Consider the following 120572-nt stretch of genomic DNA (forward strand, 5'->3'; position numbering starts at 1 on the left):
GCAGAACTTACACAACTAGTACACTGTTCTGCAGAAGAATCTCCTCTACAATTCCCAAGACCACAAACTTTGTTTGGCTCTTTGCCAATACTTGAAGTATGAAAAAAACCGTCATGAAGAGTGACATTAGAAGCAAGAGATGAGAGAATCAGGTTCCGGTTCTTCTCATAGGTACTATTATTTGTGAAATTCCTTGTGTCATAACATATATTCCCTTTAGATACACCAACGTTTATAAGCAAAACAGAAACCAAACAAAGCAAAGATATGAAACCCATCTGCATTTTCAGAACTTTGTGGAAGATGAATCATAACACACAATTTATGAAAGTGAAATATATAATATTTTCCTAGAGCAACTCATGACTTCCTTGCACAAATGTGAATACATTATGGATGTGGGTCAAGCTATGTACTATGTTTTAGCGGTCTTTTAAGGATTTTTTTTTTTTCCTCATTGGACTTATAGTGGAGCATGATTCACCTAATCTTCTGAAAATAGTGAACTCTTCTAAATTCTAATTAAACAAATTGATTATGATGGTAACAATGAAAGTGCATGGCAATGGCATATATGCTTTTTTAACGACTTGCTTTAATACCAAATTATCATGATGGGATTTGTTTATGTGTCAACATCTTGTGTTCACCAACCCAACGATTAAAAGTTTCTTTAATAACTCTTTCATAAACATACGTTCAACACCCCTAACAAACAAAAGTTGCACATACATTATTATATAAGGTTTTGCTAGAGATAAATTTGACATATATATATATATATATATAAGAATAGTCATAAAAAATTGTAGTCCCAATTTGAGATAATTATAAATAAGAATAAACTTTATATTGTAATAAATTATAATTTTTCTAATTTCTGTTTTGAGGAAAGTTGCTTTCACGTAGTAATAATTATCTGTATATTGCAAAAAAAAATATTTTATGTTACATTAAAAGTTTAAGATGAAATAAAATATTTATCTAAAGTTGTTTGAGACAATGATTTATGTTTTAGAGTTGTTATCACATATTTTAAATTACTAGTACGTAATAACTAGCTAATATCGAAGCCAAAATATTCTTAACTTCTCAAGTATGTTTAGAGTTTCATGACATAATTTTTTTTTTTGTATTTTTGTATTATCATACTCAAGATTATTTCATTTATCTTCTTTTCTAATTGCAGCAATATTTTTTCTTCAGTTAAAACATACAGAATTTTTTGCTCATTTGGATGATCGAGGAAGAAATTAATAACCATTCAATTAGTGTAGTGAAGTTGTCAAATCTAATCACTCAATTCTACAATGACATTTTTATTTTCCTTATCCACTTCATTTGTAACTTGCAATTCATCAACATCGTGGGTCCTAATTTTGTAATGTTTAAAACCATTGGCAATTGTCTATGACTTCACAACAATTGACCATGCATCAACTATATTTATAGTTTCATCAATGACACTTATCTTTGCTGGTTTTAAAATATGATCTTCTATCCGTTTCAGAAGTAAACAACTGAAGCGTTGAATTAAAATCCTAATAGTGCTAAAATATGAGTTGAAATCCTAATACTGTATTATTAAAACATGACTTATAAAATAAGAAATCAAAACAATAATTTTTGTAACTACACCTCTATTAAGTTATAACCTCCTTATAGTAATAAAATTAGTTGATTTCACCATTATAACTATAGAGGGATTTTACTGTATAAATATATTATTTTTATTGAGGTTAATTTGTTTGTTTTAGTATGGTCTCAATTTGGTATACAGTTCTTATATATTGGGTATGATTTTTTCAGTAAAGCATGCCCAAAGCAAGTACGCGGAGGCCTAAACCTAAGAGTAAATAATAATTTTTTTGTTTTAAGTTATAATTTATGCTAACATTTTATATGATTAATATATTAATTATTTTTTATATTCAAAATTAGAAAAATTGTTTACATTGCAAAAGAATTAGAAGAAAACAGTTTTAATCGTCTTACAACTTTTTATATCATTTCAATAGATTTTTCATCTTATTAAAGACGTTTTGTTTCATTATTATTATTATTATTTTGTTTGTTTGTTTGTTTGTAATCATGACTAGATATCGTATATTAAAAATCGGAGGATAGTTTATGATATTAACCGAAATATTGTATATTGGTATAGAGCTACTCATTTTTATGACTTCCTGGTACAAACGTGAATGCATGTTGGCCAAAGATATGTACTATGCTTAATTGTTTAATCATTTTTATGTTTTTTCATTGGACCTGATGGAGCAAGCTTCAATTAATCTTCAAAAAGTAGTGAAGTCTTCTAATCAAACATTAACAAAGTGATAAGAAGGGTTAAATTAATTTGATGGTAAAGCTAATGAAAAGTGCTTGGCAATGACATATATGCATATTTGAAGACTTGCTTTAGTATAAATTTATATGAGATGGGATTTGTTTATGGTGATCTTGAAAGTCCTCCGTAAACAGTGGGTAAATTGGTAAAATTTAATTAGGTGAACAGCTGGATCTTGTAAAATTAACAATAAAGATAAGTTGATTTCTCCTGTAATTAAGCTATAATTTCCTGTAATTATGCTAGGTTAGAATCTTTCCATATAGTGTATTTCCTTACTAACTTTGGCCGTCTCCACTATATATAGAGGCCTTCTTTGTATAGTTTAGACACACAAAAATATACAATTATATGATTCCTCAAAACTCTCTTTATTTCAACATGGTATCAGAGCCACTACTCTGATCTTCCTATCTGTGCAAGCCGTTTCATTGATATTTCCTTCCGCACCAACCTTGGCTTTCCCTACACTGACAGTGGGATTTTCGTGGTTTTACATCCGATTTTTGCTCATTTTTTTATCAAATCCGATCATAAACGAAGTCTTGAAAATTTTATCAGTGTTTCTGTGTCAAGATTTTCTCGATATGCTTCCGTACGCGCCCCCACACGCCTCCTGAATATTTTGCATGTCTAACCACACGCCACACATCTCCAACAGAAATATCAAGCCTGTTACAGCCAACTTCAAGCCCAATCCAAGTAAGCCTTCCCAGCCCATTTTTCTTTCTTCTATAAATCAACCCATTTTGTTCAAAGTCCAGCCTAGGTCCACTTGTTGACTTGTTGACCGTTGACTCATTGATAGTTGACCACAAAAAAAAAAAAGAAAAAAAAAAAAACAGTATGTCTCACTCCTTTCCCAACCTTGATACCATTGTTCGTCCTATTGATAACATTTTAGATGGCTCAAATTATAATATGTGGGCTCAAAATATGGAAGTATTTCTTAGAGGACGAAAATTATGGGGTTATGTTTCTAGTGATATTCTTGCCCCTAAGCAACAAGATGGTGAGAGTCTTGATAAGTTTGCATATCGGCTTGAAGATTGGCATAGTATTCATCATAAAATATTGTCTTGGTTTATCAATACTTCTATTCCATCCATCCATAGCCTACTTCCCAAGCTTGGTAATGCTCAAGCTGCTTGGGATTTTCTTGCTAAACAATACAACTGCAATCATGATGCTTTATTGCAGTTCCAGCTTGAGACTAAGCTTTATCAGATGCGTCAGGAATCAAGTCAGTCCATTGCTAATTTCTATTCTCAAGTTGATAATCTTTGGGAACAGTTGTCTGGTGTAGATCCTCACCTCAGATGTTCTGATGACATTGAGTTGTTTGCAACCTACCATGATCATCGTAAGTTTATGCATTTTATAATGGCACTTCGTGAGGATTTTGAATCTACTCGGGCTTTCTTTTGCATCGCACACCTCTTCCCACTATTGAGACTGTAGTTGCTGAACTTCTTTATGAAGAAAATCGTCATTTAACCATGAAGATGCAAACTCTAGATTCAGTTGTTACTGCATCCCTTAGACTACCTTTAGATCTTCTCTAGCCTCAGGCCGTTTCCCTTCTCAGTCCTCAGAGATTGTCTTCTGCAAATACTACAAACATCCAGGTCACTCTATTATGGAATGTCAAAAATTATAGAACAAAAATCAGTTTGGGCCCCCTTGTTGCAAGCTGCTGCCATGGCTCCAACTGCTCCTTCTGCTCTTGAGTCTGCTGCTGAGCCTTTTTCAGTGTCCACCACTCTCACTGCTACTGATATTGAGGCATTAATTCATCAGGTTTTATCCTGGTCTTCTAGTGCTGTGTCTGTCACCTTAGGTACATCTCCTTGGTTTTTTTATTCTACATGTAATCACATGAACTCTGATTCCACCATTTTTTCACAAAAATCTACTTTGTCACCCAATCCTATCATATATATTGCTAATGATTCTCATTTATCTGTTAGTCAAATTGGGTCTATTTCCTCCCCTACCTTATCTATTCGCAACACCTATCTTATTCCCAAGTTATCCTTAAATCTCTTTTCAGTTGGTCAACTTTGTGAATTAGGTCTTCAGCTTACCTTTTCTAATGCTGGTGTTGATGTCCAGGATCCACAGATGGGTCAACTCATTGTGATAGGCCATAAGACTGGACGTCTATTTGAGCTCGCTTTTTTGCAACTTCCATCCCATCTGTCTTGCTCCATTGTTGCTCCTGCCATCTCTTCCTAATTATGGAATTTTTGACTAGGTCATGCCTCTATACCTCGTGTTCATCTTTTGGCCTCCCAAGGCCACCTAGGTTCTATAGGTTTTGAGTCTTTTGATTGTGTTTCCTGTCAACTTGGCAAGCAAACTCTTTTATCTTTTAGTATAATTGACTCTTTTTTTATTGCACCTTTTGATTAGATTCACTTTGATATTTGGGGTCTCGCCCCCACTCTTATTGAGGGGGGATCTCATTATTTTGTTATCTTCGTTGATGACTATTCTCGTTATACATAGCTGTACTTGTTATAGCATCGATTTAAGCTTGTTCGTGTTTACCAAACTTTTCACAAAATGGTACAAACTCAATTTTCTCATACCATTAAAGTTTTTCGTTCAGATAATGCCATGGAATAATGACAAAACTCTCCATGAGTTCCTGAATCAACAAGGCACACTGTCACATCGGTCTTGTCCCTATACCTCTCAACAAAATGGTCGTGCAAAATGAAAACATCGTCATATCCTTGACACTGTAAGAGCTCTTTTACTTTTTGCTTCTTTACTTGAAAATTTTTGGAGTGAAGTTGCTCTTACTACTGTGTACACAATCAATCGGGTACCCTTACCTATACTTCACAGCAAATCTCCTAATGAGCTTCTCTATGGTATGGTTCCTAACTATTCCTTACTTTCTGTCTTTAGTTGTGGTTGTTTTATTACTCTTCCTACTCATGAACTAACCAAACTTGAACCCCGTTCTCGGTTATGTTGTTTTCTTGGTTATGGCTTAACTCAAAAAGGTTATCGTTGTTATGATCCTATCTCTAAACGTATTCGAGTATCTCGTCATGTAGAGTTTTGGGAACACAAACCATTTACTAGCATATCCATGTTCTCCCCTTCCTCCTTTAACCACTCACTCATATTCACTGATTCCTCTATTGCTCCATTTTCTGACTCTTCTGCAGAGATTCAGAGCTCCTTAGACAGTTCTTCCATTGTTGCACCCAATCTAGTTGATGCGTTTGATGGACCACCTGCCATACCACCCACTCCTCCGTCTTCTCCCCTCCATGAATCTTGTCATTCCAGTTGGGTAAGTGTTCCTCCTACTCATCTTCGTGATTATCATTGTTTCTCTGTCCTTGCCACCCTCCACGAACCTCACAATTATCATGAGGCTCATATTGACCTTCTTTGGCAGCAAGCCATGTCTGATGAATTGAATGCTCTTGTCAACGCATATACTTGGGATCTGGTGGACTTGCCTCATGGTAAAGCTGAAGTGGGATGCAAGTGGATTTATAAAATCAAGACTCGAGCAGATGGATCAGTTGAACTCTACAAGGCTCAACTTGTTGCTAAGGGGTTTACCCAAGATTATGGGATTGACTATGAGGAGACTTTTGCTCCTATTGCTAGACTTACCTCTGTCAGATCTTTACTTGCAGTTGTTGTTGCTGTTGTCCGATGTTGAGAACTTTTTCAAATGGATGTTAAAAACACCTTCCTTAACAGTGATCTTACTGAAGAAGTTTACATGCAGCCTCCACCTGGCTATGAGCATCCTCCATATAAAGTTTGTCATCTCTGTCGCGCACTTTATGGGCTCAAACAAGCTCCTCGAGCTTGGTTTGAGAAATTTCAGTCAGTGGTTTCTCAACAAGGCTTTCTTTCTAGCCCATGTGATTCTGCACTCTTTCTTCGCACTACTGGGATAGGTACTATCTTTCTTCTTCTCTATGTAGATGATATGATTATTATTGGTGATGATATTGCTAGAATTCGAGATCTTTAAGCTTTTCTTAGTTAGAATCTTGAGATGAAGGATTTGGGACATCTTAACTACTTCTTTGGCCTTGAAGTTACTTCAAATCAAGATGGATATTATCTCACTCAAGCAAAATATGCCTCTGATTTACTTTCCAAAGCTGGGTTGACAACAGCAAGATAGCCACAAGTCCACTTGAGTATAATACTAAGCTTCTAGCCACTGACGGTTCTCCACTTGCAGATGCAACTCTTTATTGATAGTTAGTTGGCAGTCTCATTTATCTTACTGTAACTAGGCCTGACACTTCATATGTTGTTCATCTAGTCAGTCAGTTTATGAGTGCACCTTGATCTACCCATTTTGCTACAGTTCTTTGAATTCTATGCTACATCAAGGGTACTCTGTTTCATGGTCTACGCTTCTCATCCCACTCCTCTCTGGAGCTACAAGCCTATTCTAATGCAGATTGGGCTGGTTATCCTATTGATCATTACTCCACCACTGGTTATAGTTTCTTACTTGGTACTTCTTTAATTTCATGGGGTACTTGTTAGAGTCATGAAAGTGACTCTATTTTGGTGATAAAAATACCCCATGTGTGATTAAATTGAAGTATATTGAGATAATTAAAGAATTTATGAATTTATTCACGAAAATCGCTTCCTAATATTTTTCTTATGAATTTAACGTGTTTGGAATGATTTTGGAAAGTATATGAGTTGATATTAGGTTGTGGTTTATGGATTAAGGGTGATTTTGTCTCATTTATGCTGTTTAGGGGGTAAAATGTCATGTTTTAAGGGGCTGATTTTGTCACTTTTTAATTGTGCAGGGACTAAACTGAAATTTTGCAATATGTGGTATAAAAGAAAAACTGCAGATCGCGTCAAAGGGGGACTGTTCATCTTCACTTTTCCGGCGACCCTTCATCTTCCATTTCCGGCGACCTCCGGCGACGCTTCATCTTCCTCGACCCCAGATCATCATCCCGTCAAAGCCACGGCAAACCACCACGGCAAACCACCACCGAGAACCACCACGCCGCGACGCTTCGTCTTCCACCGCGACTCTTCGTCTTCCCGGCCAGTTTTGGCCATTTTCCGGTGACGTTCCAGCTCCCCAAGGGTAGATCTCCCTTCCCCACAGCCGGATCTACACTTCCCTAGCTTCAGCCGCCGCGAAAACCGCCGGAATCCGTGATTTAGCCGCCGCGACTCTTCATCTTCCAGCCCAGATCCTGCTCATTTCCGGCGACTTCTCACCTCCCCAGGACCTGATCTGAACTCCCCATCACCAGAGCTTTCCATCGGTACCTTCGGATCCCATTTCCGCCACCGTTTTCCGGAGACCCGCCGGAAAATTAACGTTTTCCGGCGAACCGCGGCTGTTCGTATTCCGGGCTGTCCGTTGGTCGTTTTCGGCCCTTCTTCGCATCATATCGCTGTCGGTTACCTCCTCTTCGCCATGATCAGCTCCGTTTCCACTGTTTCAGCCTCCGTCATCACCACCATGAGCGGCTAAGTTCCCGGTTGTCCGTTACGGTGTAGGCGAGATCGAGATTGACTCCATTGATCTCCTCATCAGCTCTCGACTAGTTGGATGAGCCCGAATGTTGGATATTTGGTTAAGTTTCTTGTATTCAGATTATATTTGTTTTCGTTTCAGTTTGTTTGCGATACTTTAATATTATTCTGATGCTCGATGTGTTGAATTGATAATGTCCATTGAGAACGTTTATTGATATATAACTTTTTGCATAATTGAATGTCGGTTTGAGATTATTGAATGTTGATTATGACTTTAAATTGCTTCGGTACTGATTGCAATCAAGTTGTAGTAGCGTTTAATATCATTTCTACTAGGAATGCATTTATTGTGTAATTAGTTGATTGGATGATACAAGTTAGTAGGTTGTACTTGTTAACGTTGTACCAACTAGTGGTGTTTAAGGGTTTAGCATTTTTCGGTTAGTCAATGATAGTCTTTAACCAATCGATCTGTAACTAAGACGACGGGGAGACAGGATAGATTATGCCTAGATTGCCGGGAGATATTTCTATTGATTTGCCTAGCCTTGTAGGATTAGGAAATTGAAGAGCGAGGAGAGGAATTGTGAGAGTTGGTCTTGAGTCAAACCGAACCCGTAGCGACAACGCTTTTAATATTGTGTTTTAGTTAGCAATTTATTTAATGCCTTTTAATTTCTTGCAAGTAATTAGTTTCCTTAGTTTAATCAATCATTTTGTCAATTTCTCTTTCGTTAACTCAAATATACATTAGGTCGTTAGTCTTGCTCTCTGTGGATTCGACCCTGCTTACCGCTAACTACGGTATTTAGGTTTAATTTTGTGACCGTGACGACCGGTCTAACAGTACTAAGAAACAGTCTGTTGTTGCCCATTCTAGCACTGAGGCTGAATATCGCGCTCTTGCTGATACGACATCTGAACTTTTGTGGTTACACTGGCTTCTGAAAGATATAGGTGTTCCTCAATCAATACGTTCTGCTCTTCACAATGATAATCGTAGTGCCATCCAGATTGCACATAATGATGTGTTTCATGAATGTACTAAACATATTGAGATTGATTGTCACTTCATCTACCATCATCTTTAGCAGGGTGTCCTCTAGTTACATTCAGTTTCTTCTGAAGATAATCTTACTGATATTTTTACAAAATCTCATCCACCTAGTCAACTTGGTAATCTTGTTTCCAAACTCCAGTTGACTTCGCCACCAAGAGTTTGAGGGGGGATGTTAGTATATTAGTATCTTATAATATCCCTAGAATATATGATTATTCCTGTAATTAAATATTAGTATATATATTAGTATCTTATGATATCCTTAGAATATATAATTTTTCCTGTAATTAAGCTATTATTTCCTGTAATTATGCTAGGTTAGAATCTTTCCATATAGTTTATTTTCTTATTAACTTTGGCCTTCTCCTCTACATATAGAGGTCTTCTTTGTATAGTTTAGACACACATAAATTACAATTAGTTTTTGATGGATTTTTCCTGTCTATTGACATCGTCCAATGATGTGGTGGGAGTGTCACGTCGGGTTTGTGATGGAAAGTTTGTGAGATTCGTTAATCAACGTAATATTATCCTAAAATTAAACAAGGTTTTTTTTTTTCTTAAGCGGGTTGGTGTATATCATGTACTCCCAAAATTCAATTTCACAGCCCCTTTTTTTAATGAAAATATATATTACTAAATTGTCTTAAATGAAATAAACTAAAAGAACAAAATAAATGAATAAAAAAATATTATATTACTAAATTAGCATGTTAAAGCTAAGACATGTTTTAGCCTTCAGAAATGATGTAATTCTTCTTATTGGATGAAATTATAACTTTTCTCTGACTTTTCATTCTTAGATAATTTATACGAAAAGATTTCATGCATGGATCATGATGTTAGCCAGGGGAACTTAAAAATAGTGTTTGCATATAACTATATTTAACCAAAAAAAAAAAAAAGTTAGTCAAAGCAAAGCACATATATATGCTAGCTTAAAGATACAAAATCAATCTACAGGCATCATTGAGGGCTAAGTTCAGTAATTGAAGCCTCGTTCAACGAAAACTGGAAATTATTTGATTGATCCAATGCCGATGATTCTAAATTATCTGTTGTTGTGCCGGAGTGCATAAAAAATGCAGGTTTTGATGGTGTTGGCAGGGAAAGTGTGCCACCAGTGAGCATGTGAACTGCTAAAGCCATTGTAGGTCTATTGGCTACATTTTCTTGAACACAAAGCAACCCAATGTGAATACATCTCATCATATCTCTATTGGAGCCAGCACTCAAATTGGGGTCTATTAGATTCGCAGCTTTACCTTCAATCCAATTTCTCCATGCCTACAAATTTTGACAAAGACAACGTGGTCAATGACCACATTAATACTTATCACTTGATCCAAAAATTAAAACCATTATCAAGTGTACAACAATAATATTTAAGTCTAACATATTACTCAAAGGGTCGGAAAACTTGAAAAATATTCCTATTGAATTTTACTTACGTAGGTTAATAAATCTTCTGGTTCCTCTTTGGTAGGAAACGAACTATTCTTTTGACAACTCATGATTTCTAGGACTAACACACCAAAGCTGAAAACATCGGACTTGGCTGAGAAGTGTCCATGCTTTATATACTCTGGAGCCATATACCCACTAAAAATTGGACTCAATCAAATTTTATTTTGTAACAAAACCAACGTATCATGCTTTGATCATAAGCATATATTATTATTAATTATGTTTTTGCATATAGAATAAACTTGACGATTCTTGAGTTGTTTATGTTAATCTTATAAATACTTACAAAGTCCCGGCAATTCTACTTGTATCGCCTTGAGTTTGATCTATTGCCAACAACTTTGCCATTCCAAAATCTGAAACTTTTGGAGTCATGTCAATATCTAAAAGAACATTACTAGCTTTTAAGTCACGATGAATGATACGAAACCTAGAATCTTCATGAATATAAAGAGTTCCTCGTGCTGTGCCCTTTATGATTTTGTATCGCATCTCCCAATCCAATAATAAATGTTGGGTTGGATCTACAAACTCATCAATGCCATATAAGTAAATTACATTAAATGGAATTAATATACTCTTTTCTTACAAAGAAAGCCAAAAGTAGTGGAATTAATTATACCATATATGAAGTTATCTAGACTTGAATTTGGCACAAACTCATAGATGAGAAGCTTTTCGTTTCCTTCCAAACAAAATCCTAGAAGTCTAACCAAATTCCTATGTTGAAGTTTGGCCATCAAGAGGACCTCATTTTTGAATTCTGTTTCTCCTTGTGCAGAACCTATATCCAACCTCTTGACAGCTACTTCCTGTCCATCAAGAAGCCTACCCTGAAAAGAAAATTTATAATTTAACTCATTTTTATTAACAATTGATATTCATTAATTTTGGTTAGTGATTAATTACTTACCCTATAAACAACACCAAATCCACCACGTCCAAGCTTATTATCAATTGAAAAATTATTTTTTGCAACTCTGATAGTGCTGAAGTCAAATTGTAAGGATTCCACATTATCATCGTCTTAAAAACAACAATAACACAGTTGAGTTAATTAGTTGTTGCTCTTATATAACCACAACTAGTACAAAACTACATTTAGAGGATGCTCAAAAAGAGTCTTTTAATTCAAAATATTCTCAATATATAACCTCTTTTAGATGGTTTAATAAAAAGGGTTACAGTACATCAACTTAAAATTTTGACACAGTTTTTTAGCAATTGATTCAAAATATTCTCAAACGGCTAGGAGTTGATGAGGTGGTAAAGAAAATAACTACCTTCAGTTTCCTTCTCATATCCATAACTATTACCAATGTATTCCAATTTAAGAAATATTTTAAGTTACTCTAACCTAACCCAATAAAAATTAAAAAAATCTTTCCTACAAATGTCATTATAAGCAAGATACACTCACCTCATGATTGGAGTCTGATGTAAAGAAGATTTTGTCATAAAAAATATGTCTTCTATTTTCTAATGACGGTTGCTTTTGAAATTACTTTTATACTAATATTTTGTAGAGTTAGTGTATTTAATAGAGTAATACTATACATACAAAGTCTTTTTAGAAAGGAATAATACCATATGTGAAAACTCCTCATACAAATTTACCCATACATACTAATGTGTTTTAATGTAATTGGATGATTTAAAATTATTGATGATTTATACAAATTAGGTTATATGATGTGTTAAACACATGGGTTTGTCACATTAGTTTATAAGTTATAATTTGTATAATTAGTTTGTACATGTAACATTACTCTTCACAAAGAAATAAATACAAAGTGATGTGGCATTACTATTTAACTTACATATCAATTAATGAGTTGATTATTTATATTCATTGTATCACTTACATTTTTTCATAGCACTTTTTATATACATCTTTGTATGAAGATTTTATAAGCATATTATTGTTCCATGTAATGTTAAAAATTAAGAGTGTTTTCAAAAAAGATTAAATTTTAAGATATTTCATAAAAGACCCTTTTCCATTAAGTTATAATCTTCTTTGTAAAGTATTTGTTAAAACTAAATTTAGAAACTACAGCTACTAATTAGAAAGTCTTTGATGTGCGTATCATCTATGCACTTAACCAATCATGAACACAACAGAAAAAATCTAGAATTCCATTGAGGTACCCAATCATTCATATTATCATTTAGTGAATTTGTGTCACCTCTGAGTATTTTCTCTCATCTATCTTTAGATTGATTAATTGTGATTGTAGTTATTAAATGCAATACCAGTTAGCATGTATGCATTATTTATGTTACCACATCAACAATACCACTATAGTATCGCACTCGTCATGCATGATTAGCTGGATGTAAATAGAATGTACATACTATAGAGACTTTCTTGTAATGTATGACCTTCTACTGCTCGCTTACCTCCCATCATTCGCTTTGTCTTTCCTGTTCTCCTCCAAAGAAGGAAACAAGTGAAGGCACAAGTGCTACGAGATAACCGTAGAAACAACAATGATAAAAACGGTCTTAGATGTAATGCCTCCTTTCTCTGCGTATATAAGCACAAACCAAAAAAAAAAAAAAAAAAAAATTGTCAACCCATGATGATGCTAAGAAATCTACTAGCTAGGGAATTTATCATGAAAGATACACATCCATCTTTCATGCCATATGTCCATTTAAAAAATACAAAAAATACAAACTTCAATATTAGTTGGTGCTATAGCTGGTTTATTGACATCATCCAATATAAAATACAAAAATTCAGCAAGATATTTTTTGGACTAATATAATATTGAGGCCCACATATTAGCTTAAACTTTTAGTTGGGATGACAACTTAACATAATATCAGAAGCAAAGGTCTAATGTTTGAATTGTCATAATCAATTGGACAAAGAAAAATGAAAAGAATTCAAGTTTCATTGAGAGTTCCTGGTGATATGCTTATACATAGATCTGACCCTATCATTTAAAATAAACATTTATTAATTATATTTGTGAATATATATATATACCTTTTGTGATCATTTCCTTATACGTTAACTGTGGAGGAGGAGGAGATGGGGATGGAGCACCAGGAGAGGCTACATAGAATGGCCTCGAATCCCATCTATAAATACAGCTAGGTCTCACAGTAAGGCAACCTGCTTTGCCATGGTAGTGGCTCTCACAGAAAACCACAGATTGACGAAGACAAGAACCACAATCACTTTCTGAAATATCAGGAGTACACCGCATGAGTGCATAAATCTTCACAAAGTCAGTCAAATTCGCTTCTCTAGTTCAAACTTATTTGTAGAATTATTAGAGCCAGTAGAAGCTTTTTTCAGCAACCGATTCATCAAACTCTCCCAAGTCTGATCAAACTGTGCCATGTTGATTGTCATATCAGTCTCATAGCTGCCTCCAGCCATGGAATATGATAAAACTAACTCAGATATGGAAAAATGATATTGAATTCATTTTGAATTAAAAAACATAGTATAGCAGTGTATTCTTTATATACAGCAATCTTACAATAAACTTAACAAATATTAACTGACATAACCAATTAACTAACGTTATAACAAACTAATAACTACTTGAACCTAACTTCTTAACAATAACTAACTCAGCTATAACAGCTAACTAACTTCGTATTTATTCTTTAACATCAGCTAACCAACTTCGTCTTTATTGTTCAACATCCCCCCGCAAGCTAGAGAATGGATGCTAAGCATTCCCAGCTTGGATAAATTGGTATGGAATTGAGCAGGTGGTAGGGCTTTCATGAACAAGTCAGCTAATTGATCTAAAGAAGAACATGGCATGAGATGAATCAAACCGTCTTGAACTTTCTGTCTTACAATATGGCAATCAATTTCAATGTGTTTGGTATGTTCATGGAAGGTGGGATTGGCAGCAATCTGAAAAGCTGATTTGTTGTCACAAAAAAGGAGAGCTGAGCCTGAGTGAGTGACGTGGAGATCCTTCAGCAAGTAAAGAAACCATTGAATTTCACATGTTGTGGATGCAAGTGCACAGTATTCAGCCTCTGACGAAGAACAAGAGACAGTGGATTGCTTCTTGGAACGCCAACTGATCAAGGAAGAGCCAAGGAAAACATAGGAACTTGTGATAGATTTCCGTGTATCAGAACATCCAGCCCAGTCAGAATCACTGAAAGCTTTGAGGGAACGAGATGATTCAGCTGGGATAAACCTTAAGCAGGACAACTCTTTATATATCGAAGAACATGATGAGCAACTTGTTAGTGAATCGATGTAGGCTTGTCAAGGAATTGACTAAGTTGTTGAACGGCAAAAGACAAATCAGGCCGTGTAGAAGTCAAATATAACAGTCTACCAACCAATCTTCTATAAGATGAGGGATTAGATAAGGGATCACCAATAGTTTGAGTGAGTTTACAAGTGTAGTCCATTGGAGTTTTGGCAGGCTTACAAGCCAAATATCCAACTTCAGAAAGAATGTTAAGAGCATATTTTCTTTGGCATAAGGCAATACCAGACTGGGAACGAGCCACCTCTAAGCCAAGAAAATATTTTAAGTCACCAAGATCCTTAATTCAAAAAGCATCATCTAAAAAAGCTTTGACAGCATCAATTTCTGCTAAATTGTTACCTGCTAATATAACATCATCTACATATACTAGCAAAACTGTGATAGAAGAAGCAGAATATTTAACAAAGAGAGAATAATCTGATGAAGATTGTGTGTAACCCAAAGAAACTAAAGCAGAAGTAAGCTTGGAGAACCATTGTCTGCTGGCCTGTTTAAGTCCATAAAGGGACTTTTGGAGCTTGCAAATTTTGCTAGGATTTGAAGAATTGAAACCAGGAGGTAATACCATATATACCTCTCCAAGTAAATCACCACAGAGAAAAGCGTTATTGACATCAAGTTGTTTAAGATGCCAATGAGAAGCAGCAGCCAAAGCAAGAAGCAATCTGACAGTTGTAATTTTGGCCACCGGTGAGAATGTATCAAAATAGTCAATACCCTCAGTTTGAGTATAGCCTTTGGCTACTAACCGAGCCTTGTAACGCTCCACTAAACCATCTACTTTATGCTTAACACGGAACACCCATTTGCAGCCAATTGGGGACTTGCCAGGAGGGAGATCTGTGAGTGTCCAAGTGTGATTCTGCTCAATGGCAGTAATTTCTGCTTGTATGGCTTGTCTCCAACAGTCATGTTTAATGGCTTGAGCATAAGTCTTAGGTTCAAATATAGTTGAAACAGCTAAGGTAAAATGAAGTTGATTTGGTGAAAGGTTGGAATAAGAAAGAACAGAAGATAAGGGATAAGTAGTACCTGACTATGGGACCGAAGGTTTAGGTGCAGTGACCATATTGCAATGATAATCTTTGAAGTATGAAGGAGGCTTTCTCAACCTTTTTGAGTTACAGTCAGGTGGTATTACAGGAGAAGAGACAGGAGAATTAGTAGAAGAAAAATTATCAGGTGGTAATGATGATGAAGTAGATAAGGGAGTGTCTTTAGGAGGACAAGGATCTGAGTCAAAAACTGTTGAATGTTGAGGTAAGGGTACTGAATGATCTGCAGGTTTTGAAAAAGGGAAACTGTATTTGTAAAAGAAGACATTACGAGAGAGAAAAATATCTCTAGAATACAAGTCTAATAAAACAAATCCTTTAGTACCAGATGAGAATCCTAAGAAGAGACATTTCCTAGCTCTAAAATCAAACTTGTTTCTGTGAGCTTGTAAAGTGGAAGCAAAACACAAGCAGTCAAAAGTTCTTAATGAATCATAATGAGGAAATTTTTGATATAAAAGTTCAAATGGTGATCTGTTTTGCAGGATAGGAGAAGGAATTCTGTTGATGAGGTGAATGGCATGAAGTACTACATAGGTCCAATATTCTTTGGGCAAGTTAGACTGAAAAAGTAAAGATCTAGCAACATTTAGAATGTGCTGGTGTTTACGTTCCACCACACCATTTTGTTGGGGGGTCTCAACACATGTTGTTTGATGATAAGCTCCCTTTAAGGCATAGAAATAAGGCATTATAAATTCAGCACCATTATCAGTGCGAATGGTCTTTATTTTAGCTGAAAATTGGGTTTCTATGAGACTAAAAAATGACTGAACCAGTTTCCTAACTTCTGATTTTTGTTTGATCAAATAAATCCATGTAAATCTAGAATAGTCATCCACAATAGTTAAGAAGAATCGATGACCATGAATAGAACAAATTGAATAAGGTCCCCAAATATCAACATGAATCATATCAAAACATTTAGAAGTTTTGGAATGACTTATAGGAAATGGTAATCTTGGTTGCTTAGCCAAATGACAAATGGTACAAGCTTTATTATCATGATATTTAAGGCTAGGAATACAAGATGCTAAGTATTTTATTCTAGAATCAGATATGTGGCCAAGTCTATAATGCCAAATATCAAACAATGCAGTACTTGATGTTAAAGAGACAGACGGATGGACAGGGCTAGCTGTAGAAATAGAAGATTTTGTCATTGCATATAGGCCATCATGCACTTTAGCTAAACCAATCGTTTTCCACAAAGTCAGATCCTAGATTAAACAATAAGAATGTTGGAAGATCAGGCAACAATTTAGTGAGGATGTTAATTTTGTGGCAGATATCAGATTAAAGGAAAATTCAGGAATATAAAGTACATTTGTAAGAACCAATTTTTCAGTGAGACTTACAACCCCATAATATTGAGCAGTGATTTTAGAACCATTCGGTAATGTGACTAAGATTGGTTTGATTTGCTTATAGAAGGAAGACAAAGAGTGGGCAATGTGATCTGTTGCACCTGTATCTACAATCCATAATGAAGATTTAGCACAGGTTAAAGCAAAATGTTTACCTGAAACTGAAGAAAAATGAGATGTAAGGGTTGACTGTGGTTGAGAAACAACAACTTGGTTAGTCACATGAGATGGTTGCTCAGAATTGGATGATTGGAGCAAAGCAAGCAATTGATGGTATTGATCTTGAGTCAAAGAAACACCAGAACCTTATTGACTATTGACAGTGATATCGGATTGCATAGGAAGATCTGTGCCATTTTCTTCCACAGTTACATTATGAGCAGTGGGATTGTGACTTTTGGACTTGTAACCAGGTGGGAAACCATGCTTTTTATAGCAAGTTTCAATAGTATGTCTCGGTTTGCCATAGAAAGTGCAAAACCAATTATCTCCATTGTGTTGTGAATTTGCTGGATTGAACCTCCAAGTGTTCTATGATTTGTTAGCTTGAGAATTTTCTTTAACAGCTTTATTAACAAACACTTTAGCAACTCCAAAATTCATCTGTCTTTCTTGTTGCAAAACTAAAGAAAAAACTTTGTTGATTGGAGAAAGTGGATCCATGAGCACGATTTGAGTTCTGACCACAGCAAATTGATCACTAAGTCCTTTAAGAAACCGAATGACATAATCACTATTTTGATACTTCTTGAAAGTTGTCAATACTCCACAAGAACAAGGTCTGGCACAGGTACATGCAGGAAGTGGCCTTAAGTTTTTCAACTCATCCCAAAGAATTTTTAATTCGGTGAAATAATTGGTAACACTTCAATCCCCTTGTTTAAAACCATAAATCTCTTCTTGTAAATTTGAAATTCTAAAAATATCTCCTTGTGAAAAACGTTCTTGAATGTCATCCCATACATCATAAGCTTTATCTATCCATAAGATGCTACTAGTAATGGATAATGAAAGAGAATGAGTGAGCCAAGAAAGTACCATGGTGTTGCATCTTTCTCAAACAGAGAACAGAGAATCAGTGGATGAAGGGGCTTTAATAGAGCCATCAACAAACTTCAACTTATTTTTGGACAGCAATGCCATCTTCATAGCTCGTGCCCAGGTATGATAATTGGGACCAGCAAGGACTGGAGAAACAATTACAATAGCTGGATTTTCATTAGGATGAAGGTAATAAGGATTGGAAATGTCTTGTGTTGAATTGGATGTTAAGGCCGCCATTGATAGAGTGCGAAAAGTAAAAAAATTGGAAGAAAAAAAATTTTGTGTTTAGAGGAAGCAAAAATGCTCTGATACCATGATAAAACTAACTTAGTTATGGAAAAATGATATTGAATTCATTTTGAATTAAAAAACAGAGTACAACAGTGTATTCTTTATATACAGCAATCTTACAACAAACTTAACTAATATTAACTGACTTAACTAATTAACTAACGTTATAACAAACTAATAACTACTTGAAACTAACTTCTTAACAGCTAACTAACTTAGCTATAATAGCTAACTAACTTCGTCTTTATTCTTTAACATCAGCTAACCAACTTCGTCTTTATTGTTCAACAGGATCCGCCTCCATTTTTTCCGAAAATCGAATGGTCTGAATTGTGTACAATGCATTAAGGACCCTTTCCCCATGCAACTGCTTCTTTCTGGTTCAAACATTGCTTCATGATATCTTCGGCCATATAACTGACACCACTGACACACTGTTCTGTAGAAGAATCTCCTCTACAAAGAGCAAGAGCATAAACTTTGTCAGGCTCTTGGCCAACACTTGCAGTGTAAAAAAAACCATCATGTAGAATGACATTAGAAGCAAGAGATGAGAGAATCAAGTTCCTGTTCTTCTCATAGGTACTATTATTTGTGAAATTCCCTATGTAATAACATATAGTTCCTTTAGATACACCAATGTTTATAAGCAAAATAGAAACCAAACAAAGCAAATATATGAAACCCATCTGCATTTTCAGAACTTTGTGGAAGATGAATCATAATGCACAATTTATTAAAGTGAAATATATAATATTTTCCTAGAGCAACTCATGACTTCCTTGCACAAATGTGAATACATTATGGATGTGGAGCAACTCATGACTTCCTTGCACAAATGTGAATACATTATGGATGTGGGTCAAACTATGTACTATGTTTTAGCTGTTTTTAAGGATTTTTGTTTTTCTCATTGGACTTATAGTGGAGCATGATCGACCTAATCTTCTGAAAATAGTGAAGTCTTCTAAATTCTAATTAAACAAACTGATTATGATGGTAACAATGAAAGTGCATGGCAATGGCATATATGCTCTTTTAACGACTTGCTTTAATACAAAATTATCATGATGGGTTTTGTTTATGTGTCAACATCTTGCGTTCACCAACCCAACGATTAAAAATTTCTTTATTAACTCTTTCATAAACATACGTCCAACACCCTTGACATACAAAAATTGCACATACATTATTATATAAGGTTTTGCTAGAGATAAATTTGTTATATATATATGAGAGAGAGAGAGAGAGAGAGAGTAAAACCTCTTTATAATGATACTCAATATATGAATAGTCATAAAAAATTCTAGTTCCAATTTGAGNAGAAGAATCTCCTCTACAAAGAGCAAGAGCATAAACTTTGTCAGGCTCTTGGCCAACACTTGCAGTGTAAAAAAAACCATCATGTAGAATGACATTAGAAGCAAGAGATGAGAGAATCAGGTTCCTGTTCTTCTCATAGGTACTATTATTTGTGAAATTCCCTATGTCATAACATATAGTTCCTTTAGATACACCAATGTTTATAAGCAAAATAGAAACCAAACAAAGCAAATATATGAAACCCATCTGCATTTTCAGAACTTTGTGGAAGATGAATCATAACGCACAATTTATTAAAGTGAAATATATAATATTTTCCTAGACCAACTCATGACTTCCTTGCACAAATGTGAATACATTATGGATGTGGGTCAAACTATGTACTATGTTTTAGCTGTTTTTAAGGATTTTTGTTTTTTTCATTGGACTTAGAGTGGAGCATGATTGACCTAATCTTCTGAAAATAGTGAAGTCTTCTAAATTCTAATTAAACAAACTGATTATGATGGTAACAATGAAAGTGCATGGCAATGGCATATATGCTCTTTTAACGACTTGCTTTAATACAAAATTATCATGATGGGTTTTGTTTATGTGTCAACATCTTGCGTTCACCAACCCAACGATTAAAAATTTCTTTATTAACTCTTTCATAAACATACGTCCAACACCCTTGACATACAAAAATTGCACATACATTATTATATAAGGTTTTGCTAGAGATAAATTTGTTATATATATATGAGAGAGAGAGAGAGAGAGAGAGTAAAACCTCTTTATAATGATACTCAATATATGAATAGTCATAAAAAATTCTAGTTCCAATTTGAGATAGTTATAAATACGAATAAATTTCATATTGTAATAAGTTATAATTTTTCTAATTCCTACTTTAAGAAAAGTTGCCTTCACATAGTAATAATTATCTGTATATTACAAAAAAAAAAAAAAATTATGTTACATTAAAAGTTTAAGATAAAATAAAATATTTATCTAAAGTTGTTTGAGACAACGATTTATGCTTTAGAATTGCTATCACATATTTTAACTTGTTAGTACATAATAAATAGCTAGTATGGACACCTTCTTGTTGAAGCCAAAATATTTTTAACTTCTCAAGTATGTTTAGAGGTTCATGACATAAATTTTTTTTTTTTTTTTGTATTTTTGTATTTTCGTACTATCATCTTCAAGATTATTTCATTTCTCTTCTTGTCTAATTGCAGCAATAATTTCTTCTTCAGTAAAAACATACACAATTTTTTGCTCATTTAGATGATCGAGGAATAAATTAATAACTATTCAATTAGTGTAGTGAAGTTGTCGAATCTGATAACTCAATTCTACAATGACTCTTTTATTTTCCTCATCCACTTCATTTGTAACTTGCAATTCATCGACATTAGGGGTCCTAATTTTGCAGTTCTTAAAACTATTGGCAATTGTCTATGACTTCACATCAATTGACCATGCGTCAACTATATTTATAGTTCTATCAATGACACTTATCTTTGCTAGCATCAAGATATGATCTTCTATTCGTTACAAAAGTAGGCAATTGAAGTATTGAATTAAAATCTTAATACTACTAAAATATGAATTGAAATCCTAATACTGTATTACTAAAACATGACTTATAAAATAAGAAATCAAAACAATAATTTTTGTAATTACACCTCGATTAAGTTATAACCTCCTCATAGTAATAAAATTAGTTGATCTCATTATTATGACTATAGAGGGGTTTTACTGTATAAATATATTATTTTTATTGAGGTTAATTTGTTTGTTTTAGTATGGTCTTAATTTGGTATACAGTTTTTATATATCGGGTATGATTTTTTCAGTAAAGCATGCTTGCTTGAAATCCCAAAGCAAGTACGTGGAGGCCTAAGCCTAGAGTAAATAATAATAATTTTTTTTTAAAGTTATAATTTATGCTTACATTTTATCTGATTAATATATTAATTATTTTTTATATTCAAAATTAGAAAAATTGTTTACATTACAAAAGAATTAGAAGAAAACAGTTTTAATCGTCTTACAACTTTTTAAATCATTTCAATAGATTTTTCATCTTATTAAAGACGTTTTTGTTTCATTAAATATTTATTTTTTTAATTTTTTTTGTAATCATGACTAGATATCGTATATTAAAAATCGGAGGATAGTTTATGAAATTAGCCGAAATATTGTATATTGGTATAGAGCTACTCATTTTTATGACTTCCTGGTACAAATGTGAATGCATGTTGGCCAAAGATATGTACTATGTTTAATTGTTTAATCATTTTTATGTTTTTTCATTGGACCTGATGGAGCAAGCTTCAATTAATCTTCAAAAAGTAGTGAAGTCTTCTAATCACACATTAACAAAGTGATAAGAAGGGACAAATTAATTTGATGCTAAAGCTAATGAAAAGTGCTTGGCAATGACATATATGCATATTTAAAGACTTGCTTTAGTATAAATTTATATGAGATGGGATTTGTTTACGGTGATCTTGAAAATCCTCTGTAAACAGTGGGTAAATCGGTAAAATTTAATTAGGTGAACAGCCGGATCCTATAAAATTAACAATAAAGATCGGTTGATAAAAGAATCTCACAAACTCTGTCTCACAAACCCGACATGGTAGCTGTTAGTATATCTATTAATATCCCTAGAATATATGATTTTTCCTGTAATTAAGCTATAATTTCCTGTAATTATGCTAGGTTAGAATCTTCCCATATAGTGTATTTCCTTATTAACGTTGGCCTTCTCCACTATATATAGAGGCCTTCTTTGTATAGTTTAGACACATAGAAATATACAATCATATGATTCCTCAAAACTCTATTTATTTCAATGTGGTATCAGAGCCACTCCTCTGATCTTCCTGTCCGTGCAAGCCGTTTCATTGATATTTCCTTCTGCACCAATCTTGGCTTTCCCTATACTGACATTTTCCTCTACTGACAATGGGATTTTCAGGGTTTTACATCTGATTTTTGCTCCCTTTTTTTTTTTTTTTATCAAATCTGATCATAAACAGAGTCTTGAAAATTGTATCGGTGTTTCTGTGTTAAGATTTTCCTGATACGCTTTCGCACGCACCCCCACACACCTCCTGAATATTCTACATGTTTAACCATGTGCCACATATCTCCAGCAGAAATATCAAGCTTGTTACAGCCAACTTCAAGCCCAATCCAAGTAAGCCTTCCCAGCCCATTTTTCTTTCTTCTATAAATCAGCCCATTTGATTCAAAGTCCAACCTAGGTCCACCCGTTACTCGTTGACCATTGACCACAAAAAAAAAAAAAAAAAAAAATAGTATGTCTCACTCCTCTCCCAACCTTGGTACCGTTGTTCGTCCTATTGATAACATTTTAGATGGCTCAAATTATAATATGTGGGCTCAAAATATGGAAGTATTTCTTAGAGGACGAAAATTGTGGTGTTATTTTTCTGGTGATATTCTTGCCCCCAAGCAATAAGATGGTGAGAGTCTTGATAAGTTTGCATGTTGGCTTGAAGATTGGCATAGTATTCAGTACACAATATTGTCTTGGTTTATCAATACTTTTGTCCCATCCATCCATAGCCTGCTTCTCAAGCTTGGTAATGCTCAAGCTGCTTGGAATTTTCTTGCTAATTGATACAACTGTACTCATAATGCCTCATTGTAGTTCTAGCTTGAGACTAAGCTTTATCAGATGCGTCACAAATCAGGTTAGTCCATTGCTGATTTCTATTCTCAAGTTGATAATCTTTGGGAATATTTGTCTGCTGTAGATCCTCACCTCAAATGTTCTGATGACATTGCATTGTTTGCAACCTACCGTGATCGTCGTAAGTTTATGCATTTTATGATGGCACTTCCTGAGGATTTTGAATCTACTCGGGCCTCTCTTTTGCATCGCACACCTCTTCCCACTCTTGAGACTGCAGTTGGTGAACTTATTTCCTAAGAAAATCGTCATTCAACCATGAAGATGCAAACTCCAGATTCAGTTTGCCATCCCTCAGACTACCTTTGGATCTTCTCTAGCCTTAGGTCGTTTTCCTTCTCAGTCCTCAAAGACTGTCTTCTGGAAATACTGAAAATGTCCAAGTCACTCTATTACGGAATGTCAAAAATTGCAGAATAGAAATCAGTCTCGGGCCCCCTTGTTGCAAGCTGCTGCCGTGGCTCCTTCTGCTCTTGAGTCTGCTGCTGAGCCTTCTTCAGTGTCCACTACTCTCATTGCTATTGACATTGAGGCTTTAATTCATCATGTTTTATCCCGGTCTTCTAATGCTTTGTCTGTCACCTCAGGTGCATCTCCTTGGTTTTTTTATTCTGCATGTTGTAATCACATGACCTCTGATTCCACCATTTTTTCACAAAAATCTACTTTATCACCCAATCCTATCATATATATTGCTGATGGTTCTCATTTATCTGTTAGTCAAATTGACAACACCTATCTTGTTCCCAAGTTATCCTTAAATCTCCTTTAAGTTGGTCAACTTTGTGAATTAAGTCTTCAGCTTACCTTTTCTAATGCTGGTGTTAATGTGCAAGATCCATAGATGGGTCAACTCATTGGGACAGGTCATAAGATTAGACGTCTGTTCGAGCTTGCTTCTTTGCAGCTTCCATCCCATCTATCTCGCTCCATTGTTGCTCCTGCCATCTCTTCCTAATTATGGCATTCTCGGTTGGGTAATGCCTCTATACCTCGTGTTCGTCTTTTGGCCCCCAAGTCACCTAGGTTCTATAGGTTTTGAGTTTTTTGATTGTGTTTCTTGTCAACTTGGCAAATAAACTCATTTATCTTTTAATATAAGTGACTCTTTTTCGACTGCACCTTTTGATTAGATTCACTATGATATTTGGGGTCCTGGCCCCACTCATACTGAGGGGGGATTTCATTATTTTGTTATCTTTGTTGATGACTATTCTCGTTATACATGGCTATACTTGTTATAGCATCGATTTGAGCTTGTTCGTGTTTCCCAAACTTTTCACAAAATGGTACAAACTCAATTTCTCGTACCATTAAAGTTTTTCGTTCAGATAATGCCATGGAATAATGACAAAACTCTCCTTGAGTTTCTGAATCAACAAGGCACACTGTCACATCGTTCTTGTCCCTATACCTCTCAACAAAATGGTCGTGTCGAATGAAAACATCATCATATCCTTGATATTGTAAGAGCTCTTTTACTTTCTACTTCTTTACCTGAAAAGTTTTGGGGTGAAGCTGCTCTTATTGTTGTGTACCCTCACCTATACTTCACACTAAATCTCCTTATGAGCTTCTCTATAGTATGGTTCCTAACTATTCCTTACTTCGTGTCTTTGGTTGTGCCTGTTTTGTTACTCTTCCTCCTCATGAACGAGCCAAACTTGAACCCCGTTCTCGGTTATGCTGTTTTCTTAGTTATGACTTGACTCAAAAAGGTTATCGTTGTTATGATCCTATCTCCAAACGTCTTCGAGTCTCTCGTCATGTGGAGTTTTGGGAACACAAACCATTTACTAGCATATCCACATTCTCCCCTTCCTCCTCTAACCACTCACTCATATTCACTGATCCCTCTATTGCTCTATTTTCTGACTCTTCTGCGGAGATTTCGAGCTCCTTATACAGTTCTTCCACTGTTGCCCCCAATCCAGTTGATGTGTTTGATGGACCACTTGCCACACCACCCATTCCTCCATCTTCTCTACTCCCTGAACCTCGTCGTTCTAGTCAGGTAAGTGTTCCTCCTACTCATCTTCGTGATTATCATTGTTTCTCTGTCCTTGCCACCCTCCATGAACCTCACAATTATCTTGAGGCTCATATTGACCCTCTTTGGCAGCAAGCTATGTATGATGAATTGAATGCTATTGTCAAAACACATACTTGGGATCTGGTGAACTTACCTCATGGTAAAGCTGTAGTGGGATGCAAGTGGATTTATAAAATCAAGAATCAAGCAAATGGATCAGTTGAACGCTACAAGGCTCGACTTATTGCTAAGGGGTTCACCTAGGAGTATGGGATTGACTATGAGGAGACTTTTGCTCCTGTTGCTAGACTTATCTCTGTCAGATCTTTACTTGCCGTCGCTACTGTCTAGCATTGGGAACTTTTTCAAATGGATGTTAAAAACGCCTTCCTTAATGGTGATCTTACTGAAGAAGTTTACATGTAGCCTCCACCTAGCTATGAGCATCATCCACATAAAGTTTTTCGTCTTCGTCGCGCACTTTTTGGGCTCAAATAGGCTCCTCGAGCTTGGTTTGAGAAATTTCAATCAATGGTTTCTCAACAAGGCTTTCTTTCTAGCCCATATGATTTTGCACTCTTTCTTCGCACTACTTGGGCAGGTACTATCCTTCTTCTTCTCTATGTAGATGATATGATTATTACTGGTGATGATATTGCTGGTATTTGAGATCTTCAAGCTTTTCTTAGTCAGAATTTTGAGATGAAGGATTTAGGACATCTTAACTACTTCCTTGGCCTTGAAGTTACTTCAAATCAGGATAGATATTATCTCACTCAAGCAAAATATGCCTCTGATTTACTTTCCAAAGCTGGTTTGACAACAGCAAGATAGCCACTAGTCCACTTGAGTATAATACTAAGCTTCTGGCCACTAATGGTTCTCTACTTACAGATGCAACTCTTTATCGATAGTTAGTTGGCAGTCTCATTTATCTTACTGTAACCAGGCCTGACATTTCATATGTTGTTCATCTGGTCAGTCAGTTTATGAGTGCACCTCTATCTACCCGTTTTGTTATGGTTCTTCAAATTCTAAGCTATATCAAGGGTACTCTGTTTCATGGTCTGCACTTCTCATCCCACTCCTCTCTGAAGCTACATGCCTATTCTGATGTAGATTGGGCTGGTGATCCTACTGATCGCTGCTCCACCACTGGTTATTGTTTCTTACTTGGTACTTCTTTGATTTCATGGCGTAGTAAGAAACAATCTGTTGTTGTCCGTTCTAGCACTGAGGTTGAGTATCGCGCTCTTGCTAATACGACATCTGAACTTTTGTGGTTACGCTGGCTCCTGAAAGATATGGGTGTTCCTCAATCAATAAGTTCTCCTCTTCATTGTGATAATCATAGTGCCATCCAAATTGCACATAATGATGTGTTTCATAGACGTACTAAACATATTAAGATTGATTGTCACTTCAATCGCCATCATCTTCAATAAGGTGTCCTCCAGTTACATTCAGTTTCTTCTGAAGATAATCTTGCTGATATTTTTACGAAATCCCATCCACTTGGTCGACTTGGTAATCTTGTTTCCAAACTCCAGTTGACTTCGCCACCAAGAGTTTGAGGGAGGATGTTAGTATATATATTAGTATCTTATAATATCCCTAGAATATATGATTATTCCTGTAATTAAATGTTAGTATATATATATATTAGTATCTTATAATATCCCTAGAATACGTTTGGTTCCATATTATTATCCATATTCCCAATCCTATTCCCCTGATATTGTTTGGCACATTATTTGAGAAATATTACTGTATTTTTTAATTACTTTTAGACCCCTTATGTTTATTAATTTCATTAAATACCCCTAGAAAAGAAAGTTTAAAAATTAGCAAAAACACCCCCACCCCCCCATACTTGCCAGATTTTGGCAACCATCGTCGGTGGTAGCCGAAATCTGTCATAACGGCTTACACAACGACCGAAACTTGCCGGTAATTCACTGATCTGGCAAAAGCCAAATTTGGCTGTTAGCGACAACCAAAGAAATGGCTGTCGTTGACCGACAATGACGGCCATATCTTTGGCCATCGCTGACAGCCAACAATGGACTTTTGCGGCCGTCGACATCCATCTGGCCGTAGAACCACGGATCTAGCAGAAAAAGGTCATATCGATGCGTTACGACACCGATCCAACCGTACTGTGTAGTAACACAATTTTCTGGCTAGATTCTGACGGTGGTGGTCGGAATCTGGCACTGCGGGTGGTGGGGGTGTTTTTGTCATTTTACAAAAATTTTATATATTGGGGTGTTTAATTAAATTAGCAAACCTATGAGGTTTTTTTAGAAATTTTGAAATTTTACCTCATAATACTTCCCTATCCAACTACCCAATATTATTCCCAAAATCCTATCCAAAATAATAAACCAAACGCACCCTATGATTTTTCCTATAATTAAGCTATAATTTCCTGTAATTATGCTAGGTTAGAATCTTTCCATATAGTGTATTTCCTTATTAACTTTGGCCTTCTCCACTATATATAGAGGTCTCCTTTGTATAGTTTAGACACATAGAAATATACAATTAGTTTTCGATGGATTTTCCTTGTCTGTTGACATAGTCCAATGATGTGATGGGAGTGTCACATCGGGTTTGTAAAAGAAAGTTTGTGAGATTCGTTAATCAACGTAATATTATCCTAAAATAAAACATGGTTTTTTTTTTTTTTTTCTTAAGTGGGTTGGTGTATATCATGTACTCTCAAAAATTCATTTTCACAGCCCCTTTTTTTAATGAAAATATATATTACTAAATTGTCTTAAGTGAAATAAACTAAAAGAACAAAATAAATGAATAAAAAAAATATTATATTACTAAATTAGCATGTTAAAGCTAAGTAGGCATGGCAATGGGTCGGGTCGGGGCGGGGCGGGGATCTCATTCATCGTACCCATCCCCACCCTCAAAATCATTCCCCACCCCTGCCCCATCCCCGTTACGGGAATGACAGGAATTCCCCTTCCTCGCCCCAAAGGGGAATGTTGGAGGCCCATCCCCGCTCCGTTAATTTTATATAAACATAAATTAATTTGAGCATTACCAAACACAATAACTAATTCTCGTCCACATGACAAACACTTAAATTAATCGTTTAAACATAATTAATTATACATAAATATGCGTTAGGGTTTGTTCTTGTTCAATTGTTTAGGGTGAGGGAAATTAGGAAAACATGGGTTTATATATGTAAGATAATTGTGTAATTAGGTGAAATATAGGGATATTAGTGAAAAGTGTATATATATATACGGGGCGGGCTGGGGGAGAGGCATCACCCACCCCCGCCCCATCCCCGAGGACGGGGATTAAAACACCCCCCACAACCACCCTATCGCCGAAAACACCGGGGTTTCCCCGCCCCATACGGGTCCCCGAAATCCCGGGGAACATTGCCATGCCTAAAGCTAAGACATGTTTTAGCCTTCAGAAATGATGTAATTGTTCTTATTGGATGAAATTATAACTTTTCTCTGAATTTTCATTCTTAGATAATTTACATGAAAAGATTTCATGCATGGATCATGATGTTAGATAGGGGAACTTAAAAATATTGTTTGTATATAACTATATTTATACACACACACACACACACACACACACAAAAATTAGTCATAGCAAAGTACATATATATGCTAGCTTAAAGATACAAAATCAATCTTCAGGCATCATCGAGGGCTAAGCTCAGTAATTGAAGCCTCGTTCAATGAAAACTGGAAATTATTTGATTGATCCAATGCTGATGATTCTAAATTATCTGTCGTCGTGTTGGAGTCCATAAAAAATGCAGGTTTTGATGGTGTTGGGAGAGAAAGGGTGCCACCAGTGAGCATGTGAACTACTGAAGCCATTGTAGGTCTATTGGCTACATTGTCTTGAACACAAAGCAACCCAATGTGAATGCATCTCATCATATCTCTATTGGAGCCAACCCTCAAATTGGGATCTATTAGATTCATAGTGTTACCTTCAATCCAGTTTCTCCATGCCTACAAAATTTGACAAAGACGATGTGGTCAATAAATACTTATCACTCGATCCAAAAATTAAAACCATTACTAAGTGTACAACAATAGTATTTAAGTTTAACATATTACTTAGAGAGTCGAAAAACTTGAAAAATATTCTTGATGAATTTTACTTACGTAGGTTAATAAATCTTGTGGTTCCTCTTCGGTAGGAAACGAACTATTCTTTTGACCACTCATGATTTCTAGGACTAACACACCGAAGCTGAAAACATCGGACTTGGCTGAGAAGTGTCCATGCTGTATATACTCTGGAGCCATATACCCACTGAAAATCAAACTCAATCAAATTTTATTTTGTAACAAAAACCAATATATCATGCATTGATCATAAGCATTTATTATTATTAATTATGTTTTTGCATATGGAATAAACTTGACGATTCTTGAGTTGTTTATGTTAATCTTATAAATACTTACAAAGTCCCGGCAATTCTACTTGTATCGCCTTGAGTTTGATCTATTGCCAACAACTTTGCCATTCCAAAATCTGAAACTTTTGGAGTCATGTCAATATCTAAAAGAACATTACTAGCTTTTAAGTCACGATGAATGATACGAAACCTAGAATCTTCATGAATATAAAGAATTCCTCGTGCTATGCCCTTTATGATTTTGTATCGCATCTCCCAATCCAATAATAAATGTTGGGTTGGATCTACAAACTCATCAATGCCATATAAGTAAATTACATTAAATGGAATTAATATACTCTTTTCTTACAAAGAAAGCCAAAAGTAGTGGAATTAATTATACCATATATGAAGTTATCTAGACTTGAATTTGGCACAAACTCATAGATGAGAAGCTTTTCGTTTCCTTCCAAACAAAATCCTAGAAGTCTAACCAAATTCCTATGTTGAAGTTTGGCCATCAAGAGGACCTCATTTTTGAATTCTGTTTCTCCTTGTTCAGAACCTATAGCCAACCTCTTGACAGCTACTTCCTGTCCATCAAGAAGCCTACCCTGAAAAGAAAATTTATAATTTAACTCATTTTTATTAACAATTGATATTCATTAATTTTGGTTAGTGATTAATTACTTACCTTATAAACAACACCAAATCCACCACGTCCAAGCTTATTATCAATTGAAAAATTATTTGTTGCAACTCTGATAGTTCTGAAGTCAAATTGCAAGGATTCCACATTATCATCGTCTTAAAAACAACAACAACACAGTTGAGTTAATTAGTTGTTGCTCTTATATAACCTCACTACCACTACAAAACTACATTTAGAGGATGCTTAAAAAGAGTCTTTAAATTTAAAATATTCTCAAAATTCTCAAAATATGTGGGAATTCCACTTCAAATCTATCGGCCAGGCCCACCTGCCTTTGTGAATATTCATATTTGTCAAACTTATGAGTTGTATATGTGCACAACATTTATATGTACACAACAGTTATGTGTACACACTTGTTGATCTTATATAACCTCACTACTACTACAAAACTGCATTTAGAGGTTGCTTAAAAAGAGTCTTTTAATTCAAAATATTTTCAATATATAACCTCTTTTAGATGGTTTAATAAAAAGGGTTACACTACATCAACTTATAATTTTGACNATTTTGGTTAGTGATTAATTACTTACCTTATAAACAACACCAAATCCACCACGTCCAAGCTTATTATCAATTGAAAAATTATTTGTTGCAACTCTGATAGTTCTGAAGTCAAATTGCAAGGATTCCACATTATCATCGTCTTAAAAACAACAACAACACAGTTGAGTTAATTAGTTGTTGCTCTTATATAACCTCACTACCACTACAAAACTACATTTAGAGGATGCTTAAAAAGAGTCTTTAAATTTAAAATATTCTCAAAATTCTCAAAATATGTGGGAATTCCACTTCAAATCTATCGGCCAGGCCCACCTGCCTTTGTGAATATTCATATTTGTCAAACTTATGAGTTGTATATGTGCACAACAATTATATGTACACAACAGTTATGTGTACACACTTGTTGATCTTATATAACCTCACTACTACTACAAAACTGAATTTAGAGGTTGCTTAAAAAGAGTCTTTTAATTCAAAATATTTTCAATATATAACCTCTTTTAGATGGTTTAATAAAAAGGGTTACACTACATCAACTTATAATTTTGACACAGTTTTTTAGCAATTGATTCATTACAATCCAAACGGCTAGGAGTTGATGAGGTGGTAAAGAAAATAACTACCTTCAGTTTCCTTCTCATATCCATATCTATTACCAATGTATTCCAATTGAAGAAAAAATTTAAGTTACTCTAACCTAACCCAATAAAAATTAAAAAATCTTTCCTACAAATGGAGTGCCATGTCATTATAAGCAAGATACACTCACCTCATGATTGGATGGTTGTATCAATATCCTATGTAAAGAAGATTTTCTCATAAAAAATATGTCTTCTATTTTCTAATGACGATTGCTTTTGAAATTACTTTTATACTAATATTTTGTAGAGTTAGTGTATTTAATACAGTAATACTATACATACAAAGTCTTTTTAGAAAGGAATAATTCTATATGTGAAAACTCCTCATACAAATTTACCCATACATAGTTACATACTAATGTGTTTTAATGTAATTGGATGATTTAAAATTATTGATGATTTAAACAAATTAGATAATATGATCTGTTAAACACATGGGTTTGTCACATTAGTTTATAAGTTATAATTTGTATAATTAGTTTGTACATATAAAATTACTCCTCACAAAACGATAAATACAAAGTGATATGACATTACTCTTTGACTTACATATCAATTAATGAGTTGATTATTCATATTCATTGTATCACTTACATTTTTTTACATCACTTTGACTATACATCTTTGTATGAAGATTTTATAAGCATATTATTGTTCTATGTAATATTAAAAATTAAGAGTGATTTTCAAAAAAGATAAAAATTTTAAGATATTTCATAAAAGACCCTTTTTTATTAAGGTTAATAGTCTTTTTTGTAAAGTATTTGTTAAAACTAAATTTAGAAACTACAAGCTTAACTAATTAGAAAGTCTTTGATGTGCTATCATATATGCACTTAACCAATCATGAACAAAACATAGAAAAAATCTAGAATTCCATATTATCATTTAGTGAATTTGTGTCACCTCTGAGTATTTTCTCTCATCTATCTTTAGATTGATTAATTGTGATTTGTAGTTATTAAATGCAATAACCAGTTAGCATGTATGCATTAATTTATGTTACCACATCAACAATACCACTATAGTATCGCACTCGTTCATGCATAATTAGCTGGATGAAAATAGAATGTACATACTATAGACTTTCTTGTAATGTATTGACCTTCTACTGCTCGCTTACCTCCCATCATTCGCTTTGTCTTTCTTGTTCTCCTCCAAAGAAGGAAACAAGTGAAGGCAACAAGTGCTACGAAGATAACCGTAGAAACAACAATGATTAAAACGGTCTTAGATGTAATGCCTCCTTTCTCTGCATACATAAGCACAAAAATAAATAAATAAAATAAAATAAAAAAGTGTTCATGGTCAACAAATGATGATGCTAAGGAAATCAACTACGGAGTATCATGAAAAGATACCCATCCATCTTTCATGCCATATGTACATTTAAAAAAAGAAAAAAAAAAAAATACAAACTTCAATATTAGTTGGGACTATAACTGATTTATTGACATCATCTAATACAAAATACAAAAATTCACCAAGATATTTTTTGAACTAATATAATATTGAGCCCTCAACTATTAACTTAAACTTTTACCTAGGATGACGACTTAACATAATATGGGAGGCCAAGATCTAAAGTCTCGTATTCAATTGGATAAAGAAAAACGAAAAGAATTCAAGTTTCATTGAGAGCTCCTAGGTGATATGCTTATACGTAAATCTGACCCTATCATTTAAAATATACATTTATTAATTTCATATATATATATATATATATACCTTTTGTGATCATTTCCTTATGCGTGAACTGTGGAGGAGGAGATGGGGATGGAGCAGCAGGAGAGGCTACATAGAATGGACTCGAATCCCATTTGTAAACACAGCTAGGTCTCACAGTAAGGCAACCGGCTTTGCCATGGTAGTGGGTCTCACAGAAAACCACAGATTGACGGAGACAAGAATCACAATCACTTTCTGAAATATCAGGAGTACACTGCATAAGTGCATAAATCTTCACAAAGTCAGTCAAACTCGCTTCTCCAGTTGCGAACTTTTTTCTAGAATTATTAGAGCCAGTAGAAGCTTTTTTCAACAACCGATTCATCAAACTCTCCCAAGTCTGATCAAACTGTGTCATGTTCATTGTCATATCAGTCTCAGAGCCGCCTCCAGCCATGGGATCCGCCTCCATTTTTCCAAAAATCGAACGGTCTGAATAGCGTACAATGCATTGAGGACCATCCCCCCATGCAACTGCTTCTTTCTGGTTCAAACATTGCCTCATGATATCTTCGGCCGCAAAACTGACACCACTGACACACTTTTCTGCAGAAAGATCTCCTCTACAAAGAGCAAGAGCATAAACTTTGTCAGGCTCTTGGCCGACACTTGCAGTGTAAAAAAAACCATCATGTAGAGTGACATTAAGAGCAAGGGATGAGAGGATGAGGTTCCTGTTCTTCTCATAAGTGCTATTACTTGTGAAATTCCCTGACTCATCAATACATATAGTTGCTCTGGTAACAAAAATATGATTTAAAAGCATACAAGAAACTAAACAAAGCAACCATGTAAAACCCATTTTAGGGTTATGCATGTTTTTAATAATTTTAGTTTGGTAAAGATGATATAATAACATACAATATATACAGACAATATAGATGTACAATGGTCATATTCATCCATCAATTGTTTACATTTTTTTTTTTGGGTAAAATTTAATATTGGAGCCAATGAAGCATGGCTTTTGACTAATATTCCAATAGGATTGGACTCTTCTAATCTAATATATTCAATGAAGGTGATTGGCAATGCCATTATGCATATTTAAAGGCTTGGTAATTGCTAGGATATAACTTAATCGATATTTAATTTATTGTGATGGGTTTTGTTTATGTTGACATACTGTGTTTAATATTCATGAATCGGAAGAATTCTCCACCTAAACAAATTTATAATGAGATTATGTATTCATGAAATAAATAGAAATTGTAATCTATACAAAATCAACTAGGTTGTGATTGGTGATATTTTCACCTTCTCAATTTTTGTCAATAACTAAAGGAAAAAAGAAAAGAGAAAAAGATGAAAGAGTGATTGATTGGGGCAGAGGGAGGAAAACAAATAAATTACGATGATTATTGGTAATCAATTATTTTTGTCAATAACAAATAATTGATTGGGGCAGAGGAAGAATCAATTTCCATACCACCTAACTGGATCAGTTTTTACCATTTGATTATTGTCAAGGTTTTGATCATAGTTAATAACTAGATGAAACTTGCTTAGAAATTAAGATATATGATCCAAGAAAACGCCTAAGTTGCAAAAATAAGCATAAGATAACAAGAATAATAGTGCTCACGAATAATTTCATAAAACCAAAGTAATTTAAGAAAAACTTATACAAGACAGTCTCACTTTAATTAATACGATGAGATTATTAATGAAATAATACCTTGTAATTTTATCAAACCGTCACTATAATTTAACTATAACCATCCTTTATTGTTTATCTATAACCATCTTATGGGTGGTATTGAAATCTAACAACATAGATCATTGTTTCATTGGACATATAGTATGAAAAACCTTAAACCAATTGAAAAGGACAATATTATATTACAAACATCAAACCACATAAGACAAAAACTGTTTTTTCTATTGAATCTTCTTAAACATCAAACTTCTCTGATCACTACATAACAAATTTAGTCCATATTGAAATCTAACAACATAGGTCATTGTTTTATTGAATATGCAGTATGAAAAACCTTAAACCAATCGAAAAGAAACATATGACAATATTATATTACAAACATCAAACCACATAAGACAAAAATTATTTTTTCTGTTGAATCTTCTTAAACATCAACCTTCTCTGATCACTACATAACAAATTTAGGCCAACAAGCATTTGGTCTCTAGCAATATTTTATGAAATAAACTAATAGATTTCATCAATATCACGGAACTCAGAAAAGTATCTTTGACATGTCATGATAACTTCATTTACTTGGGGAATTCAAAGATTACATAACTTCCTTTTATAATTAAATATAAAGTGAGAAAGGTGGAGTTTGGTAACGAAAGAAAAACGTCATCGCACTCTATATATAAATCACCATAGGCGTCAATCTTGTAAAGACATGTATTTTATATAGAGAAATAGTGTTGTAGCTTTATTGCTTTGATATCTAACCATGCATGTTTCTGTGACATCCCGCTCGCTGTCAACATAAATAATTGGGCTCATGGTACGTCCCTCTTGGTATAATTGGACTCACCACATGTCTTCTTAATTCGAACCCAGTACTTCATCCTAAAAATTCTTTCCAAGAATGAAGTCATGCATTGGAATCAAAAGAGACGCGTTCTTAACCCACTATTTGAGGCGGATAAAAGATAAATAACCCAGTTATTTGAGACGGGTAAGAGACAACTCCACAAAATTTTGGTGGTAGGTTGGGGTATTACAGCTTCAATATTAAAAAATTATAAATGTAATTATGTATAATTGTGGGCAAAGGTTTTTAGCCTTGTTGATGCGTGTTTTTGCACCAACGAAACGCACGTGTGAAATGCCGTACGGACCCAGAAGACACACGTGAATGTAATGGATAAAGAGATAGTAAATGCAATAGAGACAGTTTTTAAAGTGGTTCGGATGCTAAGATAGCAAGTCCTACGTCCACTAATGCTTATATAAATGATAGAGGTCAGGTCGCTTTTAGCTAACTGACTTTACAATAATGTTACAAGGTATCTAATGCTGAGAATTCTAGGCAAAAGAGAGTAATTAATCAAGAGTAAAATATGCCAATCCCCTTTAATGAGAGATGAGCTCTCATTTTATAGTGGGATGCCTTGGGGTAATGATCACTAAATCTGTAAGTTGGTGGGATTATCCGTGCAAACCCTTCTTTATATCACATTGCCCATCTTCCAGAGTAATTTGTGCGATTTAGAGTAGGGATTGGACATGTGAGAGCACCTCAACTCTTGACTAGCCTAACACGTACCCATTATCCTGACGGACGCATGCGGCGGTTGTTCCAATGATCTGACTTTTGTGAGCTAGATGGACCTGACTTCAACCCTTGTATTTTTTAGGCATAAGAAGCCCCATCAAATTTGATCAGTATCCTATTGCTAATTACATATTTATTATATTAAAAAATATATATCTTTGAACCCCATATAATACTAAAATAGCCTTGCTTAATTGGGATTTTTGTTTTTCACTCATTTTCCTCAATTTCAAACTTAATCAGGGTTTTATCTACTCCAATTTTCCCTAATTTCTGAAATAGGTTTTTTGTTTAAACCCCTTTTTCATGGGTTATTATGTCATGGCCAAAGGGAGATTACTTTATTCAACGTCAAATTCCAGATTTGGAACTTTGAATTTGCAGTAGCAATTTCATGGATTCATTGGAATTGAATCATGAAATTGTCAACTCATAATTCTTGAAATCCACTATTATCTGACGAGCAATTGGTCTTCATTCTTCAAGCCATTTTGAATTTTTAACTCTTCAATTAATATTCAATTTTTCATAGTCTCAACTAGGCCGTGGTAAAAGGGGTTGTTACGTCCATATTCTAACTTGTGTAAGAACAAGAAGAAAGTTCATAAATATTTTAATCTTTGATCTTTTAGTTTAGGTTCAACGATTCACATTGCATGAAGAAAAAATTAAAGGGGTTTGAATCAACTTTAATTCTGACTCTTTACTAGGAGCACGAAAATTAGCTTTAACAACGAAAATGGTCACTGCATGCAACTGAATTGGGGGTTATTATCTCAATTCTAGTAATTTTTATTAAGGTTTAAATTGTCAAAACAGAAAATATTTGAAAGTGCGGGATACTAATCAATTTGATGGGGCTAAAAATCACTTCTCATATATAATAGCATAAGAAACTTGGTTAGCAAATTATCAATGTAAATCCAATGTTTATCATCATAAAACAAACAAGACATATAAAACCCATCTGCATTTTCATTATAACTATGGGGAAGATGAACCATAACATACAATTTATCGAAGGGAAATACAAAATATTGGCCTAGAGCTATGTACTATGTTTATCACTATGCATGTGGGTCAAGCTATGTACTATGCTTATCTACTTTATAAGCGCTTTTTTTTTTTTTTTTTTTTTTTTTTTTTTTTTTTTTTTGCGTTTAGTTTAAGAATGTTGTATTACTAGAAATATTATATTGAAAATATATTTACTTTAAAGATTATTGGAATATTCAGATTAATGGTTTTGTTAAGTTGGCATATATTGGTGGTATATTATATAGATTACTGAATTGCCCGTCTATTTTAATATTATGCACTTTTATAATTATTTTAGATTATTTTTAACCCTTACTTTTATTAATTTAGCTAACACCCACTATAAAAAAGTTTAAAAATTAACTAAAGCACTATAGCCACCCAAGAGGACAGTTGGCCGTGGCCACAACCGTTGACCTATAGTTAAAATTGTCAAACGATGCACTATCAGCGAGATTTATTTGATATAGCCTTTTTCGCCAGATCCATAGTGGATCTACGTTAAGAATTTAGTTGTTAACAATCGTTAGATTCTAACCGTTGATGACCAAATCTCTCGCCATCGTTAACGGCTAAAATCTGGTCATCAATATGGCCAGATCTATGGTAGATCTGCCATTTCAACTGGCCAACTAGCCATGTCCATTTCGACGATGTCGATTGGTAGTGGCCGCTAGAGGCAATGACGGTGGCCGGGGGTGGGGTCTTGGGTAGCCTATAATTTGTTTTAATTACATATTACCACATTATAATCAACAATATTACTACTGATTTTGAAAGGTTATCGAAATCTTATATGTTACTTGACAACTAAACGTGTTAATTTAATTAATATAAAATGACATTATCTTAATAAATAGGGGATAACACCCAACCAAATGCCCCTTTCGCGTTTTCTCATTTGACATAGTGGAAATGGAGCATACTTCACCTAATCTTCTAAAAGTAGTGAAGTCTTCTAGTCAATCAAAGTGATTTTGATGAAGATGAGAGCGTAGGGGACAAAGTTGATGGTAAAGGTAATAATGAAAGTGGTTGGCAATGTCATATATTGCTTTTCAAAAGACTTGCTTTAATATAATGAAAAAGTATACTCTGAAAGAGTGCTGGTAGATATACAAAGTTCGGATCCCAATTGATATGGTTATCAATGTGTTAACACTATATTAGTTCTAGGAAACATAATATCACACTATAAAATCCTACACTTAATGTGAAGCTGAGACACATTATTGGCCACATCAGTTGGATTCTAAAATTGAGATCCCAATTGATATGGTTATCAATGTGTTAACACTATATTAGTTCTAGGAAACATAATATCACACTATAAAATCCTACACTTAATGTGAAGCTGAGACACATTATCGGCCACATCAGTTGGATTCTAAAATTGAGATCCCAACTATATATATATTGTTTCTAGAATTATCGGCAATGTCGTATTATTGTTTCTAGAATTACCAATATTTATATATTGGCGTAGAGCTACTCATTGTTATGACTTCCAAGTACAAGTGTGAATGCATGGTGGTTGCAGCTATGTAATATGCTTAAGTTTTCAAGCATTTTTGTGTTTTCTCATTGGACCTAATTCATGGAGCAAACTAGCTTCACCTAATCTTCTACAAGAGGAATAAAGTCTTCTAATCAAGCAACAAAGTGATTTTGACGATGATGATCAAAGGAATCTCTATGAAAACTAAGAAAAACAAACTCACATAGTTGAAAGTGAGTTCTAAAGTAAAAATGTATCAGACCCAATTTTTCTTGGCTCGAGTTAAATATGAAATGGCATAAGCATAAAAAATTAACTCAAAAGAAGTGATAAATGAAACACCAGTGGAGCTAGATCCAATTTTAGGTAATTCTTTTCAGCCAGTATGCGAACACCAAATGCATGTATATCGGCTTATTGTGTGTTCAGGAAGATCCATTATAAATTGGATTGACCTCTTTTCTGCAGCATCCTCATTTTTTTAAGATCCTGTGATGTTTTGGGAAAAGTTTAGTAAAAACCTAAAAACAGAGAAGAAGACGAGAGAGAGAGAGCTGAATACTATGCTTTTCTTTTACTTATGCCTTTTCAGTTAATACAAAATAAGCTACTGTACACCTTTATATTGTTTGCATGAAAGTAGCAGTGTTCTAACTAATACTGTTACTTCTAACTAATATTGTTACATTGTAACTGAAAGTAAAACAGAATTGTAACTAATATTTAACAACTAACAGTATTCCAAATGACATTTTTACCCTTTTACTAACATCTTCCCTCAAACTAAACTTGGGAGAATCAATGTTGCTTCTTTACTAACAGATCCGAACTTGGACCTTTCACTAACAAGAGTTAATTCCTTGTGCAAGAGTAGATAAAAAATAAAAATATAAAAATATAAAAATATAAAAATAAAAAATAAAAATAAAATAAAAAAAATATCTATCTCTCAAGCTCTTATCAACTTTCACATGCAAAAAGCTGAGAGTTCAAACCATATAATATATGACACAAAAATAGTTTACACTGATACTTGGCTAAGCTCCTATTGTTATATAACTGCATTTACAGGTTTCAATCCTCAAAGATATAATTTCCATCTTCAAACATTATCGAGGGTCAAGTTCAGTAATTGAAGCCCCATTCAGCGAAAATAGAGCATCATTTTCACTGTAATCCAACATAGAAGATTCTGAATAATCCAGATCCGAGCTAGATTGCATAAAAAATGCAGGTTTTGAGGGTATTGGGAGAGACTGAGAGTGGCTAGTCAACATAAGAACAACCGAAGACATTGTAGGTCTATTGGCTACTTTTTCTTGTACACAAAGCAACCCAATGTGGATGCATCTTATCATTTCACCGCTAGAACAACCCCTCAGACTGGAGTCTATCATATTTAAAGCTGTCCCTCTAGTCCAGTTTCTCCATGCCTGCAAAGATTTAACAATGATTTTATGGCCATTGATACTAAGTTTCACCCATTAGGAGAATGAAATTATATTTAATGACTCAATAATTTTTTACTTACATAGGTTAGTAAATCTTGTGGTTCCTCTTCGTTAGGAAAACAACTATTTTGTTGACCACTAATGATTTCCAAGACTAACACACCGAAGCTAAAAACGTCAGACTTAGTTGAGAAGTGTCCATGTTTTATATACTCTGGAGCCATATATCCGCTGAAAATGGCCATTGTTGGGTTAGATTTTATTTAGCAAGGTCTACCTTATAATTCTTATATATACTTACAAGGTGCCAACAATTCTACTTGTATTGGCTTGAGTTTGATCCATTTCGAACAATCTTGCCATTCCAAAATCTGCAATTTTAGGAATCATATTAGCATCTAGAAGAATATTACTAACTTTGAGGTCACGGTGAATGACCCGTAACCTTGAATCTTCAAAAAGATAAAGCAATCCTCGTGTTATACCTCCAATGATTTTGTATCGTGTTTCCCAATCCAACGATGAGCGTTTTATGGGATCTACAAGTTAACAAAAGCCATAGGAAAGTATAGACAGTTTCTAGTCAAGAATAAGCTACAAGATTGTTAGAAACCAAACATAAAAGTAGTGCAACCTTACCAAATATGAAGTTGTCTAGACTTGAATTGGGCATTAACTCATAGATTAGAAGCCTTTCATTTCCTTTCATACAGAAACCTAGAAGTCTAACAAGATTCTTATGAAGAAGCTTTGCCACTAAAAGGACCTCATTTTTTAATTCTAATTCTCCTTGGCCAGAATTTCTTGACAATCTCTTAACAGCTACATCCTGTCCATCAAGAAGCCTACCCTGAAATTGAATTTGAGAAAAATGATTGCAACAACATTCAAGTTATTCAGAACTTACAATTTAACTGATTTTAGCTAACAATTGATATTCACTTTGGTTATGAATACTTGATATTAATACCTTATAGACAACACCGAATCCCCCTTGTCCCAGCTTACTATCAATCGAAAAGTCATTTGTTGCAGCTTTGATAGTGCTGAAGTCAAATTGCAAGGGATCCACATTATCAATTTCACAAGAACATAAAAAGATCAGAGTAAGAGATTAGAACTCAAAAAGAAAATTAGTTTCAGCTCATATAGCAGAGTAAATTGTGACAGCAGAAAGAGTATAATTAACCTTCTGCCTCCTCCTCACTTCCTATCGCCTGCTTTGTCTTCCTTCTTTGTAAAAGGACACAAATGAAGGCAACAAGGGCTAAAAAAATAACCACTACCGAAGGAACAATTATTATAACAATCCTAGATGTAAAGCCTCGTTTCTCTGCATGCACAAAGCAGAAAAATGTGTACATAGTCAACACATGATGACATTAATTGGAATATTTTGGGGTAAATCTTGATCTTATATGAACTTTTACTCGAACATAGCAACAACAAATAGGTGAATCATTACAATCCACCCCTCTTAGATCCGAGGGTCGCCTGTCGCCATCTATTGAAGTTTGAATCCTTTTGGTAGAAGAAGGTTTTCAACACCATCCCTAGTGGGTGCTAACCTTACAAGGTTTGCTTAAAGGGTGGTTATGTTTTGAATCTTCTGATATCAATTGAAAGACCACAAATGAGTAGAACTCATTCTTAAAAAGGGGATCGTAAAGGGAGGATTCTCACGTGGTTATTGCCCATATGCCAAGCCCATTCTCTTTAGCGGTATGGGACTCAATTAGAATCGTTACACATAGACATGACTTGGTTGGTTGTTGATAAAAAAGAAACATAATAAATAAAAAGATCTTGACCACAGGTAAATAAAAATGGACAGTAAATTCATATAAGGAGAGGATCCTGATGCAAAACATACTTTCTGGGATTATCTTTGGCGGAGAAGGTGGAAGAGATGGTGATGAAGCATCAAGAGAGTCTCTATAAAATGGACCTAAACCCCACATATAAATACAGCTAGGTCTCATAATGAGGCAACCTGTCTGCCCTTGATCATGATCCTCTCGGTAATATATAGATTGGCGTAGACAATCTTCACAATCACTTGGAGAAATATCTGGAGTACACTGCAGTAATGCATATATCTTCATAAAGTATGAAAAATTTTCGTCTCCAGTTGCAAACTTACGCCTAGGGTGATTGGACCCAGTAGAAGCATTTATCACCAAGCCCTCCATCAAACTCACCCAAGTCTCATTAAACTGCGCTGTATCTGTTGTATTAATGTTGTTCCCTTCACAACCGCCAGCAATAGGATCCGGCTCCATTATTCCAAAAATAGAACGGTTTGAATAGCGTACAATGCACTGAGGAGTCCCTCCCCATGCCACTGCTTCTTTCTGGTTCAAACACTGCCTCATAATATCTTTGGCTGAAGAACTGACACAATCAGCACACTCTTCTAACAAAGAGTCCCCTCTACAAAGAGCAAGAGCATAAACTTTGTCAGGCTCTTGGCCAATAGTTGCAGTATAAAAAAAACCATCACGTAGAGTTACATTAGAAGCAACAGATGAGAGGATCATGTTCCTGTTCTTCTCATAGGTGCTATTTGTTGTGAAATTCCCTGATTTGTAACATATAGTTGCTCTAGTAACACCAATGTTTATCATCATAAAACAAACAAGACATATAAAACCCATCTGCATTTTCATTATAACTTTGGGGAAGATGAACCATAAGAGACAATTTATCGACGGGATATACAAAATATTGGCCTAGAGCTATGTACTATGTTTATGTGTTGATGACACTTACCTATCACACATGTGAATTCACTATGCATGTGGGTCAAGGTATGTAATATGTTTATCTGTGAATTCACATACAATTTATGTGAATTCATAAATTCATTATGCATGTGGGTCAAGCTATGTACTATGTTTATCTATTTCGTAAGCATTTTTTGTTTTCTCATTTGACATAGTGGAAGTGGAGCATACTTCACCTAATCTTCTAGACGTAGTGAAGTCTTCTAGTCAAAAAAGTGATTTTGATAAAGATGAGAGCCGCGTGGGGGAACAGGTAAAGGTAATAGTGAAAGTAGTTGGCAATGTCTTATATGCTTTTCAAAAGGCTTGCTTTAATACAATGGAAAAGTATATTCTGAACGAGTGATGGTAAAGGAAATAATGAAAGTAGTTGGCAATGTCATATATGCTTGGCATTTTATCATATTATAAATAATTAATATGTTTGATCAAAAGAATAAAAGAAATATAGGAGAATCTTTTATTAAATTATACCTCATTTTTAATATAATAATAATTATTATTATTATTATTATTTAAATTATTATTTTAACCTCTTATATTTGATAATCTAGTTAAAACATTCGAGTTCCAAAAAATTTAAAACTTAATAAAATAACTTTAGCCATTCAAGACGACTATCGATCACCATCGACAGTCATCGAAACGATGCACAACCGACTGGATATGGCCGACCATGTGCCGATCTGGCTGTTTACAGCTAGATGGCCGTAAATTTGGCTAAAAATAATCAGATCTATTTTAGCTGTTTCTAGCTAGATTCAAGTATCTAGCTTTTTTCAGTCAGATCCATAGCCATTAACGGCTAGAATAGATTTGGCTATTACTTGCTAGATCCATTGCCAACTGGATATTTCTGGCCCTATCAGTGATCATGCGTCAACCAGATTTGATTGGTCATGCATCGTTCTGCCGACTATTGACAGTCGTCTAGGTTGCTGGGTGTTATGTAAATAGTTTTCATTATAAGGGGATTATTGTCTAAAAAATTTATTACTTAAGGATAAAATTGTAACAAAATTAAGATTAATTTATGTAAAATGAGGGTTATTTATGTCCCAAAAAATAATTTATTAGTGTATAGAAGTAATTTCAATCAGTTGGTCTATTTGTTATTTGGTTGACATATGAGGACATTTCTGTCCTAAATTAAGGGTAAAATGGGGCAAAATTAGGATTACCCCAGTAATAAAAAAGTAATACCTTTCAGTCGATATTTGAATTGCCCTCAAGTTTACCTACAATAACTATTATTAATATTTGAAGATTATAGGAATCTTTTTTTATTTTATAACCAAGCATGGTAATTCTCGAGTTAAAAGATAGATAACTAGAGTAATCTTTTATATGAACCCAAACCAAACCCACCCACATAGTATTGAGTAATACTAGCCTTACAAAGAGGCATATAAAGAGTCAAATCCAGCCCTTGAAATTCATGATTGTCTCTTTCTTTCTCTCTTTTTTCCTTTTTTCAATGGCTGGATTTGACTCTTTGTATGACTTTTTGTATGTCTTTTTATAAGACTAGTATTACTCTATAGTATTATGGTTTCTGAATTTAGCCCAATATTTATATATTGGCATAGAGTTTCTCATTGTCATGACTTCCAAGTACAAATGTGAATGCATGGTGGTCGTGGCTATGTAATATGTTTAATTTTCAAGCATTTTTGTGTTTTTCAAATTGAACCTAATTCATGGAGCAAGCTAGCCTCACCTAATCTTCTATAAAAGGACTGAAGTCTTCTAATCAATCAACAAAGTGATTTTGACGATGATGATCAAAGTGATCTCATTCAAAACTAAGAAAAACGAACTCAACATAGTTAAAAGTGAGTTCTATAGGAAAAATGTATCAGACTCAATTTTTCTTGGCTCGAGTTAAATATGAAATAGCAAAAGCGAAGGAAATTAACTCAAAATAAGTGATAAATGAAACACCAGTGGAGCTAATTGATCCAACTTTAGGTAAGTCTTTTCAGCCAGTATGTGAACACCAGATGCATCTACAGGTTTCAATACTCAAAGATACAACTTCAATCTTCAAACATTATCGAGGGTCAAGTTCAGTTATTGCAGCCTCATTCAACGAAAATTGAGAATAATTTTCACTGCAATCCAACACAGAAGATTCTGAATAATCCAGCTCCGAGCTAGATTGCATAAAAAATGCAGGTTTTGAGGGTATTGGGAGAGACTGAGAATAGCTAGTCAGCATAAGAACAACTGAAACCATTGTAGGTCTATCGGCTACATTTTCTTGAACACAAGACAACCCAGCTAGAACAACCCCTCAGACTGGATCTATCAGATTTAAAGCTGACGCTCTAGTCCAGTTTCTCCATGCCTGCAAAAATTTGACAATGATTTAATGGTCATTGATACTGAGTTTAATGACTTACAATGTTTCACTTACATAGGCTAGTAAATCTTGCGGTTCCTCTTCATTAGGAAAACAACTATTTTAACAACTATTTTGTTGACCACTAATGATTTCCAAGACTAACACACCGAAGCTGAAAACGTCAGACTTAGTTGAGAAGTGTCCATGCTTTATATACTCTAGAGCCATATACCGGCTGAAAATAGCCATTAATGGGTTAGATTTGATTTAGCAAGGTCTACGTTATAATTCTTATATATATTTACAAGGTCCCAACAACTCTCCTTGTATTGGCTTGAGTTTGATCCATTTCGAACAATCTTGCCATTCCAAAATCTGCAATTTTAGGAATCATATTAGCATCTAGAAGAATATTACTAACTTTGAGGTCACGGTGAATGACCCGTAACCTTGAATCTTCATAAAGATAAAGCAATCCTCGTGCTATACCTCCAATGATTTTGTATCGTGTTTCCCAATCCAACGATGAGCGTTTTATGGGATCTACAAGTTAACAAAAGCCATAGGAAAGTATAGACAGTTTCTAGTCAAGAACAAGGTACAAGGTTGTTAGAAACCAAAGCAAAAAGCATGCAACCATACCAAATATGAAGCTGTCTAGACATGAATTGGGCACCAACTCATAGATTAGAAGCCTTTCATTTCCTTTCATACAGAAACCTAGGAATCTAACAAGATTCCTATGATGAAGCTTTGCCACTAAAAGGACCTCCTTTTTTAATTCTAATTCTCCTTGCCCAGAATTTCTTGACAATCTCTTAACAGCCATATCCTATCCATCAGCAAGCCTACTCTGAAATTGAATTTGAGAAAAATGATTGTAACAGCATTTACGTTAATTCGGAAATTACAATTTAACCCATTTTAACTAACAATTGATTTTCATTTTGGTTATGAATACTTGATATTAATACCTTGTAAACAACACCGAATCACCCTTGACCCAGCTTACTATCAATCGAAAAGTTATTTGTTGCAGCTCTGATAGTGCTGAAGTCAGATAGCAAGAATTGCACATTATCAATTTCACAAGAACCTTAAAAGATCAGAGTAAGAGATTAGAACTCAAAAAGAAAATTAGTTTCAGCTCATATAGCAGAGTAAATTGTGGCAGCAGAAAGGGTATAATTACCTTCTGCCTCCTGCTCACTTCCAATCCCCTGGTTTGTCTTCCGACTTTGTAAAATGACACAAGTGAAGGCAACAAGTGCAATAAAAATAACTACTACCGAGGGAAAAATGGTTATAACAATCCTAGATGTAAAACCTTTTTTCTCTGCATGCACAAACCAGAAAAATGTGTACATGGTCAACTCATGATGGCACTGAAATCTATTGGGGTAATACAAAACTAAAGAACATGATTGTAACAATGATGATTCTTTGCTAGGAAACAAAAAGAATTGTATTCAAACTATAGAAGATACAAAAAGATTGACAAGCTAACCATAGAAGTAGATGTAGCTTCCCGTATAGGCCTGAGAGAGGTCATTCACTATGCAAAAAGCATTATAACAGTGATTACAGTATTAATTTCCGACATACGGAAGAATTTGATCAAGTAATCATGCATATGTCCTGCTATTTATTTGCACTAACTCACCCTATGATTAGATTAATAAATAACTTAAATGGGATAGGTGCATCATGTCTATATATATATTTAACAATATCAAAGTGAAAAGTTATGGTCACTTTGGATATCTAAAATGCTTAATATAAAGAAAAAAAAAATCCTGCGTGCATCAGCAGTACACGTGGCTCATGCAGGCTCCCACATTGGTCAGATGCATATGAATCCGACAATCATAGAAGTGGCAAATGCAAATGCTTACCAATTTTACTTGTCGAGGTAGCTGGCGGCGGAGGTGGATGAGAGGCCATAGAGTAAAAAGGGTAAATTTCAAACCTGATATTGCAACTAGGCTTAGAAATTCTACCTCCTTCCTTCCCATTACAGTATTTACGAATCTCACTCACACAAGCAGCCAAGCAACTGCAGCACTCAGATGAAACAATGTCAGGAGTGCATTGCACCAGCCCATATAGCCTAGTAACAGTTGTGAAATTCACATCTTCAGCAGCGAAAAAGTTGCTAGATGACACAGCCTCATGAGCCAAACTGTTCATCAAATCAGCCAAAGTCTGATTAAACTGACTGGGATGTATAACGTTGTTCTGGTTCCCCAAATAAACACGAGTATCCTCTTCCATATCAGAGAAAATAGACCTGTTTGAGTACCTTAACATGCACTCTTCATACCATATAATTGCTTCTTTCTGTTTAGGACAAAGGTTTTTGATTTTTTTACTAGCGACCTTGACACAAATTTGGCATAGATCAGGAGAGATGTCTCGTCTACAAAGAAAGAGGCCATAGGCTCTATCAGGGCCCTGCAGGCCCCCGGTGCTGGTATTGTAAAATCCATTGCTAAGGGGGGCATTTGAGATCAGAGAAGAGAGAGTTTCATTGAGGTTTGTTGAGAAGGCACTATTTGGAGTGAAAAAAGTGGTGTTTACGCAACTGTGGTAGCGGTATGCGGTTTCCTGGACTGTGATATTGGGAGAAATAATGAGCATAACAATGGCTGAAACGATGAATTTTATCCAAAGAGAAGAAGCCATCATGCTTTCTAGTTCTAATACAATTTCAATGGCAAGTAAAGTAACAACATCACAAGGCTAACTTGACTCCCATGGTGAGCAATCCAGTTAGGCAAATGAGTTGTCAAGAGAACTTATACAATGAAAAAGAAAAGAATGCCTTATATATATGTTCCCTACTTTTTTATGAAACATTACAGAAGAAGACAGAAACTCCTTCCTCTCTCAAACATTCTCTTTCATCTCACATAACTATTTCTGCCCCGAATAATTTCAACATGAAACGAAAATCTTCATCACACATGTTACAAAGCAGAATGATTATTAGCGAAATCTTGCCAAGCTCTTCGAGAAGAAAATGAGTACCGACTCTAGGTGCTTTCTTGATAATTTTTGGTTTGGGTATCTACCTCTTCTCCTATTCTAAAGTGAGAATAAGAAATTATAGCCATAGATTCGGATGCTTGAATAATATTTATCATTCCATACAACTGCTTTTTTGGCTTCAGAACTTTTACAATTAGCACACTTTTGAAGAATCTCCTCCAAGCACAAGAGTCTAAAAAAAAAAAAAAAAATCATGTAGAGTGACATTAGAAGCAAGAGATGAGAGGATCAGATTCCTGTTCTTCTCATAGGAGCTTAGTTGTGAAATTCCCTGTGTCATAACATATAGTTAATTATAAACGCCATTGTTTATTAGCACAAAGAAACCAAATAAAGCAAAGATTTAAAACCCTTTTCAGGGTTATGCATTTACATGAGCTTGGGGAAGATGAAGAAAGAGAACACAACTGTGAAAGGAAAAAGAAAAAGAGAGAAAGAGAAAGACAAGGAAGAGATGAAAATTATTGCAAATGAGGGATAAAAGTTGTTCACGCTTGATTTTGAACATCAACGACTCGTACGTGCAAAGTATTAAGAGAGTCTTAGAAATTATACGTGATAGATCCATGAGATTTGAATATAGAACTAAGATTATATATGTTGTAGAAAACATAAATAATAGACTGATAAGAGAGGTTTTTATAGTGGTTCGGATGCTTAAAGCAAATCCTACATCCACTGTTATTTTATTGATCTCTGACTATTTCTATGATTTTGCCTATAAGACATACAAAGATGAAGAAATACAGTGTTTACAGAGAGAAAGAATTGAGCTCAAATTTATGCCTAACTCTCATATGTCCAGCCCCTTTTTTTGTGAAGAGAAGTGTCAATTTATACACTTTTGAGATCAATGTAATGAGTGTTTTACAAGTTACCTTGACACATGAAAGACTCCTGTCTATTCATCTCTTGAAATGAGATAGGATTGATATAAATATCTTTGAGAAGGTATGAGTTTGACATCTAATACAAAAAGACATTTATTAAACTGACATGCATAACAAAAGTCTAGACAAAACTAGACTGCGTCCCTATCATTTTCTTGTTTTCTTCAAATTTTCCTTACACAGCATCATTCTAAAATTGAATCTCAGTTTGCCAAGTGCACAGATTCTTCGTTGCAGATATAGTAGCATTTCTCTAACTAATCTTCCAAAAGTAATAAAGTATATACAGTAAATGCCCAAAGCCCATTACTGGAGAAAGCAAGTGCAGTCATTATCATCATGTCACTAAAGCAAACAATTAACAAGACATGTCAACAAACTTATCACTTGGACATTTCAATGGGTCTTCTCTTTGATTACACTTGATTCTGTATTAGCTAGCTTGCTTCCTATCACAAAGTGATTTTTATTGAAACAAGGACTTCAGCATTTAGTATTCAAAGACTCAGTTGTATCTCAGTTGATTTACTATTCATAACCTGTGCTGTTTAAATGCAGTGATGCTCCAAGTTTTAATATAAGATATCAAGTCTACATTTTCATTATCTCAAAACCTGCATGTTTTGTGGTATAAAATACCAAACTTGCAATGTTGAATGTAATATTTTTAACGACAGACTTATAATATAAAATGTCACAGTTGTAATTCAGTAAAAGCTTAAATTCAAATATAGCAAAGTTTCATAACCAACAAACAATCACTTGTTGAGCAACCAAAGAACCATTTTCCCAGATTAATGTTCAGAATATAAACCTTACCTTCAAAGAACAAGTACTAGATTTACATTGAAGTAGCCAAACAATTTGCGACAAAAAAAATTGCATGATAAGGAAGAGAGGCTCATATAAACAACAATGATTGAATTCACTTCCGTGCTTCCTGGGTATACTAACTTGCAAGAAAGAGTAATGCAGAAGAGAAAACTTCTGCAAAGACAAGGATTATAGAGAAACAATTGATGAAAAGGACGGACCACACTGTGGACAACACTCGGAGATACCTTCAACAAACTTGTTAAAGTCAAGCCTGAAACCTGTACCATTGGGCTGCTCCATCTAAATGAGCACTCCATTGAGGAGCCATACTATCCAGTTCCTGACCAACGATCATATTACTTGCTCTCTGTATGACTTGAAAGCTCGTCAGCAAGCATATTCTTTCTCTTCATCTTCAAAACTTTCTCAAAGCCACAGTGTGATCGTACTAACATGCAGTCCAGCCCAATTGTTAGTCCTAAGTCCTTGACAAGTGCAAAACGTGGTCTGATTCTCTGTTCCAAACTGTAACTAAAATACTGAGGGAACTTAACTAGCTCAGATTTTGAATAACCCATGGTCAAAAAGAACTCCCATTTGGGTATCAAGCTCCCCGTCAAGCTAAGAGCATATAAATTAGGCAATCTTGACACCATGGTCCCAATATCTTCCACACTGAACCCCCTTTCATAGAAAAATTTGGTCACAGGCTTGAGATTGCCCTCAATACTAAGCCAAAGACTCGCTGGAAATCTGTGGACAACGATGGCAACATTAACCCCCAAACTTTTGAAGTACTCGGCTGTTGGCCGGAGATTGTCTTCCACACTGTAACTTACAGTTCTTGGATACCGAGTTAAGACCCTACCGATGCTATCACCTGATAAGCCCAACTCAAGAAGGAAATTAACAACTGCCTGAACCTTCTGCCTGCTGAGACTGAGGAGTCCTGGGCTGCGGAATATAACTTTTGCCCACTGTTTCTTGTCCACCCCCATATCTTCTAAGTATAACATGATGGGTATTATTTTACCAGATATACTACGTCCACATAAATGAGGCCTTTGGACAAGAATTTTAGGAATCTCTGATTTAGCTACCCCAAGATCAAGAAGAAACTCTACTAGAGGTTTGATTTTCCTCTCCGAGCTGTAGTTGGCAAAACTAGGATATTTGCGAGTAGCTAACTTGATCTGCTCAAGATCCATGCCAAGCTCTAAGAGGTAGCTAAGTTGAGGGCATGGATCTGCTGCTTGACTTGGGGCACTTACATGAGAGACTGCTTCTGGCTTTTTAGAGTCAAGGCTGGAATGGGATTGACAAACTGGTAAAGCTGGCTTTTCTTCTATAGGTGCTTTACTAAAGTTCTTCGCTAAATCTGCCATAAAGTTTCCATGCTCTTTAAGGAGTGATTGAAGATAAGGATTAAGGGTGTCTCTAATCTCAAGAGTTGTGAGCTCTCTTCCTGCAATAACAAGTAAAACTGATTAGCATGGGAACAAAGACATCTAGATAAAAGTACCAAAAAAGAAAAACTACATGTTGCAACCGGACCTATAAGATACCTAGATTTATTAGAAGAATGAAGCCTTGAGATAAGGTGGTCGATGAAATGATCTGATTTATTGACAGTTCGTGCAGCCACTGCTTTGCTCAGACCTTGCTGCATCAAGAACAAGGTTAACACAGACTTGGCTTCTTTTTTTTCAGCTGCTACTAGCGATGGAGGTTCTACTCTTGAATTGAATGATTCATTTGCACGAGAATCAGCTGTTCTTACATCAAAACATCATCATGTTAATACCACAAAGAGGAAAGAAACATGTTAATATCCGTAATTTAGCTTTTGTAAGGAGGTCGAAATACTACTAGAAAAACCGATTCCTTGGCAAGAGAACACTTCCTCAGGAGAAGTAAGTCGAGTCCTGCGAAAGAACAAAATAAAATTATCAATGCTCTATCCCTCATAGATACAGAACAGAAAATAAAGTCTATACAAGAAAAAAAGTATACGAGATTTCGATATTCTGTTCGACTAATCTTCTAAAATGAAACTCAAAATTGTGATAAGAAGAAATCACAAATTCACCACACACTCACAACATATAACATAGTAAATGCTTTTTCTCCTTAACTTTCCACTTCAAATCTCCTAAAATTTAACAATACGCCTTCATAGCAATAGTATGAAAATAAAAATTAATGCTTTTTGGATGCCAAAAAATAATAATAATAATAATAATTAATTGAAAAAAAAATACCTATTGATGTAGAAAGCTCCTCTCAAGAGAGATGAAAGGTCAGAAGAGCAGCTTCCAGAAAGGATCTTCATTGCCATCTTCAAGAACCCAAACCGAAACATAAATAAAAATCTTGTTACAGCTTCAGAATTAAAACTTGCAAACAAAAAACACATAAAGAACTCATTTTGATCCCAGTAATCTCCATTAAAACTAAATAAAAAAACAAACCCACATAGATGATAGTGAGTTGCAAAGGAAAAATGAATCGAACCCAATTTTTCTTGGCTCAAACAAAACTCCAAGCTACTGTGCATACAAATTTATAAGTAAAATACCAAAAAATGAAAGGAAAATAAGAATGCAAATCTTACTTACACAGGAACAAGTTGATTAGCTACTGGGTTCTGTAGTTCCTCTGCTTGTCAGTTCCTCCGAGTAAGTAGCGTCTCTCTCTCTCTCTCTCTCTTTATTTAAATTTTGTGTGTTTTGAAGAACAGCCACATTTTCGGGGGATATTATAAAATAACCACTGCAAAAAGATTTTGCTGTATATAACCCCAATTTTAGTGGATTGACAAAAATACCCTTTCTTAACTCTGTCTTCGCTGGCAAGAACGCCCGACAAACGACAATTTTTGATGATATGTCGATCACGACAAAATCAAATATATTTTAGATATATATTTATCAAAATTTGTTGGTTAATTAGATATATAAAATACTTTGAGAAAGTTTTAAAAACAAATAAAACAAAATGTTTTTGTAATTGTTATAGAGAAAGAAAAATTGCATGATACACCTAATTATATAAACTATAAGTATTATTTGTTTTAAAAAATCTTATGGTTACAATTGACGGGACATCTATTCAGTTATAGAGTCGAACTCTATAAACCAAATTTTAAGTTAATTCACAAGCAATATGAAATATGACAATGTTGATATGATTCCAAAGTCGCAAATTTTGGAATGGAAAATTTGTTTTGGATGAATCAAACTCAAAGTAATACAAAATTCGAATGATAACTTAACACTTACTAATTAAAATCTTTAACCCATCAATGTCAATTTTCAATACATATATAGCTCCCAAGTGTATAAAACATAGACATTACTCAAACAAGTTTGATGATTTCAGCTTTAATGTTTTATGTGATCGATTAATATTAAACGTTACCTTAGATTCTTAGAAATTATTAAATATCCATATATATATTTGAGGTTTTTAATAATATTTGGAAAAATGGAAGCAAATATGTGATTAGTTTAATGGATCGAATAATTTAGGAGAAGCAAATTTTTGATAACTTTATGGCAAATTTGATGAGTCTACAAACCTTAAACTAAGTTCAATAATCTCTATGAAGGGTTTTAATACTATTGCTTGTGCTAACGAGGGTGGAGTTCAATGATTGACACATCATTCACAGATGAAGGCACGGTTTTGCTTGAAGATTGAACATACTCTATACTAATTCCTGGCATACTCTGTTGTGTTGTGCTATGAACAAAGAATCCTAGTCGTCTTGATAACGATAGTGTGACAAAGAAACTATTAAGCAAGAGCACTACTGTTGTTATCATAGGTCTATCTACTGGATCTTCTTAAACACACAATAATCCAATATGAATTAATCCCGCCACCTCATATTGTGGAAAAGAATTGCCGAAAGTTTGATCCATCAGCTCTAATGGCGTTCCATCCCTCCAAAGTCTCCAGGCCTATGACGAACATCATTTGGTTAATTCTCATAACAAATGCAGCTCGTATAGTATGCAAGATATATAAAATTAAAATTGAGTTGGAGTTTACATAGCTCAAGAGGTACTCCCCATTATCTTACTGATAAAAACTATTGCTCTTTTTGCCACTTATGATCTCAAGTACTAAAACTCCGAAATTGTACACATCAGACTTAACCAAAAATTGTCCGTACTCTAGAGACATATAACCACCAGAATCTAGCACTATTAGTATTGTAATCTAATATCCAAACAGTTCATAAGAATAATGGGAAGGTTTGTTTTAAATCTTACTATGTGCCAACAATTTTGCTTGTAGTTACTTGACTTTGATCCGCCCCACAAATCCCTGCCACGCCAAAATCTGCTATCTTTGGATTCATGTTCTCGTCCAATAGGATATTATTAGCTTTGAGATCACGATATATAATTCTAAGCCTATAATCTTCGTGAAGATACATAAGCCCTCGACCAATCCCTCCTATTATTTTGCATCACATTGGTCAATCCAATTGTCTTTGTTTTTCAGGATCTGTACATGCATATATCCATCAAAATAATGTATGACTTAAATTTTGAGGTGATACATTAAATTACTTATTTATAATGTTCTAAATGAAGAATCAAACAAAAAATGAAGTAGTTAAGGCTTTTGTTAGGCACAAATTCATAGACAAGTATTTTCTGCCCTTTTTCTACACAAAATCCCAATAACCTCACCAAATTTCTGTGTTGAAGCTTGGCAACCAATACAACTTCATTCCTAAATTCTTCTACACCTTGACATAAGCTTCTTGATAGCCTCTTAATAGCTACTTCCTGGCCGTTATGAAGTGTACCATGAAGATATATAATAAGATCATAATCATTATGAAGCGATGCTAACTAGTTCAATCGGTTGAATCTCTTAGGATAAAATCTCGCTCATTCTAGTTTAAAGAAAAATAAAAAGGGAAATTTCCTTACCTTATACACACTGCCAAATCCGCCCTCACCAAACTTGTTTCCATCAGAGAAATTGTTTGTGGCAGCTTCAATGGTATTCAAGTCTAATTGTAAAGATTCCACTACTGAAATTTCATCTCCAACTGGAGTACATTGTATTAATTTAGTTTTAGTTGGAATATGATAAAATAAAATTAAGCTTATCAGTTGTGTTGTGTATATATTACCATTTCCTTCTTTTACAGCTTTGTACTTTCTTCTTTCTTTCCAACTTAGGAGACACTAGCATGAAGTGGATAAAATTATTATGAAAGACAAGTATCGTAGGAACTGTAATTGTGATAACTTTCTCTGAGGAGATCTTCCCATTTCTTGCATATATATAAAAGAATTTGTTCAATTAATCATTTGCATGTCGTGTTATTTATTTGCAATCTTGACTTGACTCAAAAAAGATTCTGTTTACAGTCCAATTCATAATTTTCTATTCCGAAAAGTATATCATTCGTCTACACGATAATGACATGTAAATATACAGTAATGTAGTATAAGTGATATACTAATATCACCAAGCCCAATACATTGCATATTTAAACTAAAATTTTGAAGTTTCAATATTTGAACTAGTAATAGAACAATTCTTGTACACATCCAATGTATATATACAGTAATGTAGTATAAGTGATATACTAATATCACCAAGCCCAATACATTGCATATTTAAACTAAAATTTTGAAGTTTCAATATTTGAACTAGTAATAGAACAATTCTTGTACACATCCAATGTATATATACAGTAATGTAGTATAAGTGTTGAAAAAATAGCCAATAACACATAATAAAGAAAACAAAAAAGTAAAGAGAACACACAATTTACTCTAGTTTATTCCAATTAAGGAAGTATGTCTAACATTCAAATAGAAAATTTAATTGAATATCAGAAATCTACAGCAAATACAAAGTAAACCGATGATAGTTCACTCTCACTCTTTATTCTTTTACATCCTCTAAGTTTCTCACTATTACAAAATGCATATAATAGAAAACTCTAACCCTATTTGGGCTTACCCGAATCTAACCCGATTGAGGCTCAAATATTAATAAATTAATTCTAAATCCAATGAGTCAATGGGTCCCTAAATGAGTCACCGTAAGCTGATAATCCATGGCTAAAAGAAGTATAAACCAATATCCAATAGTCAGAGTTTCATCTGATTTCAAATCCTACTGAGTGATTCGTTAAAGATTAGAAATTGTCTGAACAAAGAAGAAGATGTTTCTTTTGTAACGTTCATATCAGGAAAGGATCTTTAAACATACCTTTTGGAATAATTAGTGGGGGAGAAGGAAGCGACAGCGGCGGCTGAGAAGGAAGAGCTGGTAACGTGGGAACAAGAATGGCGTTATAGAAAGGATCCAAATCCCAGATATACATACAGCTAGGTCTCATAATAAGGCAGCCAGGTTCTTATTGTAGTGACTCTCATAGAAACCCGCAGATTGACCAAGACAATCCTCACAATCACTATGTGAAATATCTGGAGTATACTGCATGAGTGCATAAATCTTCACAAAGCTTGTCACACTTTCCTCCCCAATTGCAAACTTGTAGAATTATTAGCCCCAGCTGCAGCTTCTCTCAACAACCAGTTCATTTAACTCTCCCAACTCTGATCAAACTGTGTCATGATTATGGTAATATTATTCTCATAACTGCCTCCAGCCATAGGATCTGCAGCCCTTTTGCCAAAAAAGGAGCAGTTTGAATAGCGCACAATGCATTGAGGACTCCCTCCCCATGCCACTGATTCTTTCTGGTTCAAATATGTATTCACAATATCTTTAGCTGCAAAACTTACACAACTAGCACACTGTTCTACAGAAGAATCTCCTCTACAATTCACAAGAGCATAAACTTTGTCCGGCTCTTTGCCAATACTTGAAGTATAAAAAAAAAAAAAAAAAAAACCATCATGAAAAGTGACATTAGAAGCAAGAGATGAGAGAATCAGGTTCCTGTTCTTCTCATAGGTACTATTATTTGTGAAATTCCATGTGTCATAACTATAGTTCCTTTAGATACACCAACGTTTATAAGCAAAATAGAAACCAAACAATGCAAAGATATGAAACCCATCTGCATTTTCATAACTTTGTGGAAGATGAACCATAACACACAATTTATTAATGTGAAATATATAATATTTTCCTTGAGCAACTCATGACTTCCTTGCACAAATGTGAATACATTATGGATGTGGGTCAAGCTATGTACTATGTTTTAGCTGTTTTTTAAGGATCTTTGTTTTTCTCATTGGACCTATAGTGGAGCATGATTCACCTAATCTTCTGAAAATAGTGAAGTATTCTAAATTCTAATTAAACAAACTGATTATGATGGTAATAATAAAAGTGCAAGGCAATGGCATATATGCTTTTCTAAAGACTTGCTTTAATATAAAATTATCATGATGGGATTTGTTTATGTGTCAACATCTTGCGTTCGCCAACCCAATGATTAAAAATTTCTTTAATAACTCTTTCATAAACATACGTCCAACACCTATGACATACAAAAATTGCACATATATTATTATATAAGGTTTTGCTAGAGATAAATTTGTTATATATATATATAGAGAGAGAGAGTAAAACCTCTATATATTGATACTCTATGTAGGCATAAAAAAATCTATGTAGTCATAAAAAATAAGAATAAACTTCACATTGTAATAAATTATAATTTTTCTAATTCTTGCCTTAAGGAAAGTTACATCTATATCATAATAATTATCTATATATTACAAAAAAAATATATTTTATATTACCTTAAAGATTTAAGATTAAATAAAATATTTATCTAAAGTTGTTTGAGACAATGATTTATATTTTAGAGTTGTTACCATGTATTTTAACTTGCAAGTACATAATAATTCGTTAGCATAGACACTTTCTTGCTGAAGCTAAAATATTTTTAACTTCTCAAGTATATTTAGAGCTTCATGGCATGAAATTTTTTGTATTTCCATACTATCATCCTCAAGATTATTTCCTTTCTCTTCTTGTCTAATTGCAACAATAATTTCTTCTTTAATTAAAGCATACATGATTTTTTGCTTATTTGGATGATCGAGGAAAAAATTAATATCTATTTGATTAGTGTAGTGAAGTTGTTGAATCTGATCACTCAATTTTGCAACGGCTTTTTATTTTCCTCATCAACTTTATTTATATTGGACATATAGGATGTTAGGGGTCTAAATGTAAAGATCTAAAGGTTTGTAGAAAATGGTGCATTTTTGTATAACTAAAAACTATCAAAACAGACCACTTGTAACATATTTAGTTAGAGAAGAAATTCCAGAATCTTTTACTCATTTCGTTCATCTCTTTCTTTGCACCTTTGCTTTGTACTTTGCTGATTTTATCTCTTATACTTAGTAAATTTTTCATGGCATTAGAGCCAAAGACAAACGTCAATGGCAAATCCACATCCTGAGATCATGAATTTTAGTTCAAAAACTAAAATTGAGCAGACTGGTAATGAAAATGTAAGAAATCTAGCTGTTCAATTTTCTCTACCAAATCTTTCTGTCACATTAGGGGAAAGGAATTACAACTATTGGCGTTCACAAATTCTTCCCATCCTAGCTTCTCATGAGCTTGATGGATTTGTTATAGGTGAGAATCCTTGTCCTCCTATGTTTCAAATTGAAAAATCATCAAATTGTGAGATAAGAATCAAGAAACCAAACCCTAGTTATTTTAGCTGGAAAAGAACAGATCAATTTCTAGTAAGTTGGTTGATTTCATCCACATCAGAACCTATGTTTAGACACGTAACGAAGTGTAATAGTGCCTACAAAATTTGAAATACTTTATAGCTATACTTTCAACCTTTTTCAAAGGCTAGGACACTGCATTTGCATAATCTATTACAGAGTACTAAGAAGGAATCTTTAAGCGTAAATGAGTATATTTTGAAGATGAAAGAGTATGGTGATGAGTTAATTTTGAGTGGACTTTAAATTGGAGAGGAAGAACTACTCTTGTATATTCTAAATGGTTTAGGACCAGAATTTGATGCTACGGTGGCAAATCTAATAGTTAATAGCAATGAAGCTACTCTTCAAGAAGCTCAAATACTGCTACACAAACATGAGATGAGACTGGAAAAACAGAACAATGCTCTGCCTAGTTTCCATGAGCATATGGCTTCAGCATTCCTTGTTTCTAAGCAAGGTTCTACCGAGTCCAATGCCTCAGCTTCAAGCTGTTAGAGTAGGTGTCCTAGAGCTAATCAATTATTATCGAATTGACTCTTTGTAATAATGTACATTGATCAATAAAAGACATTTTTATTCTATATCATGTAAATCATATCTATATGTATTGATATATGTCTTTAGAATGGTAGAACCATGACTAGGGTATCAAGTGTTTCAAATCTTGATAGTGAGAACCCTATGAGCACATATGGTGGCCATTCTAGAAACATCCATAGCCCCAGTATTATTCTGACCAAGGGTACAGATAATACGGTAAGGCTATCATTATGTTGAACGACCCTATCGAAAGACAGTGACTGATCTCACTTGTCAAGGTTGTTTGCTGACAACCTAGTGCAACACATGGGTGCTTGCTATAGATAAGTTCACTAGACTGACCCACCAAAGGATTCCATATAGATGATACCCCAGCGTTTATGGAATAAATTCTCTAACGAATGGTAATGCATGTGATCTTTAGACTTGAGATCACCAGAACACCTTGTGCACCGATTGATATAGTTTGACACTAGCCTAATATAGTTCTATTCAGAGCTGTCAATCTGATGGTGATTGGCTGCATCAAGGAGTGTATCAAGACCATGGTGGATCGATAGAGGATTCATCACTCCTAGATACGAGAGAAGTTATCTCATGGCGCAATTCAATAATGGTAATGACACTAAAACTGTGGCTACGGTGGGATTAAGTTGTTGCTCAATCTAAGTTATTACTCCGATCATTGGTCTAGTAACTGAATACATACATATTGAGAGTAATAGAGGTTGACACTATTTCTGTACCTCGGTCTCAATGAGATAACAGATGATGAAATGATTTTATTGTACGGTAACCATATTGTTGACAGGTAGCTGTTTTGCTGAATTTGAATCTATCGGGTGGCCATGATGCCTTGTTAGGGGTCAATCTTAGTCTGTGTGTAGTGAGACAATTGATTGATGTTAATCGCGATATTACACATTACCAATATGATGTGGAGCCTACGGGTCACACACTTAGAAGATAATTTAAGAATCAGTTTGTACAAGGGGTGTTTTCGTCTTTTTGAGTAAAAGGGTATTTTGGTAATCTCACTGTGCAATTAAATTTACTGAGGTTGTTGCTTATATTTAATTTGATATTAAAATTAAATAAGTGAGATTATATTTAAATATATGTACACATATATTTAAATGGATTATTATTATTAATTAAATGTTAATGTATTTCTATAAATACATTAATTGAGTTTAATTGAAAATAATAATTATAATTATAATTAATCATGATTGGGAGTGTTTGGATATAGGGGTTGTTTGGGTTGAAGCCTAATGCATCAAAGAATTGAAAAAAAATGCAAAAATTTTAGGAAACAATGATAAAATAATTGTACAAGAGGAAAAAAAATATTATAGTTCTAATTTAAAGTCGTTAGTTTGACTTTCTCCACTTTCTCCATTCAAGAAACTAGATGGACATAGTGTTTGGATCAAACTATCCTCTAACATAGTGCTTCAAACGGTGTCCATTGACTGTAAACGTCTCACCTATCTTTCCAAGCGGATCTCAATTGCTCCAAAAGGTGTTACTTGAATTACCTCATATGGACCCGTCCATCTTGACTTCAGCTTTCCCGGGAAAAGATGAAGACGACTATTGTAAAGAAGAGCTTGTTGTCCTAGCTCAAACTCCTTTTTCACAATGTGTCTATCATGCCATTAATTTCTTTGTCTTCTCCTTGTACAGACTAGCACTCTTATATGCCCACTGATAAAATTCATTGAGCTCACTCACCTACAAAAGACGTTTAGCACTCAATTAATCATTTGCATGTTTCTCTGAGGAGATCTTCCCATTTCCTGCATATATAAAAGAATTAGGATGCATTAATTTTTTTTTCCAAAGTCGCTCTAATTTGGAATGCATGTTTAAATTTAACATACATCATTTCATTTTTTATCACATGATAAATATTTAAATATGATTTTGATAACTTGCTTTAAATATAAAATCTGTGTGATGTGATTTCTTTACCTTGACATCATGTATATCAAGTTTTGCACCTTAATTAGTCCCCTGAGGTCCTGAAGTTAAGGGTCAGGTAAGTCTCTAATGGCTATCCCTTATTAGTAGTTGTGGGAATTCAAACTCAGGACCTCTTAAGTAATAAACCTAAGAGTCTCAAGCAAACCGTCAAGTTACCTAGAGGTAGTTTGTATACCAGGTTACCAACCCATTAATTAAAGAATACACCATAAAAGAGAAAGTCTAGGTGGACAAATGTGTCCTATGAAATTAAACATATTATTTTTCTCGAACCTTGTTAAGTTGTTACAAATTCATAGGGTGGAAACACCTTTTCACATAATACGTACTCTGATACTAGTTGTTATAACTTATAAATAGCCAGATAAATGTTCATAATATTAACCTTACCGTCAAAAAAAGAACAAGAACTAACTTATAAGAAAGAGTAATGCACAAGAGAAAACTTCTGTAAAGACAAGGATTATAGAGAAATAATTGATAAATAGGACTTACCACACTATGGACGACACTTGAAGATAACTCCAACAAACTTGTTAAAGTAAAGTCTGAAAATTGTAACATTGGGATGCTCCATTGAAATGAGCACTCCACTGAGAAGACATACAATCCAGTTCCTAACCAACGATCATACTATTTGCTCTCTGTTTGACTTGAAACCTTGTCACAAGGATGTTCTTCCTATTCATCTTCAAAACTTTCTCAAAGTCAGTGTGATCCTACTAACATACGGTCCGACCCAATTTTCACTCCTAACTCCTTGACGAGTGCAAAACGTGGTTTGATTCTCTGTTCCAAACTGTAACTAAAATAGTGAGGGAACTTAACCAGCACTAACTTTGAATAACCCATGGTAAAAAAGAACTCCCATTTTGGTATTAAGCTTTTCGTCAAGCTATAAGAATATACAAATGAAAATGTTGACACCATGGACCTTACTTCTTCCACATTGAATCCCTTTTCATAGAAAAAATTGTTCAAAGGCTTGAGATAGTCTTCCACACTGCAAGTTACAATTCTTGGGAATCGAGTTAAGACCTATGCTATCACCTGATAAGCCCAACTCATGAAGGAAATTAATAATTGCCTGAACCTTCTGCCTGCTACGACTGAGGAGTTCTAGGCAGCTAAATATAACTTTTGCCTACTATCTCTTGTTAACACCCATGTCTTATAAGGATAACATGATAGGCATCACAGATATACTATGTCTGCATAAATGAGGCCTTCGAACAAGAATCTTAGGAATCTCTGATTTAGCTACCCCAATATCAAGAAGAAACTCTTCTAGAGATTTGATTTTCCTCTCCAAGATGTAGTTGGCAAAACTAGGATATCTGCGTGTAGCTATTGATCTGCTCGATGCCTCGATCGAGATCCATGCCAAGCTCTAAGAGGTAGGTAAGTTGAGAGCATAGATCTGCTGTTGGACTTGGGGCACTAACATGAGAGACTGCTTCTGGCTTCTTGGAGTCAAGGCTAGAATGGGATCAACAAACTGGCAAAGCTGGCTTTTCTTTGAAAGTTGCAGTAGGAAAGTTCTTCACTAAATTTAGCATAAAGTTTCTATGCTGTTCAACGAGTGCTTGAAGATAAGGATTAAGGGTGTCCCTTATCTCAAGAGTTGTGAGCTCTCTTCCTATAATAACTACTAAAACTTATTAGCATTGAAACAAAGATACCGAGATATAAGTGCCAAAAAAGAAAAACTACATGTTGCAAACGCACCTACAAGATACCGAAATTTATGAGCAGAATGAAGCCTTGAGATAAGGTGGTTGATGAAATGATTTGATTTATTGAGTTTTCGTGTAGGAACTGCCTTGCTTAGACCTTGTTGCATCAAGAAAAAGGTTAAAAGAGACTTGACTTCCTTTTTTTTGACTGCTAACAGCGTTGGAGGTATTAGAGAAGTCTTCTAATTCCTTCTCATAAATTGTTGTAACTGCTTCTGTTTGTTTAATTTCTGAATTTGTATTTTAAGTTACAACTGTACACTTATCTTTAAGGATACGTTTCGAATCTATTACAATCTTTTGTATTTATATCTGCTACTTTAATGAGAAGCCGTGTGGCATATTTCCTCTCCTATGTTCTTCTGTTTCTCTCATTAATTATACGGTATTAGAGCATTTAATTGTTGCTGCTCTCTTCTCCAGCCACCAGTACCATGACAACAACCAATAATTCCAACTCTCCACCTGTTATTCAAAACACAAATGAACCAAATACATCTCTCATCTCCATCAATATCTCTACCCAAGACCCACTCAAACTCACCACAACCAATTACATCTCCTGGAAACTTCAATTCCACACTCTCTTTGTCGGCTATGACCTCTTAGGATATATAGATGGATCCAAACCTTGTCTACCCTCCACTACCACTCAAAACAACACCACTGTACCAAATCCTGCTCACAATACCTGGATTAGACAAGACTAACTGATCCTTAATGCTTTAGTTGGATCTCTTTCTCCCATAATTATCCCATTCATTGCTAGAGCCAAAACATCAGAAGAAGCTTGGTTGATCCTGGCAAACACATATGCCAAGCCATCTCGAGGGCGCATCAAGCAGGTAAATAATCAACTTAAAAATCTAACCCAGGGGTCTCAAACTGTTACAAAGTTTCTTCAATTGGTGAAGTGTCGAGCTGATAAACTTGCTATTCTTGGGGCACCAATGGATGAAGATGACCTCACAAACAAAATTATTGATGGTCTTGGGGATGATTATAAAGAGCTTATACGTGCAGTTCAAGCCTACAATACCATGATCATGTTTGATGAGCTCCACGAAAAGCTTCTAAATTTTGAAGCGTCTCTTCAAGGTGCAAAATATGAACCCTCTCATTTTCCAGCCTCAGCAAATCCTGCAAATCGAAACACTAATAGTCGGCGTCCCTCTTTCAACTCTGGTAACACCAACAATAATTGGCGTCCATCAACACACTCTGGTAACAATAGTACAGGTTGGTGTCCCTCACCCAATACCAATAATTGCTCCCCTGCGTTTCCTAACACTGTACAAAACTTGTCTCGCAGCCAACGACCTCCTTCTCAACCTTATCTTGGTTATTGCCAGATATGTCGAATGCAGAGGCACACTGCCAAGAGATGTCCCTCTTTTCTCTTGGTGCCAAATCAACCAAGTACAACTCCAGTTGCATCAGTGAACAACATTATGACACCATGGCAAACTCGAGCTCATTTTGCAGCCAACACTACTCCCACCACTCTACAATGCCTACTGGAAAGTGGTGCTTCTCATCATGTCACTACCGACCTAAGTAATCTATCTATCCACACACCTTACAATGGTTCAGATGACATTATGATTGGCGATGGATCGAGTCTTCCTATAACTCACACGGTTCTACATCTTTTACCAGTCATAACACATCATTTAAATTAGACAATGTTTTGTGTGTCCTTGGCATGAAAAAGAATATAATTTCCATTTCTCAATTTTGTACATCAAACATGTCTCTATTGAATTCTTACCATCCTCTTTTCATGTGAAGGAACTTCGCACGGGAGCAATCCTTTTGAAGGGTCATAAGAAGGATAGGGTGTATGAATGGCCGGTTTCCTCTTCCCCAACATCTCCATTAGTAGCCTTTTCTAGTGTCAAAACTTCTTCATGTGAGTGGCATCATAGGTTAAGCCATCCTGCATTTCCTATTTTAAAACATATTGTTTCGCATTATCAGTTAGATTTGTCTTCCTCTCTGATCTTTGATTTTTTGTGTAATGTTTTTCACTATAATAAAAGCCATAAATTACCTTTCTCTACATCTACTGTTGTCTCCTCTCAACCACTTGAAATTATCTTCTCTGATGTGTGGACTTCCCTTGTTATCTCCCATGATGGTCTTAAATATTATGTCATATTTGTTGATCACTTCACTAAATACATTTGGTTTTATCCCCTTCAACAGAAATATGAAGTTAAAGACGTGTTTATCAGATTTAAAGCCATTGTGGAAACACACTTTCAAAATAAAATTCATACACTTTACTCCAATAATGGTGGTGAATACTTGGCTCTTCGACCTTTTCTTTCTACCCATGGGATCACTCACCTTACTACTCCACCACACACTCTTGAACACAATGGGTACTCTGAAAGACATCATCGTCACATTGTCAAAACAGGTCTCACTCTCCTTTCTCATGCATCACTTCCTTTAACATTTTGGACTCATGCCTTTGCCACTACTGTTTACCTAATAAATCGTATGCCCACTCCCACACTAAATCTATCATCTCCCTATGAAAACATTTCTAGCTCTCTACCAAACTACTCTAAACTTAGGATTTTCGGCTGTTTGTGCTACCCATGGCTACATCCTTATTCATCTCACAAACTTCAGTCTCGTTTCAAGCCTTGTATTTTTCTAGGTTGTTCTCTTACTCAAAGTGCTTATCTGTGCTATCATCCTCCCACATCTAGAATGTATGTCTCTAGTCATGTCAAATTTGTTGAGTCTGTCTTCCCCTCTCTTACTTTATCCATGCAATCTGCTCGTCCACAACTCGACACTGTCTCCACATGGATTCCTCCCATCATCACAGTTCCAACCAACCAAGCTTCCACCGGTACATTCAACACACCATCTGCAGTTCAACCTCAAGGACAACCCTCATGTGATGCTTCATTCCCTACTACTAGCACAACCCCACACATACCGCATGAGTCTCCTAACCAACCAACTATCTCTATGCCTTCACCTGAAATCCAACCAACCACCTCTATGCTTTCACCCGACACCTAACCAAACACATTTATCCCTGTTCATAACACAACTTCACAGCCACCACCCATACATTCAATGACCACTAGAGCTAAAAACAACATTCGAAAACCAATCCAGAAACTTAATCTCTCCACACAACTCTCTCACTCTTGTGATGTAGAACTAACCATTGTGACCCAAGCCCTCAAAGATCCAAAATGGCGTCAAGCCATGTTTGAATAATATGATGCTCTTATTTGAAATGGGACATGGGAGCTTGTCCCATCAGATTCTAGTCACAATATAGTTGGATGTAAGTGGATTTTTCAAACTAAACGTCACTCTGGATGTTCTACTGACAGGCACAAAGCATGCTTGGTTGCGAAAGGCTTTCATCAACGACCAGGAATTGACTATCATGACACTTTTAGTCCTGTGGTGAAGCCTACTACAATCTATTTAGTTCTTAGCCTTGTTGTGAGTCGTGGTTGGTCTCTACGACAACTAGATGTAAATAATGCCTTTTTGCAAGGTCATTTCTCTGACGATGTTTATATATCCCAACCTCCAAGTTTTTTTGATTTAGATAATCCAACTCATGTTTGCAAGCTTCGGAAAGCAATTTATGGGTTTAAACAAGCTCCACAAGCATGGTACCATGAGCTTTGCAAATTTCTTGTTGCTTCGGGTTTTCACAATTCTCATGTTGATACATCTCTTTTTGTTCTAAACACTGGTGGTAACCTTCTCCATCTTCTGGTTTATGTGGATGACATTATTCTTACTGGTAATGATGATGCTATGGTTCACAAGTTTAAGCAACTTCTTTCTCACCAATTTTCTCTAAAAGATCTGGGTTACTTATCATATTTTCTTGGTGTGGAAGTTATTCCAAATGATCACGGGATATTGCTCTCTCAAAGACGTTACATTGTTGATCTTCTTACTCGTACAAAAATGATGGATGCTAAACTAGTACATACTCCATTACCTACCAGTCATCCCATTACATTGCACTCAGGTTCTCTTCTCAAGGATCCCACAGAGTATAGAACAATTGTTGGCAGCTTACAGTATTTACTGATCACACAGCCAAACATTGCCTTTACTGTTAACAAGCTTTCTCAATACATGCATCAGCCAACTATAGAACATTGGATTCTTGTGAAACGTCTCTTGCGTTATCTGTGTGATTCCTCTAGTGATACTATTCAGCTTTACCATGATTCACCACTCTCTTTACATGCTTTTGTTGATGTAGACCCGCTTTCTCTACATGCCTTTTCTGATTCTGACTAGGCTGGCAACAAGGATGATTTCACATCTACTAGTGCCTATGTTGTTTACATTGGTCGTAATCCTATTTCATGGAGTTCCAAGAAGCAAAGAACAGTAGCTAGATCCCCTGCGGAGGCTGAATATAGGTCAGTAGTTGCCACAGATGCAGAGCTTAACTGGATAAGTTCTCTCTTGACAGAACTTGGTGTTGTTCTTCTTCAATCCCCTGTGATTTATTGTGAAAATATCGGGGCAACCAACTTGTGCTCAAATCTAGTTTTTCACTCCAGGATGAAGCATGTTGCCATTGATTTTCATTTTATTCGTGAGCAAGTTCAAAATGGCACTTTACTTGTTTCTCATGTTTCAAGTGATGATCAGCTTGCTGATGCCCTTACAAAACCTCTTCCCAGGTCTCGGTTTCTTTCACTTAAATCCAAGATTGGTCTCGTCACACGACCCCAATCTTGAGGGGGCATATTAGAGAAGTCTTCCTTTTCCTTCTCATAAATTGTTGTAACTGCTTCTGTTTTTTAAATTTTTTAATTTGTATTTTAAGTTACAACTGTACACTTGTCTTTAGGGATACGTTTCCAATCTGTTACAATCTTTTGTATTTATATCTGCTACTTTAATAAGAAGCCGTGTGGCATATTTTCTCTCCTCTGTTCCTCTGTTTCTCTCATTAATTATAGGAGGATCTACTCTTGAGTTGAATGATACATTTGCGTGAGAATCAGGTGCTCTTACATCAAAACACCATGAAGTTACTACCACAAAGAGGAAAGAAGCATGTTAATATCCGTAATTTAGCTTTTGTAAGAAGGTTGAAATACTACCAGAAAAACCAGTTTCTCGGCAAGAGAAGACTTCATCAGGAGAAGTAAGTCGAGTCCTACAGAAGAACAAAATGAAATCATCAATGCTCTATCCCTAATAGACACAGAAGAAAAAATAAAGTCTTTACAAGAAAAAAAGTATACGAGATTTCGATATTCTCCACATGAAAATGAAACTCACAACAAATAACAGAGTAAATGCTTTCTCTCTTTAACATGCAATCTAATACTCCTTCATAGCAACAGTATGAAAATAAAAATTAATGCTTTTTGGAAGCAAAAAAATAATAATTAATTGATTAAAAAAATACCTAGTGACGTAGAAAGCTCCTCTAAAGAGAGATGAAAGGTCAGAAGAGCAGCTTCAAGAAAGGGTCTTCATTGCCATCTTCAAGAACCCCAAACTGAAACCTAAATTAAAAACCTAGTCACAGCTTCAAAATTAAAACTTGTAAACAAAAAGCACATAAAGAACTCATTTTTATCACAGTAATCTCCATTAAATATAAATAAAAAACAAACCCACATAGATGAATGTGAGTTGTAAAGGAAAAATGAATCAAACCCAATTTTTCTTGGCTTGAGTTAAGGATAAACTAGCAATGTCATTAACTGCTGGTTCCATAGCTCTCTGCTTATCAGTTCCTCTCGGAATATCTGTTTTCTATTTTGTTTTTCTATTTATTATTATATATAATCATACTCGCTATCTTAATTTTTAAAATGTAACAAATTTATTCATAAAATCACTTAATTTAATTTAATTTTCCTTAATACAAATGATAATGACAAAAATAGCTAGAACTGGCTAGACTATTAAGTCTAACATGTTTTAATTAGACTTTTAAATCATACAGTTAAAAGCTAGATTAGCGAGTTTTGTATAATCTAGTATAGTCTAATTTTATATATTATTAAAGATAATAATTGATAAGTTATTGGATTTTATGACTAAATTTGTCTTTTAAATAAATTAGTACATTTAAAAAAAATGTGATTATTGAGTTAGTTATACTCTCTCTCTCTCTCTCTCTATATATATATATAAAGATATATATATATTATTTTCGGTGTTTTAAAGAATTAACACATTTACAGAGGACATTCTAAAAATAACCACATAAAAAAAAAAAAAAAAAAACTACTGTCACGGGCAGAGTAAGAGCGTTCGGTAATGTTCAATAGTTCATTTATAAATATATCGTCATTATATCAATCACGATGAAATCATTTTTTATTTTAGAAATATATACATCAAAATGTGTCATGTTGATTAGATTTGTTTAAAATAATATATATAAACTGAAAGGAGTTTTTTAATTTTTTTCATTTTTGGTAACTATACATCCTTTCAATATTATAGAGAAATGAAAATTGCTTGATACACCTTATAGAAAATAATAAACAGTATATATAAGTCCAATTTCTTTTCCAAATAAAAATTAAGTTATTAAATCCTTCTAATTTCTATCAAAGTACGATTTTATCTCAAAAGCCCTCTTCTTACGTTTAGAATGCGAATAGGGTTTTTCAAATAATTTTTTTTTTTTTTTTTTTATAAAACTTAATGACAAAATTTTCCCAGTTTGCTTAGGTATAAAACCCTTACATTTGAAAGAAAGAAGGAAACAAAGGTTCTTTGGCAAACCCTTACAATTTCTCAGATGTCACTTTGGTGAAGTGGTGAGACCGTCGAGTTCAAGAGATGATATGGTGAGACTTTCTTATGTAAGTTTTTCTCGTGCCAAGTTGGTAACCATTTTTAGTATCTTCATCTTCAAAACTTTCTCAAAGTCAGTCTGACAGAGATAGCATCTTGTTGAACAGCATTTTCACTTCTGACTCCTTTACAAGCACATATCTTGGCTTTATTCTCTGCTCGAAACTGTAACCAAAATATGTAGGAAACTTAACCAGCTCAGATTTTTCATATCCCGTGGTCAAAAAGAACTCCCATTTTGGTATCAAGTTCTCTGTCAAGCTATGAGAAGATAGAGCTGCATATCTCGAAATCATGGTCCGAACTTCTTCCACGCTATACCCCTTTGCCAAGAAGAATTCAGTAACAGGCTTTAGATTGCCTTCAATACTATGACCAAGAGTCCGTGGTGATTTTTGAAGAAGCATGGAGACGTCAACCCCTAATGAACGGAAGTACTCAACAGTTGCTTGTAGATTCTCCTCCACGCTGCAACTGACAATCTTTGGCCATCGAGTCAAGAGTTTACCTATGCTCTTGGATGATAGGCCCAACTCATAAAGGAATTCAACGATTGCCTGAACCTTCTGCCTGCTATAAGTGAGGAGTCCCAGGAAGCGGTATATAACTTCCGCCCACTGGTCCTTGTCTACACCCATATCTTCTAAGTATAACATGATGGGCATTATTTTACCAGATATACTAAGTCCGCATAAATCAGGAGCTTGGACAAGAATTTTAGGAATGTCTGATTTAGCTACCCCAAGATCAAGAAGAAACTCAACTAGTGGTTTGATTTTCCTCTCCAAGCTGTAGTTGGCAAAACTAGGATATCTGCGCGTAGCAAACTTGATCTGCTCAAGATCCATGCCAAGCTCTAAGAGGTAGAGGAATTGAGGGCATGAATCACAAACTGCACCAATCTCAACCATTCGAGAGACAGCTTTTGGCTACTTCTTGGTGGGAAAAGTAAGAATTAGAAACAAAAATACTTAGAAAACAATAGCCAAAAATAACCAGGACATATTGCAATCGAACCTACAAGATACTGAGATTTATGAACAAAATGAAGCCTTGAGAGAAGGTGATCAATGAGAAGATCTGATTTAATGATAGTTTTTGCAGCAACTGCTTAGACCTTGTTTGTTCAAGAACAAGAATAACACAGATTTGGCTTCTTCTTTTTCAGCTGCTAACAGCGTTGGAGGCACTACTATGGATTTGAACGATCCATTTCCAGAAGAAAAAGCTGCTTTTATATCACAACATGGTATTAATACTAAAAAGAGTACAAGAACATGTAAATACAGATAAGTTTAGCTTCTATATGAATGTTATACTACTAGAAGAACGGCATGCTTACCAAGCTTCGCTTGGCAAAAGAAGAGTTTCTCAGGAAAAGTAATTCGACTCTTACAGAAGAATAAAAGGAAGTCAATGCTCGATTTAAGAAAAATAAAACAGGAGAAATATCGGTGTTAAAAAAAGGGGTGATTTTACCATGTAATAGCAGAGAATAGGAAATTTCCTTTTTGACCAAATAACTTAAGCAAGAGCTTAAATGAAGATTCTTTGTGGTTTAATTTAGCAATAACAATGCTAAATTGTATTGAGTTCCCTTTTCAATAACATAAACCAATATTCCCACCACTCAAACATAACTAACAACAAGAATCGATTCACCACACGACACAAATCATCATACTGTAACCTGGATTAATCGATTTTAGATTGTGCAAAATCATCAAATTTGTACAAGAACAAATAATTTTTTATACAAATATCATTTTAGTAACATGCATTGCATTGCTCATAAACGTTACCGTTATCAATTCTCACATTCCTAAATAGTAGTATCACGCTTCAACCACATTAAAAAGTCAACCTTTACATTCTTAATTCAGCAATAACCTTTTGAAAAAACACAAACCAATATAAATTTCTCCTTCCCAGTTAACATTCAAAAGGAAAAACATAAAGAACTCATTTTGATCAAAGGAATGTCCATGAAATTTAAAGAAAAAACAAATCCAGATAAAAATAGCAGTAGTGAATAAAGTTAACTGAAAGGAACTGAAAATATTTAGCTCAACTCAACTTCAAGCCAATTTGCATACAGATTTATATTTTAAATATTAATAAAAAAATTTGAAGATCTTACCAGCACGGAGCAATGTGGAGTATAATCTTCACCTGCGAAGCCCTTCACTTCACTCTTTCTCAGTTCTCTCACTTCGTGAGGATTGAGGAACTTTAGCAAATGTTCGGTGGTACTATTATATTTTATTTCTAGGATTGATACTGAAATGATCGAAAGTTCCGGAGGACTTTATTGTACCGTACTTTTTGTGGGATGTTTTTGGTCTTTGCTATGAGCCTGTGACTATCGATAAAACATCCAAAACACCCGGTTACTATCACCTCCTTTTAAGATTTGTTTAGATCGGTAAGATTATATGTATAATCTCTTCTCACAAACTTTCTCTCATAATTCTAATATGATTACTTGTAAATGATCCGTCGTAATTTATTAGATAAGATTCTTTGCGAACTAACCAATTACGAACTATTACGTTGAGGTTGTAATAAAAAGTTTATGAAAAGAGGTTGTGAGTGTAGCTTTTTTCTTGTTTAGATATCGATGACGTCTCTAACATAAGGGAATTTAATTATAGAGTGTGCTTAATGTAAAAGTACTAAATTTTGGTTAATTTGTAATTGGAGTATATGTTGGTCACTCCATTTGTTTCTAATTGCGTCAGTTGCCGCAGCTGTTTCTTACCACCAAACGTTAGTGAAAAACTTCTCCTATCCTAAAAAACTCTACATGATTACATTAAGTAGGAGATGAGAATCAATCTAACGTACTCTTTGACGATCATCAAACTACAAGAAACAATAACCACTCATCCCCTTATAGTTTATTGTGAAACTCTAATTTTACCCATCAAACATCAATTTAGCTTAATCAGTTAATTGCATAACGCATAAAGGCGTAGATCCTAACTAGGGGTGGAAAAAAAAAAAAAATGGGACAAAAACCGGTCCGAAAATTTGGTTTTTTTGGGTTTCAATTTGCCATATTTTGTAAACTGACGATTCAGTTCAGTTTCAGTTTTTTGAAAAAACCAAAACAGTTAACTGAAACTGAATTTGTAAACTGATTTAATGAATACAAAAAATAATATTATGTTTATCAATTTTAAAAAAATTTTGCAGTACTCAATACTTCAGTAAGTCTAAAGGTAAAAGCTAAAAGGTATTTTTGCACATTTTTCACAAAATGTATTTTGTGCCGCCGACCAATTCCACACTTTAGCTCACTGCCAGTTGCCGCTATCGTCGCCTATCTTTCCAGTCAGTCAATCACCGTCGCCCATCTCAATTCATTGATTGAAAGTGCGTGTTTTGTGTTTCTGTTTGGTTCTCGAGAATCTTTTGAAATTTGTGTAGTGGTTAAGTTTGTGAAGCTCCGTGGCGTGGTGAAGGTGAGGATTTATATATGATTATGTGGATATGTTTATTTGAAGAAACTATTGAAAATATGTGTTAGTTTCATTTGGATTTGTTATGTTATTGAGCTGGTGAAGTCGCTTGGTCAAGCTGTTGTGATTGACATGTGAATCAGTGTTCACTTTCGTTGTTTATGCCTTTGTTTTCGAAAGATTTTGATGATACTATTGAGTAAAATGAATTTTAGGCTCAATTGAAAATTTTCATCTCAGTTCACTACGTCCTGCGATACTGCCAACTGTCACCGTCATCTGTCCACTTCCCAGTCACTTGACAACACAATTGAATAAACCATATGACTTTAATTCAAATTAAAAAATGGGCCAAGGTGGAGGGATGGATGTAATTGGGCTAAAATGGTCCAGACTCATTTGAATAAACCTGTCTAAAAAAAGGGGGTCAAATAGAGGGTTTGATTGAATTGGACTGATTTGATCCGGCCTATTTGTGTAAACCGGTTAACCGAATCGAATTTTTGATCTGATTAGCAACCGGTTTACAAAGAAAACCAAACCGGTTTCGATTCAATTTTTTTTAAAAACTGAAAACCGGTTTGATTCAATTTTAGGGTAAACCGGTTCGGTTAACCGGTTTTTTCCACCCCTAATACTAACTAGTAAGGGTTCAGATTGAAAATTTTATAAAGAATTGGGGGTTCTTAGAATTTTCCCATTTTTGATCACACAAATCGCATTATATTAATTACCGGAATTTTAAATCTCTCGAAGACTCAGACCCAACAAAAAGCTCTCTGCTTTGTTCTTCATTCAAATCGCACTGTTGTTTCTGTATATGCATTAACAATTTTGTCTATTTATAGCTCAACTTCAGATAAATTTTATTGTAAAGTATCCAAGCAGGAGGTCATGTGTTGAATTATCCACATTTGTTTTTAGGTATGGTTTAATTTTTGTGTTAATAAACAGTACTCCATTTACAATCCAATCTCACAAACGTTTTCTCACAATCCAAATGTTGTTATTGAACACTTAATTGTTAGCTAAAGATTTAGTGATTAGTAACTAATATAATATCAACCCAAGAGATTCTTGTAAAATTTTGGATAATTATTAGCTATGTTTGTTTGTGCTTTTGTCTTTGAATTTTCCGGTTTTTTATCTTGTAAAATATAAAATCATCTTTCGTTTAGCGGTTTTTTCTCTTATAGTGAATTAAGAAAAAAAAAAAATGAATTTTATGCATTACACTTGAATAGGCAAAAATATTGGAAAAATCTAAGCATCCATTGACCTCAATACTACGACAAAGACTCACTGGAAATCTGGGAAGAAAGATGGCAACATTCACCCCCAACTGTTTGAAGTACTAGGGCTGTCAGCTGGAGATTGTCTTCCACACTGCAACTTACATTTATTGGGAAGTGAGTTAAGACCTTACCTACGCTATCACCTGATATGCAAAATCATTACTGGAGAAAGCAAACATTAAACAAGACATGTCAACTCGATTCTGTATCAGCTAGCTTGCTTCCAATCACAAAGTGTTTTTTCTTGATATAATATTCCTAACCTGTGCTGTTTAAATGTAGTGATGCTCCAAGTTTTAATGTAAGTCTACATTCTCATTATCTCAAAACATGCAGTTTGTGATATAAAATATCAAACTTGCAGTGTTGAATGTAATATTTTTAACGACAGTACTTATAATATAAAACGTCACGCTTGTAATTCAGTAAAAGCTTAAATTCAAATATAGCCAAGTTTCATAACCAACAAACAATCACTTGTTGAGCAAGCAGAGAACCATTTTGTCAGATAAATGTTCAGAATATTAACCTTATCTTCAAAAATAGAACAAGTACTAGAGCCATTACATCTAAGATTTATATTGAAGTAGAAAAACAATTTGCAACAAAAAAATTTGCATAAGGAAGAGAGGCTCATCTAAACAACAATGACCGAATTCACTTCCATGCGTCATTGGAATACTGACTTGCAAGAAAGAGTAATGCAGAAGAGAAAACTTCTGTAAAGACAAGGATTATAGAGAAACAATTGATGAAAAGGACTAACCACGCTGTGGACGACACTCGAAGATACCTCCAACAAACTTGTTAAAGTCAAGCCTGAAAATTGTACCACTGGGATTCTCCATCAAAATGAGCACTTCACTGAGAAGCCATACAATCCAGTTCCTGACCAAAGATCATATTACTTGCTCTCTGTATGACTTGAAACCTTGTCAACAGGTATGTTCTTCCTGTTCATCTTCAAAACTTTCTCAAAGTCACATTGTGGTTGTGTTAACATGAAGTTCAGCCCGATTTTCAGTCCTAACTCCTTGACAAGTGCAAAACGTGGTCTGATTCTCTGTTCCAAACTGTAACCAAAATAATGAGGAAACTTAACCAGCTCAGATTTTGAATAACCCATGGTTAAAAAGAACTCCCATTTCGGTATCAAGCTCTCCGTCAAGCTGAGACCATATAAATTAGGAAATCTCAACACCATGTAACTCACTTCTTCCACACTGAATCCCCTTTCATAGAAAAATTTGGTCACAAGCTTGAGATGGCCCTCAATACTACAACAAAAAATCTCTGGAAATTTGTGGACAACGATGGCAACATTAACCCCCAACCGTTTGAAGTACTCAGCTGTCGGCCGGAGATTGTCTTCCACACTGTAACATACAATTCTTGGGAACCGAGTTAAGACCTTACCTATGCTATCACCTGATAAGCCCAACTCATGAAGGAAATTAACAATTGCCTGAACCTTCTGCTTGCTGTGACTGAGGAGTCCTGGGCTGCGGAATATAACTTTTGCCCACTGTTTCTTGTCCACACCCATATCTTCTAAGTATAACATCATGGGTATTATTTTACCAGATATACTATGTCCACATAAATGAGGCCTTTGGACAAGAATTTTAGGAATCTCTGATTTAGCTACCCCAAGATCAAGAAGAAACTCTACTAGAGGTTTGATTTTCCTCTCCAAGCTGTAGTTGGCAAAACTAGGATATTTGCGTGTAGCTAACTTGATCTGCTCAAGATCCATGCCAAGCTCTAAGAGGTAGCTGTGTTGAGGGCATGGATCTGCTGCTGGACTTGGGGCACTTACATGAGAGACTGCTTTTGGCTTCTTGGTGTCAAGGCTGGAATGGGATCGACAAACTGGCAATGCTGGCTTTCCTTTGATAGGTGCGTTACGAAAGTTCTTCACTAAATCTACCATAAAGTTTCCATGCTCTTCAAGGAGTGATTGAAGATAAGGATTTAGGGTGTCCCTAATCTCAAGAGTTGTGAGCTCTCTTCCTGCAATAACAAGTAAAACTGATTAGCATGGGAACAAAGACATCGAGATAAAAGTACCAAAAAAGAAAAACTACATGTTGCAACCAGACCTACAAGATACCGAGATTTATGAGCAGAATGAAGCCTTGAGATAAGGTGGTCGATGAAATGATCTGATTTATTGATGGTTCGTGCGGCAGCTGCCTTGCTCAGACCTTGTTGCATCAAGAACAAGCTTAACAGAGACTTGGCTTCTTTTTTCTCAGCTGATAAAAGCTTTGAAGGATCTACTCTTGAGTTGAACGATTCATGTACACAAGAATCAGCTGTTCTTACATCAAAACACCATCATGTTAATACCACAAATAGGAAAGAAACATGTTAATATCCGTAATTAATTAGCTTTTGTAAGAAGGATGAAATACTACTAGAAAAACCGATTCCTCTGCAAGAGAAGACTTCCTCAGGAGAAGTAAATCGAGTCCTGCAGAAGAACAAAATGAAATCATCAATGCTCTATCCCTCATAGATACAGAACATAAGATAAAGTCTATACAAGAAAAATAGTATACGAGAAATCAATATTCTGTTTGACTAATCTTCTAAAATGAAACTCAAAATTGTAATTAGCAGAAATCACAAATTCACCACACATTCACAACATATAACAGAGTAAATGCTTTTTCCCCTTAACTTTCCACTTCAAATCTCCTAAAATTTAACAATACGCCTTCATAGCAATAGTATGAAAATAAAAATTAATGCTTTTTGGAAGCAAAAAAATAATAATAATTGATTAAAAAAATACCTAGTGACGTAGAAAGCTCCTCTAAAGAGAGATGAAAGGTCAGAAGAGCAGCTTCCAGAAAGGGTCTTCATTGCCATCTTCGAGAACCCAAACTGAAACCTAAAATAAAAACCTTGTTGCAGATTCAAAATTAAAACTTTTAATCAAAAAACACATAAAGAACTCTTTTTTATCACAGTAATCTCCATTAAAACTAAATAAGAAACAAACCCACATAGATGAATGTGAGTTGTGATGGAAAAATGAAACAAACCCAATTTTTCTTGGCTCGAGTTAAGGATAAATTAGCAATGTCATTAACCGCTGGTTGCCTGGTTCCGTAGCTCTCTGCTTACCAGTTCCTCTGAGAAGTAACTGTTTTTTTTTTTTTTTTGGGTTATATTATTATGTATAATCATACTTATTAATTTAACCTAATTTTCCTTAATAAAAATGACAAGGACGAAAATAGAGTAGGCAAGTTTTTAGCATTCTGTAATTAGACTTTTAAACCTTACCATTAAATATTAGACCAGAGAGGTTATTATAATCAGATATAATCTAACATTATATATCATGAACGTATAATTTTTTTTTTAATTAAGTACATAATTAACAAGTTCATATTTGTTTGTAGAAATATATTCATCAAATTGTGTGATGTTGATTAGATTTGTTTAGAAAAAAATGCTGAGCCTTTTAAAAAAATAAAATGTGATAATTATTTTTTGGTAAATATACCTTCTTTTTCTTTACACAGTATAGACTATAGAGAAAGGAAATTGCTTGTTACACCTAATTCTAAATAATAAACAGTATGTATAAGAACTCCAATTAAATTTTATAAAAAATATATATATTTTTATTCTGTTTTTTTCTTAAAAAAATAACTTATTAAATCCTTCTAATTCCTATCTGACTTTGATTTTATCTCAAAGCCCTCCAACATTTTGAATGTGAATAGGGTTTTTCAAATATTATTATTTTTTTTTTTTTTTTTTTTTTTGGGGGAAAAGTTAATGACAATTATACCATTTCGCTTACGTAAACCCTTAAATTTCATACATTTAAGACTTTTTTGGCATTAGATTAATTGTCTATCAACAAGTGTACCACTGGAATGTTCTGCATCAAATATCTTAACTTGATAGTTTCTCATATGTCAGTTTGGTGATATGGTGAGACTGTCTTATGTAAGTTCCTCTGGTAGCGAGGAGTCATGTGGTGGTAACCATTTTCAGTATTTTCACCGTCAAAACTTTCTCAAAGTCACAGTCTGACAGAGGTAGCATTTGGGTGAGCAGCATTTTCACTCCTGACTCCTCTACAAGCACATATCTTGGCCTTATTCTCTGCTCCAAACTGTAACTAAAATATTGAGGGAACTTAACCAGCTCAGATTTTTCATATCCCATGGTCAAATAGAACTCCCATTTTGGTATCAAGTTATCTGTCAAACTACAAGAATATAGACCTGCATATCTCAAAATCATGGTCCGAATTTCTTCCATGCTATACCCCTTTGCCAAGAAGAATTCAGCCACAGGCTTCAGATTGCCTTCCATATTACAACCAAGAGTCTGTGCTGATTTTCGAAGAAGCACGGAGACATCCACCCCTAATGAACGGAAGTACTCAACTGTTGGTCGTAGATTCTTCTCCACGCTGTAACTAACGATAATTGGCCATGGAGTCAAGATTTTACCTATATTCTCGGATGATAGGCCCGACTCGTAGAGGAAATCAACAATTACCTGAACCTTCTGCCTGCTATAAGTGAGGAGTCCTGGGAAGCGGTATATAACTTTCGCCCACTGCTCCTTGTCCACACCCAAATCTTCTAAGAACATCATGGTCGGTATTAGATTTTCAGATAGACTAACTGAGCACAATGAAGGCCTTTGGATGAGGATTTAAGGAATGTCTGATTTACGTACCCCAAGATCAAGAAGAAACTCAACTACTGGTTTGATTTTCCTCTCCAAGCTGCAGTAGTCAAAATCAGGATACCTGCGTGTAATTATCTTTATCTGCTCAAGATCCATGCCAAGCTCTAAGAGGTAGAGGAATTGAGGGCGTAAATCTCCAACTGCACCAACCTCAATCATTCAAGAGACAGATTTTGGCTTTTTAGAGTCAAGAGCAGAACCAGATTGAAAACTGACGTTGCTGGCTTTTCTTCACCAAGTCCATTAGAGAGCACCTTTGGGCTTCTTTGAGTCAAGGGGAGCAGAAAAGGATTGAGAAACTGATGCTGCTGCCTTTTCTCTGACAGGTGCATTAGAGACCCCTTTTGGCTTCTCAGGGTTACCCCGTGGCTGAATGGCGTTGACAGACTGACACAGTTGGCTTGTCTTTGACAGGTGTATTAGGAAAGTTCTCCACTAAATTTACGACACTGTTTCCATGCTCTACAAGAAGAGATTCAATATAAGGAATAAGGATGTCCCTGATCTCAGGAGTTGTGAGCTCTCTTCCTGTAGGGCAAGCAAATTTTGATTAGTGGGAAAAATAAGAATTAGAAACAAAAACACTTAGAAAAAAATAGCCAAAAATAACCAGTACATATTGCAATCGAACCTACAAGACACCGAGATTTATGAACAGAATGAAGCCTTGAGACAAGGTGATCGATGAGAAGATCTGATTTAGTGATGGTTTTTGCAGCAACTACCTTGCTTAGACCTTGTTTCTTCAAGAAAAAGGATAACACAGATTTGGCTTCTTCTTTTTCAGCCGCTAACAGAGTTGGAGGCATTACTATGGAGTTGAATGATCCATTTCCAGAAGAAAAAGTTGCTTTCATATCATAACATGGTATTAATACTAAAAAGACTACAAGAACATGTAAATCCGGATAAGTTTAGCTTCTATATGAATGTTATACTACTAGAAGAACAGCATGCTTTCCAAGCTTTGCTTGGAAAAGGAAGAGTTTCTCAGGAAAAGTAAGTTGAGTCCTACAGAAGAATAAAAGGACATCAATACTCGAGCTAAGAAAAATAAGAAGAAATATCGGTATTAAAAAAAGGGTGATTTCACCATATAATAGCACAGAATTAGCAATTTCCTTTTTGACCAAATAAATTAAGCAAGAGCTTAAATGAAGCATCTTTATGGTTTAATTTATGCTAAAATTGTATTGAGTTCCCTTTTCCCCTTCTCTTTCCCTAGATAAATAAATGCAACTGAGTTGGAATATAATTTAACATAGTAGGACCCTGTTATCATTCACCCCAGAAACATAGAAACGAAAGAACAAAAGGAACAAAGATTTCTGCTTTTTTGTAACAATAATTTTCAAAACTGAAGACAGAAACGGAAATTAAAGAAACTTTTAAAGACAGACAAAAAACCTCTACCTCTTGATGCAAAGAGTTCCTCTGAAGAGAGATGAAAAACCAGACAAGCGGCTTGCACAAAGGGCTTTCATTTCCATCTTCAAGAAGGTAAACAACTTTTATCAATACAAGACCAGTGTACAAATACAAGACAACTTATACTGACTCCTTCATTACATATCAAAGTTAATGGTTACATTCATAACTAATCAACCACATTCAACACCCACCAATATTCCCACCACTCAAACATATCTAACAACAAGAATAATTCACCACGCGACACAAATCATCACACTGTAACCTGAATGTGCAAAATCATCAAATTTGTACAAGAACAAATACATTTTTATACAAATATCATTTCAGTAACATACATTGCATTGCTCATAACTGTTCAACCCCATTAAAAAGTCAATCTTTACATTCTTAATTCAGCAATAAACTTTTGAAAAAACACAAACCAATATAAAATTTTCCTTTCAAAATTTTCCCAAAGTCATAGCCTGAAAATTCGCTTGCCTTTGTGCTGCAAATGTTTCTTATTCTTCAAAAAAGTGCTAAGAAATGCCCTAGTAATTAGTAAAGTAATAAAATACAGTTCTGATCACGTAGTTGTACCATTACCATGCTTCATTCTACTGGGCACTCCGCTTAGAAGTCATAGAATCCAGTTCCTAACCGAAGATCATTACTTGCTCTTTGGACAACTGGAAAGCTCGTCAGCAAGCATATTATTTCTGCTCGTCTCCAAAACTTTCTCAAAGTCACAGAACGGTACTGCTAACATGCGGTTCAGCCCGATTTTCACTCCTAACTCCTTGACAAGTACAAAACGTGGTCTGATTCTTTGCTCCAAACTGTAACTAAAATACTGAGGGAACTTAACCAGCGCCAACTTTGAATAACCCGTGGTAAAAAAGAACTCCTATTTCGGTATCAAGCTCTCCGTCAAGCTGTAAGAATATACAGCGGAGCTCGACCGACTGCGGAGGAGATTAAAGAGCTTCAAAGGACAACCGCCCGGCTCAAAGGAGGTCGGAGAAGGACCAGGAGATGCGGGCGACTTCGAACGGGCTCAGCGAGTGAAGAAGACAAAGGGGCCTCCGAACAGGAAAGGTTAGCTCTTAGGCCGAGCTTCAGGAGAGGTCGGGAGAGAGTCGCTTCTCTGACTGCAAAAATGCAGAATCAGTCTGAGGAGATGGAGGAGAAGGTCGCGGACTGGGCGATCGGATCCATCTACACCCTGCGTGCAAGGAACCCTGCTTTGGACTTCTCGCCTCCGGGCTTGGCAGGCGACTTGTGGCTCATGGCCGGGAGGATGACCAGGCCGCCGCGGTCGCCCAGGGACCGACCAGGAGGTGGCTCTGGCTCGAAGGATCTTCCCGACTAGCCTTAGCGTTAAAGAGTCGTTCCATTGTATCGAGTCTTGACTTTTTGTACATAATGAAAGACATATTTTCTTTTACAATGCAGTTCGTTTTCTCATAAATATGTCAATTTACAATGTGATTTACACAGTGTTACCCATAAATTCTTACAGCGAACAGAAACACATGCGAATGTTTTAAGCGAATAGAGTAATACTTCAAAAAGGAATTAACAAAAATTGAGCTGAGTTCAGGATTACTGGTAGTATGGCCGGAGGTGCTCGGCATTCCAAGCGGGGTACCTTGGAGCCGTTCAATCTTTTGAGATGGTAGTCCTTGGTTGATCACTTTGTCGATCCGGTACGGACCTTCCCAATAGGCCTAGTACCCCGCACTTGGTTTCTGGTCCGAGGAGAACTTCCTTTAGCACAAGATCTCCGACCTGGAAGTCTCTTCGCTGACCTTTGAATCGAATAACCTTTTGCTCGTGCTGGTAGGCTGATATCCTTAGCGAAGCTTGCCGCGATGTCTTCAACTAGATCCAAACTCGCTCTTAGAAGTACTTCGTTCTCGTTCTCGTCCTCGTTGTACAGGTCCCTGAAGAGAACGGTACCGACCGAAGTCATAGAATACGTTCCTAACCGAAGATCATTACTTGCTCTTTGGACAACTCGAAAGCTCGTCAGCAAGCTATTCTTTCTGCTGACTCAAAACTTTCTCAAAGTCACAGAACGATACAGCTAAATGCGGTTCAGCCCGAGTTCACTCCAACTCCTCACAAGTGCAAAACGTGGTCTGATTCTCGTTCCAAACTGTAACCAAAATAATGGGAAACTTAACCAGCTCAGATTTTGAATAACCCATGGTCAAAAAGAACTCCATTTCGGTATCAAGCTCTCCGTCAAGCTGAGACCACATAAATTAGGAAATCTCGACACCATGTAACTCACTTCTTCCACACGAATCCCCTTCATAGAAAAAATTTGGTCACAAGCTTGAGATGGCCCTCAATACTACAACAAAAATCTCTGGAAATTTGTGGACAACGATGGCAACATTAACCCCCAACCGTTTGAAGTACTCAGCTGTCGGCCGGAGATTGTCTTCACACTGTAACATACAATTCTTGGGAACCGAGTTAAGACCTTACCTACACTATCACCTGATAAGCAACTCATGAAGGAAATTAACAACTGCCTGAAGCTTGCCTGCTGTGACTGAGGGTCCTGGGCTGCGGAATATAACTTTTGCCCCTGTTTCTTGTCCACACCCATATCTTCTAAGTATAACATCATGGGTATTATTTTACCAGATATACTATGTCCACTAAATGAGGCCTTTGGACAAGAATTTGGAATCTCTGATTTAGCTACCCCAAGATCAAGAAGAAACTCTACTAGGGTTTGATTTTCCTCTCCAAGGTGTAGTTGGCAAAACTAGGACATCTGCGTGTAGCTAACTTGATTGCTCAAGATCCATGCCAAGCTCTAAGAGGTAGCTGTGTTGAGGGCAGGATCTGCTGCTGGACTTGGGGCACTCACATGAGAGACTGCTTCTGGCTTCTTGGAGTCAAGGCTGGAATGGGATCGACAACTGGCAAAGCTGGCTTCCTTCGATAGGTGCGTTACGAAAGTTCTTCACTAAATCTACCATAAAGTTTCCATGCTCTTAAGGAGTGATTGAAGATAAGGATTAAGGGTGTCCCTAATCTCAAGAGTTGTGAGCTCTCTTCCTGCAATAACAAGTAAAACTGATAGCATGGGAACAAAGAACATCGAGATAAAAGTAGCAAAAAAGAAAAACTACATGTTGCAACCAGACCTACAAGATACCGAGATTTATGAGCAGAAGAAGCCTTGAGATAAGGTGGTCGATGAATGATCGATTTATTGATGGTTCTGCGGCAGCTGCCTTGCTCAGACCTTGTTGCATCAAGAACAAGCTTAACAGAGACTTGGCTTCTTTTTTCTCAGCTGATAAAAGCTTGAAGGATCTACTTTGAGTTGAACGATATGTACACAAGAATCAGCTGTTCTTACATCAAAACACCATCATGTTATACCACAAAAAGGAAAGAAACATGTTAATATCCGTAATTAATTAGCTTTGTAAGAGGATGAAATACTACTAGAAAAACCGATTCCTCTGCAAGAGAAGACTTCCTCAGGAGAAGTAAATCGAGTCCTGCAGAAGAACAAAATGAAATCATCATGCTCTATCCCTCATGGATACAAACAAAAGATAAGTCTATACAAGAAAAATAGTATACGAGAAATCATATTCTGTTTGACTAATCTTCTAAAATGAAACTCAAAATTTAATTAGCAGAAATCACAAATTCACCGCACACTCACAACTATAACAGAGGAAATGCTTTTTCCCCTAACTTTCCACTTCAAATCTCCTAAAATTTAACAATACGCCTTCATAGCAATAGTATGAAAATAAAAATTAATGCTTTTTGGAAGCAAAAAATAATAATAATTGATTAAAAAAATACCTAGTGACGTAGAGCTCCTCTAAAGAGAGAAAGGTCAGAAGAGCAGCTTCCAGAAAGGGTCTTCATTGCCATCTTCGAGAACCCAAACTGAAACCTAAAATAAAAACCTTGTTGCAGATTCAAAATTAAAACTTTTAATCAAAAAACACATAAAGAACTCTTTTTTATCACAGTAATCTCCATTAAAACTAAATAAGAAACAAACCCACATAGATGAATGTGAGTTGGATGGAAAAATGAAACAAACCCAATTTTTCTGGCTCGAGTTAAGGATAAATTAGCAATGTCATTAACTGCTGGTTGCCTGGTTCCGTAGCTCTGCTTACCATTCCTCTGAGAAGTAACTTTTTTTTTTTTTTTTGGGTTAATATATAATAATCATATATTAATTTAACCTAATTTTCCTTATAAAAATGACTGGACGAAAATAGAGTAGGCAAGTTTTTAGCACACTGTAATTAGACTTTTAAACCAAAACGTATATATCATGCACTATAATTTTTTTTTTTTTGGTAAATATACTTCTTTTTCTTTACACAGTATAGAGAAAGGAAATTGCTTGATACACTAATACTAAATAATAAACAGTATGCATAAGAACTCCAATTAAATTTTAAAGAAAATTATTTTTTATCTATTTTTTTTCTTAAAAAAATAACTTATTAAATCCTTCTAATTCCTATCTGACTTTGATTTTATCTCAAAAGCCCTCAACATTTGGAATGTGAATAGGGTTTTTTAAATATTTTTTTTTTTTGGGAAAAGTAATGACAAAATTACATTTCGATCGTATGAACCTTACATTGAAAGAAGGAAACTGAGTTCTTTCGCAAACCTTAAATTTCATACATTCTAAGACTTTTTTGGCATTAGATTAATTGTCTATCAACAAGTGTACCACTGGAATGTTCAGCATCAAAATCTTAACTAGATAGTTTCTCATATGTCAGTTTGGTGATATGGTGAGACTGTCTTATGTAAGTTCCTATGGTAGCAGGGAGTATGTGGTGGTAACCATTTTCAGTATTTTCACCTTCAAAACTTTCTCAAAGTCACAGTCTGACAGAGGTAGCATTTGGGTGAGCAGCATTTCACTCCTGACTCCCTACAAGCACATATCTTGGCCTTATTCTCTGCTCCAAACGTAACTAAAAATTGAGGGAACTTAACCAGCTCAGATTTTTCATATCCCATGGTAAATAGAACTCCCATTTTGGTATCAAGTTATCTGTCAAACTACAAGAATATAGACCTGCATATCTCAAAATCATGGTCCGAATTTCTTCCATGCTATCCCCTTTGCCAAGAAGAATTCAGTCACAGGCTTCAGAATGCCTTCAATATTACAACCAAGAGTCTGTGCTGATTTTCAAAGAAGCACAGAGATATCCACACCTAATGAACAGAAGTACTCAACTGTTGGTCGTAGATTCTCTCCACACGTAACTAACGAAATTAGCCATCGAGTCAAGATTTTACCTATACTCTCAGATGAGGCCCGACTCGTAGAGGAAATCAACAATTGCCTGAACCTTCTGCCTGCTAGAGTGAGGAGTCCTGGGAAGCGGATATAACTTCCGCCCACTGTCCTTATCCACACCCAAATCTTCTAAGAACATCATGGTCGGTATTAGATTTTCGGATAGATAACTGAGCACAATGAAAGCCTTTGGATGAGGATTTTAGGAATGTCTGATTAGGTACCCAAGATCAAGAGAAAACTCAACTACGGTTTGATTTTTCCCTCCAAGCTGCAGTAGTCAAAATCAGGATACCTGCGTGTAATTACCTAATATGCTCAAGATCCATGCCAAGCTCTAAGAAGTAGAGGAATTGAGGGCGTAAATCTCCAACTGCGCCAACCTCAATCATTCAGAGACAGGTTTTGGCATTTTAGAGTCAAAAGCAGAACCAGATTGAGAAACTGACGTTCTTCACCAAGTCCATTAGAGACCACCTTTGGCTTCTTTTGAGTCAAGGGGGGCAGAAAGGATTGAGAAACTGACGCAGCTGCCTTCTCTGCAGTTGCATTAGAGACCCCTTTTGGCTTCTGAGTTGGGGGTGGAATGGTGTTGACAGACTGACACAGCTGGCTTGTCTTTGACAGGTGTATTAGGAAAGTTCCCATAAATTTACGACACTGTTCCATGCTCTACAGAAGAGATTCAATATAAGGAATAAGGGTGTCCCTGATCTCAAGAGTTGTGAGCTCTCTTCCTGTACAGCAAGCAAATTTTGATTAGTGCGAAAAATAAGAATTAGAAACAAAAACACTTAGAAAAAAATAGCCAAAAATAACCAGTAATATTGCAATCGAACCTACAAGATACCGAGATTTATAAACAGAATGAAGCCTTGAGACAAGATGTCGATGAGAAGATCTGATTTAGTGATGGTTTTTGCAGCAACTACCTTGCTCAAACCTTGTTTCTTCAAGAACAAGGATAACACAGATTGGCTTCTTTTTCAGTGCTAACAGAGTTGGAGGCATTACTACGGAGTTGAATGATCCATTTCAGAAGAAAAAGCTGCTTTATATCACAACATGGTGTTAATACTAAAAGACTACAAGAACATGTAAATACGGATAAGTTTAGCTTCTATATGAATGTTATACTACTGGAAGAACAGCATGCTTACCAAGCTTTGCTTGAAAAAGAAGGTTTCTCAGGAAAAGTAAGTCGAGTCCTACAGAAGATAAAAGGACGTCAATGCTCGAGCACAAATATTCCCACCACTCAAACATATCTAACAACAGGAATAATTCACCACGCGACACAAATCATCATACGTGAATCTGAATGTGCAAAATCATCAAATTTGTACAAGACAAATAAATTTTTACACAAATATCATTTCAGTAACATAAATTGCATTGCTCATAAACGTTAACATCTCAATTCTCACTTTCCTGAATAGTATTATCACGGTTCAACCCCATAAAATGTCAATCTTTACATTCTTAATTCAGCAATAAACGTTTGAAAAAACACAAACCAATATAAATTTCCTTCCCAGTTAACATTCAAGAGGAAAAACATAAAGAACTCATTTTGATAAAAGAATGTCCATGAATTTTACAGAAAAAACAAACCCAGATACAAAATAGCAGTAGTGATAATGTTAACGAAAAGGAACTGAAAATATTTAGCTCAACTCAACTTCAAGCCAATTTGCATACAATCTATATTTTAAATATTAAAGAAAAATTTGGAGATGAAAATAAAGAAGCAGATCTTACCCGCATGGAGCAATTGTGGACCCAACTACAGCTGCGAAGCCCTTCACTTCAATCTTTCTCAGTTTCTCTCACTTAGTGAGGATTGAGGAGTTTTGTCTAATGTTTGGAGGTAATAATATATTCTATCTAGGGTTGACACTGGATTTAGCGAAGTCTTATCTATTGTTTTGGGATGATTTTGAGATTTACTATGACTATCGATGAAACGTCTAAAACACCCCCTTATAGTTATAAACTATCTATGACCTCCTTTTAACATTTGTAGTATTAGTGTATTGGACATACTCTTTGATGATGGTCAAACTACAAGCAACAATAACCACTTATCCCCTCAAATTTTTTGTGAAACCGTAATTTACCCTACAACTACAAACATCAATTAACATAATGGCATTGCAAATAGGGAGTAAGGTTTAAGATTGAAAATTTTTGAACAAATGGGGGTTATAATGAATTTCCCACGTTGGATCAAGGGTAATCCCATTATATTAATTACCGATTATGTTAATTACCAGAATTTTGGATCTCAGACCCAAGAAAAGCTCTCTGTTCCTCCTTCAAGAGAAAACACAGCACAATTCGATTCATTAAAACGCAGCATAAAGGTAAAGCTTTTCTTGTGCTTACATTTATTCGTTAATTTGTTGGTTTTTTTTTTTTTTTTTTTTTTCATATCAATGCAAGAGATTCTTCTAAAATTCTAGATAATTAGGGGTGTATTGGCACATTATTTCTACCCATATTCCCAATCTATTCTCCCAATATTGTTTGGCATATTATTGAGAAATATTATTGTATTTTTTAATTATTGTTAGACCTCTTAAGTTATTAATTTCATAAATGTCTCCAGAAAAAAAGGTTTAAAAATCTAAGAAAGAAGGAAACAATGGTTCTTTTACGACCCTTACATTTCATATGATACTACATTTTTAATTAGATAATACTTCACGTCAATGTAGTGATTTGGTGAGACTATCTCATTGAACGGATGATACGATGAGACAGTCTCATATAAATTTGTTTTCTCGTGACTAGGAGTCAATCACATTGTCACATGTGGGTAACCATCTTCAAAAATTTCCAAGTCATAGCCTGAAATTCGCTTGCCTTTGTGCTCAAATGGTTCTTATTCTTCAAAACAGTGCAAAGAAATGCCCTAGTAATTAGTAAAGTAATAAAATACAGTTCTGATCACGTAGTTGTACCATTACCATGCCTCGTTCTACTGAGCACTCCGCTTAGAAGTCATAGATCCAGTTCCTAACCGAAGATCATTACTTGCTCTTTGGACAACTCGAAAGCTCGTCAGCAAGCATATTCTTTCTGCTGATCTCCAAAACTTTCTCAAAGTCACAGAACGATACAGCTAACATGCGGTTCAGCCCGATTTTCACTCCCAACTCCTTCACAAGTGCAAAACGTGGTCTGATTCTTTGCTCCAAACTGTAACTAAAATACTGAGGGAACTTAACTAGCGCCAACTTTGAATAACCCGTGGTCAAAAAGAACTCCCATTTTGGTACCAAGCTCTCAGCCAAGCTGTAAGAATATATAGATGGAAATGTTGACACCATGGACTTCACTTCTTCCACACTGAATCCCTTTTCATAAAAAAATTTGTTCACAGGCTTCAGATTGTCTTCCACACTGCAAGTTACAATTTTTGGGAACCGAGTTAAGGCCTTACCTATGCTATCACCTGACAAGCCAACCTCATTAAGGAAATTAACAACTGCCTGAAGCTTCTGCCTGCTATGAGTGAGAAGTCCTGGGCTGCGTAATATAACTTTTGCCCACTGCTTCTTGTCCACACCCATGTCTTCTAAGTATAACATGATGGGTATAATTTTACCAGATATACTAAGTCCGAATAAATGAGGCCTTTGGACAAGAATTTTAGGAATCTCTGATTTAGCTACCCCAAGATCAAGAAGAAACTCAACAAGTGGTTTGATTCTCCCCTCCAAGCTGTAGTAGGCAAAACTAGGACATCTGCTTGTAGCTAACTTGATCTGCTCAAGATCCATGCCAAGCTCTAAGAGGTAGAGGAAATGAGGTTGTAAATCTCCAACCGCGCCAACCTCAATCATTCGAGAGACAGCCTTTTGCTTCTTAGAGTCAAGAGAAGAACCAGATTGAGAAACTGACACGGCTGGCTTTTCTTCTCTAGGTCCATTAGAGACAACCGTTGGCTTCTTGAAGTCAAGGGGAGCAGAAAAGGATTGAGAAACTGTCTTTTCTTTAACAGGAGCATTAGAGACCCCTTTTGGCTTCTTGGAGTCAGGGGTGGAAGGGTGTTGAGAGACTGAAACAGCTGGCTTGTCTTTGACAGGTATAATAGGAAAGTTCTCCACAAAATTTACAACACTGTTTCCATGCTCTACAAGAAGAGATTCAATATAAGGAATAAGGGTATTCCTGATCTCAAGGGTTGTGAGCTCTTTTCCTGTATGGCAAGCAAATTTTGACTGGTTGGAAAAATAAGAATTAGAAAAAAAAAAAAAAAAAAAACACTTAGAAAACAATAGCCAAAAATAACCAGTACTTATTGCAATCGAACCTACAAGATACCGAGATTTATGAACAGAATGAAGCCTTGAGACAAGGTGGTTGATGAAAAGATCTGATTTAGTGATGGTTTTTGCAGCAGCTACCTTGCTCAGACCTTGTTTCTTCAAGAACAAGGATAACACAGATTTGGCTTCTTCTTTTTCAGCAGCTAACAGGGTTGGAGGCACTACTGTGGTGTTGAATGATTCATTTCCAGAAGAAAAAGCTGCTTTCATATCACAACATGGTGTTAATACTAAAAGGAGTACAAGAACATGTAAATACGGATAAGTTTAGCTTCTATATGAATGTTATACTACAAGAAGAACAGCAAGCTTACCAAGCTTTGCTTGGCCCAAGAGATTCTCAGGAAAAGTAAGTCGAGTCCTGCAGAAGAATAAAAGGATGTCAATGCTCGAGCTAAGAAAAATAAAAACAGAACAAATATCGGTATTTAAAAAAAAAAAAAAAAAAAAGTGATAGCACAGAATAAGCAATTTCCTTTTTGACCAAATAACTTAAGCAAGATCTTAAAATGAAGCTTCTTTGTGGTTTAACTTAGCATTACCAATCCTTTTCCCTTTCCCTTTCCCCTTCTCTAGATAAATAAATAAAACTGAGTTGGAATATAATTTAACATAGTAGCACCCATGTTATCATTCACCCCAAAAACATATTAACAAAAGAACAACAGGAACAAAGATTTCTGCTTTTCTGTAACAGTAATTTTAAAAACTGAAGACAGAAATGGAAATTAAAGGAAAAAAAAAACAGTACCTCGTGATGCAAAGAGTTCCTCTAAAGAGAGATGAAAAATTGGACAAGCGGTTTGCACAAAGGGCTTTCATTTCCATCTTCAAGAAGGTAAACGGAAACTTTTATCAGTACAAGACCAGTGTATAAATACAAGTCAACTTATATATTCCATATCCACGTTAACGATTACATTCATAAATAATCAACCACATTAAATAACATCCATCAATATTCCCACCACTCAAACATATCTAACAACAAGAATAGACTACCATACGAAACAAGTACCACACTGTAACCTGAATTAATCGACCTTAGAATGTGCAAAATCATCAAATTTGTACAAGAACAGATAATTTTTTACAAAAATATCATTTCAGTAACATACATTGCATTGTTCATAAATGTTATCATTATCAATTCTGACATTGCTAAATAGTATCACTCTTCAACCCCCTTAAAAAATCAACCTTTACACAAACCAATTTAATGTTTTCCTTCCCAGTTCACATTTAAGAGGAAAAACATAAAGAACTACTTTTGATCAAAGGAATGTCCATGAAATTTAAAGAAAAAACAAACCCATATACAAAATAGCAGTAGTCAATACAGCTGACGAAAAGGAACCGAAAATATTTAGCTCAACTCAACTTCAAGCCAATTTGCTTACAGATTTACATTTTAAGTATTAAAAAAAAATTGAAGATGCAAATAAAGAATGCAGATCTTACCAGCATGGAGCAATATAGAGTCTAATCATCAGCTGCGAAGCCCTTCACTTCCCTTTTTCTCAGATTCTCTCACTTTGTGAGGATTGAGGAACATTATCAAATATTTGGTGGTAATTTTAGGTTTATATTATATTATATAATATATTTTATTTCTAGTGTTGATACTGTAATGATCGAAGTTATGGAGGACTTGATTGTGCCTTATTTTATTTTGGGTTGATTTGGGTATTTTACTATGACTATCAATGAAATATATAAAAACACCCCTTATAGTTAATAAACTATCTATGACCTCCCTTTAAGATTTGTTTAGTTATTGGTGACGGTTTTAAGTTATGTAAGGGAAATGAACTACTGAGTGTGCTTAATGTAAAGATACTGAATCAAAAATTATAATTTGGAACCTATAAGTTTTATTTATTGTCATTGAATTTTTGTTAATTTATAAAAATCATAATTGAGTGTGATATGTTTGTCACTGTGTATATCTATATTGTTAACGTTAATAAAGTTAGAATATGTTAATGAACACTCTTGAATGATTATAAAAATCATCTTGTGTCTAATCACATCACTCTTCGATGTCATTAGACGTACTCTTCTATGATGGTCAAACTATTAGCAACAATAATCATTCATTCCCTTATAATTGTTTATGCTTTTATCTTTGAATTTTTGGTTTTTTTATCTCGTAAAATGATTTTGAATTCCGTGACCTCGATACCATGACGAAGACTCGCTGTAAATCTGGGGAGAATGATGGCAACATTAACCCCCAACCGTTTTAAGTACTCGGCTGTTGGCCGGAGATTGTCTTCCACACTGCAATTTACAGTTCTTGGGAAGTGAGTTATGGCCTTACCTATGATATGCAAAATCATTACTGGAGAAAGCAAACATGAAAAGACAAAATTATCATTGGACATTTCAATGGTTTTATCTTTGATTACACTTGATTCTGTATTAGCCAGCTTGCTTCCTATCACAGAGTATTTTTCCTGATATAATATTCATATCCTGTGTTGTTTAAATGCGGTGATGCACCAAGTTTTCAAGTCTACATTCTCATTATCCAAAATGTTTTCTGATATAAAATATCAAACTCACAATGTTGAATATAATATTTTTAACGACAGACTTATAATATAAAACGTCATAGTTGTAATTTAGTAAAAGCTTAAATTCAAATATAGCAAAGTTTCATAACCAACAAGCCATTTGGCCCTCAGTCTATTTCTTCTTAGTGCACGCCAAATTGTTGCGCACCCAGAGAACCATTTTGCCAGATAAATGTTCAGAATATTAAATCTTACCTTCAAAAAAAGAACAAGTACTAGAGCCATTACATCTAACATTTACAATGGAGTAGAAAAACAATTTGCAACAAAAACATTTGCATGATAAGGAAGAGAGGCTCATCTAAACAACAATGATTGAATTCACTTCAATGCATCCTGGGAATACTAACTTGTAAGAAAGAGTAATGCAGAAGAGAAAACTTCTGTAAAGACAAGGATTATAGAGAAACATTTGATGAAAAGCACTGACCACGCTGTGGACGACACTCGAAGATACCTCCAACAAACTTGTTAAAGTCAAGTCTGAAAATTGTAACACTGGGATGCTCCATTGAAATGAGCACTCAACTGAGAAGACATACAATCCAGTTCCTGACCTATGATCATACTACTTGCTCTCTGTTTGACTTGAAACCTTGTCAACAAGGATGTTCTTCCTGTTCATCTTCAAAACTTTCTCAAAGTCACAGTGTGATCGTACTAACATGCCTCGATTTTCACTCCTAACTCCTTGACAAGTGCAAAACGTGGTCTGATTCTCTGTTCCAAACTGTAACTAAAATACTGAGGGAACTTAACCAGCGGCAACTTTAAATAACCCATGGTAAAAAAGAACTCCCATTTCGGTATCAAGCTTTTTGTTAAGCTGTAAGAATATACAGATGGAAATGTTGACACCACGGACCTCACTTCTTCCACACTCAATCCCCTTTCATAGAAAAAATAGTCCAAAGGCTTGAGATAGTCTTCCACACTGCAAGTTACAATTCTTGGGAACCGAGTTAAGACCTTACCTATGCTATCACCTGATAAGCCCAACTCACGAAGGAAATTAACTACTGCTTGAACCTTCTGCCTACTATGACAAAGGAGTCCAGGGCAGCGACATATAACTTTTGTCCACTTTTTTTTGTCCACACCCAAACCTTCAAAGTATATTATGCTGGGTATTATTTTTTTAGATAGACTATGTCCACATAAAGAAGGCATTTTTCTGAGAATGGTAGGAATCTCTTATTTAGGTACCCCAAGATCAAGAAGAAACTCAACTAGTGGTTTGATTTAGCCATCCAAGCTGCAGTAGGCAAAATTAGGATATCTGCGTGTAGCTACCTTGATCTGCTTAAGATCCATGCCAAGCTCTGAGAGGCAGCAAAGTTGAGGGCAGAGATCTGCTGCTAGACTTGGGGCGCTGACATGAGAGAATGCTTCTGGCTTCTTGGAGTCAAGGCTGGAATGGGATCTACAAACTGGAAAAGCTAGCTTTTCTTCGATAGGTGCGGTAGGAAAGTTGTTCACTAAATCTACCATAAAATTTCCATGCTCTTCAAGGAGTGATTGAAGATAAGGATTAAGGGTGTCCCTTATCTCAAGAGTTATGAGCTCTCCAAGTAAAACTGATTAGCATGGGAACAAAGACACCGAGATAAAAGTTCCAAAAAGAAAAACTACAAGAAGAGATTCAATATAAGGATAGACCACTGACCTGCAATTCACCAAGTAACACAAGACAATTCTATCCAATACCAGTTCACAATCAATAGTCACGGACAAGAAAAGGAAATAACTCTCTATATTGATATCAAAATAGAACAATACATCCAGAGATCATGTTCTACATCAACCCAATGAACAAGTAAAAATTGAGAATAATACTAAGTGCAGTAAAGAAACAAATAAATATAAGTATGAATTTCGGGGCCAGTCACCTCCCCTTCCAAACCTTACCCTTCTTTTCTGAATATCCTCAATTCCTTCTCTCCCTCCCTTTTATTCCCTAACACCTTTTTGCTCCTAACCGAATTCTTCTTCCATCCAATCTCATTAGGCCACTTGTCCTCCCACAACAAGTCCTAACCTCCTGCACAACAAATATTCCTCTACTTCTCACCTCTACCCTTCCTACGGTAGACCAGCCTCCCTAGTTGCTCATCATTACCCTCCCCAAGGAGAACCACCTTGTCCTCAAGGTGGAAAGAAGGAAATTGAGAGTGAATAGTGTCAAAATCCTCCCAAGTGTTTTCATAAGGAGGTAAGCCTTTCCATTGAATTGGTACCTCCCATTGTCCATTCAAGAGCTTTCTTTTCTTGAGTATGGCTTCAGGTTCAATTTGCAAAATAAAATCTTCATTAAAGGCTGCCGGTAGAGGTTGACTATTGGGGATTAGGAAAGTTGCCCTTTTCAATTGCGAAACATGGAAAACGTCATGAATACGAGCTGAGGAAGGTAATTCCAGCCTGTATACTACTACCCCAATTATGTCTGTGATCACAAATGGGCTGTAAAATCGCGGACTAAGTTTCTCATTATACTGATGAGCTAGAGATCTTAAGCTGTAGAGTTGTAACTTTAAATACACAGATTCCCCTATCCCAAACGTAACTTCTTGCCATCAGTTATCAGCATAAATCTTCACTCGGTTTTGAGCCTTGAGGAGATTCTCCTTTAACTCCTCGATGATATTGTTGCGTTGTTGGAGTTGTTGGTTGACTTCTTCAACTAAAGAAGTGTGGTCCGCATACCGTAATACCGTTGGAGGGTCCCGACCATAGAAAGCCTTAAATGGACACATACCTGTGGAGCTACTATAAGTGGTGTTGAACCAAAACTCCATCCACAGAACCCATCTCTGCCATTGTTGGGGTTGGCTATTGACAAAGCACCTGAGGTACGTCTCCAAGCAGTGGTTTACCACCTTGGTTTGACCATCCGTTTGCTGGTGGTAAGCTGAACTCATGTGCAATTGGGTGTTTGACTGTTTAAATGATTCTCCCCAAAAGTGGCTCATGAAAACTCTATCCCGATCTGAAACAATGGTGCAGGGAAACCTATGCAGTCGTACCACCTCTTTGATAAACAGATCAGCTACCACTTTAGCTGTGTAAGAATGCTTGAGAGTTAAAAAATGGCTCTATTTTGTAAGACGATCAACAACTACCAGAATTGTATGTACCCCATGACCCTTGGGAAGCCCCATGATAAAGTCCATAGAGACATCTTCCCACACTTGGTTAGGAATAGGCAGTGGCTGAAGCAAACCCGTTGGGCTCAAGGCGTTGTATTTGTTTTGTTTGCAAATGGTGCAAGCGTCCACAAACTCCTTAATATCTTTCTTCATCCCCTCCCAAAACACCACATTTGTGATGTGTTTATATGTCCAAAAGAAACCCAAATGGCCCCTAATGGGCGAGGCATGAAACTCATGTAATATTTCTTGGATATGAGGTCTAGATTTAGGCACCACCAGCTTGTCATGGTACAGTAGATGTCGTCCCACCAATCTGAAATGAGGATGGCTATTTGGGTCGATCAAAAGTTGTTGCATGATCCTGCGTAACCTGTCATCTTGCTGAATGGCATCTTCTAAACTGGTTAGACCCAAGAAACAGCTCATAGAAAGAGCATGATGCTCTACAACTTCAGGCATTGTAGAGAGAGCATCTACTACCTTGTTCTATGGCTGAGGTTTATACTGAATTATAAAATCTAACCCCAATAACTTGATAATTCATTTTTGCTGATTCTCACTCAACAGTTTCTGGTCAGTTAAAAAGTGAAGACTTTGCTAATCTGTCCGAAAAACAAAACGTATTCCCAAAAGATAATGGCACCATTTTCGCACAACCATAGCTATAGCCATTAATTCACGTTTATAAAAAGATTTCAGTTTGGAGTTTAGAGACAAACCTTTGCTGAGAAAGGCAATAGGTTGCCCCTTCTACATCAACATAGCCCTTAAACCACTTCCGAAAGCATCAGTCTCTATGATAAATTCTTTGAGTGAAATTAGGCATTTAGAGGACTGGAACAGTTGTCATAAGTCTTTTTAATTCTTCAAAAGCACTTTGAGCTACTGTACTCCACACAAATGAATCCTTCTTTAATAGAGCAGTGAGTGGGAGGGCTATCTTCCCATAATCTCGAACAAATCGTCGATAATATCCCGTCAAACCCAGAAAGCCTTTGAGTGCCCTAATGTCTCTTGGTTCCAGCCACTTAGTAATGCTCTTTATCTTTGAGGGGTCAACTACCACTCCTTTAGCTGAGACCACATGCCCCAAATATTCTAACTGTTGTTGTCCGAAATAGCATTTCTTCTTATTGACCACCAACTGATTATCTAATAGTATCTGTAAGATAATGCTTAGATGCCTAGCATGCTCGCCCATCTCCCTACTGTAAATCAGTATGTCATCAAAGAAAACTAACAAAAACTTCCTTAAATACGGCTTGAAGATTCATTACTGCTTGAAAGGTGGCTGGTGCATTGGTTAGGCCGAAGGGCATAACTAGAAATTCATAATGCCTTTCGTGTGTTCGAAAAGCTGTTTTGTGTGTGTCCTCTGGTTTAACTCTGATTTGATGATAGCCTGACTTCAAATCGAGCTTAGAAAACACGGTTGCCCCTTCTAACTCATCAAATAACTCGTCAATAGCTAGAATCGAATATTTGTCCGGAATTGTCACCTTGTTAACTGCCCTATAATCCACACAAAATCTCCACCCCTCATCCTTCTTCTTCACCAATAAAATAGGACTTGAGAATGGACCAATGCTCGGCTTTATAATTCCAGAGGCCAACATTTCCTTGACAATGCGCTCTATCTCGTTTTTCTGATAGTAAGGGTACCTATACGGTCTAAGGTTTGGTTGTTGAGTTCCTGGAACTAATTGAATGGTGTGGTCTCTCGACCTGGCAGATGGTAACCCAGGAAGTGGATCAAAAACTTGACTAAATTTCTCCAACACATCCAGCAATCGATCATCAATATCCTCATTTCCTTCACACTGTGTCTGAATACACTGTGTCTGAATATGTCCAAACTCTATCAAACAACCCTACCCTTCACATTGCAATGCCTTAATCATAGCTTTGAGAGACACCATGGTTTTGTTAAGTGATGGATCCCCACACAGACTAACTGTCTGGTCTCCTAATTTAAACCCCATTGTTTGCTTTCTCTAATTAGTGATTGTCTCACCTAATGTCTCCAAACTCCAGCCATGCAATTCCCAGAATAGCATCAACACTACTCATGTCAATTGGAAAGAAGTTTTGAACGATTGTAACCCCTTGTAGCTCCATACAAACATCTCTACACTCTCCTTCACACCTCACGCCATACCCATCACCCACTCTGACCCCAAAAGACTGAGTTCCTACTACCGATATTCCCAACCTTTTAACCACCTCAGAACTGATAAAATTGTGGGAAGCCCCACTATCAATCAATACAATCAATTCCTTACCCTTTAAGCTTCATTGTCTTTCGACCATTGATCCCCAGCACTGAGCTAAGAAAGAGTTCGACATTTTCCTGTTGTCGCTCAATCTCAGGTTCGACTGTTTCTCCACCACCAATCGAGTCTGGTTCATCTTCCTCTTCATCAATTAAGATGATTTAGAACTGTTTTTCACCACACTTGTATCCAAGAAAGAACTTACCATCGCATCTAAAACAAAGGCCCTTCTCTTTTTTCTTTTGAATTCCTACGTCTATCATCCTTCAAAATGGGAACTCTTTTCATTAAAAAGTCGTTCACTCAAAGGGTCGAAAAGATGACAGTAGTTGGTCACGTGGGGAGTAATTGGTCGACGAACTCTGTATTGAAGATTCATGTGTTTGTCGACTGAAATTGGAAATATGGGTCGATTTTGGGGATTCTGATGCATTTGGGAATTTTTAGTTATCAATGGGTCGGGTCAGATTTCTAGATCCATGGGTGTTGAACCCGTATGAAAACCGAGGAGCATTCACGCGTGTAAGTTTATTTGCTCCTAATCGGGCTTCCTCTAAGGCCTGATTTATGTCCTCTATTCTTTGGGCCAATTCAATTATTTGAATTAGAGAGTTGGGTTAGGCTAAACGAACTTCAGCTCTAATCTCAATCTTCAGCCCATTAACAAAAGCAGCCTGTAATATTTCTTCCTTCACCTTTACCAAAAGTGTAGCCATCACTTCAAACTGCCAACGAAATTCGGCCACTGAACCAGTATGTTTCATCGTCATTAAGGACTCATAAAGATTATGCTCATATGATCCACTACACCTCTAGAGTAGTGCAAGTTGAAACATGGCCCACGAATTTGTTGGAGTTCTGGAACCAGTTTATGGCCTCACTTTCCACATAGACAACCATCATTGTCAGTTTCCCTTCTTCAGATATTTCCTTAAGGTTGAAGTAATGCTCTACTCTAAAAATCCATCCGTAAGGGTCCTCGCTGGAAAATATTGGCATTTCCAATTTTCGTCCTCCCATTTTACTACCATTTTGGCTACTATTACCAGACCCACTAGCTCTATTAGGATTTTCTACTTGGTGAGAGCGAACATTTTCCGATGAGCGCATCTCTGTTCTGCCAGCTTCTTCTTCGTCCTTTCTTTGCACCTAGGATTGTATCTCAACCAAACACTCTCGGATAGTACTCATTTCAACTCCTAACTTTGTAACTTCTCTCTCAACATTATCCATTCTAGAATCCATTCTTGTCACGACAATTACCCAAAAACTAGTGCTCTAATACCACTTGATAGAACACTGACCAGCAATTCACCAAGTAACACAAGACAATTCTATCCAATTTCAGTTCATAATCAATAGTCACAGACAAGAAAAGGAAATAACTCTCTATATTGATATCAAAATAGAACAATACATCCAAAGATCATGTTCTATCATCAACCCAATGAACAAGTAACAATTAAGAATAATGCTAAGTACAATAAAGAAACAAATAAAGATAAGACTGAACTTCGAGGATCAGTCACCTCCCCTTCTAAGCCTTAACCTTCTTTTCTGAATATCCTCAATTCCTTCTCTCCCTCCCTTTTATTCCCTGACACCTTTTTGCTCCTAACCGAATTCTTCTTCCATCCAATCTCATTAAGCCACCTGTCCTCCCACAACAAGTCCTAACCTCTTGCATAACAAATATTCCTCTACTTCTCACCTCTACCCTTCCTACGGTAGACCAGCCTCCCTAGTTGCTCATCAGTGGCCCTGATCTCAAGAGTAGTGAGCTCTCTTACTGTATGGCAAGCAAATTTTGATTAGTGGGAAAAATCAGAATTAGAAACAAAAACACGTAGAAAACAATAGCCAAAAATAACCAGTACATATTGCAATCGAACCTACAAGATATCGAGATTTATGAACAGAATGAAGCCTTAAGACAAGGTGGTCGATGAAACAATCTGATTTAGTGATGGTTTTTGCAACAGCTACCTTGCTCAGACCCTGTTTCTTCTAGAACAAAGATAACACAGATTTGGCTTCTTCTTTTTCAGCTGCTAACAGGGTTGGAGGCACTACTATGGAGTTGAATGATTCATTTCCAAAAGAAAAAGTTGTTTTTATATCACAACACGATGTTAATACTAAGAAGAGTACAAGAACATGTAAATTTTTGTGAAACTCTAATTTTACCCTACAAAGTACAAACATCAATTTAACGCAATGGCATAAGGGAATAGGGAATAAGGTTAAGATTGAAAGATTTATAAACAAATGGGGGTTCTATGGATTTTCCTATTTTCGATCAACGCTAGTGGCATTATGTTAATTACCTGGATTTCTCTTTGCTTCATCCTTCAATAGATTCTCAATTCGATCTCATTAAAAACAGTATAAAGGTAAAGCCTTTCTTATTCTTTAAATCTTATTCGTTAATTTGTTTAATTTTTTTCATATCAATGCAAGAGATTCTTCTAAAATTCTAGATAATTAGGCTATGTTTGTTTATGCTTTTGTCTAGATAATGTAAAATCATCTTTCGTTTCACGGTCTTCTCTTGTAGTGAAGTAAATAAAAAACAATGAACTCCATGCATTACACTTGAAGAAAGGCAAAAATACTGGAAAAATCTAAGAAAGAAGGAAACAATGGTTCTTTTACGACCCTTAAATTTCATATGATACTACATATTTTAATTAGATAATACTTTCACGTCAATGTAGTGATTTGGTGAGACTATCTCATTGAACGGATGATACGATGAGACAGTCTCATATAAATTTGTTTTTCTCGTGACTAGGAGTCATATCACATTGTCACATGTGGTAACCATCTTCAAAATTTTCCCAAAGTCATAGCCTGAAAATTCGCTTGCCTTTGTGCTTCAAATGTTTCTTATTCTTCAAAACAGTGCAAAGAAATGCCCTAGTAATTAGTAAAGTAATAAAATACAGTTCTGATCACGTAGTTGTACCATTACCATGCCTCGTTCTACTGAGCACTCCGCTTAGAAGTCATAGAATCCAGTTCCTAACCGAAGATCATTACTTGCTCTTTGGACAACTCGAAAGCTCGTCAGCAAGCATATTCTTTCTGCTGATCTCCAAAACTTTCTCAAAGTCACAGAACGATACAGCTAACATGCGGTTCAGCCCGATTTTCACTCCCAACTCCTTCACAAGTGCAAAACGTGGTCTGATTCTTTGCTCCAAACTGTAACTAAAATACTGAGGGAACTTAACCAGCGCCAACTTTGAATAACCCGTGGTCAAAAAGAACTCCCATTTTGGTACCAAGCTCTCCGTCAAGCTGTAAGAATATACAGATGGAAATGTTGACACCATGGACTTCATTTCTTCCACACTGAATCCCTTTTCATAGAAAAATTTGTTCACAGGCATCAGATTGTCTTCCACACTGCAAGATACCATTTTTGGGAAGCGAGTTAAGGCCTTACCTATGCTATCACCTGATAAGCCAACCTCATTAAGGAAATTAACAACTGCCTGAAGCTTCTGCCTACTATGACTGAGGAGACATGGGCTGCGTAATATAACTTTTGCCCACTGTTTCTTGTCCACACCCATATCTTCTAAGTATAACATGATGGGTATAATTTTACCAGATATACTATGTCCACATAAATGAGGCCTTTGGACAAGAATTTTAGGAATCTCTGATTTAGCTACCCCAAGATCAAGAAGAAACTCGACTAGAGGTTTGATTCTCCCCTCCAAGCAGTAGTAGGCAAAACTAGGACATCTGCTTGTAGCTAACTTGATCTGCTCAAGATCCATGCCAAGCTCTAAGAGGTAGAGGAAATGAGGTTGTAAATCTCCAACCGCGCCAACCTCAATCATTCGAGAGACAGCCCTTTGCTTGTTAGAGTCAAGAGAAGAACCAGATTGAGAAACTGACACGGCTGGCTTTTCTTCTCTAGGTCCATTAGAGACAACCGTTGGCTTCTTGAAGTCAAGGGGAGCAGAAAAGGATTGAGAAACAGTCTTTTCTTTAACAGGAGCATTAGAGACCCCTTTTGGCTTCTTGGAGTCAGGGGTGGAAGGGTGTTGAGAGACTGACGCAGCTGGCTTGTCTTTGACAGGTATAATAGGAAAGTTCTCCACTAAATTTACGACACTGTTTCCAGGCTCTACAAGAAGAGATTCAATATAAGGAATAAGGGTATCCCTGATCTCAAGAGTTGTGAGCTCTTTTCCTGTATAACAAGCAAATTTTGACTGGTTGGAAAAATAAGAATTAGAAAAAAAAAAAAAAAAAAAACACTTAGAAAACAATAGCCAAAAATAACCAGTACTTATTGCAATCGAACCTACAAGATACCGAGATTTATGAACAGAATGAAGCCTTGAGACAAGGTGGTTGATGAAAAGATCTGATTTAGTGATGGTTTTTGCAGCAGCTACCTTGCTCAGACCTTGTTTCTTCAAGAACAAGGATAACACAGATTTGGCTTCTTCTTTTTCAGCAGCTAACAGGGTTGGAGGCACTACTGTGGTGTTGAATGATTCATTTCCAGAAGAAAAAGCTGCTTTCATATCACAACATGGTGTTAATACTAAAAGGAGTACAAGAACATGTAAATACGGATAAGTTTAGCTTCTATATGAATGTTATACTACAAGAAGAACAGCAAGCTTACCAAGCTTTGCTTGGCCCAAGAGATTCTCAGGAAAAGTAAGTCGAGTCCTGCAGAAGAATAAAAGGATGTCAATGCTCGAGCTAAGAAAAATAAAAACAGAACAAATATCGGTATTTAAAAAAAAAAAAAAAAAAAAGTGATAGCACAGAATAAGCAATTTCCTTTTTGACCAAATAACTTAAGCAAGATCTTAAAATGAAGCTTCTTTGTGGTTTAACTTAGCATTACCAATCCTTTTCCCTTTCCCTTTCCCCTTCTCTAGATAAATAAATAAAACTGAGTTGGAATATAATTTAACATAGTAGCACCCATGTTATCATTCACCCCAAAAACATATGAACAAAAGAACAACAGGAACAAAGATTTCTGCTTTTCTGTAACAGTAATTTTAAAAACTGAAGACAGAAATGGAAATTAAAGGAAAAAAAAACCAGTACCTCGTGATGCAAAGAGTTCCTCTAAAGAGAGATGAAAAATTGGACAAGCGGTTTGCACAAAGGGCTTTCATTTCCATCTTCAAGAAGGTAAACGGAAACTTTTATCAGTACAAGACCAGTGTACAAATACAAGTCAACTTATATATTCCATATCCACGTTAACGATTACATTCGTAAATAATCAACCACATTAAATAACATCCACCAATATTCCCACCACTCAAACATATCTAACAACAAGAATAGATTACCATGCGAAACAAGTCACCACACTGTAACCTGAATTAATCGACCTTAGAATATGCAAAATCATCAAATTTGTACAAGAACAGATAATTTTTTACAAAAATATCATTTCAGTAACATACATTGCATTGTTCATAAATGTTACCATTATCAATTCTGACATTGCTAAATAGTATCACTCTTCAACCCCCTTAAAAAATCAATCTTTTACACAAACCAATGTAAAGTTTTCCTTCCCAGTTCACATTTAAGAGGAAAAACATAAAGAACTCCTTTTGATCAAAGGAATGTCCATGAAATTTAAAGAAAAAACAAACCCAGATACAAAATAGCAGTAGTCAATACAGTTGACGAAAAGGAACCGAAAATATTTAGCTCAACTCAACTTCAAGCCAATTTGCTTACAGATTTATATTTGAAGTATTAAAAAAAATTGAAGATGCAAATAAAGAATGTAGATCTTACCAGCATGGAGCAATATGGAATCTAGTCATCAGCTGCGAAGCCCTTCACTTCACTTTTTCTCAGATTCTCTCACTTTGTGAGTATTGAGGAACTTTATCAATGTTTGGTGGTAATTTTAGGATTATATTATATTTTATTTCTAGGGTTTATAATATATTTTATTTCTAGGGTTGATACTGTAATGATCGAAGTCATGGAGGACTTTATTGTATCTTATTTTATTTTGGGTTGATTTTGGTATTTTACTATGACTATCAATGGAACATCTAAGGGTACGTTTGGTTTAGTATTTTGGATAGGATTTTGGGGACAGTATTGGGTTGTTGGATAGGGGAGTATTACGAGGTAAATTTTAAAAATTTATGAAAAAACCCTTAGGTTTACTAATTTAATTAAAGACTCTAATATATAAAATGACAAAAACACCCCCACCACCTGCAGTGCCAAATTTGAGCCACCACCTCCGGAATCTGATCGAAAAATTTCGTTACGGCACAGACTGGTCGTATCTGTGCCATAACACGTCGTTATGGCCTTTTCCGGCCAGATATACCACGGATCTGGCCGGAAAAGGCCAGATCTACTGCCTGCTATGGCCGTTGACGGCCGAAAAAGGCCAAAACGATGGCCATCTTTGGCCGTCAGCGACGGCCAAAGATGTGGCTGTCGTTTTCGGTCAACGACGGCCATTTCTTTGGCCATCACTGACGGCCAGATCGGTGAACTTTCGGCCATTTCTGGTCTGAAGTTAGGCCGTTGTACAAATTCTGACTATCACCGACGGTGGTTGCCGGAATCTGACAAGTTGGGTTGATGGGGGTGTTTTTGTTAATTTTTAAACTTTTTTCAGGGGGTATTTTGTGAAATTAATAACCTTATGGGGTCTAAAAGTAATTAAAAAATAGGGTAATATTTCTAGAATAATGTGCCAAACATTATTTGGAGAATAAGATTGAGAATATGGATAAAAATAGGGAGCCAAACGCACCCTAAAACACCCCTTAGGGGAGGTTTGAATTGGGGGTATATAAGATAAGGGAGTAATCTTCGTTTATTTTGCAAGATTCTTGTATTTAGTTTGTAAGTACTAAAATATTACGGTAATCTTTTATTATAAATAGTGTTTATTATTAGTAATATAGGGATAATCTTATTACCTTATTAGAAGATGTTATTAAAATATTATTAAAGCAATCTAATTTTTCTATCTATTTTGCCCTTAATTAAAAGCTATTTTGAACACAATTGCCCTCAAATATCTCCCAAATAACAATTACCAAGCCCCCCTATATTTGATATAATATTCATAACCTGTGCTGTTTAAATGCAGTGAAGATATCAAATCTACATTCCCATTATCCAAAACATGCATGTTTTCTGATATAAAATATTTTTAAGTTTTAACGAGAGACTTATAATATAAAACGTCATACTTGTAATTCAGTAAAAGCTTAAATTCAAATATAGCATAGTTTCATAACCAGCAACCTGTTTCGCCCTCAGTTTATGTTGTGATGATATATATGAACCAAAATTTGATAGGGATGGTGATGTGATGATTGATAATAATGGCTTCCCAGATCAGACGTATGTCTCTAGTGTGAGTGCGTAAGGTGGAGGCCTATGGGCAGCATTGCAGGCGGCATCAGTATTTGCACCTGAAGTTTGTGACAAGAGTTGTGAGGATTATTTCTGGTGCAAATTTCAGAATGCAAAAGCTATATATGAGAAAATTTTGGAATGGTTCTTACTTCAACAATGATGACACCGGTATCAGCTCAAGTTTATCTATTCATGCTGATCAATTGGCTGGGCAATGATATTTGCAATTGATATAACTTTTGTTCTTTGATATTCTCAAATATCAATTACTCTAAAACCTTATAAAAATCATTTCACTTTAATATGAAAAAGTAATTGATCTTATCACTGTTTTAAAACCCGGACCGGACTGGGACCCGACAGCCTCTCTGGTCTGGTTCAGGTTCCAGGGGGGTTTCTTTTTTTTTTTTTCAAGGTTGTAGGGACCAGTTGAAACTTTCTAGGGGTACTTTGTAATATTTCAAAATTTTAGAGACTAATTGTAATTTTTGGGGCATTTTTTAAATAAATTAAAATTTTAGAGAACAATTGTCAACAAGGATGTTCTTCCTGTTCATCTTCAAAACTTTCTCAAAGTCACAGTGTGATCGTACTAACATGCCATCCACCCCGATTTTCACTCCTAACTCCTTGACAAGTGCAAAATGTGGTCTGATTCTCTGTTCCAAACCGTAACTAAAATACTGAGGGAACTTAAACAACGCCAACTTTAAATAACCCATGGTAAAAAAGAACTCCCATTTCGGTATCAAGCTGTAATATACAGATGGAAATGTTGACACCATGGACCTCACTTCTTCCACACTGAATCCCCATTTATAGAAAAAATAGTTCAAAGGCTTGAGATAGTCTTCCACACTGCAAGTTCAATTCTTGGCAACTGAGTGAAGACCTTACCTATGCTATCACCTGATAAGCCCAACTCATGAAGGAAATTAACTACTGTCTGAACCTTCTCTGCCTAATGTGACAGAGGAGTCCAGGGCAGCGACATATAACTTTTGCCCACACCCAAATCTTCAAAGTATATTATGCTGGGTATTATTTTTTCAGATAGACTATGTCCACATAAAGAAGGCATTTTTCTGATAATAGTAGGAATGTCTGATTTAGGTACCCCAAGATCAAGAAGAAACTCAACTAGTGGTTTGATTTTGCCCTCCAAGCTGCAGTAGGCAAAATTAGGATATCTGTGTGTAGCTACTTGATCTGCTCAAGATCCATGCCAAGCTCTAAGAGGTAGCACAGTTGAGGGCATAGATCTGCTATTGGACTTGTGGCGCTTACATGAGAGAATGCTTCTGGCTTCTTGGATCAAGGCTGGAATGGGATCTACAAACTAGCACAGCTTAAGCTTTTCTTCGATAGGTGTGGTAGAAAGTTGTTCACTAAATCTACCATAAAATTTCCATGCCCTTCAAGAAGTGATTGAAGATAAGGATTAAGGGTGTCCCTAATCTCAAGAGTTGTGAGCTCTCTTCCTGCAATAACAAATAAAACTGATTAACATGGGAACAAGACACTGAAATAAAGTTCCAAAAAGAAAAACTACATGTTGCAACCGGACCTACAAGATACCGAGATTTATGACAGAGATGAAGCCTGAGATAGGTGGTCGATGAATGTGATCTATTATTGATGGTTCTTGCGGCAGCTCCTTGCTGCATCAAGAACAAGCTTAAAACAGACTTGGCTTCTTTTTCCTCAGCTACTACAGTGTTGGAATGCACTCTTGAGTTGAATGATTCATTTGCACGAGAATCAGCTGTTCCTATATCAAAACACCATCAAGTTACACCACAAAGAGGAAAGAACATGTTAATATCTGTAATTTAGCTTTTGTAAGAGGTCAGATACTCACTAGAAACACTTATTCCGCGGCAAGAGAAGAATTCCTCAGGAGAAGTAAGTCAAGTCCTGTAGAAGAACAAATGAAATCATCAATGCCCTATCCCTCATGGATACAGAACAAAAAATGAAGTCTATACAAGTAAAAAAGTACACGAGATTTCGATATTCTGTTTGACTAATCTTCTAAAATGAAACTCAAAATTGTGATTAGAAAAATCACAAATTCACCACACACTCACACACTGTAACAGAGTAAATGTTTTTCCTCTTTAACATGCAACCTAATACACTGTAACTTTCCACTTCGAGTCTCTCCTAAAACTTAACAATACGCCTTCATAATAGTATGAAATAAAAATTAATGCTTTTGGAACGAAAAAAAAAATTAATTAATTAATTAAAAAAATACCTAGTGATGTAGAAAGCTCCTCTGCAGAGAGATACGGTGTCAAAAGAGCGGCTTCCAGAAAGGGTCTTCATTGCCATCTTCAAGAACCCAACTGAAACTAAAATAAAAACCTAGCTTGCCGGAGAACTGATACCGAAATGGAATTCTATTAAACAATGGGTTATTCAAATCTGAGCTGGTTAAGTGTCCGTCAGTATTTAGTTACAGTTTGGACAGAGAATCAGACCACGTTTTGCACTTGTAAAGGAGGTCGGAGTGAAAATTCCGCTGGACACATGTTCACTATCGTTCCACTCACTTTGAGAAAGTTTTGAAGATGAACAGGAAGATCATCCTTGTTGACAAGGTTTCAACTTTCAACTTTCAAGTCTACAGAGTACAGACTCAGAGAGTATGATCTTGGTCAGAACCAATGTTTAGAAAACTGGACGCCTTGACCCGGTCAAAATCCTGGTTCATGGATGGACCGTAGCACAAAAAATCATAATTTAATTAGTCTTTACTTTTGTATATTGCAAAATCTCCCTAATAAAATTTAATATATTTCAAAAATCCCAAAAACTTCTGCTCCCTAGCGGTTTGAAATACTTCAAAACACCCCTACAAAAATAAGTACCCTACAAGTTTAAAATATAACAAAAACCCTAGAACCTGAACCAAACGGAGATGGCTGTCGGTTTTGGTCAGACTGCCTCCTGTCTGGTTTTCAGAACATTGGCAAAATGATAGTAACTATTTTCTATTTTTTTTATTATTATTATATAATCATCTTATTGTTGTATATATATTTTTTTTAAATTTTAAATATAGTAAGAGTTTTGAACAACTATGATTATAAGTTGGTTATATGAATTTTTAACTTTTTATGTAGGTGTTTGAAAGAACCTCACATTTTCATTGGAGTTTTTAAAATAACCCAACACGAAAAAAAAAAAAATGAAGTATTTAAACCCAATTTTAATGGATAGACCAAAATACCCTTCCAAACATATTTCTACTGTTAGATAAGGTGTTCGATGATATTTAATAGTTCATTTTCACCGGATTTGCTGTCAGGTCGATTGGACCGGCGGCTGACATTGTTCCACCATCCAATCCACGGTTTAAAACGGTTTAAACAACAATTCGATTTATTGTATTAATGACTGGTGTGTTAACGAAACCTGGTCGACCATCTAACCGGCCGTTCTGGTCTGATTTTCGAATATTGTATTATATCATCACGACAAACCATTTTTGTTTTTAAAATATATTCATCAAAATGTGTCATATTGATTAGATTTCTTTTCTTTTTTTTAAATTGACATGATTTTTTTTTTTTTTTTAAAATATGTGATTTTTTTATTATGTTTTTTGGTAATGTACTACTTTCCATATTATAGAGAAAGGAACTTGCTTGATACACCTTCTAATTCCTATCTAGTATGCTTTTCTCTCAAATCCCCTCTACATTTGAAATGGGAATAAGTTTTTCCAATAATTGTTTTTTTTTCCATAAAAGTTAATGACAAAATTATACCATTTCGCTAAGTGTACCTTCAAATGTTTTCATTTCTTCAAATCTTTGATTTCATATAAATCAAATTTTAAAGAAATATTGTGTTATAAATTGGACAACTATTAAATGATAATATTATTTACAATAAACCTTGACATTTGAAAGAAAGAAGGAAACAAGTTCTTTCGCAAACCTTTGTAATTTCATACATTCTAAGATCTTTTGACATTAGATCGACTGTCCATTCACAGTTGTATCACTAGAATGTTCCACATCAAATATCCCACTTGATAGTTTCTCCTACGTCGGTTTAGTAATGTGGTGAGACCACCGAATTTAAGAGATGATATGGTAAGATTCTTATGTAAGTTTTTCTCATGCCGCGGATTCATGTGTGATAACCATTTTCAGTATTTTCATCTTCAAACTTTCTCAAAGTCCACAGCCTGACGAGAGTAGCATCTTGAGGAGCACCATTTTGGACTCCTGACTCCTTTACAAGCACATATCTTGGCCTTATTCTCTGCTCCAAACGTAACCAAAATATGTGGGAACTTAACCAGCTCTATATCTTTCATAACGCATGGTCAAAAAGAACTCCCATTTTGGTAAAAGTTCTCGTAAGCTAACGTATATAAGCTGGATATCTCGAAATCATGGTCCGAACATCTCCACGCGATACCCCTTTGCCAAGAAGATTCAGTCACAGGCTTCAGATTGCCTTCGATACTACGACCGGAGTCCGTGGTGATTTCGAAGAGCTGGGAGACGTCAACCCCTAATGAACGGAAGTACTCAACTGTTGGTCGTAGATTCTCCTCCACGTTGTAACCAACGATCCTTGGCCATTGAATCAAGATTTTAACTATACCATGATGAAGGCCTAACTTGTGGAGGAAATCAACGATTTCCTGACCTTCTGCCTGCTATGATGTGAGGTCCTGAGAGCTGTATATAACTTTCGCCACTGGTTCTTGTCCACACCTATCTTCTAAGTATGACATGAGGGTATTTTTTACCAGATATACTACTTCTGCATAAATGAGGCGTTTGGACAAAATTTTAGGAATGTCTGATTTAGGTCCCCAATCTAGAAGAAATTCTACCATAGGTTTGATTTTACTCTCCAAGCTGTAGTTTGCAAAACTAGGATATCTTCGTGTAGCTATTGATCTGCTCAGATCCTGCAAGCTCTAAGAGGTAAGAGGAATTGAGGGTGTAAATCTCCAAGCGCCAACCTCAATCATTCGAGAGACAGCTTTTTGGTTCCTAGAGTCCAGCGGAACCAGATTGAGAACTGACGGACTAGCTTTTCTTCACTAGGTTCATTAGAGACCACCTTTGGCTTCGTGAGTCAAGGAAGCAGAAAAGGATTGAGAAACTGAAGCAGCTGCCTTTCCTTTAACAGGTGCCTTAGAGACCCCTTTTGTCTTCTTGGAGTCAGTGGAATTGTGTTTGAGAGACTGACGCAGCTGGCTTGTATTTGATAGGTTATAGGAAAATCCTCCACTATTTACGACACTGTTTCCATTCTCTACAAAAAGAGATTCAATATAAGTAATAAGGGTGTCCCGATCTCAGAGTTGTGAGCTCTCTTCCTGTTGAAGCAAATTTTGATTAGTGGCAAAAATGAGAATTAGAAACAAAACACGTAGAAAACAATAGCCAAAAATATCCAATACATATTGCAATCGAACCTACAGATACCGAGATTTATGAACAATGAAGCCTTGAGACAAGGTGGTCGATGAAAAGATCTGATTAGTGATGGTTTTTGCTGCAGCTACCTTGCTTAGACCTTGTTTCTTCAAGAACAAGGATACACATTTGGCTTCTTTCTTTTCAGCAGCTAACAGGTTGGAGGCACTACTATGTGTTGAATGATTCATTTCCAGAAAAAAGCTGCTTTTATATCGCAACATGGTGTTAATACTAAAAGAGTACAAGACATGTAATATGACAAGTTTAGCTTCTATATGAATGTAACTACCAGAAGAACAGCATGCTTACCAAGTTTTGCTAGGCAAAAGAAGATTTCTCAGGAAAAGTAAGTCGAGTCCTACAGAAGAATAAAGGATGTCAATGCTCGAGCTAAGAAAATAAAACGAAGAAATATTGGTCATTGAGAAAAAAAGAAATATAATAGCACAGAATAAGCAATTTCCTTTTTGACCAAATAACTTAAGCAAGAGCTTAAATGAAACTTCTTTGTGGTTTAACTTAGCATTACCAATGCTAAAATTGAAATGAGTTCTCTTTTCCCTTTCTCCATCTATAGATAAATAAATGCAACTGAGTAACAATAATTTTCAAAACTGAAGACAGAGACTGAAATTAAAGGAAAAAAAACCTCTACCTCGTGATGCAAAGAGTTCCTCTAAAGAGAGATGAAAAAAGGGACAAGCGGCTTGCACAAAGGGCTTTCATTTCCATCTTCAAGAAGGTAAACGGAACTTTTATCGGTACAAGACCAGTGTACAAATACAAGACAACTTATATTGACTCCTTCATTACATATCAAAGTTAATGATTACATTCATAACTAATCAACCACATTCAATAACATCCACCAATATTCCCACCACTCAAACATATCTAACAACAAGAATAAATTCACCACGCGAAACAAATCGTCACACTGTGACCTGAATTAATCGATTTTAGAATGTGCAAAATCATCAAATCTGTACAAGAACAAATAAATTTTTACACAGATATCATTTCAGTGACATGCATTGCATTGTTCATAAATGTAATCATTATCAATTCTCACATTGCTAAATAAGATCACTCTTCAACCCCCATAAAAAATCAACCTTTACACAAACCAATATAAACTTTTCCTTCCCAGTTAACATTCAAGAGGAAAAAAATAAAGAACTCATTTTGATCAAAGAATGTCCATGAAATGTAAAGAAAAAACAAACCCAGTTACAAAATAGCAGTAGTCAATAAAGTTAACGAAAAGGAACTGAAAATATTTAGCTGAACTCAACTTCAAGCCAATTTGCATACAGATTTATATTTTAAATATTAAAAAGAAAAAAAATTGAAGATGCAAATAAAGAATGCAGATCTTACCAGCATGGAGCAATATGGAGTCTAATCTTCAGCTGCGAAGCCCTTCACTTCACTCTTTCTCAGTTTCTCTCACTTAGTGAAGATTGAGGAACTTTATCAAATGTTTGGTGGTAATTCACTAATTGTAGGCTTATATTTTATTTTATTTCTAGAGTTTATAATATATTTTATTTCTAGGGCTGATACTGGAATGATCGAAGTTAAGGCGGACTCTGGGGGGTCTTACTTTTTTTTTTGGTGGGGATTGATTTTGGTATTTTTACCATGACTATGCATGAAACATCGATAACACCCTTATAAAACAACAGAGTTTTGTAGATGATATTATTATATTTACAATTGAATCCCAAAAATCGGTATAAGTCTCATCTATTTGTCTATTGTCTCATTGGAAGGTGGTTAATTACAAACTACCATCTCAAACGGTGAGAAAAAGTTTAGTTACTTTATAAAAGGGAGAACGGAATGTTCACACCCAAGATTTGACAAAATGACACTTTTTCATCTATTAAATTTTACAATGACACTTTTTTACCATTTGTCAAGTCCTATTAGTGTTTTTTGTTAATATTTGATTGAAAAGGTAAAAATACTCTTAAATAGTTTATTTCTTAATTAGTTTATTATAAATTAAAACTAAATTAAATTAAAGTCTTTACTTGATTATTTATTAGTTCAAGTGTAAAGATATTTTTTTTCTTTGTTTATTTAATTAATTAGGAAAAATGAAAAACATTATAAATTTAATAGATCATTGAATAATAGTAATGAGATATTGATGACATTATAAATAAATAAATAATTATTAAGATCATTTAACTTTAGATAATTTCATAACATTACTCATAACTTTTTAGGTGGAATTAACTACTTTTTCTTTTTTGACTTTTTAGCTAATTAAAAATTTATAAAGTCAAATTTTTAAGGGTACTTTTGTCTTTTTAATAAAATATTAACGAAAAATATAACATAACTTACAAAGGATGAGAAAGTGTCATTTTTAAACTTGAAGGGTGGGAAAGTGTCATTTTGTCAAACCTTGGATGGGAACATGTCGTTCTCCCTTTATAAAATTATAAATAGAGGATATGTTTGTAATTGTATATATCTATATTGTTAGATTAAAAAGATGCAGTGCGGTGTGTGACTAGACGATAAATGGAAGGGATTTTATTTTTTATTTTCTCATAAAATTTAATAGAAATATTTCTTTAATAATAATTTTCCTAGTGCCACCTGTCAGATTAAAAACTGCAAGGACTGACCTACCTCCTCTGCTACTCACACACCTAGCACCTCTAGGTACAGCTAAAATCAATCTGGCAAGACAATTCATCCCAATATAAACATCTCTCCCTACGCCATCGTTTCATTCTATTCTATTCTGTTATTCCTTGAAAATCTCGCAGACCCCAACATTTACTACTGCCTCACCTCCAGCACCCAACAAATGACAATCTCATCACTTCCACCAAAAGAATTCTATAGCTCTCAAGCTCTGGGTAGCAGAGTAGGTAGGCCATCCAGTACTTTTGGAGGCTACCCAGTGCTTGGTGGCTATAGAATTCTTTATGTTGCCTTCTGAACGACCCGGCTTACTTTCTGCAGTTTATATTCATGCCCTCCAGTTCTCTTGCAGAATTGTTGAAGTGCCTCATTTTTAATGCTATTCATTGTGCTTTCAGGCTGGCTTGAACCCGGGCGCGTATGCTAATGATTTGGCTGGCAACTTGGCGCGTGGACACATATTCCCTTGACTGTCATCTCGATGTTCTCTGGATTTTTCTTCCCAGGAATTGGTTTATGTTACCGAACTGCTATTTAATTATGTGTTACATTAAGGATACTTCTATGTTGATGTTTGGGCTGTGAAATGTATTTTAATTACTCTTGAATACTTTTGTAAGCTTGCTATTATTTGGGTATTCTGTTGTGTTTATTGTTGAACTTCTGCCTTTTGAGGCTGCTTTTGTCTACGTGTTTGCATAATTAGATTTGTTTTTCCATATATCGTTAATACTATAAACTGCTAATGCTGATACCAAGGGGTTTAGAGTTTTTCTGATCCCTGGAGTTTAACTACATGAGGGAAATCTTGGAAGGTTTACAGCTTCACTCCAATATACTGTTGGCTCAGAAAATGGTAACTTTTAGAGTTACTGACTCTCTGAGGTTTCATTTAATAACAAAAATCCCTATGAGATTTTAGAAGCAATACAGATCTTTTAAGGTCAAGTGTTCGAAAACTGGCGGGTTTGATTGGTTCTTGAGTGGGTTCATCTCCAGTTAACATAATTGTTGTTGGGTTTCCCCATTGGTAGTCCAACATGTTTGCAGTGGAAAGTCCGGCGAGAAAACTACGTCGTTATAGTTGTAACGATGGTCCTCTTGATCTGTAACAGTAAGAAAGTTAAAAAAAAAAAAGTTACATGATTTGAAACCAGCTCTTTGAAAGTTAATATCAGAGAATTTGGAAGAGTTACCATACTTTCTCTGCTCTTAACAGATTATAACTCACGACTTTGTATTGCATGGTCCAAAGCATCAACAAGAAAATCTGCATTTCCACACACAACAGTGAGATAATGTTATATGAAACAAATTTGCAATAATAGATTAAATGACAACCGGGAAAATCTATTTGATGAAAGGAAGCTCCAGAAGGTGACCTGAATCATCTTTGCGAAACCCATTGGTGGCTTGATTCTGAAAACTTTCCATGTAGTCCACCTTTCTCACTAAACCCGAGCGCCTGCAATTGCAAGAGAGTTTAGAATTAAAAATGATGAAATAAAGAGTTTTTCTCTGAAGAGGAGATAGTATTTGTACCTCCTTGCAAGTGTTTCGTTCCTGTAGTTCTAATCTATACCCTCACCTTAAGCCCCTCCCTCTCACATCTCCAATGGTTGAAACAAGATTTGATCAATGTGAAGAACTGCATAATAAAAATCACCACTCTGAAGCATAAGACAAGCTGTGCAATTAAGAAACAAGAGATTGTGGTGTTGACAAGAAGTAAAATTGTTGTCATCATCATTATTATTGTTTTGTGTTAGTCAATCCAACTGCCATTCTCTGTATCATCTCCTAACCCTTATAGGCAGCATCATTATTTGTCCTCTCAAATCTGCCCACACACCGGCTCAACTTATTAGTGCAAAACCAAGAGCGGTTTAGAAGCTGTCTGATGGAGATGGCAGACCCCACAGGCCGGCCTGGCCAGACAACCCCCATGGCGGTGGGGCCCGTTACAGCTATGAGGGTAAAACCCAAGCCCGACCCATGGCTTTTTGTAATCCTAGTCTCACCCATTTTTAATTTTATTTTAGAAACTCTTTTAAATACTATCTTATAATTATTGTGAAATAAAATAATTCAATTCTTTTTATATTTTTAATTTAGAAACAGTTTTAAATATTAATTTATTTTTAAATACTTACCAAATATATATATAATTCACCCCTCATTTCTTTTATATAATTCCATTTAGAATGTTATATAGTTGTAGAATAATATGTAATTAGATATATATTATAAGAATAATTTAGTAAATTGTCGGCCGGGTCGAGATGAAGATTGTCTCATGCCTGTTCGTACCCAAGGGTGGGCCCTAAGAATGCCAAGCCCAAGCCCGCTAACACACGGGTAACTACCTTTTTGGTCGGGTCAGAGTACCCGAAAATACAGCGCTCTTGCTCATCTCATGTCTAGACATGAAAGTCCTAAAGACGTCATTTGATTGATATATATATTATATATATCTATATAGAAGAGAAGAGAGAGAGAGAGAGAGAGAGAGAGAGAGAGAGAGAGAGGCGGACCCAACCCTTTGAGGTAGGCCCTATCCTCATATTTAAAAAAAAAAAAAAAAAAAAATAGACACACAAGTATCACACTTAATTAGAAGAGATGTTGAAAAGCAGAGAAAGTAGTGTCTTTATAGTGATGGTTTGATTGACTTGATCCCGTCTTTCACAGATTGTCAACAAATGTTCACTAATGTTCAGATAACCACAGGATTTAATGATGCAAATGCTTCTATGCAGTTGAGATAATTATCAGACTATTGATCAGCTTCCAGAACCAAAAATTTCACTCGGAGGTTTACTAGAGACCAAAGTTTTTTCACATGGTATTCTAAAAAATGAGTAAATATTATTGACTAACGGGGGAGACCTCAATTTTATGTAAAAGCAAGGAAGACAAAACAAGACAAATTAGGTTATGCTATGAAGATGATATTTGCATTTGACTTACTTCGACTTGAGCTGTAATTACTCCGAAGGACATCAGATTTCTCAATTTCTTGGTTCTATAAGTATTAAGATACTTAATCTCTCTTTTCCTGGATTCGGGGAATGATTCCTCACCAACTCGGAATCCTCTCTCTAATCTGGACATCTTGATCTCGGTGGAATGAATATTCTGGACGCTGAAATATTCAGTGGCTACTGGTCTTTCTAGTTGGAACATCTTGATTTTAATGGCGTGAATCTCAGCACATGCTCTATTGTTTGCAGGTTAAACTACTTTCCCATTCTTTCACACTCTGTTGAATTTGCAAAGTTGTCAACTTATTATAACCGATATTACGGCAGATTTTTATAAAATTTGATACTGTCGGTTTTATACCGCAATTATACCGGCTGTCCGTAATATTCCGTATAATACGCGTTTTTATTCTAACTATGGTTGGAAACAACTCCAACACAAACCGACTTAAAGAATTTAAAACGTAAACTCTCTTACTTTACTTTAGTTGGTAACTCTATTTCGGGTCCTATTCCATTGTCACTAGGAGAACTTGTGTCTTTGCAATATCTTTATCTTTCCAACAACAAACTGAACGGGAACTCTTTCTGAAAATCATTTTGCCAATCTTACAAGATTGCTGCGTTTGGATGCGTCTGAAAATTCATTAACGTTGAATTTCAGTTACAACTGGGTTCCTTCTTTTAAACTTGAAGTTTTAGGATTGAGTTCTTGCCATTTAGGGCCTCGATTTTCGATGTGGCTTCATTCACAAAAGCTGTTGGTTTATATAGATATATCCAACCCAGGAATTGTAGACACTCTTCCCAACTATATATGGGATGATTCCAAATTTAAATGAAAATACTCAACTTGAAGTTGTTGACTTGAATTCAAATAAATTATCAGGTCCATTGCCACCTATGCCGTCCAATATTCATAGACTGGATCTTTTCAACAACACTTTGTCAGGTTCAATTTTCCAGTTCTTATGTTATGAGATGAATGAGTCAAAAGAGTTTGATGCAAATTCTCATCCTTAAAGACAACTTTTTACATGGAGAATTGCCTGATTGTTGGACGAAATGGAAGCACTTAGTTCTCCTAAATTTAGGTAACAATAGATTTACCGGAAACGTTCCAAGCTCTATTGGAACTTTAAGTTATCTTCAGTCCTTAAACCTTCTCGCAAAAACAACTTTTCTGGAATAATTCCTGTTTCACTTAAAAATTGTACAGAGATAGTGGCACTTGATATTGGTGAAAATAAGTTCGTTGGAAACATCCCTAAATGGGTTGGAAAGAGATTTTCAGGAATGAGGATTCTCAACCTTATATCAAACGAGTTTTATGGTCTTCTACCAGAGGAACTCTGCCAGCTCTCTTCTTTACAAATTTTAGATTTGCCCATAACTATTTGTCTGGAATCATACCAAGATGTATCAAAAACTTCAGCGCCATGACGATAATGGGAAATAATGAAGAAATGGATAAGGATTATGGATCTGATGGGGTTTTTTCTTCGTTTTATGTGGAAGGTGCATCACTTGTGAAGAAAAGTCAAATGGTCGAATATAACACAATTCTGAAGTTTGTGAGAGTTATATACCTTTGAAGAAATAATTTGAAAACTTGCAGCATTGTAATCATTGAATCTATCACATAACAGTTTTACTCGTAGAATTCCTGAGAACATTGGTGCTATGAATTCACTAGAGTCCATTGATTTCTCTGCAAATCAATTATCCAATGAAATCCCACAAAGCATTTCAGATTTGACCTTTTTGAGTTACTTGAACTTATGGAACAATAATTTAACTGGGGAAATTCCTTTAAGAACTCGAGCTCAAAGCTCTAACGCATCTTGTTTTACTAGCAATGAACTTTGGTCTTTCACTTCCAAATAACTGTACTGTGACTAGAGTCGACAGTGGGCTGTGTCAGTCCGGTACGAAAAAAGCATAGCACAGCACAGTATGAAAATATGCGAGCTGTGGGCCTTAAAAAAAAGCACATGGGTTGGCACGGCACAGTACAAAAAAAATAAAATTAATAGCTATTTTTTAAAATAGATGTTATTCCCCTGCACTAAGGGGTAACGGCTATTTTAAACTTAAAATCGTATTGCTGAAGCCATTATGTGTATAAAAGATTGAGTGGCAGCAAGTTCAAGCTTCAAAATCGTGTTACTGAAGATATATTTGAAAATTTTAAGAATTTAAAAATTAATGGAAATAAAGATGTATACTAATTCTTAATCCTAATTTCTAAGTTTATATTTATAATTTATAATTATAACTTATTAGTAATAAAACGTGTTGAAATTCAATTAATATTTCAAGATCTCATTATTTTATTATATTTCATAGTGATTATATATTTTTGATTAATATAAATACAAAATGTCACTAAATATAACATATAAAATATTTTTATAATAATTATTAATAATAAATCAAAATTACCATAATTTATAAATATTAAAAAAAAATATTTTCACAAAGCACGTGGGCCGGCCCATGGCACGATACGATATACAACGGGCTGTGCTGTGGGCTTTCAAATTTCGTGGGCCTGCACGACACGACAGGGCACGAAACTGTACGAGCCTTGACATGACACGGCCTACGACACGATAGACCTTGAATTTTTAGGCACGACACGACCCACCACCACCTTTAACGGTGATTGTTTCAACATTGAATGATCAAAACAATGTAGAGAAAGATGGTAACGAAGATGAAGTGGACTGAATCTACGCAAGCTTGGCACTTAGATTTGTGGTCGGATCCTCGGGTGTAATAGGACCTCTACTCGTCAACCTTGTATTACCAATTCTTGAATCGCCTATAGAACAAAATTTGAAGTGTTGTAAGAAAATATTACTAGACCCCTTTTTATATCGGCCTCAATTTCATGTCGACTCCTTCATCAACTTCCTTAAATACAATGTTTGGTAAGTTGTGACCTTTAACTCAGATTTCAAATTCATGAAGATAAATATAAACATTGTTTCAAAACATATTAGCCATCGTTCACGATGGCAATAGTATAGTTTATGTAATCTTATGCTCTATTGATC

At 35.4% G+C, this 120572-nt stretch overlaps 11 protein-coding genes, 1 long non-coding RNA gene and 1 pseudogene across 15 annotated transcripts; all 13 read right to left on the reverse strand.

The window, feature by feature from the left end:
* Positions 1-9890: 9890 nt before the first annotated feature.
* On the reverse strand, positions 9891-13612 carry LOC116143464 (putative receptor-like protein kinase At4g00960). Its single transcript, XM_031428928.1, has 6 exons — positions 13390-13612; positions 11305-11417; positions 11014-11224; positions 10678-10915; positions 10376-10526; positions 9891-10211 (listed from the first exon to the last, which is right to left on the reverse strand). Exons 1-6 carry the CDS (start codon positions 13610-13612, stop codon positions 9891-9893), a joined length of 1257 nt encoding a protein of 418 aa, XP_031284788.1.
* A 5145-nt stretch (positions 13613-18757) lies between these two features.
* On the reverse strand, positions 18758-19988 carry LOC116143483 (putative cysteine-rich receptor-like protein kinase 16). The gene is made up of 2 exons (XM_031428942.1): positions 19677-19988; positions 18758-19102 (listed from the first exon to the last, which is right to left on the reverse strand). The coding sequence occupies exons 1-2, from the start codon at positions 19986-19988 to the stop codon at positions 18758-18760; spliced, it is 657 nt and encodes a 218-aa protein (XP_031284802.1).
* A 9187-nt stretch (positions 19989-29175) lies between these two features.
* Positions 29176-34250, reverse strand: LOC116143109 (putative receptor-like protein kinase At4g00960). 2 transcript variants are annotated; one of them, XM_031428531.1, is made up of 7 exons: positions 33477-34250; positions 32872-33000; positions 31134-31246; positions 30292-30502; positions 29956-30193; positions 29653-29803; positions 29176-29496 (listed from the first exon to the last, which is right to left on the reverse strand). In XM_031428531.1, exons 1-7 carry the CDS (start codon positions 34240-34242, stop codon positions 29176-29178), a joined length of 1929 nt encoding a protein of 642 aa, XP_031284391.1. In that variant the 5' UTR covers positions 34243-34250. The 2 variants fall into 2 exon arrangements, with proteins under 2 accessions (XP_031284391.1, XP_031284383.1); XM_031428523.1 differs by having other exon boundaries at positions 32854-33000.
* Positions 34251-40249: 5999 nt separating this feature from the next.
* On the reverse strand, positions 40250-43454 carry LOC116143100 (putative receptor-like protein kinase At4g00960). Its single transcript, XM_031428513.1, has 7 exons — positions 42588-43454; positions 41904-42047; positions 41685-41806; positions 41354-41564; positions 41016-41253; positions 40795-40945; positions 40250-40696 (listed from the first exon to the last, which is right to left on the reverse strand). Exons 1-7 carry the CDS (start codon positions 43381-43383, stop codon positions 40373-40375), a joined length of 1986 nt encoding a protein of 661 aa, XP_031284373.1. The 5' UTR covers positions 43384-43454; the 3' UTR covers positions 40250-40372.
* Positions 43455-45518: 2064 nt separating this feature from the next.
* On the reverse strand, positions 45519-47214 carry LOC116143501 (annotated as a pseudogene).
* LOC116143511 (cysteine-rich receptor-like protein kinase 25) lies at positions 47215-48532 on the reverse strand. The gene has a single exon (XM_031428959.1). The coding sequence runs from the start codon at positions 48530-48532 to the stop codon at positions 47714-47716; it is 819 nt and encodes a 272-aa protein (XP_031284819.1). The 3' UTR covers positions 47215-47713.
* A 2076-nt stretch (positions 48533-50608) lies between these two features.
* LOC116143033 (transcription termination factor MTERF5, chloroplastic-like) lies at positions 50609-78357 on the reverse strand. 3 transcript variants are annotated; one of them, XM_031428466.1, is made up of 5 exons: positions 78242-78343; positions 77989-78087; positions 77609-77664; positions 77291-77506; positions 50609-52069 (listed from the first exon to the last, which is right to left on the reverse strand). In XM_031428466.1, the coding sequence occupies exons 2-5, from the start codon at positions 78063-78065 to the stop codon at positions 50961-50963; spliced, it is 1458 nt and encodes a 485-aa protein (XP_031284326.1). In that variant the 5' UTR covers positions 78066-78087; positions 78242-78343; the 3' UTR covers positions 50609-50960. The 3 variants fall into 3 exon arrangements, with proteins under 3 accessions (XP_031284326.1, XP_031284317.1, XP_031284309.1); XM_031428457.1 differs by lacking the exon at positions 50609-52069 and adding an exon at positions 75698-77201 and having other exon boundaries at positions 77989-78080; positions 78242-78357; XM_031428449.1 differs by lacking the exon at positions 50609-52069 and adding an exon at positions 75698-77201 and having other exon boundaries at positions 78242-78357.
* A 696-nt stretch (positions 78358-79053) lies between these two features.
* On the reverse strand, positions 79054-81400 carry LOC116143072 (transcription termination factor MTERF5, chloroplastic-like). The gene is made up of 2 exons (XM_031428491.1): positions 81330-81400; positions 79054-80444 (listed from the first exon to the last, which is right to left on the reverse strand). Exon 2 carries the CDS (start codon positions 79818-79820, stop codon positions 79185-79187), a length of 636 nt encoding a protein of 211 aa, XP_031284351.1. The 5' UTR covers positions 79821-80444; positions 81330-81400; the 3' UTR covers positions 79054-79184.
* LOC116143521 (transcription termination factor MTERF5, chloroplastic-like) lies at positions 79881-80725 on the reverse strand. The gene is made up of 4 exons (XM_031428971.1): positions 80527-80725; positions 80362-80444; positions 80171-80303; positions 79881-80056 (listed from the first exon to the last, which is right to left on the reverse strand). Exons 1-4 carry the CDS (start codon positions 80723-80725, stop codon positions 79881-79883), a joined length of 591 nt encoding a protein of 196 aa, XP_031284831.1.
* Positions 81401-89678: 8278 nt separating the features above from the next.
* Positions 89679-92538, reverse strand: LOC116143063 (transcription termination factor MTERF5, chloroplastic-like). Its single transcript, XM_031428485.1, has 6 exons — positions 92457-92538; positions 91747-91823; positions 91310-91356; positions 90980-91195; positions 90716-90865; positions 89679-90553 (listed from the first exon to the last, which is right to left on the reverse strand). The coding sequence occupies exons 1-6, from the start codon at positions 92460-92462 to the stop codon at positions 89694-89696; spliced, it is 1356 nt and encodes a 451-aa protein (XP_031284345.1). The 5' UTR covers positions 92463-92538; the 3' UTR covers positions 89679-89693.
* Positions 92539-94816: 2278 nt separating this feature from the next.
* On the reverse strand, positions 94817-97182 carry LOC116143531. Its single transcript, XM_031428981.1, has 3 exons — positions 96709-97182; positions 95234-95240; positions 94817-95151 (listed from the first exon to the last, which is right to left on the reverse strand). The coding sequence occupies exons 1-3, from the start codon at positions 97180-97182 to the stop codon at positions 94817-94819; spliced, it is 816 nt and encodes a 271-aa protein (XP_031284841.1).
* Positions 97183-101590: 4408 nt separating this feature from the next.
* Positions 101591-104877, reverse strand: LOC116143081 (transcription termination factor MTERF5, chloroplastic-like). Its single transcript, XM_031428501.1, has 6 exons — positions 104799-104877; positions 104088-104167; positions 103651-103697; positions 103321-103536; positions 103022-103206; positions 101591-102868 (listed from the first exon to the last, which is right to left on the reverse strand). The coding sequence occupies exons 1-6, from the start codon at positions 104802-104804 to the stop codon at positions 102035-102037; spliced, it is 1368 nt and encodes a 455-aa protein (XP_031284361.1). The 5' UTR covers positions 104805-104877; the 3' UTR covers positions 101591-102034.
* Positions 104878-112192: 7315 nt separating this feature from the next.
* LOC116143094 lies at positions 112193-113348 on the reverse strand. Its single transcript, XR_004130086.1, has 3 exons — positions 113240-113348; positions 112515-112591; positions 112193-112217 (listed from the first exon to the last, which is right to left on the reverse strand). It is a non-coding gene; the product is annotated as an uncharacterized LOC116143094 (long non-coding RNA).
* Between the last annotated feature and the right edge of the window lie 7224 nt (positions 113349-120572).

The sequence above is a fragment of the Pistacia vera genome, unplaced genomic scaffold (genome assembly GCF_008641045.1).
Source record: "Pistacia vera cultivar Batoury unplaced genomic scaffold, PisVer_v2 Contig1132, whole genome shotgun sequence".
In the NCBI taxonomy this organism is placed as follows: Eukaryota; Viridiplantae; Streptophyta; class Magnoliopsida; order Sapindales; family Anacardiaceae; genus Pistacia; species Pistacia vera.

Coding starts and splice junctions, on each gene's coding strand:
- LOC116143033 (XM_031428466.1), bottom strand. CDS start 78,065: ATGGCAATGAAGACCCTTTCTGGAAGCTGCTCTTCTGACCTTTCATCT. Junction 77,507..77,608: donor CAGAGGAATCGGTTTTTCTA/GTAGTATTTCAT, acceptor ATGTAAGAACAG/CTGATTCTTGTGTACATGAA. Junction 52,070..77,290: donor TAAATCTCGGTATCTTGTAG/GTCTGGTTGCAA, acceptor TTGTTATTGCAG/GAAGAGAGCTCACAACTCTT.
- LOC116143511 (XM_031428959.1), bottom strand. CDS start 48,532: ATGGCTTCTTCTCTTTGGATAAAATTCATCGTTTCAGCCATTGTTATG.
- LOC116143109 (XM_031428523.1), bottom strand. CDS start 34,242: ATGCTTTTAAATCATATTTTTGTTACCAGAGCAACTATATGTATTGAT. Junction 31,247..32,853: donor AGGTAAGCGAGCAGTAGAAG/GTCAATACATTA, acceptor GTTGTTTTTAAG/ACGATGATAATGTGGAATCC. Junction 29,804..29,955: donor AGTAGAATTGCCGGGACTTT/GTAAGTATTTAT, acceptor TTTGATTTTCAG/TGGGTATATGGCTCCAGAGT.
- LOC116143521 (XM_031428971.1), bottom strand. CDS start 80,725: ATGCCTCCAACTCTGTTAGCGGCTGAAAAAGAAGAAGCCAAATCTGTG. Junction 80,445..80,526: donor TTCGATTGCAATATGTACTG/GTTATTTTTGGC, acceptor CTTGCCCTACAG/GAAGAGAGCTCACAACTCCT. Junction 80,304..80,361: donor TAGAGCATGGAAACAGTGTC/GTAAATTTAGTG, acceptor CAACTGTGTCAG/TCTGTCAACGCCATTCAGCC.
- LOC116143531 (XM_031428981.1), bottom strand. CDS start 97,182: ATGCCTGAAGTTGTAGAGCATCATGCTCTTTCTATGAGCTGTTTCTTG.
- LOC116143081 (XM_031428501.1), bottom strand. Junction 103,698..104,087: donor GGAACTCTTTGCATCACGAG/GTACTGGTTTTT, acceptor ATTCTTCTGCAG/GACTCGACTTACTTTTCCTG. Junction 103,207..103,320: donor TAAATCTCGGTATCTTGTAG/GTTCGATTGCAA, acceptor CTTGTTATACAG/GAAAAGAGCTCACAACTCTT.
- LOC116143100 (XM_031428513.1), bottom strand. CDS start 43,383: ATGAAAATGCAGATGGGTTTTATATGTCTTGTTTGTTTTATGATGATA. Junction 41,807..41,903: donor AAGTGAGGAGGAGGCAGAAG/GTTAATTATACT, acceptor TGATCTTTTTAT/GTTCTTGTGAAATTGATAAT. Junction 40,697..40,794: donor CACAAGATTTACTAACCTAT/GTAAGTAAAAAA, acceptor AAATCTTTGCAG/GCATGGAGAAACTGGACTAG.
- LOC116143063 (XM_031428485.1), bottom strand. Junction 91,357..91,746: donor GGAACTCTTTGCATCACGAG/GTACTGTTTTTT, acceptor ATTCTTCTGCAG/GACTCGACTTACTTTTCCTG. Junction 90,554..90,715: donor AGCTGTTTCAGTCTCTCAAC/ACCCTTCCACCC, acceptor CAGTTTCTCAAT/CTGGTTCTTCTCTTGACTCT.
- LOC116143072 (XM_031428491.1), bottom strand. CDS start 79,820: ATGATGTTCTTAGAAGATTTGGGTGTGGACAAGGAGCAGTGGGCGAAA.
- LOC116143464 (XM_031428928.1), bottom strand. CDS start 13,612: ATGCGGTGTACTCCTGATATTTCAGAAAGTGATTGTGGTTCTTGTCTT. Junction 10,527..10,677: donor AGTAGAATTGCCGGGACTTT/GTAAGTATTTAT, acceptor TCCAATTTTTAG/TGGGTATATGGCTCCAGAGT. Junction 10,212..10,375: donor CAGAAGATTTATTAACCTAC/GTAAGTAAAATT, acceptor CAAAATTTGTAG/GCATGGAGAAATTGGATTGA.